Source organism: Megascapheus bottae, chromosome 15, assembly GCF_031878675.1.
Source record: "Megascapheus bottae isolate mThoBot1 chromosome 15, mThoBot2.hap1, whole genome shotgun sequence".
NCBI classification, from domain to species: domain Eukaryota; kingdom Metazoa; phylum Chordata; class Mammalia; order Rodentia; family Geomyidae; genus Megascapheus; species Megascapheus bottae.
The window spans coordinates 237,829-374,789 of record NC_143523.1 but is presented as its reverse complement, the minus strand read 5'-3'; the positions used below and the strand labels follow the sequence as shown (position 1 = coordinate 374,789).

Below are 136,961 nucleotides of genomic sequence, written 5' to 3'. Positions count from 1 at the left end.
GCAAAGACCTGACCTGCATTTGTGTCCAGAGCATCCTCTCCTGCAGGGGGCGCCAGCACCCTCCCGGTGGAGCCGAGCCCGGAGCCCAGGCCAGACCCAGAACCTGGTGGGAGGGAACTCCTCTGGGGGAACACAGCACACCAGGGCCCAAGCTCTGGCACTGGCACTTTTGCCGTCGGTGTTCATTTGTCCTGTGGGAACTGTCTTATCTGAGACCTGAAGATGAACAAGCCACAGTCATGCTCTGCCTGACTGGCATCTGAACCAAGTCTGAGGTTGCCTCAACACCAGCACACTGCCTGTCAGGATCTCAGTCCTGCGCCTTGGTGGCCTTGGCAGCGCCCACAGCGCCTTTGTTCCTTACCCCTTCCTGGTGAGGACCAACCTACTCAAATTGCTGTCCGGGGGCCACACTAGCGACCCAGGCCTGGGCTGAGGGGCCTTCAGTTGAGGAGCCTGAGCCACTTGCCTTCTCTTGACCAGGGCTTGGGGGCAGGGAAGGGCCCTCCCACTTCCGGGCTTCTTCCTCACACCCATAGCATTGCTGGGACACAGCAACCCTCTCTGCTTGCAGCCTGTCTTCCCATCCGGCTCCGGCCCATAACATCTGTCTGAGCACTCCGCATGGATGGCCCAGGGCTTGGCCCACACCCTCTCTGCTGCCCCAGACCTGCAGTGTCCCCTCCCCTTAGGTGTGGTTCTGACTATCCTCCTCCTCAGGCCTGGCTGAAGGCCCTCACATCTGCCCTGGCAGCAGTGGACAGACACTGCCCCCTCTGGGCAGCCTCAAATCAAGGCTGGGGGAATGGCTGGATTTGGATGGGTGGGGGGTGCTGGTCTGAGTCCTGCCATGAGGAGCACTGGAGACAAAAAAGAGGCTTGGACCACCAGAGTTTTCTGAGCAGCAGGAGGCCCTCTGGGATCAGACCAGAGGTGTCAACAAACCAGTCAAGCAGGAGGCAGTGTCTCAAGCCTATAATCCTAGCTACTCAGGAGGCTGAGATCTGAGGATTACAATTCAAAGCCAGCCTGAGCAGGGAAGTCTGTAACTTAATCTCCAGTCAACCCCAAAAAGCCGTAAGTGGAGCTGTGGTTCAAATGGTAAAGCACTAGCCTTGAGCACAAAAGCTCAGGGACAGTGTCCAGGCCCTGAGCGTCAGTTTCCTGTGCTTGAAAATGTGAGTGTGTGCCTCCCTCTGCAAGCCCCCCGAGGCTCCTGCTGGAGCTGAGCATGTATCACGTGATGTGTACAGGCTGCGGTGCGCACCTAAGTGAGACATGTACGCCTGTGTGGGCTCTACATGTTGTGACAGGAAGAGGCTGTGCACGTGTGTGTGTGTGTGCGCGCACACGTGTGTGTGTGTGTGTGTGCACGCGCGCGTGTGTGTGTCAGGTATTGTGCCCACAGCACGAGGGTTACATGCCAGGCATTGTGTATGTGTGTGTAGCTTACCTGTCAGGCATCGTATACACACATGTAGTTTATGCGTTGCCTCACATGGTGTGTGAGGCAAGGAGGCATGTGTCATCTGAGCATTCTGTGTGAAGGGTGTGGTGGGTCTGGTCATGTGTGTTCTGATTCAAGGCTCATTTTGACCCTCAGCGGCTCCCATCTTCCCCTCTGCTCCCGGGCCTCTGCTCCATCCCTGCAGCGGTTCTGGCCTCATTGACCTGGGGCTGTCACAGTGCAGCTGCTGTGACTGCTGCTGCTGCTGCTCTGGTGTACAGACGTGGGCTTCCTGAGTGGCAGCCACAGGAAGCCAGCTTCTCCCAGGAGGTTGGAGACTGGATCTCGTGAGCTCCGGCTGCAGTGCCCTCCTGAAGGCTTGTTGGGGAGGGCCAGCCTTGCTCCATGGCTGTGGAGATGCCATGCTGGCTCTCCTGGGAACCTTGAACTGAAGGAGAAGCCCCTGAGCTGCCTCAGGGCAGGGAACTGTCTCCCAGAACACCCCAGGTCTTACAGAGCTGACAGCTGAAGTGTTCAAAGCAGTTCAGAAAGGAAGCAGCACGGGCATTTCCTCCCGGATCTAGGAGATGAGTCCGAGTGCCGGCGCCACTTTTGTCTCTGATTTTCTCCGAAACTATTCTGGGGAGGGGGCTGCTCGGTTGTGGAGTCCAGAGTGGAAGTGCTAGCGCAGCTTCCTGCTGTGACTGAGCCCCAGGTGCCCAGGCTTATGCCTCAGGGCAGAGGAGAGAGGCTCCCTCTGTGGGCAGGGGCTAGCCAGCAAGGCGGAAACGGAAGGTTTGTGGAGCCGAAGCCCCAACATTGAACTTGTCTTGCCTTTCACGAGTGGGACAACGCAGACATCTGTATCCCAGCAAGCTGTGCTTGTTCTGCTTTATCATTCCTCTCTCGCTGTGCCCAGACTCATCATGCATGTAAATGTACGATATTATGTCATAAGTGCATATAAACATATTACTCACGCTGCTCAGCATGTGGAGGCCTCAGGGTGACTCACTTGCCAGTATCCCTTGAGGAACTGCTAAAGGGGCTTTTCTAGGGGTGAGAGCAGGACTGTAGAGCAGGAGCAGACCTCTGGAGTGAGATGGGAGAACAGGACTGTGGGGTGAGGGGGGCAGGTCCCGGAGCGGAGTGAGGTGGGAGCAGCTCTGTACGGTGGGGTCCAGGACCTCCCACCCACTAACCCCTCCTTCTGTCCCCTGGTTTTCCCCCTCCCCACATCAAGGCACCAGCCTATCCAGGCTTGGCCACTAGGGCGAGATTAAGGAAGAGGCAAGGCTAGCTTGACTTGGCTAGCAGCTACTAGAGGGTACCATTAGCTGCTTGCTTTGTTGGGCCAGCTGTCTCTAAGATGGAAGACCAAACAAGAAAGAACTGTGACAGAGGAGTGCCTGTCTTGAGGACCAGACCTTTTGAAAATCAACAGCCACCAATGGTTATTCATCCCCTCCTGTCCCCCCTCCCCCCGGCCCTGCCCCGTTGCTCTTGCCAGGGAACTTCCTGTTCCTGGGTCCTTCAGGCCCCGTGTGTCTTTGGTCTGGTCAGGTTTCGGGGCCTGGCCTCTGGAGAGGTGGGCACCAACCTATGTACCATAGCCCCACTACAGCCCGGGAAGTCATCACCGTGACACCCCACCCGTTCTGTGGGGCCGACACCCAGCTGGCAGGCGCAGAGAAAAGACACAGCACAAAGCGGAATGGCTAGATACGAATGCTTTATTTTTATTGGCTTTACTACACATAATGAATTTAAATTAAGTAGGGGAGTGTGAGTCCACCTGTGTGTGTGCGTGTGTGCACACGTGCCAGTGCAGTGCGGGGGACTGAGAGGCCTCGCCCACTCTCCACCACCACCACCCCCCCCCGCCCCAGCGGGAGCTGTCACTGGGCTGCCGCTCAGATGCAGCTTCACTCATACTTCTGATCAAACAACCCTGTCCATCTCTGGGAAACTAAAATCAAGTGTTAAGAAGTGACTCCTCCACCGAGCCCGCAGGACCCTCAGCTGATACTGCTGTCTCCTCTGTCAGACCCAAGGCCACCCGCTGATGTGAAAAGGTAGAGCACGCATTGTGTTTTTCACCTGTAAAGAAAATGTCAAAGGTCAGTTCCTGAGTGTCCCAGTGCCCTTGGGCTCTGCAAGCAAGCTGACCCTTGCCCCCACCCCCCAGCACATAGCCCCTAGAATCCAGGCCAGGCCCAGCTCAAACTCAGATGGGAATGTCTCAGGTCCTTTTCCAGAGCCATCTGTAAAGCCTCCGCCCATCAGACCCCCTCACCCTCAGACCTGGAGCCCTAACAGCCTCCTCTATCCCTGGCTACCCCCCAGTTTCTTATGAGAACAGCGGTTTAGACCCGGGGCATGCCCTCCAAGACAGTCTTACGATGCAGAAGCAGGGTGGCAGTGAAGCCCCTGCCGCAAGCCTAGTGAGAAGGCAGGTGTCCAGTTGTGATCTTGGTGCATCTGGGCACCCAGGCTGGCCGAGGAGGACCTCGCCGCCCCATTTTCCCATGCCCTATACCTCTTTAGGCCAGATCCTCAAAGAAGTATATGCATAGGAAAAAGGAACAGTGAGCAAGTCTGCTGGGCGGGAGCTGCCTGCAGCACCTGGTAGCCGAATCCGATGTGGGGTCCCCCCACATGCTGGGTGCAGCAAGTGCTGTTGTCCTGCGGGCATAAAGTGAGGGCTCAGCACACTAAACCATGTCCCCAAAGGCTGGCCAAGCCTACCTGGGCACAGACTGTGGGGTCCTGGGCCCTCAGTGGTCCACGAGAGATGGCAGAAGGCTCTTCTGAAGTGGATGCGGCTGCAGCAGCTGGCAGCCCATTTATGCCCAGCAGAGGCCTTGGCCAGCACCGTCCCATGTGCTCAGAGGATGGCCTTGTGCCATGAGCCCCGTCCCACCCCCGCACCTGGGAGCTGGGGCACAAAGACCTGCTCTGAACAGCGGGGGGACGGTGGGGCCCAGAGGCCAGGGCTGTGGCCTGGGAGCTGGGACAGGGCCAGACCTGGCTGGCCCTCCCGCAACACTTATCTCCTGATGTGCTTCTGCTTGCGTCAGGGGCCAGAAAAGTGCAACAGGCAAGCACCTCCCGTCCGGAGGCAGTGTCCTCCCTCTTGGGCCCGTTCAGCTCAATGACGGCCCCTCCAGCCATTTCCGCAGCCCCCTGGCCTGGGCTCTGCCAGATGCCAGCCCTCCAGGCCCCTGAGCCCAGCCAGCGTGCCATCCCGAGCCTAGAATCGAGTCACAGGCCCCTGCCCTGAGGAGGTGACCCACCTTCAGTAGCCTCTTCCCCGAGGGTCATGCCGAGATCCACCTTCCCACCACAGGCCTGATGGGTGCTCTCCTCTGGGCCCCCAGAAGTGTGCAGGACAGGGTTCTGTGCCAGTGTGGAGAGGGCACCTCAGAGGCAGCAGACCAGAGACACAAAGGCACCCCCAGACCTCCCAAATAGCTCTCCTCGGAACAGGGAGAAAGCCTGGGAGGCGCTGCCTGGAGCCGGTGGGGGGGCAGTGCCTTGGTGGGCTAGCTCTGGCCACCTGCCGCCTCCCAGGGGTCGGTAGGCGGAGGTAGCTGGGGAGCAGCTGAGGACTGTGCACCTCGGTCTGCATGCAAGTCCAGCTCCAGCGCCTCTTAGCTGATCTATGCATAGCACATACAGAGAGACAAGACACAGAGGCCAGACATAAATAAGTGGACACACAGACAGACCAGACACACAGACACCAGACATAAATATTCAGACACACAAAGAGATCCATGCAGAAACAAACAAGACATACACCTCTCCCTGCCCAGGCAGGGCAGCTCAGCTCTGGACAAGTATGGAAATCAGCAACTGCCAGAGGTCCATGCCCCCCTGACCCTGAGGCCAGCCGAGTCCACGTCAGTATCCAGGTGCCCACATGTCTCTCAGAGTGGCTTTTAAAGTGGCCTGGTGGTACCTGGGTCACTGTAGAGGGATGTTTCTGGTAAGGGAGGGGTTGGCATACACCCCATAAGGCAGGCAAAGCTAACACACGGGGTGCTCAGGAGAGCCCCCCCCCCGCCACCTCCCTGGGACAGGGCAGTTTAGGGTTTCCTGAGGGCCCGGGCAGCTGGGCATTCCCGAACTAGGACTGACAGCCCTGCTTACCTCCACCCTTTCCTGGAGCACCCCGGCCCAGGCCTTGACCATGAGTGTGATCAGGGCAGCTGAGAGACCGGACAGGACAGGATAGGTGATCAGGAGTTGGGGAGTACAGGAGGCCACACTGCCTGGGGGGCTGGGCCCCTCGAGGCCAGGACCCTGTCCTGTTTCGTGACATTAGCCCAAAGAAACTTCTAAACCAGAACAAACTGCCTGCCCTTCCAGGTTGATGGTGCCTAGCGGCCTTGGGAGAAACCTGCTGACCCCCTACCCAGCAGCCGAGATGGGGGAGAGGCCAGGTCAGGAGAAGGAGAAGGACCCCTTCACCTTCCGAGGAACGGCCACCAGTCCCCAGCCTGGCTGTGGCCCTCTCTGAGTGTTTTTAGACCTACAGTATTTGGACTTTTAAATTGCCTTGTAATTGCAGGTGTTGGTTTTATAATCTGGGGGACAGCTAAAGCATAATAAAGCATGTCAGGCACCAGTGGCTCACATCTGTAATCCTAGCTACCCAGAACACAGCATCTGAGGATTGGGGTTCCAAGCCAGCTTGGACAGATAAATCCAAGAGTCTGGGGCTAGAGGCATGTCTTAGTGGTACAGTGCCAGCCAATGAACAAAAATAAGCATCAGATACTGAGTTTGAATCCTTGTCTTGGACAAAAAAAAAGAGAAAGAAAGAAAAGAAAAGAAAAGAAATAGCCAACAATCTCTTATCTCCAAATTACCAACAAAAAGCCAGAACTAGAGGCTTTTTGGTAGAACACCAGCCTTGAGTGGAAAAGCCAAGCAAATGCCCAAGGCCTTGACTACAAGCCCTGCTACTGGCAACAAACAAATAGCAAGAGCACAGCAGTGCCACAAAGCTTTAGAATAACCCTGTAGGGCCTTGTTTTCATCTGTAATCCTGTCTTTCTGTCTCTCCATCTATCTGTCTCTCACCCCATCTCTCTGTCTCTGCCTGTATCTCTTTTCCTCTGTTTTTTTCTGTCTCTATCTCTATCTTTCTCCTGTGGCCAGGCCGGGGACTGGTGGCCGTTCCTCGGAAGGTGAAGGGGTCCTTCTCCTTCTCCTGACCTGGCCTCTCCCCCATCTCGGCTGCCGGGTAGGGGGTCAGCAGGTTTCTCCCAAGGCTGCTAGGCCTGGAAGGGCAGGCAGTTTGTTCTGGTTTAGAAGTTTCTTTTGAGCTAATGTAACAAAGCATTATTTACAACTAGGTAATGACTGAGGATCCAGGAGACCAAGAATGGGTAGTTTCCAGGCCCAGCCTGGCTTTCCCAGCCACCACCTCCAGACAGTCGTGTGACCCCCTGAGGGCCTCAACCTCTCAGGAGAATTTGCTTTCTAGATTCCCTGAGGGCAGCCTGAACGCCTGGAGCCTGAGAGCCTAGGTCAGGAAGCCGCTCATCTGTGGTTCCCAGGTGTCTTAGCTGGGCAAGAGGCCACGGTGTCTGGGACAGCTGCACTGGCTGTACTCTGGATGGCTACACAGCCCAGCTCCTACGGCCTGCCTCAAGCAGCCAGCCTGAGCACTACAGGGGTCCGGGTGAACGTGCCTGAGGGAAGGGAGCCCTCCAGGGGAGAACCCCACTCCAGGGGAGGGAGGACCCACTCCAGGGGAGGGAGGACCCCACTCCAGGGGAGGGAGGACCCCACTCCAGGGGAGGGAGGACCCCACTCCAGGGGCGGGAGGACTCCACTCCAGGGGAGGGAGGACCCACTCCAGGGGAGGGAGGACCCCACTCCAGGGGAGGGAGGACCCCACTCCAGGGGAGGGAGGACCCCACTCCAGGGGAGGGAGGACTCCACTCCAGGGGAGGGAGGACCCACTCCAGGGGCGGGAGGACCTACTCCAGGGGAGGGAGGACCCCACTCCAGGGGAGGGAGGACCCCACTCCAGGGGTGGGAGGACTCTACTCCAGGGGAGGGAGGACCCCACTCCAGGGGAGGGAGGACCCCACTCCAGGGGAGGGAGGACCCACTCCAGGGGCGGGAGGACCCCACTCCAGGGGAGGGAGGACTCCACTCCAGGGGAGGGAGGACCCACTCCAGGGGAGGGAGGACCCCACTCCAGGGGAGGGAGGACCCACTCCAGGGGCGGGAGGACCCCACTCCAGGGGCGGGAGGACTCTACTCCAGGGGAGGGAGGACCCACTCCAGGGGCGGGAGGACCCCACTCCAGGGGAGGGAGGACCCACTCCAGGGGGGGGAGGACCCCACTCCAGGGGCGGGAGGACCCCACTCCAGGGGCGGGAGGACTCCACTCCAGGGGCGGGAGGACCCCACTCCAGGGGCGGGAGGACTCCACTCCAGGGGCGGGAGGACTCCACTCCAGGGGAGGGAGGACCCACTCCAGGGGAGGGAGGACCCCACTCCAGGGGAGGGAGGACTCCACTCCAGGGGAGGGAGGACCCACTCCAGGGGAGGGAGGACCCCACTCCAGGGGAGGGAGGACCCACTCCAGGGGGGGGAGGACCCCACTCCAGGGGGGGGAGGACCCCACTCCAGGGGCGGGAGGACTCCACTCCAGGGGCGGGAGGACCCCACTCCAGGGGCGGGAGGACTCCACTCCAGGGGCGGGAGGACTCCACTCCAGGGGAGGGAGGACTCCACTCCAGGGGAGGGAGGACCCACTCCAGGGGAGGGAGGACCCCACTCCAGGGGAGGGAGGACCCCACTCCAGGGGCGGGAGGACCCCACTCCAGGGGAGGGAGGACCCCACTCCCAGCTCAGCTGGCCAGGCCTTCCTGGGCATCTTGCTACTCCCTGTAGGGTCTTCCAGCCAGACACCAGCCCAGAACAACCTCATCAGTATTGAGGTCACGCTGTGGGGCTGAGGGGGCCCCTGGGGCAGGGGCCTTGCCCCAGACACAGCACTGGGGCGCCAGCGACGGCCCCTGCCCCACCAGACACTCTGGGCAGCCCCGCTCTGCTCAGGGGACCAGGAGGACGTGCTTGGCACAGGGCTGAGGAAGATAAGCAGTGACCTTCACGCCAGCTCACTCACGCGTTCCACTCTGCGCCCTTCAGAGTAAGCTGGCGGGCTCTCCTGCAGCCCTCTGCATGGGGACCTGGACTGTGGCCCCCCACAGTGGCCTCCACAACACCCCACAGTGCTCCACAGTGCCCCACAGCCCCCACAGCCCCCCATAGCCCCCTAAAACATCCCATGTTACCCCACAGATGCCACAGCACCCCACGGCACCCCAAAGCCCCCACAGCCCCCTTACAACATCCTACAGCACCCCACGGCAGCTCCCTCTTTAACCTCAGTGAGTCTCCCAGCTCTAATACAGTCAGTGCAGCACGAGCCACATGTGGGCTGAACCCCAACACACTCTACACCTATGTGCCCTTTCCTTCCTGTCCCAGCAGCCTGACCCCTGCCCCACCCCCCCACCCCCACCTCCACTCACCCTGCACCCCTGCCCCGCGTCCACTCGCCCTGCACTCACTGCACCCTAATGCACCCTGAACGCCCGCCCTGGAGCCCACATCCTGGAGTCGACTGTCCTCTGGCCATCGCTCGCAGGGCAGGCCCGGCCAGACCAAGCAGGCTGCTGGCTATTCCACACAGCCTCGGCTCACCGCAGTTGTGCTGGTCAGGCTATCTTTCAGGACTCAGTTTCTCCAGCCATCGTGTAGGTGCTAGAAATGTCACGACCTTTCAGAGTCTGGTAAGGGCAGTTTGTGTTACCTCACCTGTGGGCCAGCAACTCCACACGGAGAGGCTCAAGAGGAGGGACAGCTAGGAAGGACCTCAGCAGGACTCGCCCACACCCTTCATGGAGTCCTGGTGAGAATCACATCAAGCATCTGTGGAAGGTGCTGCAGGCTAAGCCACCCATGTGAGGTGACAGGCCATCTGCCTGTGACCACAGGACATCCACGTGTGACCACAGGACATCACGTGTCATCACAGGACATCCACGTGTGACCACAGAACATCCACGTGTCATCACACGACATCCACGTGTCATCACAGGACATCCACATGTGATCACACGACATCCACGTGTGATCGCCTGTGACCACAGGACATCCACGTGTCATCACAGGACATTCACATGTCGTCACAGGACATCCACGTGTCGTCACAGGACATTCACGTGTGACCACAGGACATCCACGTGTCATCACAGGACATCACGTGTCATCACAGGACATCCACGTGTGACCACAGGACATCCACGTGTCATCACACGACATCCACGTGTCATCACAGGACATCCACGTGTCATCACACGACATCCACGTGTCATCACAGGACATCCACGTGTCATCACAGGACATTCACGTGTGACCACAGGACATCCACGTGTCATCACAGGACATTCACGTGTCATCACAGGACATCCACGTGTCATCACAGGACATCCACGTGTGGTCACAGGACATCCACGTGTGGTCATAGGACATCCACGTGTCATCACAGGACATTCACGTGTCATCACAGGACATCCACGTGTGGTCACAGGCCATCCACGTGTCATCACAGGACATCCACGTGTCATCACAGGACATTCACGTGTCATCACAGGACATCCACATGTCATCACAGGACATCCACATGTGGTCACAGGCCATCCACATGTCGTCACAAGCCATCCACATGAGTTGACAGGCCATGCATTTGTCAGATCCCTAGACTGGATTATCTGCTTGAGACAGTTCATTCCACAGACTGTAAATACCTTGGTAAGAATACTGTAGAGCTAGAGGTATGGCTGTGTGTTACTGCACATGTACCACCCCACCTCCGCCCCCATCAGCAACAAAAATCAAGGTCAGCCTGGGTCACATAGCAAGACCCTATCTTGGAAAATAAAACAGAAGGCTGCCCAAACTCAAATGGATAAAGAAGATGTGATATGTGTGCATGGATGGATGGATGGATGGATGGATGTCTATATCTATATATGTGTGCATATATGTATATATATATATATATGTGGAGAGAGAGTTTGCAGGTACAGGTATGCATTAAAGACATATGAAATCATGTCATCTGTAGGAAAGTGGATGCTCGTGGGGATAACCTTGCTAAGTGAGACAACTCAAGCTGAAACAACAAAATCCTGACCAGGTGCCAGTGGTTCATGATTATAATCCTGTCTATTCAGGAAGATGAGATCTGATGATCAAAGTTCAAAGCCAGGCAAGGCAGACTAATTTGGAGAGTCTTACCTCCAATTAATCAGCAAAAAGTCAGAAGTGCAAGTGTGGCTCAAAAAGGAGAGCACAAGGCCTTAGGTTCAAAGCACACACATGTACACACACAACAGAGGTATGTGTGCCTGCACAACACATGTACACACACAGAGGCATACACATGCACAACTCACACAACTGCATATTTTCACCCATAGAAAGCTAGACCGAGCCAGGAGTTTGGCCTAGTGGTAGAGTGCTTGCCTAGCATGCATGAAGACCCAGGTTCAGTTCCTCAGTACCACATACATAGAAAAAAGCCAGAAGTGGTGCTGAGGCTCAAGTGGTAGAGCTCTAGTCTTGAGAAAGTCCAAGGACAGTGTTCAAGCCCTGAACCCAAGCCCAGGACTGGCAAAAAAAGAAAAAAAGAAAAAAAAAGAAAGCTAGACTGAAAAGATTATGAATATTATATATGTAATATGTGTGTACACATGAGCGTGTATTATATGTATCCATATATAATTTTATATGGATAAATATAGATCTTGAATTAAACTAAGAAACTACTTTGGAGAAAGGAGGAAAGAAAAAAGAGAGCTGGAGGTGACTAGTTGGTCATATAATGCAAGTGCAGATGAACACAATGTGAACAGACCTGGGTAAAGGCTGCTGGTCAAGGGCAGGCCGGGGCCAGGGGTGAGGCTGGGCTAATAAGTCTCGTGAAGGAGGCTGAGTGTGGTTGAAGCAGATTATTGTAAGTGTGAATAGAACATGTTGGGAGCATGTGTGGAATGGTAGTGGCAAAATCCCCATCAACTAATGTATGCTAATGGAAAAAGGGGACCTGTGCCCTACTCTGTGAGGCTTCGCCAGAAAAGCAGACACAGGTCAATCCCATCGAAAACATTACCCGCTGTTTATCTGAAGTGAGTGGGCTTGATTTTTGCTTGCTAGTTCCATGGCTGGAGCCCCTTCCCCCTCCCACTTAGGGCTTGGCAAGGGTGCCAGAGCCCTGGGCCTCTGCTCCCAGCTGCTCCGAGGTCTGGGAAGGTCTCGGTGCGCAGTCGTGCTCAGGGCAGCCCAGGCAGAAGGGTGACAGGGCTGGCCCTGGGCCTGGGCAGGGGCTGTCCCCTGACTCAGGGCTGTGTTTCAAGGCTGGGCCTGTGACTTTCTCTGGGGAGATAATCTCCGCGTCTTGATATTTTCTTTCCTTCTCCCATGCCCGCTCTGCTGTATTTGGAAACATTCAGCCATGGGAACTTCCCTTGCTCTCCAAGGCCATGCTGCACACAAATCTCTGGGCCACCCTGGAAGAACTGTCGCTGCTTTGTACAAAATGCTGAGCTAGTATCTGCCCTGGGGGAGGCCTGAGGGCCCAAGACGGGCATCCGGAGGCATCCTTCTTTCTCGTCTCTCTTATTCTCTCATTCTCACTCTTATTCTGTCTCCGTGTCCTCTCTGTCTCTGCCTCTCTCTCAGCACACCTCTGTCTACACAGGATCAGACTCCATACTCAATGTGCTCCTGCTCCAGGACTCGGGCCTGTTAGGTTATCCTGGGCTCTCTCCTTCCACCTGGGAAGAATAGGGAGGACCCACTACCTTCAGGCTCCTCAGGTCTTGCTCCTAGTCTCCTTGCGGGCTTGCAGCTGGGGAGGGAGGGTCATCCTGGGCTGGCCGTTACAGCCCACTCTTCTCAGACTCTTTCTCAGGCCTGGCTTCATCTGCTGGGCCTGTGAGTCCTGATCCCAGTCTCCTATTTGCTGCAGAGCAAACTGAGGTCAGAGGAGCAGGGGGTCTTATCATCAAGGGCAAAGGCCGCCCTTAGCATCAACCTCAGCTTGGCTGAGCTGGCAGGGGGAGGGGGCCATTTCCCCAGGGAGCCCTGGCCATGCAGCTCACTCAGAGCACTGGAAAAGCAGTGCAGACCCTGGACCTGAGTAAGGCTAGAAATGACCTTGTCCAGCTGCTGGTCAACTCAAGGTCACTGCCCCTAAATGGGCCAAGGCAACTGAGGATATTCAGGGACAGGTCCCCACTTCCTGCCGAAGGCTGGCCCCAGCTCCAGGGTCACAGAGAGAAGGGCCAGGCAAGGCCACTGCACACTTTGCAGAAGGTTGGAGAGACTATGTACACTATGCACACTTCTGTGAACGGGTCAGGTGGGAAAGCACATGCTGATGGTGGCTCTTGGGTCTGGGTTTGAGGTGTGTGACAACAAGAACACCAGAGGCAGGAGATGTGGGGTGCTCAAGCCGGGTGGGAGAGCAGCCGAAGGGTGTACCAGCGGGGCTTGACTGTCTCACCAGCAAGCCTTTGGCGATGCAAATGTTAACTACGCACAGGACACAGCAGAGGGAGGTAGCTATGGTGATGGATGGCCAGCACAGCTACGGGACCAGTGGGACGTGGGACCACAGGCCAAGGTGAGTCATGAGATGGGGGGGGCACAAAACACAGAGGAGGCGGCCACCCTTGTCCAGCTGGCCATGGCTGGCCCAGAGCGCACAGGCAGCTGCCCTCTAGCCTGGAGTTCATTCTCAGAAGCCCAGGGCATTGCTTGCTGGTGCAGCTGGCATTCAGGGCAGGGCCTGGGGCCAGGGTCCACGTGTACTACGGATGGGGCCCGGGTGCACAGCCCTTCCATGTCTCACCCTCTTAGGAACTTCCAACCCCCAGCTCATCCTTCACTCCTGAGCCCAGGGGATGAGGGCTGGTGGAGAGAAATCCGCCAAGCAGCTGCAAGGGTGTCCAGCCAGGACAGCAGCGCCAGCTCCCCCACCAGCCACACGGCTGTTTTCCTGGGCTGGGCCCTGAAAGACTTCTGGAAGCCCATAGCCACTTAGTGCTGGGAGCCCCACAGGTTCACTGAGAAGATATTATAAAATGTCCCTGGCCTTCTCAGAGTTTGCAATAATGGATGTTTTCCTAAACACATGGGAGCAGTGCTCGGGTGCACAGTAAGGAGCCACTGTTGTAATTCTTCTCTAATTTTAGAATAATACAGAAAGAAATGCTGGCTCTGCTCCCAAAGGAATCAGTGTCAACTGTCTTGGCTTTCTGTCCAGCTTGTTTAGGGAATGTTTCACCTCTACGTGCGCCTCGGCTCCTGCTCGTCCGCGGACGCACTCCTGCTCTCTGGGTAGGTGGGGAGGGCAGGCCTCACTGACCGGCCAGGCCAGATTGGCAGCGCCGGCTTCGAGTTTCACTGGGAGAGAGGCTGACAGCGCTGGAGGGCCGGGACTGGTACCGACGGTCCTGAGGCCTTCTAGGCAGCCCTCCTCTAGGGCTCTGGTCAGGGAGGTCCTCGTCCAGGCTCTGAGCATCAGAACCTGAGGGCATGAGACCCCTGAGGCCTCTGCCACCCTGCAGGCCCTGTCCACTGCCACAGGGAGCCTTTCCTCCTTGTCCCTGCGGTAGATTCCTGTCCCTTCCGTCTGTCTCTGCAGACCCATCGTCTCAAGGCTTGATCTAAGCTGTTTTGTTAAGTGAATATTTTATTCTCTAAGTGGATATTTGCATTTTATTTTATTTTCTGGCAGTAGTAGAGTTACCCAGTGTTACCTAATGCCCTGCCTTTTGTGCTTTATTTTTCAAAAAGGGTCTCACTTTGGCAGGGGCCAGGACTGGGTCTCAAACCACCTACCTATGCCTGTAGTGAAGCAGAGATTACTTCTAAATAAAATCTAAAAGTGAATTTTGTATCTCCTCCGTTTCCATTGTTGCAGCTTTTGTGCTTGCTAGGGTATTCTCCCTATAAACATTGTTGAAACCGTTACAGAGTATTTAACCCAGAGATTAGAGCATACCCTGTCCCTGCTTCCCAGCTGAGAAAACCTCCTGCCCACAGCACCTACCTGCTGTCTTCACTGAGTCCCTCGGGGCTCTCTTGTGCCACTCTCTCCAGCTAGACACAAGGCCGTTCAGGGCCTAGGTCTCCTTGCTTCCCCACTAGAGGTGACTTTATCACAAAGCACCAGCTGCATGTTTTTTTGGGGGGGGGGAAGAGGGGCTCACTGATTTCCAAGCACCAGCCTCAGCAAGGCACCCCAAAGGCTGAATGGAAACAGAGTTGAAGGATGCTTGCATGCTTCTGGCTAATGTGGATGTTACCCAGTGCCCCTCGTGTCTTTTTTTGGGGGGGGGAGGGTCATCTGGCTTGAACTTGGCCTGGGCACTGTCCCTGAGCTCATCAGCTCCAGGCTACCACCCTACCCTTGAGCCAAGCCCCACTTTCTGTTTTCTAGAGGTTAATTGGAGATAAGAGTCTCAGGTCCTTGTGTGCCTGGGCTGGCTTTGAACCTTGATCCTCAGATCTCAGCCTCTGAAGTAGCTGGGATGACAGGTGTGAGCCACCTCGCCCAGCCCTCATGTCCATTTGTGTTGAGGAGGCAAAGAAATAAGCAGCCGTAGAATGGGGCTAGAAACACCACCTTTGTGATGAGTGTGCAGGTGCCCTGGTGAGCTGTGGTCACAATGTCTAAGGCCATCTGATTTTAGAGTACCTCCTTGCAACTGTGTGTGTTATCATTTGAGGGGTTGATGGCATGCTGGGTTCACTGAAGGTCATCCCTGTGTGCTTGGCCTTTACCCACAAACCCACACCCCTGGAAACGGCGTGGGCAGAGTCAACAGGCGCCTTTCATTATGCAGGGCAGCTTGCACAATGTCTCCGTTTTAGAGACTTGCTGGCAATGAGAAAACAATTTTCCCTGGAAGGTAAGGCTGATCCATTACAGGAAAAGGCCACCCTTGCTCCTGCAAGCCACAGCACACCTGTCTTCAAGGCACAGGACATGTTCCTCCCTTTCTGCGGAGGCAGCCATACTGCTTGGATTTCGCTCTCAGGCGGTCTAGATTATTATTTGGGGTTAGGCACTGGTGGCTCACGCCTATAATCCTAGCTGTTTGGGGGACTGAGATCTGAAGATCACAGTTCAAAGCTAGCCTGGGAAGAAAAGTCTATGAGACTCTTATCTCCGGCTAACCAGTAAAAGGCCAGGAGTGGAGGTGTGATTTAAGTACCACTTTGAGCAAAAAAGCCAAGTCCTAAGTTTAAACTCCAGGACACCCCCACACCCCAACACATTTCAGGATTTCCAGAGATTAACTTTAAAATTTTACATAGGACTTCTCGGTGCTAGTGGCTCACACCTATAATCCTAGCTACTCAGGAGGCTGAGATCTGAGGATTGTGGTTCAAAACCAGCCTGGGCAGAAAAGTCCATGAGACTCTTATCTCCAATTAACCACTAGAAAACCAGAAGTGGAACTAGCCTTGAGCAAAGAACTCAGAGACAGCATCCAGGCCCAGTCATGGGTTCAAGTCCCATGACTGACAAAAACAAGTAGGTTTAGGACTAAAACACGCACAGGGTTGCTATTTCTCTGGACCAAACTTGTTTGCCATCAGCCATCAACTCCACCATGTACCCATACCCTTCACCAATAGTGGCACAGACTTTCACTAACTGGTTTTGTTTTAGTTGCTGTTAGAAACAACTCGAAATCCTCTTGCTTTGAGGAAGTGAGGAGAATTCGTTCTCGCAGATTCCAAGACCACTTGGAAAATCTTTACCCTATAGACAGATAGGCTGGATTTCCTAAGGTAGTCCAACAGTGACCGACAGGACCCCTCCCCCCCACATCCAGAGAGCCTGAGATGGGTGTCAGAGGCAGGGTGAGCCTCATCTACCACCTTGTCATTGGAGGAAAAAGGCATAGAAAGCAGAAAGTGACATCAACATAGTTCACAATTACCCAAGGTATCTGGTTGTTAAACAGCTTTATTTGCTTACTTAATTTAACAGGAGAGATATATTTTCCTTTTGCCTATTCCCGGACTAAACTCAGGCCCTCATGCTTTCTAGGTCTGTGTCTCTTGAGCCCCACCCTCAGCCCCCTTCCACTTATGTGTGTGTGGGGGGGGAGGGGGGGTCATGGGACTTGCGCTCTGGGCCTGGACACTGTCCCTCAGCTCTTGGGTTCAAGGCTACTGCCCTACCCTTGAGCCACAGCCCCACTTCCCATTTTCTAGTGATTAATTGAAGAGTCTCATCTTTTGTGCCTGGGCTGGCATTGAACCGTGATCCTCAGACCTCAGCCTCCTGAGTAGCTAGGATGACCGGTGTGAGCCACTGTGCCCAGCTCCACCTTTCTGAAGTGGGGTCTTATGCCTGGTTTGGCCTGAGCTGCCCATTGTCCCTGGATGACTCTCTCTCTCCACTGCACCTGACTGCACCTCCCCTGTTGCTAACATACACATTGCTGAGCCTAGCCATATTTTTTTTTTTTGGCAGTTGTAGGGTTTAAACTCAGATGAGTCTCATAGGGACCTTTCTACCTGGCCTGACTTCGAACCACAACTCTAAGATCTCAGCTTCTGGAGTAGTGAGGATTATGGGCTTGTGTGAATTCTCACATTTAATCTTGTAGGGTGATGACACATGGGATGGCTGCTGGCCTGGCGGGGCTCTGACTTCTGAAATCTCTGTACCACCACGAAAGGCTGAACATTTTATCCACCCCACCTTCCCGAGGTGAGTCAACCTGGGGATCCTGGGCACTGAGCGCCCACTCAGGCATGTGGTGTGATGCTGCATCTCTCCTTCTGTACTGAGGTGACGTGTGCTGCGCTCACCTGTATGATCATGGAGAGCACTCTACCAATGGGGCCAGGCCTCTAGTTTAGCACATGGCTGTTTATTAGAGGCAGACTCTCTCAGAGTTATCTGCTGAGGCTGGTTTCAAACCAGTCCTCTGATTTCATCCTCCCCAGTAGCTAGGATTACAGGTATGACCCACCACTGCTTGTTTCATCTTGTGGTATTGGGGTTTGAATTCAGCCTCCGGCTTATTTACAAGTACCCTATGGATACCTTAGAGCAGAGGACTAATGTAGGGCAGAGGAAGTCACCAAGAGGACAGGTGGTACAATATTCCTCCTGGTTAGAGATTTCCCAAACACCCCGCTTCCTACTTTTGCACCTCTTCTGTCCTGTCCGTAGAATCTTGGATTTCCCCGTCTAAACAGGGACAGGAAAAGGGGAACCTTCACTTCTCCTGCCCATCCTGCCTGCACCTCCAGGGGGCAGGATGAAGTCTGGTTCTACTGCAGTGAATCCCTTCTTGCTGGAGCACAATTTTTTCCTTTTTTTTTTTTTTTTTTTGCCATTTGCCATGTGGCCTGCCTCATGGAGCTGTTTTCTACTAGCATTAGAAAATAGACAAAGCAGAAGCAACTGGAGTCAGGACAGCTGGGTGTTTGGGCAGAGGGAGCAGGAGGAGCAGTCTCTCTCCGCCAGACCAGCCTCACCAAAGCCCCACTCGGCCCTGTGGCTCCTCATGGCTTCTCTAACCCTGCTCTGCACCAGCCTGGCTCCTAAGGTGTCCTACCACTCATGAGGCATTACTGACTGGGAGGTAACCCTTGATGGTTGCTGGGGGTCAAAGCTCCAGGGCTTCCTTCCCCTTCACTAGAGTCTCTGAACTGGCTGGAACAGACACTGCAAACCACATGGAGACCAGACAACAGGCTGAAACATACACACACATATGCCTACACTGCCACCTACACACAGCAGCCACCTGGCAGCTTGCTAGCCTTTGCCAAGTGGCTGGGGTCCCTTGGTATGGGCACTCGCCACCCTTTCAGACTCTAGAACTCCGCCCTGAGGCAGTCAACATTCCAGGTACCTCTGAGGCACTGGCCCTTCTAATACCCAGGGTGAGGTGGTCTAGTGTTAGGCTGAGAAAGGGACTGGGAGTTTGGCTTAGTGGTATAGTGCTTGCCTCGCATGCATGAAGACCTGGACTCCTCAGTACTACAAAAAGCAGGAAGTAGTGCTGTGGCTCAAGTGGTAAGAGCCCTAGCCTAGAGAAAGCCCCAGGACTAAAATAAAATAAAGGCTGGGATAGGTCCTGGGGCTAAGGCAGGGTTGCCAGTTGAGGGAAAGCTGGGCTCTACAGAAGTATGGGGAGCTACACGGGTGCCCACCCTCTCCACAGCAGAGGGACCACAGGGTGATTCTCAGCTCTTCAAAGGCCCCAGAAGGCTCCCAGCTTTGCAGCATCCCACGTCCTAGCACTTGCAGACCCAGCCAGCCTCCTGTAGCTGGTAGCTCAGCAGCCCACTCCCCGCCAACCTCACGGAAACTCAAGATGCCCCAAGTAGGTCAGATACCCGGTGACTCCGTATGCGACTCCAGTCTTCTCCCCCAGACATAGGCAGCACAGCTGGGCTCTCCTAAGAGGATCCTGACACAGCTCAGAGAAAGGGCTATGGTATTATGGCCCCCTCCAACTCTGCCAGCACAGGGGCCCTGAAGCTAAGGGCTGGAGACTAGGGTTGAGCTCTATCCTGGCTTCTTGGCTAGCATCTACAAGCAGAAACAGGGTTCCCAGTGCATGGTGGCAGAGCTAGCACCTAGTGAGATGGGCTGCCACTCCTGCTCAGCGGCTTCCTTCAGGTACTGCAGGGTGGACATGCCGGCAGCTTCCCACGCCTCCAGTGGACTCCAGCTCTAGTCAGGGCCCTGCCTAGCCTGCTGCCCCAAGCACTTCCGAGGGTCATGGTCAACCCCGGGGTGGGGCTCTTGGGGACTGGGCTTTGGGTGGGTGAGCCTTCTCAGCTTGCTCCTTGTATTCTGAATTGTTGCCTGTCTTCACCCAAGGGTCATCAGCTGATGCAGTTTCATCAGGCCCTGCTGGCCGGATCAGGAAGGGGTCACCAGCCACAGCCCCAGGCACATCCTCCCTGCACAGGAAGTTCTTACTCAGGCCTGGCCTGCCTCTGCATCGAGGTCACGCCCACGTGATGCACTTTTACTGGACAGGCAGCGTGTGCACACACACACACACACACACACACACACACAATTACACCACATGGCCACCCACAAGCACGTATGCACACATGCACACATGCCCCTGCCTACGGTCAGACCTAATGGGCTGGGGCCAAAGCCCCCTGTGCTTGTGTAGCTTCAGTCTCTAGGCCATGACCTTCTCCCAGCTTTTGCTTCTATCCATCAGCTGTCAGGACAGCTGTGTATCTGGCACTGTAGAAGTCCCATCCCAAGGGGTGTTGTGGTGCTTCTGACACATGACATCCAGAAGCCCACAGGGCGGGGTGCATGGCAGCCAAGGTGTCCCTCCCCAGACCCCTTGGCAGCTTCTCTTGCAGGCACCCTTGTTCCAATTCTGCACCAGGCTCCAAGCATCAGGCTGTCCCCAGCTGACTATGTGTGCCCAGAGCTATAGCCAGCCACCAGGAAGCCACGTGGAGGGCTTTCCCCAGGGAAGAGCTGCTGCGTCAAGGCTGGGTATGTGCCCCCACTGAGGATGCAGGGCAAGGGGCTATGGCGATGGCTAGCAAGATGCAGTTCTGCCCTGAATCCCCCAAGCCCAGTGCCACCTTGGCCACTGCCAATGCTCAGGACCCTCAAGGGACCATCAGGAGGGGAGAAAGTAGCAGTCAGGTCTCAAAGTCATGGTGTGAGGCTTGCACGGGCAGATGGGCCCAGGCTTGGCCCCACCTGGTCCCCAAAACCTCTGCATTCAGGGGTGAGCCCACCTGGAGGACAGTGAGGTGAGGCATCCGTTCTGGCTCTTCTCCACCTCACATCCTCCCTTCAGGCCCAGGGGCGCAGCCACATACCGCACACTCCCCTGCGGGCTGCAGAATGGCTGATCCCAAGTCAAACACCACACACACCAGGGCGCCATGAGTTCCCAACGCAGCAAGGATGAGACACAGGAGGCTGAAGAAACCAGAGTCTGTGTCCACACTTGCCTCTGGGGAGTGACCAGCAGCCCCCAAACCGCGGCTTCCACACTTGTCCCTGCACACAGCCGTCTTCTGAGCAGCAAGCAGCTCCACTGGTCCCTAGGTCAGGGCCTGGCTGACTTGGAGCAGACAGCCCCCCGGTCCTGGTGCTCCTCTGGGCCGAGCCGCATCAGCTCCCCGATCCGGAGATCCTTCAGCTGCACCAGGTGCTCCAGCCTCACCACCTTCATCTGCAAAATCTCCAAAACCACACAGGCCTCACACACCAAGTCTATCTGAAGAAGCACGTCCATCTGCCAGAGGCAGGACCAGAGGCACTGCACAGGCACCCCGCAGGAGCCTGAAGGACCTGGGGTTGTTCGGAAGGCCTTAAGAGGAGTGGTTCCTCCTCCTGCAGTCTTCGGGCCTCTCTCCATGGCATCGGCTGAACTGCATGCACTCTGGGCTGGCCAGGTGCTTGGGGCATGTATGCTGAGTCCGAGGCTGACCAATGGATTCCTAGCTTACTTCCCCAAACTGGTGGCCCCCCAAAACTTGAATGAAGCTGCTGAAAGAGCCTCCCCTGGAGGTCTGCCTTGGGTACAGTGGCCCCAGGAGGGTCAGCTGAGAGGTCTGCAGTCCTTCCATGTCTGCTTCAAGCAGCACACCCTCTAGCCCTGCCTGAGTGCACAACCCCCTTCCCACCCCCATGTTCCCCAGGGAAGGCAAGCATAGAAAGAGGAGACTAGGGGAAGCTCATCTGCTTCCAGGAGGACCAACCCCTACTGCCAGCCCTGCCTGAGAGCACGGATACCCATGCTCCCACCAGGGAAGTGTAGAAAGAGCAGCGGTGTGATGAGGATGGGGGTGGAAAGGGAGCTGGGAGCAGCCTGGCAGCAGATCCATTGTGACACACTAGAGGGGTAGGGCAGTTAGTGGTAGGATGCTGGGCCACCCCCTGTGGAGTGGAAACCCCCTCGCTCCCGTGACCCAGGCCACATTCCATGCTGCCCACCTGCAGGGGTCCACCACTGTGCTTCCTGGCTTTTCTACCCTAGGGCCCAGTGACACTCAGTGGTTGGCGGGAAGTTGAGCTCCCCCCTGGGTCTCCAGTGAGAATTGACTCACACTGTCAGCATGTAAGCCAGTCACAAAAGGGACAGGAGGAGAGTGAATGCCACACAGGCAGCACCTTTGCTTCTCCTAGCTACTTCCTCTGCGCCATTCTTCAGTAAATATCACTTTCCGGGAGCCTCAGGAAGACAGCTCATCAAGATGCAGGAACTGTGATGTCTCCACAATTGTCCTACAGCCTCTGTGAACTTGAGGCCCATTTTTACAGCCTACAAACCAGCGCTACTGTCTTAGAGCCTATAACTGCCAGGTGTGTGGATGGGAAAAGAATTAATACATGCATGAACACCAGGGAGCCAGGCATGGTGGCTCACACCTATAATCCTAGCTATTCAGGAGGCTGAGAACTGAGGATCCCAGTTCAAAGCCAGCCCAGGCACTGAAGTCTGTGAGACTCTTATCTCCAATTAACCACCAGAAAACTGGAAGTGGCACTGTGGCTCATGTGGTAGGGTGGAAGCCTTGAGCTGAAGGGCTCAGGGACAGTGCCCAGGCCCAGAGTTCAAGTCCCACAACTGACAAAAAACAAGTGATTATACCAGCAGAACCATGTGTCCCCACAGATCTAGGAACACACCGCAGAGCCCAGTGTGATCCACAGATACACACCATCGGGCCTGTGTGCCCCCACACATCCGGGAATACACCGTGAAGCCAGTGTGACCCACAGGTGTGCACTCAGGACCATGAGGCTGAGCTCCACTGGAGGAGCGCTGGGGAGAGAGCTTCAGAAGTGGGCAGCGGTCTCCAGTGTGTTCTGGTGGTCATATAGAATGGGCTGTCACTCTTGGTTTGGTGGTATATGGAGTGGGCTCTGTCACTCTCTGTTTTGGTGGTCATATGGAGTGGGCTGTCACTCTGTTCTGCTCCGGGTCTGACTGGGTATTCTCTAAATAATTCCCATGTAGGTGCCTCTGGTCAGGCCCATCTTGTGCACCCACTGACAACCCCATATGGAGTCAGAGACTCTTGGACAGGGTGTGGTAAAGATGGAGGCAGCAGGTCCCTCTACCTCCCCACGCTGCAGCTGGGGGTTCACAGGCAAAGGGCACCTATGCTGTCCTAGGCCCTACCTTGACGGTCTCCTGAAGAACAGCCAGCGCCTGCTCTTTGTCCTCCAGTTGCTGCTGTACCCTGGCCAGGTGTTCCCAGGGCCCTGCTGCTGGGTCCCAGCTGAAAGGCAAATGCAGGTGTTCAATTCAGGATGGGGAGCATGGGGAGGAGAGAGGTGGGAGGAGCATGAAGGGGAGAGGCAGGGCAGGTGGGAGTCAGGGCAGGGTGAGAAGGGCCCACCCTCCGTCAGCGCCGCAGCTGGTCCTCGCCAAACCCCTCTGGTTCTGGGGGGTCTTCACACTTGACATTGCCGGGGGGCTCTGCAGGCCTGGGTGATGAAGCAGCACCATCAGTCGGGGGCTCCCCACTCTAATGTGAGGCAGGCTCAGGGCTCACACAGGCACAGATGTCATGGTGGAGGCCCCTCCAGCTCTGAAGTCAAGGCCCTCACAGCCCACTTGGAATCACAGTAGCCCTGCACAGGACTCAGGGCTGTTCCTGGTAGGAAGCTGGGCCCCCTCTGCAGTACCTCCCTCCTCTGCAGGGGCAGCACAAGCCCAGCAGTGCCCGGCCTGTGCTGGTATCTGTACCAGTCCATGGAAACGGGGCCTCTGAAGGACCAAACTCACCACACCAGGGTCTTAGATCCTACCTGTGTACATGTGTGTGGCAAAAGCTGGCCCCGGCTGGACAGCATCCACACTGGAAAGTTCCGGATCCTGCAGATTTTACAGTGAGCAAGTGAGACATGGTGAAGCTAGACAAGCCTGTGGTTCCTAGCCTCCACTGGAGTAGGGGTTGGTGAGCAGGCTGCAAGGGGAGAGGAATCAGCTGGGCAAGTCAGGAGGGCATGCAACCTCAGAAAGAACAATTTCAAAGTGTCTTCACTGGCCAAGGCATGTCAGCCAGAATGGGAAGGGGTGAGGCACGGGGAAGGGAGAGCACTGGCCAGTAGGACAGCCAAGGGTGCCAGCCCTAGTGCAAACCAGTCTCAAGAGTGGTCTTGCCTGAAGTCTGGACTACAAGCCATGGGTGCAGGGATGAGAGCTCACCAACCTTCATTTCTTGGTTGGTTACGCTCACAGCAGGTTTGCAGGTTGAGCTGACCCACTGACTCACTGACTCTTCTCTCCCTCCCCCCTTGCCCGCTCACACACACACACACAGATTCACACATGTACAGTGATTCATGCACGTGCACCCAATCCACACACACTGACTTACATATACTGACTGCACGTGCATGGATTCACATGTACAACACAGATGCAGCTCACACACACACACTGGCTCAGATGTGTACACGTACAGCTATCCCAGGTGCGCGGATAGGAATGGTGCTGGCTTCCACCTTCACCCTCAATGCACACAGAATGGGCTCAATAGCTCCAGGTGTGTTGGCCACCACCTTGTGGATGTCGGCTTCCGAGATACACAAATGGAGCTTATGAAAGACCTTCCTGCAAGGAAATGGGGCTCACCGTCAGGGCAGGGCCCCCACAAGGGCCAGCCACTGGGCCACATTCTCAGGCCTTTGCCAAGAGCCCACTTCCCTTGGAGTTAAAGCCTAGTGCCTAGGGTCCTCCCTGCTACTTGGGATTGACCCTGGGCGGCCTTCATCTCCCACAGTACCTGGAATCTGACCTGACCACAGGGCTGACAGTGAACTGCAGCCATGCCTTCTTGACCCTTGCTCAGGTCAGCTGCTGGCACCTCCCCACTAGTCTCTTCTCCATTCCTACCCTCAGAAATATCCAGGCCTCAGCTCTGTGGTTCTGCTAACCCCACCCGAGCTCTAAGTCCAGTTCTTGGTGTGGGCTGGAGGTCAGGTTCTATGTCTTTCTCTTGCAGCCTTCCTCTCAGGTGTCCACAGCTTATCCCCCTCATTTCTGATCTGGTTCCCCTACCTCTGCCCTGGTTGCTTACTATCACCAACCTTTGGCCTGCATAAAGCCAAGAGGTGAAGAGAGCATGGCTTATTCTCTGGTGAAGCTGGCAGGCTGTCCCGGTAAAAGTCCACATGGGGCATGGCTGAGAGTAAGGCTCTGTGAGCAGGGCCCATACTAAGAGGGTCAGCATCCACACAGCTAGAAGCCAGTCCCAGAGAGGGATGTGGGAAAACTGGGTGCCCTTGCCTGTTGAGAAGGCTCCAATTGCTCAGCTTCTGGTCTGTGCTGCAGGCAGGGATGTAATTGTGCAGGTCCACAAGCCGGGGGCAGAAGTGCTTCACGATCTCAGCCACCAGCACTATAGGGGGAAGGGTGGGTGGCCTGCCTGCCTAAGTCCCTCCAAATGCCCTTGCTATCCCCAGCCCCTACACAAATGAAAGGCCTGGTATGTCCCAAGAACCCTTAAGGAAGCAGGTCTCCTGATAATGAACCCAGGAAGAGCAGGTGTGGTGTGGGTAAGAAAGTGCAAATCCAGGATGCAAACCCAAGATGGGGAAGCCAGGAATAAGTCACTCTCCAGGAAGTGGGTGCCAGATGCAGGGGCCATCCCTTCTTCCTTACGGAGAGGGAACTGGCCTTCTCTCTGGAGGAGGGGGCCTCCACCCACTTGGGGGACAGAATTGAGGAGCAGCCTCTCCCCACCTGGGGACGGGACAGGGGGGAGGGGGGGGGGCAGCCTCTCCCCACCTGGGGACGGGACCGGGAGGGGGGGGGGCAGCCTCTCCCCACCTGGGGACGGGACTGGAGGACAGCCTCTCCCCACCTGGGGACGGGACGGGACGGGGGGGGGGGGGGGCGGCAGCCTCTCCCCACCTGGGGACGGGACCGGGAGGGGGGGGGGGGCAGCCTCTCCCCACCTGGGGACGGGACCGGGGGGGGGGGGGGCAGCCTCTCCCCACCTGGGGACGGGACCGGGGGGGGGGGCAGCCTCTCCCCACCTGGGGACGGGACCGGGGGGGGGGGGGCAGCCTCTCCCCACCTGGGGACGGGACCGGGGGGGGCAGCCTCTCCCCACCTGGGGACGGGACGGGGGGGGGGGCAGCCTCTCCCCACCTGGGGACGGGACCGGGGGGGGCAGCCTCTCCCCACCTGGGGACGGGACGGGGGGGGGGCAGCCTCTCCCCACCTGGGGACGGGACCGGGGGGGGGGGGCAGCCTCTCCCCACCTGGGGACGGGACCGGGGGGGGGGGGCAGCCTCTCCCCACCTGGGGACGGGACCGGGGGGGGGCAGCCTCTCCCCACCTGGGGACGGGACCGGGGGGGGGGGCAGCCTCTCCCCACCTGGGGACGGGACCGGGGGGGGGGCAGCCTCTCCCCACCTGGGGACGGGACCGGGGGGGGGGGCAGCCTCTCCCCACCTGGGGACGGGACGGGGGGGGGGCAGCCTCTCCCACCTGGGGACGGAACCGGGGAGGCAGCCCCCGATCTCCATGGGGAGCGCGGGCAGGACCTAGGCCCCCTCCCCGCCCTCCTCGGCCCAGTTGCCCGCAGGGCTCCCGACTACGGAACCACCCCTTCCAGCCCCGCCTCCGCCCAGCACCGCCCGCCCGCACCACCATCGCTGAAGTCCCTGGCCAGGTGGCGCTTGGGGCGGCTGAGTGGGAGACCGTCGAGCCAGGTACAGAGGCTGTGGAGGCTGCTGGGCGGGAGGGGGGCGGCGATCAGACCTGCGGCTCCAGGCATGGCGGAGGCGGAGGCGGAGGCGCGGGGCCGTTGCTCGGAGACGGAGACGCGACCGGAAGGGGCGGGGTGAGCGGGGAGGGGCGGGGCGACCCGTTGGAGCGCCCTGGTGACCGTGACTGTCCCGTCCCTCAGGATTCGGTCCATCAACCAGTGGCGAAGTGCAAACCCTTTATTAAGGAATAGCTTTCTGTCCCCAACAGCCGTTCTGCACGACCCCCGAACGTGGAGTCCTCAGCCTCGCACAGGAAAGACGGCCACGTCCCAGATGGGCGCAGACAGACAGCCCAGCCCAGTCCCCGCTCGGCCGGGGCGCAGACAGACAGACAGACAGCCCAGCCCAGTCCCCGCTCGGCCGGGGCGCAGACAGACAGACAGACAGCCCAGCCCAGTCCCCGCTCGGCCGGGACGCAGACAGACAGCCCGGCCCACTCGCTGGCTCTTCGTCCCACGCGCTGCCCTCCGAGTGGGTGCACATGAGGCGCACTGGCTGACACTGTCCCGGGGAACGGGCCGGAGCGGGGTCCTGGCGTCCTCTTGAAGGGTGGCAGGCCGCCGGGACTGGGTCACTGCCAGGGTCACAGTAGGTAACAGCCATCCCCGGCTCGTGGTGTGACTGCAGGCACAGGCTAAGCTGGCCAGGATGAAAGGAGCAGACTGGGCCCCTTGATCAGCAGGAACAGTGTAGGTGACTCGTCCCAGCCTTGGTCCTGAGCTGAGGGACACGACTGTGGAGAGCCAGCCGCAGGAGCCCTGGCTTCAAACTTCCACAGTCCCGAGGTGCACTGCTGGGTCACCACCTCCGCACAGGAGGCTTCAGGGCCGCCTTTGGGCTGAGAGCCGCCTCCTAAGGAGACAACAGAATTGATCTGTGAAAACCTATCTGCTGCAGAAGGTGCAACGGAACTGAACATTCCTATTTGTGTTTCTTTCTTTTGTTTTTGTTTTTTTAATTTGACCTCATAACAAAAGATGGAACTTAGATATCATGGTGGTACTACTGTCTTCATAATAAAAGCTGGAACTTAGAACTGGATCCCACCTTCCCCTTTCTCTTTTTTATCTCCATCCAGTTCAAAATGTTTGCACCTCGGGGCTGGGAGTTTGGCCTAGTGGTAGAGTGCTTGCCTAGCATGCATGAAGACCCAGGTTCAATTCCTCCATACCACATACATAGGGGGAAAAAAAAAGCCAGAAATGTGCTGTGGCTCAAGTGGAAGAGTTCTAGCCTTGAGAAAGGACAGTGCTCAGGCCCTGAGCTCAAGGCTCAGGACTGGCCAAAAAACAAACAACAAAAAAGAGCAGCACCCTCACCATCAAACAGCCTCCAGAGGCCTCGAGTCCTACCACTGCAGTGGGGACTGCGCTTCAACAGACAGACTCACGGAGCACAAACATTCAGCCACAGCAATTATAGATAGTGCTTGGTCTATAAACTGATTGTAAAACTGAAACGTAATTTTAAAAATCATGTACATAACATATAAAAATGTTTGCATTTCAATAGCATTCTCTTAGATCTGCAGTTGGGCTCAACATATTCAAGTCTCAGTACAATCTTTGCAGTCTTAGCTTTTTTTTTCTGGGAAATTGGCTTAGTCTGACCTCCATGACCACTCTGTCTTCTGTTATAACAACGCTTTCCCTATGCGTAAAGAGAACCCTTGCCCTTCTTGTACTGTTACTTTGTGAGGCTGGTGCTTGCCACACTTCTTACTCTTGTCTCTAATTAATCACTAGAAAACCGGAAGTGGGGCTGTGGCTCCAAGAGTAGGGTGGTAGACTCAAGCTGAAGAGCTCAGGGACAATGTCCAGGCCCAGGGGTAGAGTGGTAACCTTGAGCTGAAGAGCTCAGGGACTGCACCCAGGCCCAGAGTCCAAGCCCAACAACCGACAAAACAAAACAACAACAACAACAACAAACTTAGTTTCCTAAGCTTGTATAACACAACAAGGGTACCCACAACATCTGTAATAATAACAGCTAGAACTTTATATTGAGAGGATGGAGTTCTGACTTATTTTATATAGGGAGGATAAAGTTCTAACTTATTTTAGTGGGGAAAAGCAAAAGTGACAGCTAGGCCACAATTGCTGAACAGTCCTCTTACAACATTATAAAGCAGACATTAAAAATGACTCAAGTTCCTGCTTTCTTTTCAGGAAATCACCAAAATGTCAGCTGACAAGTTAAAGAATATTCCCCTTGGGCTGGGAGTTTGGCCTAGTGGTAGAGTGCTTGCCTAGCATGCACAAAGACCCAGGTTGGATTCCTCAGAACCACATACATAGGAAAAAAAGCCAGAAGTGGTGCTGTGGCTCAAGTGGTAGAGGTCTAGCCTTGAGAAAACCCAAGGACAGTGCTCAGGCTCTGAGCCCAAGCCCAGGACTGGAAAAAAAAAAAAGAATATCCCCCTCTCCCCTGTAACACACACACACACACACACACACACACACACACACACACACTCTCGCACATTCTCTCTCCTCCCCCTGCCTCTTCTTCCCTCCCTTCCTCCCCTCTCCCCCAGTACTACAGTCAGCCAGGCAGGGCAGGGCAGGGCAGCTCTCCCCTACCTCTACAACTGTGGACCCACCCTGGGGAGCTCACCTGAGTCACTCCAGGAATAGACACTCCAGTCTTGGGCTTGACTGGTGGGACTGGAGGCTTGGTCTAGAAGAAAGCAGATATAACTGATGGAGTTTGCCTTCTCTGTGTCCAGGCTGCCCACCTCAGGGACATTGGTGGGCTCTGCAATACTCTGCTGAGCATTTGCCTCTGGCACAGTCTGGCTGCTGATTTCACTAGCCCTTCCTCCTTGCCTGGCTCCTCTTTCCCCACCTACTTCTGTTCTACCTCAAGACCCCTCCTAAAATGATTTTTGCAACTCATATGTAAGTCTAAAATTAGGTCAAATAAAAACTTTTTAAAAATTTTTATTATTGGGGGGCCAGGAGTTTGGTCTAGTGGTAGAGTGCTTGCCTAGCATACACGAAGACCTGGGTTTGATTCCTCAGTACCACATACATAGAAAAGCCAGAAATGGTATTGTGGCTCACGTGGCAAGTGCTCAGGCCCTGAGTTCAAGGCAAAAAAATATTGTTGGGATAATGTATAGAGGGGTTATAATTAAATATGTCAGGTATTAGGTGCATTCTAAAAAAAACTTCTAAAAAAAATAGTAACTCTAAGCTGGGCGTGGTGGTTCACGCCTATAATCCTAGCTACTCAGGAGGCTGAGATCTGAGGATAGCAATTCAAAGCCAGACTGGGCACCAAAAAGTCTTTGAGACTCTTATCTCCAATTAATCACCAGAAAACTGGAAGTGGCATTGTGGCTCAAGGGGTAAGGCAGTAGCCTTAAGCTGAAGAGCTCACAGGGACAACGCTCAGGTCCAGACTTCAAGTCACACCACTGACAAAAAAAAAGAAAATCATTATTGTGCAAACAAACACTACAGTAATAACGGGGGGGAGGGGGATTCATTGAGGCTGCTACTACTATTGTGCCAAAGTTTGAGAGGGAAGACCTAGAAAGCTGCAAATGTCTCCCAGCAATGTTCATTCATTCACCACAAAGCTCACTGGGAGAAACCAGACACCACCACCAAGCCACAAATCACAAACCTGTGTTAAGGCTCACGGCCCCCACCAGCCTCAAAGCTGCCTACTTTCTTCCCCATCCCGGAAAGCCTCCATCCACCCCAAGCAGACAAATCCAAACAGAGGGAACTCAACAAAAGGGACAACTAGGACTTCCAAAGACACAATGAGGACTGAGTCCCCATCAGGCTGGTGGAACTAGGCAAGATCAGACATACTGTCCACTGTTAACCAATGGACAGGTGCAGCCAAGCACCTGGAGAAGGAAACTGGGTGAAGGGGATTCAGGGATTCTGTGCCATTTCTGCAATGTGTCTGTAAATCTGGGCCCATTCTGAGTTCATCCTCTCAGAGGAGGGCCACAAGGTCTTCCACCAGCCTAGCCATGGCCCCAGAGCGGCTGTCCAGGTGAAGGCTTGGTGGAACCCCGTGACCCATGCATTGAGAGACACTTGAGGCTAGGGGAATGGTTCTAGGGTTAGCCCAGGAGCAGCAGTGGGGGAGGGGAATTAAGAACCCCAGCTTGGGTTTCATGGCTCAGATAAGTCACATTTTTTTTAAAGAACCTCCAACTGCAAAGCACTTCACAAGGAAAGACAAGATGGCTGGCGTATTGGTGGGGCTGGCTAGTTCTGAGGGCTGAGTACCACACAGGAAACAGAAGGATTGTCCTCTTACCTGTTTGGGCTTCAGCTTTGGGAGAGGCTTGGTAGGTGGAGGCAGTTGGAACTGGTAGGGAAGAAGTAGGAGAGTTGGAATCTACAGACCAGCCTGCCCACAACGGAAGGCAGGACTCAGTGTTCTGCCTCCCAGGCTCCCCAAATCTATGTTAGGTTCTGCTTCATGTCTTCTCCTGTCTGTGGAGCAGCCCTTCATTGGCCTGGACCTGTAGGATCCAGCCACCTGGCTCCATTTCTCAAAATGTTTAGATACCTCTAGAATGCTTAGCCACCCCACCAGAGCTCACCTGGTCTGGTGCCTGCTGGGGATAGACAGGGACTGTGATGGCTGGACTGGACATGGTGGCTGGAGGCTGCAGGGGACAGGGCTGTAGGTTTAGGTCATTGAAGAGGGCTGAGGTCCACCCACACCCAGAAAGCTCCACTCCAGGACCTAGGTTCCACAACTCTTACAGAGGAAGGAAGCAAAGCCCTTGTGTGCAATGGGGGCAGGGGAAATGCCCCAGTCCCCCATGGCTCTCTGTCCCCATCCCAATGGTCAGTATCAGCAAGGGCCTTTCCTCTCAGAACCCAAGGCTGAAAACCCACAGATCTGCAAGGTCAAGGTTAGTCTCAGATCTCTGAGGTCAAAGTCAGATTCCCAGTGCAGGTCCTTGGAAGGCAACCCTGAACACCCAGGCCCTGCTCCTCCAGGGAGGAGAACAGCAGCGGCCCTGTCTGTGCCGCCACCACTGACACATAAAAGTATCACCAACCCTGGTGGCCATACTCCTGGTGGCATCCTGCCACTTCAGCCCATGAACCTATGGGAGGACAGTGCTTACAGCAGGAGGAGGCCTCCGGGGGGCCACTGTGGGCTTGGGGGACTGCCCACTGCAGGCAGAGGCCAGCCCTGTGGGGCCCCAAACCCTGTCCTTGGCTGGCATGTCACTCCTTCTTCCATGGAACAGGGGGTTGGAGAGCCCTGTGGTCTTGGGCACAGCACCCCTAGAAGGAAAGAAGAGGTCATTGTCGGGCTGGCGGTGTGACTCAAGTGGCAGAACACCTGCCTGGCAAATATGCAGTCCTCAATTCAAACTCTAGAACCACCCACCACCACCACCTCCACCAAAAAAAAAAAGAAAAAGAAAAAAGAAAAGAAAAGCCAGGCACAGTGGCTCACGTCTGTCACCCTAGCTACGCAGGAGGCTGAAAGCTGAGGATCATGGTTCAAAGCCAGGCACAAAAGTCCATGCTACCCTTACTGCCAATTAACCACCAGAAAATCAAAAGTGATGCTGTGGCTCCAGGAATGGGGCAGTAGCCTTGAGCGGAAGCACTCAGGGACAGTGCCCAGGCCCAGGGGTGGGGCAGTAGCCTTGAGCTGAAGAGCTCAGAGACAGCAGAAGCACTCAGGGACAGCGCCAGGCCCAGTTGCCTGGCCACACCCTTGGACAGGGCCTTTGAGGTTACTAGGAATGCCCCCTACAGAACATGGTTGGCGTCTCTAGCCCAGCAGACCCAGCAGGCTTCAAGGAATGGTCGCAGATATGCAGGCCCAGGAGGCCAGGAACACACTGGAAGCCTCGCAGAGTCCCCAAGGGCCAGGCTGGGTCTAAAAGAGATCCAAGCTCACTGATTACCCACACCATTCCTTAGGGCCTCTGTAGGAGGAAGCGCTCAAGTAGAAACCTCAGCCCAGACATCTCCTAACCATCCAGCCCAGGCCTGCCCAATACCTGGAGAGCCCTGGGCCTTCTGCAAGGCGCTGTCAGTTTTTTTTTCTTCCTCAAACAACAGTGGAAGCCATTTGCTAACAGTCACAGAAATTACGCCAACAAAGGAAACACACATCTGACAACAGACATCCCACAGTCAGCATGTCCTCACCTCCTCCGGACCTTGTGGTGGATGATGACACCTGCCAGGATGACCACAGCTGCCAGGCCCATCAGGAGCACCAGCCCCCTGACCGTAAGGCTCCTAGGGGCTGTGGGACACACAGCCACATGTCAGCTGGTGCTGGAGACCAGCCAAGCCAGGGGCAGGGGGACCCTGGAGAGGTGCAGCCTTCCCTGCCCTGTCAGCCATGTTCTGGATACCACACTGGGCCCCAGGCCTGAGCCCCCAGGCTGGGGCCTGGTACATTACACCAACCCGCCCAGCTCTCTGCAACATGGGAAGATGTGGTTGCTGGAGAGACCCTCAGGCCCACAGTTTCCAGGCATGGCCTGGACAGGCTCCCAAGACTACAGTGCTAAGAGGCCATTGGGAAACACTGTGTGGGTAGGTGGCCTGAGACTCCTGATCAAAGGGGGCCTGGGGACCTGAGCAGAGGGGAGGCTTGCTCTGACCAAGGTCCTGTCCTCCATCCTCTCTAGGAGGTAAGGACATGGGTCACCTTCAGGTCAAGTGCTCAAGGCTGCAAATCCACCACTTCTCATGGTTCCCAGGGCTCTACCTGTTTGCGCATCTGCCAATCGCTCTGCACAGTAGGGTGGGGCCCAGCCAAAGTGGCAGTGACATTCTTTCTTGTGGTTGCACACCTGGAGGGACAGCTGGGCCTCAGAAAGGGCAGCTTACAGGACAGTGGACCATATTGGAGCTCTTGGACTTCCCCCCACACAGACCCCCTAGCCCTGTGCCAATCCAAGGCTCATGAGCTGCTTTGCCTAGAGATGTCATTATGGGGCAGCCAAGGCTCATCTCTAGATCCCAGAGTGTTGGGAGCCAGAGTGGAATCAAACTGTACCTTGATTTGCATCAGACAATGGCTTTATTGTCTTATTGTTTTCTGGCCTTATTCTGTTTAAATGACCTGAGATTTACCATATGAATGTAACACCTGGAAGTTCCCTGGGTCTCAAGAGGGGAAGAAGCTGGAGTGGAAAATAAACGCGGCAGTCTTTACCTAGACTGCAGACATCCCAGACCCGGTATGTCTGTCTCTCTTCTTTTTCTTCCTAGTCCTTGCCCCCTATTTCAGGAACCCCAATCTGCGAACCCTGGTTTGCTGCCGGCTGGCCCCGGCACCAGAGGGGTCCTTCCAAGACATCTGGACACCAGGCTGGGCTGAACCTCTGCTCTGCCCCCAGAGCTGCCTATGCCACAGGCCATGGTAGCAGCCTCAGCTCGAACACAGGCAGAGGGCATGTTGTCCCTTGGGGGCCACACGTACCCCATGGCTGTGACACTGGGCAGAGCAATTCTGCTCTCCATAGATGCTGAGGTCCTGGCAGAGTCTCTTCCAGCAGACCTGGAAGAAGATGAATAATAGGTTAGGGCTCTGCACGCCTAGACCCACTCTCCTCAAAACCTAAAGGCTAAACGCAGGTGGGCTGGGGTGCCTTGCCCAGGGCTCCCCCCTCAGCCCTCTAGGCATGGCCTCAAGCCAGGAGCAAGGGGCTAGGTTAGCAGAGCCTGGAGGCTTGGGGCATGCTTTGGGGGTGATGGTAGTTTCCAAACAACTAATCGGGAGGAGGGCAAGAAGTATGGCTCAGTGGTAAAGTGCCTGTCTAATAAGCATGAGGCTGTGAGTTCAAGCTTCCTCACAGAAAGAGCATGCAGACGTTAACTGGTACAGGCATTGCCAGCTGCTGTTCACCTGAAGGTGTAGAAGACCCTGTCCACATGCCTGCACCGGCCACCACCTAAGCTTGGAAGGAGGGACTTGGACAGGAATGTTCCGGACGCCTAGCCCGGTGGTGGTGTTCACGCACCTTCCCTTCTGCACACTTGGTGCCCTCGGGCACTGGCTCATAGGGAGTGATGCTGCTGTCCATGGTGAGAGTTCGGCAGGTTCCCCCATGGGAGGTGAAGGAACAGGAGCCTCGCTCTGGGGGCTTCACTCCTCCCGTGCAGTACAGAGTACCACAGTTGTTGATCCTGTGGACAGAGGGGAGGTGATGGTCACAGACATGCTGGCCATGCCTGGCCATGTGCTCAGTGGCCTGGGCACTATGGAGTGGGTCCAGAGCCCACCCCTCCTTTCCCATGAGGGCCATGTGCTCGAGTTGGGGTCTGGAAGGCAGGGCAAAGCCCCAGAGAGCCCCCTTCCTCCCTGCACATGACCCAGATGGTCCTGGGGATGACCCTCCAGGCCAGCCCAGCCAAGGGGACATCCAGTGTCCTGGACCCAGCTGTCCAGTCTTGATACTAACCTGCCCCTGCTGGAGAAGATGGAGCCCCGGCAGCCTGGAGCAATGCTGTGGGTAAAGCAGGTGTCTGTTGCAGCCCGGGCACCTGGGATTAGGACAGGTTGGTCTGGCTGAGGCCACAGCTGCCCACAGGCGGGCCCTACATCCTGTCTTCATGCATCCTCACCTGGTCCCCACAGCTCTTGGCATCGCCGGTCCATGGTGGGGCAGCTCCCATTAAGGCAGTAGCCCCCCGGACAGGGTGTGCCGTTCTCCTGAAAGGCATCCTTGGGGCATGTTGCCTGTCTGCCATCACAGAACTCCTCCAGGTCACACTCATCCCTCTGAACGCGGCAGAGCTCACCAGCTGGTTTCAACTGGAACCACAGAGAAACTTACCACAGGGCAGACCCATGTGAGGTCAGTGACCCTGGCCTTCCCGCCCACTGCCTTGGGCTCTAGGGGGTCCCGGTGGGGTCCTGCTCACCTTACAATCGTGGCAGCAGCCTCCATAGGCACACTGGGCTCCCTCAGCCAGCTGGCAGGTAGTGGCATTGCAGCAGGGATTCTGACAGTCCTGGAGGGACAGTGGCTAAGCAGCTGTGCTTAGGCTCCAGTCAACTGGGGAGCCCAGTCTCTCTGGCCACTGGTTGGGGCTGTAGCCCCCCCCCCAACTCCCTTAGCATAGTTTAGGATCAAATGAGAAAGGCGACCTGTGATCCCGAGGACCACATGCACTGTGGGCCCACCCAGAATCCACCTAACTGCAGGACAGAGGCGTGGCACAGCAGGGCGTACCACGAGCAGGACATACCTGGAGGCTGCCGCAGTCACACTGCTCCCCGCGCTCCACAAACAGATTTCCACACACAGGGTCACCCACCAGGGTGTCGAGGTCGGGGGCATTGGCTAGGCAGATGGTGTGGGGCATCTCCACCAGTTCCTGCAGGTCAGTCTTGCTGCACTGGCTGAACTTCTTGGGGAACTTGGAGCTGAGAGCAGAAGTGATGCCATAAGGGAGGACCACTGGGCACCTGGCCTCCCCCAAAGGCTTTGCCCCACAATGACTCACTTCAGGCTGCCGGCCACGACGCTGCCTCCCACCCCTTCCCCTCAGCTCTGCCCCACAAGGATACCTCAGGCTGCCAGCCATGATGCAGCCTCCTTTCTCCCTCGATGCAGGACAGTAACAGCCTGGGACATTCTCGTCGTGGTTCATGCCCAGGTTGTGACCCAGCTCATGGGCCATGGTGGATGCCACACCAATGGGACTCTGGTTGTGGTCCTGCGGTGACAGCATACTCGTGAGGCTACCACCCAGCTGTCTGCCCGCTCCCTCTGCCTCCCCTCAGCACCCAAGGCTTCCTGCCCACAACGGAACAAGCGAAGTCCATCCCGGAGAAGGCAGGTGCAGCCGTGTGTTTTGAGGATCTAGGCTATGATACCCTCCACGTGCCTAGTTCAGATTCTGCCCAGGTTCCCAGCTGATAACCAGCTGCAACAAAGCCAGTTAGCATTCTCTTTACCTGGTTCACAGCTCCTGAGTCCCGGGAGCACATGGCTGACACTCTGGCCAGTCCCACGGTGGACCCCACGAAGTCAATTCCCCTAGAAACAAGCAGGCTGCGGTTGCTGGGCACTGCCCTCCCTTCACAGCTCTCCAGGGCAGACTGCTCTGGACGCTGAGTGGCCAGGCCCCCTCTGTGCTGCTGGGGTGGGTGTGGCCACCCGTCTACTCACGTGATGAACTGCGCATTATCATGGTGATGATGGCCCAGCAGGGCCTGCTCCCGCCAGGACAAGAAGCTATCCAGTGTGACATTGGCATAGGAGCTAACATGGAACTTGTCCCTGCTCCAGATCTCTAGGCCCACCAGGACCACACGGAAATTCAGTTCCTGGTAAAGCTGGGAATCCAGAAGATGGGAATCCCCTGGGGTCAGCGAGGCGGGGTGATGGGCACCACCTCTGTCCTCGGCTGGGGGCACAGGGTGTGGGTGCTGGCCAGAGCCTGGGCTCAGCCCCTCCCCCCCCAGCTCCAAAGGTGGAGCCTCCTCTCATTTGGGGGTTCGGGTGTTTCCTGGTTCTAATGGGCTCCCCACAGCCCCAGAGGAAGCCCTACCTTGTCCACATGGTTTACCACCTCCAGCACCCTGCTGCGCACAGCTTCCCTGCTCCCAAACTGCTGGAACTAGGAACCCAAGACCCTCAGGATGGAGCCCAGAAACTGTCCCAGCCCACCCAGCCCGTCTTGCCCCTGTGTCCCCTACCTCCATGCTGTCTGTGACCACGTACATCTCCACATAGTGGGTCTCTTGGGACAGCAGCTGGCTCTGGGGAAGACACAAGTCAGCCCTTCCAGTGTGCCTGATCTGGAGGCCAGCCAGTGTTGTGTGGGAAGGCGCTGACCATGCAGCTCGGTACACAGAGGGTCTCTTGGCAGCTGTGAGGCTGAGCTAGGCAAGTACACCCAGGCACAGAGACAATGGCAGGGCTGCAAACACTGATGCCTAACCCTAAGCAAGGGGCCTGTGGCAGAGGGACTGGACACGGGATGAAGTTGCTTACCCCGTAGCGAGACCTGAAGGATGCCGAAACCCGTGTCCCCAGAAGGTTGTCCAGGCTGGTTTCACTGACCCCACAGGTGGCCCCAGCCTGCTGCTTCAGGTGCTTGGCCTCATACACGGCATGTGGCCCTTCCTCATTGTTCCTGTCCAGGGGCTCAATCAGGTGGACAGCAGAGCTCACCTTGAAGAAACCCCTGAGGGGGTAGATTGGGGTGAATGGTGTTTTGTTTTGTTGTTTCTGTTTGGGTGCCAGTCCTTGGCTTGAACCCAGGGCCCAGGCCCTGACACTGAGCTTTTTTGCTCAAGGTTAGCATTCAAACCACTTGAGCTACAGCTCCACTTCCAGCTCTTTTTTTGGTGGTTAATTGAAGATAAGAATCTCATGGATTTTCCTGCCTAGGCTGGCTTTGAACCGTAATTCTAACATCTCGGCCTCCTGAGGAGCCAAGATGACAGGCATGAGCCACAGGTGCCTGACAAACTGTGGTTAGTTACTAACAGCTGGTGCCCACGGCTTCCTCCTACAGGCTCAAGGGTGCACGAGGTAGGAGCGCATGCTGATGCCTCGTGGGCTTGGCAGGCAAGGCCTAGCGCGGCCTGCCCCAGTGTCTGCATGTATCCCAAGCACTCAGGTATAGGGAAGGCATGTCCCACAGAGTGGACATCCTGCCGGGGTCTGCAGCACTCACCTGAGGCCAGAGCAGGTGCTGAGGCTGGCCGCCGAGTCCTGATGGCCCTCCACATGGCCCTGGTATAGGCAGTGGTCCTGTGGGAGGCGTGGGAGGGGTCACAGGTCTGTTGCCATCGCCCTGCCAGCCTAACAAGGGGCCCCCGCTCTGTACCTGCCCAGGTAGCTGCTCCGTCACCTCAGACCCATTGGCAGCCAAGTAAGTCTCAGTGTAGCCTGAGCCCAGCAGAGCCCTGGAAGAGAATGATTAGAGCTCAGTAGCCTTGTCTCCCCGGTCTCCTGAGTGGAGTGGCTGGGTCAGGACCCCAGGGTCAGCAGCCAGGATGAAGAACTTGCACTGCCCACTCAGCCTGAGGGACAGACCTTGCTCACCTGTTCTTCCGAAGGTTCAGGGTAAATGTATGTCCTCCAGCCCCAAGAACATAGCTCACACTCTCTGGGTACAGGCCCTGGATGGGGGTTCAGAGTGAGTGTTCTCCAGGCCACAGAAAGTCCCCAGGGGTCCCTCTCCCAGGGAGGCCAGAAGGTAGCGGGAATTGGGCTGGGCTCCTCTGGACAGGTAGAAAGAGCCTGTTTCTTGGGGCGGGGGTGGGAGGGAAACATAAAGCTTGGCCCTCCATTTCCCAGTTTCTGTCTACAAGGATGATGACAATGACACCTTTACATGGGAAAGCAGAGTGGTGGCAGTAGAGGGAAATGGAAGGCACACAAGCCCCTCCAGGGCTACGCTTCCCATACCCTGTGGTTTCAGCAGAGCACCTAAGGTGCACTCTTCAGCCTACCTCTCAGTGCCCCAGTGAATGAGATTAGAGCCCAGAGCAGCAGACAGTAGGTCAGGAGTCCTGCAACAGGTCCCCTAAATGCCAAGCTAAGAACAGGACCAGGAGCCTCCCCACAGCCCAGGGGCCATTCTATTTCCCCACCTTGGGGAATCCCAGTCTAACCCAGAGGCCCTGGGCAGTGTGTGACGGCGCAGGCAAAGCCCAAGGCAGTATGTCACAGCCCAGTTGGAGGCCCAGGAGGGTGTGTCATGACACACACTGAGTCCAGGAAGGTGAGTCATGGCCCAGGCAGAGGCCTGTGGTGAGGCATACCTCTGCTCAAGAGGAATCTGGCCAACCAGTTCCTGCCAAGGGAAACTGAGGAGTGGCTGGGCCAACAGAAGCAGTTGCCCATACTTTTCTTGGGGCTAACAGCTCCTTCAGGTTGGGCTGGCAGGGCTCCTGAAGAAAGGAGTGAGTCCCAGTGCCCAATCTGGGTGCCCTAGGCTTCACCATAGGGTGAGGCCACAGAAGGAAAAAGATGAGTAGGGGGATCATGATAAAGCCCAGAAGTGCAGATAAGCCTATAAGGACCTCAGCTCTCAAGAGCTGGAGCTGTGCGGGGTAGGCCAAGATATCCATTCAGCCCCTCTACAGAAACAGGCTGAGAGGCCAGTCTGGTGGGTGGATAGCAGAGACTTACCCCAGGGTATGGGAGGGCTCGGCGGGCACGGGGTCCAAGGAGGCGCCGAGGCCACACCACCTCGTACTGCTCTACATGTGGCAAAGGAGACCCAAGGGTGACTGCTGCAAGAGAGAGAGGTCAGGAGGCACAGCAGGGGCCGTCTTACCCTGGGCCTGCCTCTTCTCTGGGGGCATCAATTACCAAATGGCCCAGGATCCAGCACTAGAAAATCTGACCCTGAGGCCCAGGTGAGAGCTTTGTGACAGAAACAACACAGGCCTCCTTCCAAGAGGCAAACTGAGCCTGCTACACCCCACAGTGCCTGGGGATTGTCCCATCAACCTCTGGTAGCCCCCCAGGGCCTACCCCAGGAAAGATGCAGACCCAGGGGCAGGTCTACTTGACCTCCTTACAGCCAATGTCTTTCATTTTCTCAGGTCAAAGAGCATATCTGACTGAGGAACAAGGCAGCACCCTCCCCAGCTGTTCCCTCCCAAGAATGACAATCTCCCTGGTACCTGACAATAGACCAGGAGTCTTGGGGGTCAGGTACAGCTCTGGGGATTGCCTACCCCAGGCAAGTCTGCCCCTCTTTAGAAAACCGAGACAGGGCAAGTGTCCTCAACTACCTTCTCCCCCGCAGGAGTGAGAGGCAACAAGAAAAGCAGCCCTAGTGCAGGGAGGGCATTCCTCAGCAAGGGATTTCCGTGACAGCCATCCATCAGGCCCCACCAAGTGGAGGGCCTTGAGCTTTCTTCCCCACAAACCCCACTTGTGAGCCCGAGCCTGGGGCTCCTTTAGCCTCAAAGGGACTAGTCAGAGCTCTTGGCCCCTGGTAAGTTCCAAGGGTGGCTGACCAGCAGTTAGAGAAATGTCACTGGAGTGGGCTTCTCTCACACCTCACTTTTTACCTCTGATTTCAGCATCTTACTAGCTTCTCAGTTTAGTGGCCACCTAATGTACCCATTGCCCCAGACCAGCTCAAGAGGCCAGGCAACCTGCCCACTAGGGCAAACCCCGTGTCCCAGAGGAGTCTCCCTAAAATCAGCAGCAAAACACTTACCCTGTGGCCAAAGGACACCAACCAGCCAGAGCCCCAGACCACGCATGGTGGGATCAGGTTCTAGATTCCAGACTCTCTCCTGGCCTGGCTTCTTTCCACACACCCCACCTCCAGGCCACAGCCAGCCAATTGCTGAGTGTCAGGGCAGGATGCTTGTACCTGGGCGGGGTGGCCCAGCCCTCTGCTCTTGTGCTGGGAGCTAGCCCAGCCTGGAGCAACTCCACAGCTTCCAGTATCTTCCCAATGTCCCTTCCTTCGTTGTCTGTCTTGAGGGAAGCAGCTCCCCATAACTGTGGGCCAAACTGATGGGGTTGGGGAAGTGAATGGACCAAATTGAGCCACTCATTTCAGTTCTGCATTTTCCCTGCGCCAGTGGGGAAACCCAGACCCCGCCCCTTCAGTTTTGCCCAGCCCTGAAGGCTTGCCCAGTGTGTCAGGGCCAGGGGATGTGGCTTCTAGAGGGGAAATGATTCTGCCAGGTTTCGGAGGTGGAGACCATCTCACTTCCTGGGCCAAAAATGGTGAAGTGGGTACAGAACTAGGAGGCAACACCTCCCGTGCCCCAAGTCCAATCAACAGGCTCCAGGGCCTCCGAAAATGGGGAGACAAGCAGTGGGGTCCCAGCCAGGTGATGACAGATGTACAGGCTGCTTGGGCTGCTCCTTTGGGGCCAGTCCTTCTTTGGGGAGTCCTTCTGGCTAAACTCCCTGTCTGGCCCTGGTTTCTGCTCATTCCTTAAGGGTTATATAGCATCCTCACTCTAGCCTGGCTCCCAACTTCTCCAGGTGGGTCCATTGGGCAACGGGAAGTCTATTTGCTCTGTGGCCACGCCCCCTACTGTGGTCCAGCTTCCTGGATCTACACCCAGGCGTGGGCTGGCCTCACAGCTTCATAATCAACCAAACGGGGCAGGGAAGCTTCTGTCTCAGTAGTGCTGGGCAGTTTGGCTCCTCTCCTGATGGGACAGACAGGAGTGGGCAGGGCTGGGGTTTCAGGCTTCAATACTAGGGACTGGACTGAAGGATCTACGCTGGGCCACAGAGATTGTCATCCTGCTGCCTGACATTAATGCTGCTAAGTCAGAAATGCAGCATTAGGAGCCTAGGTGTTGGGGCATTTCACAAAGGTATCTGCTGTCTGAGGTGTAGGCCCTGGGTACCTTGTGCTGGGACCCCAGGCTAGAAGAGCAGCAGGCAGGGCTTCAGGGGGAGGGGGACTTTGGCCCACACAGGACTTTTAAAACTATTTCTCTTTTGTGCCTATATGTTCTAAATTTGGCAGCAGGAAAGTTTAAGGCAATACATTACAAATGGCATTCAAGGCAAACAAAAGCATGTACACTACCACTCCTAAGTTAGTATTCAACAAATACGATGCAGGTGAAGCTGAAATGGACAGGATTTCACACTTAAAAGATGGCATCGACGAGAGTCACCATGGCCTCAGGTGAAGCTGAAATGGACAGGATTTCACACTTAAAAGATGGCATCGACGAGTGTCACCATGGCCTCAGGTGAAGCTGAAATGGACAGGATTTCACACTTAAAAGATGGCATCGACGAGTGTCACCATGGCCTCACAGGAACAGGACTGCTGGTGATGAGGCCACTCCACACCGAGAACAGACTCTCAGCCTAGCTGGTGATGTAGTTTTTGGGGCCACTGGGGGCAGAGATGCTGTGCCTAGTCTGACACTTATTCCATGACACTGATAAAGACGGACCTATTCACTCAAAGACATGCTATGGCTGGAAGCAGCCATTTGTGGCTAGAGAACCAAGTGCTCCAGGAGGGCTCTGCTCTGCCCCTCTGCTAGGCACTGTGGCTAAGCTGCCCACCCTGCCTCTCATCTATGGCTTCCTCCTTGTGGGCCTTCCCTACTGCTGAATCCCTTTAGAATAAGGCTGAAAATGAGAATATGAAATTCAGCCAGAGGAGGCAGCTCAGCCAGGTGAGCAACTAGAACAGGGTATCCTGGTGGGCTAGTGTCACACCAGCCTAGCAGAAGATTGGGGGATACTTGATGGACACAGGGAATCAAGGGAGATGGACTCTGCTGAGACAGGAGCCAAGACTCCCAGAAAGTCTATCCTGGAGAATGGAGCAACTCTGCTCCAGGTGCCTCCCGAGCAAAGCGTAATCCTGCCCCCTGGTGTCTGAAGAAGACATAGCAGCAAGGACTTCCATGAGTCCCGTCCTAGGCCCCAGACCACATCTCATCCCCACACTATGGCATCAGCCTCTTGTCATTATCTTGCTCTCTTGCTCAAATCTATGGTTTTATTTTGACTTTATTTGAAGTCAAGAGCAAATTACACACATAAAAGGTGGACTTAAAAAAAAAAAAAGGAACAGGTACGTTTGAGGAACCTTCATCTGGTGTAGAAACTAGAAACTTTTTTTTTTTTGTGGATCATGGGGCTTGAACTGGGCCTGGGTGCTGTCCCTGAGCTCTTCAGCTCAAGGTTACCGCCCTAACCTTGAGCCAAGCTCCATTTCCCATTTTTCTAGAGGTTAATTGGAGATAAGAGTCTCAGGTCCTTTTGTGCCCTGGCTGGCTTTGAACCTTGATCCTCACATCTCAGCCTTCTGAGTAGCTAGGATTACAGGTGTGAGCCACCTCGCCTCGCTGGTCTAGAAACTTTTTTTTTTTTTGCCAGTCCTGGGCTTGAGCTCAGGGCCTGAGCACTGTCCTTGAACTTTCTCAAGGCTAGAGCTCTACCACTTGAGTCTCAGCAACACTTCTGGCTTTTTTCTATGTATGTGGTACCAAGGAATCGAACCCGGGTCTTCATGCATGCTAGGCAAAGCACTTTAACCACTAGGCCAAACTCCCGGCCCCTGGTCTAGAAACTTTTAAACAAAACTCAACACCTTGAGGTCGAGGGTTTGGCCTAGTGGTAGAGTGCTTGCCTGGCATGCACAAAGACCTGGGTTTGATTCCTTGGTACCACATACATAAAAAAAAAAAAAAAAGCCAGAAGTAGTGCTGTGGCTCATATGATAGAGTTCTAGTCTTGAGAAAGCCCAAGGACAGTGCTCAGGCCCTGAGTTCAGTTCTCAGGAGTGGGGAAAAAAATATAATAATAATTAAAAAAAAAAAAAAAAAAAACCTCAACACCTTGAGAAAATAAATACACTGAGCCAAGATGGTGACTCAAGCCATATTAAGCAGTAATAACATGTAACACCTGTATTCCAGGAATGTTTGACTTAAAAATTCTAACATCATCTGCACCACGGCATTAGCTGGACCCAAATACTCCCTCCGCGTGGCTGTTGAGCAGGACAGCAGGTGGGGAATAGGGGGTAGGAAGAGGGTTACTGAGCAGTGACAGCTACTCTGGGTGCTGGTGCGGAGGGTCCTCGCAGGATGGGCACCTGGGGGGTGGCCTTCTGGCTCCTCTCAACAGACAGGCGCTCCAGGCGCCCTAGACGTTCCGCATAGAAGTCGTTGAAGTCCAACCTGTAGGTTTGGAAAAGGAGAGCTGAGGAGCTCCTGGAGGAGCAAGGCACAGCCCAGGCAGAAGAGATGTACAGGGGACCATCTGCCAGGGGTGGCCAGGCAGCAGTCCTAGGTCTCCCCAACAGAGGAGGATCAAGGGCAGAGATGACTCATGGCTCCTTCCACTTTCCGCCCATCTCAGCTCAGGTGGCCCCTGCTCCACACAATATGAAGATGACGACTTGAAAACCAATAGAATTTAAAAGCATGAACAGAATTGTCTCCAGAATTGTCTCTCTGTATTAGCACAGCTGCCAATACACATGTAGACCTTTCTCCCAGGATTCCTATCCCCAATACTGCCTGACAAGGGAGGACCTACGGGTACCCTAGGTTTTCTGGTGGATGGCAGAGACACCAAGTGATCCCAAGATACAAACATATCCTTTGCCCAGGGCAGTGTGGGCAGCATTCCTTCCTAGGAGAAGTTGGGTCCCCTTCCCTCCTCCCAACCCAACAATGAGCAACTACTGCTCTGCCCAGACACCCTCAGCTCCTCTTCCTTCCTCTATGCACCCAGCTGACCATTGGACTGCAGAGAATGAGGGTCAGAGTGAAAGAGACAAGCCTAGACCTTGCAGGTGGAGGGCAGCTCTCACCTGGAGATGACGCTGGCCATGCCATGCTCCCAGTCACTGGTGCTGTAGACACTCAGGCGGGCCAGAAGGTCAAGGAGGTGAGTGGAAAAATTCTTGTCAAAGTTGTTGATGGTGGCTTCAAAGCCTGAAGCCAGCTGAGCAGCGTCCACATGCTCAGCCAGGTGCTATAAAGAAAGCCCAGCCAGGTGAGCAGGTGAGCCAGGAAGGCAGGTGCTTCGGCGTCCATTGAGCCCACCAGTATGTGTAATTTTTTCCTTCCCTTGTTTTTGAATCAGAGATAGGAGTTCCAGGACATTTTTATGTGATAAAAGATGGGAATTCTGGGGCGGGAGTATGACCAGTGGTGGAGTGCTTGCCTAGCATGCATGAAGACCAGGTTCGATTAATTGGTACCACATACACAGAAAAAGCCAGAAGTGGTGCTGGGGCTCAAGTGGTAGAGCTCTAGCCTTGAGAAAGCCAAGGACAGTGCTCAGGCCCTGAGTCCAAGCCCAGGACTGAAGGAAAAAAAAAAAAAAAGATTGGAATTCAGGTGTCATTAAAAATTCCTAAGATTTCAGCACATGCAAAAGTGCTTCAGGTAACTATCACCCATCATATGTGAAGTTTCTCCAGGCTCAGGACTGTGGGTTCTCTCTTTATACAGATCACTTTGCTAATGCTATCATCAGGCCATTACTCAGCAAGAGGGATGAGCCATGTCTCCTACTCTCCCTGGCTTCAGGCTCCAACACACTCCCATTCTGTCTCCATTCTGTTCCTCAGATATATAACCAAAGCTTCACTTTCAGCTTTTTTCTTTTCTTTTGTGATTAACTGGAGTTACAAGTTTCACAAACGTCCCTTCTTGGACTGGCTTTGAACTCTGATCCTGAGTATCTAGGGTTACAAAAATGATCCACCAGCACCCAGCTTGAACCCTGTTTTTAATCAGTGTCTGTGCCTGTGATCAGCCATGCCAACTTCAGAAGTGCCCAGGCTTATCCCCTACAATACTTGTTTTATGGTTACACACCCAGTGGGCTGGGTGGGATCTGGCCATATAGAAGAGAGAAAACTCCCGTGGCTGGTCTGGAAGTAAATTCAAGAGTCTGCTTCCCATCAAAGAGGGGGCTACAGGACAAGGGTAGAGGTGGTTTGTTCTCTTAAGTGGGGCTAATGCTGAAGCTGTGTCACAAGTGACTAGAGGAAAGAGCCTTAATGAAGAAACCCTGGGGCCACACACCTTCCGAATGGGCTCCTTCTGGGGACGTTCCTCTGCCCGCTCAGCCTCCACTGGTGGCCCCAGTATGGTCCCCAGCTCGCTGTCCAATTTCATGCTCTGTGTAAATTTCTGGCAGTGAGGTCATGAGGAAAGGTTTCTGTTAGTTACAACCACAGCTCTCTGCAGAAACACCATGTGCTTGCAGATGCACCTGACTGACACAGGGGCAGGAAAGCATCTCTGGGAGACTTCAGGCAAGAGGACCTTAACTATGCTCAAGAAAACCCTGGGTCTACTTTTCAGTGTTTTCACTGACGACTTCCTTAAGTTTTCCCATGGTGTTTCCCTATTTGGAAACTCAACTTGGCTTCTATGCACCTGAGGGATGGAGTCCAGAATGGGCTCAGCATGGCTTCTGGGAATCTGAGGGGTGGAGTCTAAAATGCCTGCCCTTCCCTCCATAACCAGCTCCTATGAACGTACATCCTGACACCTCCCCAAGTGCTACCTGCGGAGTGCCCTACTCCACCCCTAGCACCTGACTGCCCATGGGCCCCAGCTGCTTCTTTACCAGCCAACACTTATTTTCTGCACAATGTTTTAAGGTAATTAATTGTAACACATGCCCAAGAGATACTTAACTGAAATGGATATTAAAATTTTGAAAAAAGAATGTAAAAGTTGCATGAAGCCCTAGGTTTAATTCCATAGTCCTACCTAAACAAAACAAGTCAGAAGTAGTGCTTTGGCTCAAGTGGTAGAGTGCTAGCCTTGAACAAAAAGAAGCTCAGAGACTGAGTTCAAGCCCCAGGACTGGGGGAAAAATGCAAAAGCTTAAAAGATGTTCAGGATAGAGACCAGAACTAGGGAGAAGTGGGGAAGAATGAGACAGTTCCTGCCCACACACCCAGTGAAGGGCCTCAAGAAATCTCCTCCTGGGTTGGGAATGTGGCTTAGTCATAGAGTGCTTACCTAGCATGCATGAAGCCCTGGGTTCAATTCCTTAGTACCACATTTTTTTAAAAAAGCCAGAAGTGGTACTGTGGCTCAAGTGTTAGAGAGCTAGCCTTGATCAAAAGAATCTCAGGGACAGTGCCTAGGCCAAGTTCAAGCCTCAAGACTGGGGGCATTAAAAAAAAAAAGTGTGCCAGGAGTTTAGCCTAGTGATAGAGTGCTTGCCTAGCATGCATGAAGACCCAGGTTCCATTCATTGGTACATATATATAGAAAAAGCTGAAAGTGATACTGTGGCTCAAGTGATAGAACTCTAGCCTTGAGAAAGGCCCAGGACAGTGTTCAGGCCCTGAGTTCAAGCCCCAAGACTGGCCAAAAATAAAAAGTAAAGAAAGAAAGAAAAAATGCAAGCCAGGAATTGTGGCTCACGCACGTAATCCTAGTTACTCAGGAGGCTGAGATCTGAGGACTGAGGTTCAAAGCCAGCCCAGGCACAAAAGTCCACGAAACCCTTATCTCCAATTAACTACCAGAGAACCAGAAGTGGCATTGTGGTTCAAGTGGTAGAGTTGTAGCCTTGAGGTGAAGAGCTCAGGGACAGCGCCCAGGCCCAGAGTTCAAGCCCTATAACCAACTAAAAAAAAAAATCCAGGGCTGGGAGTTTGGCCTAATGGTAGAGTGCTTGCCTAGCATGCACAAAGACCCAGGTTTAATTCCTCAGTACCACATACATAGAAAAAAGCCAGAAATGGTGTTGAGGCTCAAGTGGTAGAGCTCTAGCCTTGAGAAAGCCCAAGGGCAGTGCTCAGGCCCTGAGCTCAAGCCCAGGACTGGCAAAAAAAAAAAAAAAATCCAAAAGCTTAAAAGATGTTCAGGACAGAGACTAGTACTGGAGAGGACGTGGGAGGAATGAGGAAGCGCCTGCCCCACATACCCAGTGAAGGGCCTCAAGAAATCCCCTCTATTAGGAATATTCTGGCTAGGAAGAGCAGAAGGGAGGTAGACAAGAGCTGTATGTGATGGCCTGGATGTCTATACCTGTCTGTACTGCTTCACCTGCCCACACAGCCTTTTTCCTCTGCACTGCCCCACCTGCTGGCACTGCCCCTTACCTACACTGGCCTGCATCCTTCCCACACTGCCTCACCTAGCCCCAGCTGGCCTACATCTGCCCACACTTGTGCCCCATCTTACCTGCATGCAGTTGGTGAACATAACACACACAGACATGAGCTTGGAGAAGACCTTCAGCAGCTCAGGGTTGGTTAGCATACAGTCCTTCAAGCAATTGTCCAGAAAGCTCGTGTGGTGGCCAAGGACATCATCGATGTTGGAGGCCTGTGAAGAAAGGGCTAAAACTCAGGGCTGTAAGAGTCACCCGAGACTCTTCTTTCAGAAGAATTCACTGACGACACTGGTGCACATGGCTTTCTCGTCTACCCTGGTGAGTGTCCACTTGCACACCAATTCACAGTTCAAATGGACCTACTATCTCTTTTTCTTTGTTTGCCAGCTCTGGGGCTTGAACTCAAGGCCTGAGCACTGTCCTTGGGCTTTCTCAAGCTAGCACTCTACAGATTTTTCTATGTATGTGGTACCAAGGAATTGAACCTGGATCTTCTTGCATGCTGAGCAAGCATTCTACCCCTAGGCTAAACTCCCAGCCTGGACCTACTACCTCTTGGGGGTTACTAATTTGTTTCTCTCAACAACTCTCACATCCATCACAATGAAAAGAAGCAGCTGTTTGTACTGGCTCTCCAAGTGAGCTCAAGGCTGTGTGCCTTCTTAATGGGTTCCTTCCCCTGGTCTCCTTGGCTGGACTATGGACACGCTCCGGCAGCCTCTGACCCCTGGACGCACATGGCTCTGAGAACTGTGAAGCACACCCTGCCTGGGAAAGAGCCTTTCAAATATTACCCTCCATGGAGCACAAACTCACGGATTTCAGGTTTTTCTCAAGGATGTGCCAGGTTGGTTCCATCACTTCAAACATCATGTAGTACTGAATATTCTGAACAAAGTTGAGCATGCGCTGCCGCAGAGTGAAAGCACTGGCGAACCTGGGTACACAGGGAGGTCCAGGGAGGTGATATGGAATTGGGAACCCTATGGGGATCAGCACATTCTGACAGGTTCTGCACCAGCACAACACCTCTGGTATGCAGGCAGCAGCATGGATGCAAGTGTGAACTGGAGCCTGGAGATAGTCTCCCTGTGGCCGTGTCAGGACATCAGGTAAGCATCTTGGCCAGTACAACTCTCATACTTCCTGCGAGGACAGTGCCTTGTGGAAGCACAGATAGGCTCTGCAGTTACCTAGGCTGTCCTGGAGGCAGGCAGCCAACACCAAGAACCACAATCACAGCAGCCTCCATATTTTGTGCTTTACTAGGGAAACATCTCAACCAATTTTCCATCAACCTCTTTCTTCAAATCCCAGCTAATGCCAAGGCCAGTGTACAAAAGACCTCTCAAACCTTGGAAGGGGCTTTGTCCTACAGACAGACCCCAGGCAGCTGGCGTCATATTACACATACCACTTTGCCGAGTGCAGTGTGTGTTGCTTGGCGGTCTTATTGCTGATCCAGACACTGCAAAGCTGCCTCTCCACATGTTTACAGTAGAACATGTGACGGAAGAGCATCTGATAGCGAGTGAGTGCCTTTCTGCAGGGGAGGGTGGGTCAGACACCAAAGGAAGGTGGTCAATGCCCCTGACAAGACCACCTCCACCCGTGATCCAGAGTGCAACTAGGCCCTGGACCGGAACACAAGCCCAGGAGTAGGCTGCTCACCTATTGATGATCAGTGACAGGGGCCACTTAACCACATAGTCGAAGGAGAAGGCCTCCAGGCCACTCAGCGTCAGCTCAGCAGGGTCAGCATGGGTCATTGCCTTCTCCTGCTTGGTCTCGATGGCCAGAACCCGCAAGAGCTGAGTGATGAGGTCGTGAGGCATCAGGTCAATCTTGTGAGAAAAGACAATAAGCGTCCAAATTTTATAGGAAAAGGCCAAACGGACTTGTACTTACTACTGCATCATGGGTTAGAAAAGGGAGTTTCCTAAATACTGAGACCATATGAATTTAGGGGTCTGGAAATGCAATACTCAGCAAGTACCCTACCAGTAAGCTACATCCTTAGCTAAATACTGACCCTAAGTATTAAAGCCAGCTTAAAAATTCAAGTCAGAGGGCTGGGAGTTTAGCCTAATGGTAGTGTGAATGCCTAGCATGCACAAAGACCTGGGTTTGATTCCTTGTTACCACATATACATAGAAAAAAGCCAGAAATGGTGCTGCGGCTCAAGTAGTAGAGCCCTAGCCTTAAGAAAGCCCAAGGCAGTGCTCAGGCCCTGAGTTCAAGGCCCAGGATTGGCCAAAAAAAAAAAAATTCAAGTCAGAATTCAAAAGTTAGTTAGGCTGGGAATGTGGTGGCTCAGTAACAAGAGCATCTGCATAGCATGTTTAAAACCAGTGTTCAATTCCTGGCACCCATGGAGGGGAGGGAGTAATGACTCAGCCTCACATTAAAGTGGAAGAGAAAAACACAGTTGCCTATAAATGACATAATGAGAAGCCTCAGGGAGAGTCAGATAAACTGAGCCTATTAGGATTGAAAACATTTTTCCAGAGTAAATACTGCACACAGGCAGCCAAGATAGATTAGAAGCTGTAGTTCTGATTAGAGGTCAGGGATTAGGCTAACAAGGAGAATGAACCAGAGTTGAAAGAAATGGTTTGCAAGTATGAAGTCAGAGCCATGAAAACCATTGAAATTATTTTAGGAAAGGAAAGGGGAGGAGGAGACATGATGGACTGGGAGACTGGAATAGGTTGTAAACATGGTAGAAACTTAACAGGGAAATCCCCTGTTAAGTCCATTAAACAGAAAAAGAAAAGGCAAAAGGACAAAGAAGTCAAGAGTTCTCAATGACATCAACTAGCAGCAGACAGATCCATGATTAATCTTCAATAAAGAGAGTCTAATGTCCCATCAAACATCAAGGAACTCACACCATTCCCCAAACCCTCTCAAGGATAAAGGAAGGAAACAGACCCATGACCAGTCTCCAATAAAGACAGCCCAAAATCCACCTGACTACTCCTCAAGCATGGAGAGAAGGAACATGTCCACATATATTTTGTTGTTATTGTTTTGGTGGTCCTGGGGCTTGAACTCAAGGCCTGGGAACTGTCCTTGGGCTTTCTCAAGGCTAGCACTCTACCATTCGATCTACAGCATCACTTCTAGCTTCTTCTGTGTATGTGGTACCAAGGAATTAAACCTAGGTCTTCATGCGTGCTAGGCAAGCATGCTCCTGGCCCTGTCCACACATAGTTTGCAAGGCCACCCTAACCTGACATGGATTCAGCCAAGACACTGCTGAAATACAGACCATTCACGTTCATAAGACCTGATGAAAATCCCTCAAAAGATGCTTCAAACCAATAGGTTCTGGAATGAGGAAGAACACACAGCACAACCCCTTGGCTCCTATTGTGTGCCCAGTTCCAGTGTCTCAGAAGTGGGGTGCTGTGCTTGGAAACAACACTCACTTTGAGGTCATCCTTGAAGGGGTCAGTGTTGGCGGTGCTCATGCGCAAGGCTAACTCCAGCAGAGCCTCCAGGCGTGTGGGCGCGATGTCCTCCACTGGCTTCCTGAGTTCCTCCTCGGTGAGGTCCATGAAGTGCACAAAGAAGTCCCCCTGGTCCATCAGGAAGTAGCGCTTGATAGATCTGCACAGGGAGGAGGAGCGGAGCACAACACACAGGGAGGAGGAGCTGAGCACACCACACAGGGAGGGGGCACTGGACACACCACACAGGGAGGAGAACTACCTCAAGTGTGCCACCAGCTCCTTCTCCTCCATCAGGAAGTCCAACAAAACTTTGCTGGCATAGTTGAACGCCTTCTCGATCTGCTCGACATACACTCGCTCTTGGAGGGTATAGATGATCTCTTTGGCTACTGGGCAGGTAACATCACGGCCACACTCTCTGACCACATTTAGGTATTTTCCTGAGAGGAATGGCAGATACCAAGCATCACTTTGAATCTCAGGCTGAAGTCTCCCAATCCCTCTCAAACACTGGGTGGTAAGCCAGCCATGACATAGCCCTCTGTACTTGCTTGGTCTCAGGCAAAGGCCCACTGCCCCAAAAGACTGAGCAGTAATTGGGGGCCTGCAGGGGCTCTTTATTTCCCAATCCAGTTTGCAGGAATAATTTCAAAGAGGTCTTGTAAGAACTAGGTTGCTAAACCATCTTTTCTCCTGCTCTTTCTACTCTAGCTCAGCTCTCACAATTAATACAGCAAGGGCCTGAGGGACTTACTCAACATCTAAATCAAATCCTAACCTGTGTAATGTGACTAAAACTGCAGTTGCCCCAGCAGGTCTGGGTTCCTGGTAGTTTTTCCTGCACTGGACAGAGTAAGATCAGGTACCAGTGAGCATAGGAACTACAAATGGTGAGTACCCTGGTTAAGTCACCCATAGCCAGAGGGGCTGGAAGGATACGAGCTCTCCAAGCTGCAATCACCTGTGCTGAGGATCTTGCCTGCCACCTTCTGCAGGAAGGAGGGGATCTGCTGAGGCACCACAGTGTACCGCTGGTCCCAGTACTTGTCATTGTAGTCCTCCTGGATCTTCTCCTTCCGCAGCTCATGCTCCTCTACCATGAACTCGCTGGAAGTCACGGAGAGCATCTCAGGCCACCAGGGTACCAGCACAGCTGTCAGCATGGTGGCTGGCTGACTGGCTGGCTGCACGCTTACAGCAGCGCCTCACTAAGGCAGGCATGACTCACTATTGTTAGTTCTCCACTGTGAATTAAGATAAATCTAACTTCACTTTGGAGGGAGTACCTCATGTATCCTCACAACTAGACAGCACAGCCCTTGCCACATAAGCTGTCACCAACAGGACCTGGGGGTCCAAGTTGGTCAGGTGCAGTGGCTCCTGCCTGCAATCTTCTCTACTTAAAAGGCAACCAGAACGAGCAACATACTCTACAGACATAATATTTTATTACATAGATTAATATGTATCTATGACATACAAACCCTCAGCTTAATTTTAATTATGTTCTAAAACCAAAGTGCCAGTGATTATAGAGATTCCCTTCTTGAATACTTGTTTGTTAAACGTGACATTTGAAACATGATGTAAAAATCAATGTTAATAAATTCTTTAATAAAAAAAAAAGGCAATCAGAGCTGGGTATCAACAGCTTATATGTGTAATCCTGGCTACACAGCAGGCTGGGATCTGAGGCTCATGGTACAAAGCCAAGCAAGATCTCCAATAAACCACCAACAAAGCCAAATGGATCTGTAGCTCAAGCAGAAGAGCACTAGCCTTGAACAAAAAAGCTCAGGGACAATACCCAAGCAATGACTTGAAGCCCCAGGACTATCATCAAACAGAAAAAAAATGGCGGGGGGGGGGGGGCAATCAATAGGATCACAGTTTTGAAGCTAGCCAGGACAAAATAAAAATTAAGACTTTTTTTTTTCCCAGTCCTGGGCCTGAACTCAGGGCCTGAGCACTGTCCTTGGGCTTTCTCAAGGCTAGGGCTCTACCACTTGAGCCACAGCACCACTTCTGGGTTTTTTTCTATGTATATGGTACTGAGGAATTGAAGCCCCATCTTCATGCACACTAGGCAAGCACTCTACCACTAGGCCAAACTCCTGGCCAAAAGACTATCTTTAAAATAAAAAAAAAAAAAAGCTAAGCATGGTGGCACATACGTTAAAGCAAATTGGGAACAAACCTGTTAATCTTGCCAGGCATAGCTATAAAAGGATTATGGCCTCAAGACAAAATCCATGGGCCCCTACCTAAAAAAGGCAAAAAGGGTATGGGCTCAAGTGCAGAGCACTGTCTAACAGGCACAAGGCCCCAAAGTCAAGCCCCACTACTGCCAAAGAAAAAAGAACTGTGAGCCAGGTATGGTGCTTCAGGCCTATAATCCTAGCTACTCAGAAAGCTGAGAACCGAGGATACCGGTTCAAAGCCAGCCTGGGCACTAAAATGTCCATGAGACTATTATCTCCAATTAATCACCAGAAAACAGGAAGTAGTGCTGTGGTTCAAGGGGTAGGGTGGTAGCCTTGAGCTGAAGAGCTCAGGGACAACACGCAGGCCCAGAGTTCAAGTCCCACCACTGACCAAAAAAGAAAGAAAGAAAGAGAGAGAGAGAGAGAGAGAGAGAGAGAGAGAGAGAGAGAGAGAAAGAGAGAGAGAAAGAGAGAAGGAAGGAAGGAAAGAAGGAAGGAAGGAAGGAAGGAAGGAAGGAAGGAAGGAAGGAAGGAAAGAAAGAAAGAAAGAAAGAAAGAAAGAAAGAAAGAAAGAAAGAAAGAAAAGAAAGAAAAGAAAGAAAAATTAAAAAGACAGGGTGGGGGGAGGGAAATGGGGACCAAGACATGAGAAAGGGTATTAATGTTTGTGAAGTAATGCACCTTCTATCTGGTAACTATAATGTAACCCTTCTATTAATTACAATAAAAAATATATGAAAAAAAAAGAAAAAGAAAAAAGAACGAATTGTGTCTGTGAAACAAGTTAGCAAATTCTATCATTCCTAAGGAGCCACAGGTATACCCTATAGCAGAACATGTGAGGCAGTGGGCTCTAACCCAGCACCACAGAGAGATTGCATATTGTACTTCCAAAGTAATTTAAACAGGCATATCTCAATAGACTCATGTTTGTGAGCTAGTCATTTAGTTTTATGTCCCAGTGGTGCCCACAGAGCCAGCACATCTCACAGGGTGGCCAAGGATATCACCTCTAGCAAGTCCTTATGGCCTTCACCAAAAATACAAAGCCTCTGAAAGGCAGCCAAGCAACTGATTCTCCCTTCCCTGGCTCACAGCTGACTGGTATATGAGACATGTGCTTGATGTATTCCATGTCAGAGGCCAGAATCCTCCAGAAAGAACAGGTGGCAAGCCTGTTCTGGTAGCCCTCAGAAGCCTACCTGTATGGGTCATGGATGATACCCCTGTATATCCACTTCTCCAGGACCTCAAAGTAGGGTATGCTGGCTGCCTTGGTCAGGTACAAGCAGAGCTCCTGTGCCTGGCTGTCCCCCGTATAGTTGAAGCTCCTGTCATGAAGAAGGCTCAGCGTTGACCCGCCCACACACTCACCTTTATCCACGGAGGTGGCTGCAGGGAGAAAGGGAGGCTTACTGTCAGGATATCCACATGCTCTTCCAGTAGGCAGCCTTTTGGCGCACCTGACCTCCTTACTAGACAGGAATTTCTTCTGTGACATGTTCAGTTATACAACTGCAGCTGGTAATTAAGCTAACCAAGAAAAGCTTCCAGGTTGGCTCGGTGTCCACGCCTGTACTCCTAGCACCCAGGAATCTGAGACCAGAGGACTCTGAGTTTGAGGTTATATATATATCAAGATCTTGCCTCTCAAAAAACAATAAACAGAAAAGGATTCCTCTGCATAGCACTAAAAAAAAGTAACTTTTGTCTTATGATTCTGCTATATCAGAGTTAAGATATGGGTGTCCAGCTCAGTCTGGGTGGCCCCTGTGCACTTTGGCCGGGAGCTTGACCAACTATGCCCGCCTACCAGGTAGGTGCATACCCAGAGAGGCCAGGATGTCCACAGTACGCATGGCTGGCTGAATGTAGAACCAGAGCTTCTGCAGTGACAGGAGGCCCTGCCTGTGCAGCTGCTCCAGCTGTGTGACCAGGATCAGGTACTCCTTCACAAGGGTTCTCATGGCAGCTGCTAGAGCATGGTTCACCTGCCCATACTCAAAGGAAGACTTCTCCTCAATGAACCTACAAAAAAAGACATATTGGACACACTAGAAACAGCCAGAGTTCCACACGCAGAAGCTCCATATTCCAAATCCCATTCTCACCCAAGGGGAACTTGGGAAGCTAAAAGAGCTCAAGACATGGCTGGTGACTTACAGGCTCTTCAATGTGTTAGGAGTAAGACTGAGTCACAAGGTAGGGATGTAGTCTGACCCCCAACCTACGGTACAAATTGGAGCTGGACACATAAGGTAGGTTGAGCTGAGGCCCACCTGGTCACAGTCGAGTAGCTGGCAGCCACAGGAAGGATTCTGTTCACCAGCTCCCGGATGGACAGGTCTAGGTTGGGGTCCACAAGGAAGGTGCGGCTCTGCCTCCCAGCCAGGGGCTGAGCAGTGATGTACCTGCCGTCCACACCCATAAGCACATACAGCAGGTCCTCCACCACCGCTGACTCCTGGGAGGCCAAGGGCAGTGCACCTGTAGGGCACAGGTACCACTGGACTTGCAGGCTCCTCACACTTTTGATCACCCTGGTTTGACCCACTGACCCGTCACCCCTTGCACATATAAAAGAAGCTGAATATCCTTGTATGGTTTAAAAATGTTGAATGTTTGCAAACTAGTGATGGCACTATTTTGGAAGATTCTGGAAACTTTAGGAAGATTATACCTCGTCCCAGACCCTTCTCTGCTCTCTGCTTCCTGTCTGCTAGGAGCTGAGCAGCCTCACACCATGTGACTCCCATGGTGGTGTCCCCACCATGAGAAGCCAAGGACTGTGGTCCGAGGTCCCTCAAAGTAAATCCTTCTTCCTTTAAGGTGTCTTCTCAAGTATTTTGGTTACAGCTATCCACAAGTAACTAAAACAGAAAACTGGTACTGAGAAGCAGGTGGGTCACTGCTAAGACCAAACCCAACCATGTGCTTAAAATCTTAAACTTTTGTAGTCAGATTTCAGAAATGTTTGAGATGATTGCTAGATAAGCCCAAAAATGACACAGGCAGAGCTTGATGGCTAATTCTGGCTGGAGGACAAAAATGATACAAGCAGAGAATAACGGCTCATTCTGGTAGTTCATAAGGCAGGGAATGCAGACAGTGAAGGCCAGGCTACAGGTTTTCAGATGGGAACAAGAGCTCTGTCAGGAACCAGCTTGGAAGGCCCTTATGTTATACACTAGCAAAGAACCTGTCATCCCCCAAGACTTTATGTTGGTCTCAGTTTAATAATAAGCTCCAGGCGCGGTAGCTCGGGCCTATCATCCTCGCTACTCAGGAGGCTAAGATCTGAGGATCAAGGTTCAAAGCTAGCCCAGGCACAAAAGGACCTGAGACTCTTATCTCCAATTAACCTCTAGAAAACGGGAAGTGGGGCTTGGCTCAAGGGCAGTGAGGTAACATCCAGGCTGAGTTCAATCCCCATGCCCCCCCCCCATAAAAAAAGGTAATAAACTAGTTAATCTGGCTGAGGGAATTTTAAGGCAGTTGGACAATTTGGACTGTGGCATTTGATATTGCTAGCTAGTTTCAGTCAGGTTTATAGTGAGAATTGGGAGAAAAAGGGAAAGTAAAAAGACTTGAAAAACATGCACTTTGGTCAGAAAAAACCCACATTAAAAAAAAAAAAAGTTGGGACTAAAGAAGAAATGGCCAGGCATGGAGGCTCACGCCTATAATCCTACCTATTCAGGAGGATGAGATCTGAGGATCAAGGTTCAAAGCCAGCCCAGGCACTAAAGTCCAAGATTCTAATCTCTAAGTAACCATTAGAAAACTGGAAGTGGCACTGTGGCTCAAAGGGTAGGGTGGTAGCCTTGAGCTGAAGAGCTCAGGAACAGTGCCCAGGTTCAGGGGCAAGGCAGTAGTCTTGAGCTGAAGAGCTCAGGTTAGGTGGTAGCCTTGAGCTGAAGAGCTCAGGAAGAGTGCCCAGACCCCAGAAGAAAACGTTTCTGAAAGGATGAGCAACATTAAAAAGAAGTCAAGGGGCTGGGAGTTTGGCCTAGTGGTAGAGTGCTTGCCTCACATGCATAAAGACCCGGGTTCGATTCCTCAGTACCACATACATAGAAAAAAAAAAGCCAGAAGTGGTGCTGAGGCTCAAGTGGTAGAGCTCTAGCCTTGAGAAAGTCCATGGACAGTACTCAGGCCCTGAGCTCAAGCCCAAAAGTGGCAAAAAAAAAAAATAGTAGTCAACTACTTTTTTTTTGGGGGGGTGGGGAATGTGGGAAGAAACATTGTGGCAATAGGAAAGATGTTTTAAAGACATCTCAGGAATTGGTCAGATCCTATTCATCATATTTGAGCACATAAAAGAGTAAATTCACTTTGCTTGTGTGCATGCAGAGCTGTATCAGGAGGCCATGTGGCTTCACATGGGAAGACTACAGGGACAGGGCTCCATGAGCCCCTAGGGGCCACATCATATCTAGCAAAGCCTTGGATGCTATCATATTTAATATTTGCTCTGTTGAGATTTGTCCTTGCTTTGGTCTGATCTTCCCAAGATATTCCTGTTCCTCCCTTTTGGAATGGGAACATTTACTGTGTATTAGTCTATCTTGAAAGTATGTAACTTCCTTTATAGTGTTCTAGGAGTTCACAGACTAGACATGTTTCAATAGTCTCTAGACTTGAGACTTCTCAACCGTGGTGGAACAGTCAATACTTTGTGGATTCTTGAAGTAAACACATTTTCACTGTTGGGGGCCAAGAACAGAATGTAATGACTCAAATATAATTGTCTCCCATAGGATATGTGTTGAATGTTTTGTCCCCAGCTGGTGGCGCTCTTCTGAGAGGCTCTGGAAACTTCCAGAGGTAGGAATGGAACACGGAGGAAACAGGCCACTGAGGTACTCCTGAGCGGCTGGTGACACTTGCTGCTTTGCCCCAGGGCTTCAATGTGCTATCCACAGGCGTCCTCACGGTCATTGTGTCATCACATAAGCAAATGTGACATGTGCTAGATATAAATGCATCACATACCTATAGGCAAAGCCATGTCTGAGCCTAAACTTGAGCCAATCAGGAAATCTCCGACCAGTGTAGGTCTCTCGTACACCCACACTGGGAAGACAGGGAGGTGCTGGCCTGAGTTCTTTTTGTTCTGTTTGTCCCGAAGTATCTTTCTTGTAAGTTCCAGAGACTAGTGAATATATTAAAAATATAGATATATATTTTAGTGCAAATAAAACAAATATGAATGTTAGTGCATCTTTAGCATAAAGTATCAATATATTGTTGGCACATAAAAAGTCAATCATTTGCTGGGTGCTTGCAATTACCCTACTCAGGATGCTGAGATCTGAGGATCATAATTCAAAGCAAACAAAGGAAGAAAAGTCCATGAGACTATTTCCAATTACCCAGCAAAATACTAGAAGTAGGGGTATGGCTCAAGTGGTAGAAATGTCAGCACGAGGCCCCAGTACTAGTGTACCTGGGCGGGCACACGCTCACGCACACTCACCCACCAATCATGTAACATATCTGAGTTTTATCATGTTCAAAAGTGAGATGTATTTTTGCATGCCTACAAACACCACCAAGGGCTGAAGAACAAAAGATCTGGGAACAGCCTGTCTTTCTTGGGGTGTTGCTCTGGCAAGGGTCTACAGGCAAATCAGAAGCAGTGGGAGAGGCTGCACTTCACCACAGAGCTTGGGTTTCAGATCACAATACCATATAGAAAGAACCTAAACTGTACTTTCGGGCAGTGACTGAGTCTTATACCCTTGGCTGGATGAAGACAAGCCTTGGCAACTGCATGTTTACCCTGGAGGAGAGGGTCCTGCACCACCAGGACCTGTTCTGGCACATGGGAACACTGACCTTCCCAGGGACTGGCTGCGGAGGGCTCCTCATGTCAGGCTGGGTAAAACAACTTTTAAATGCACTGATTTGGGTGGTTGGTTAGAGGAGCAGGTGCAGGCTGACTGCATCAAGCAGGGAACTGTGTCCTCATACGCTACAGGGAGCATAATGTAAGGGCCACAAGAGACTTGGGCAGAGATTGAGTACATGACTGGCACACAGGACATGCCCTACAACCTCAGCAGTGTCCTGCTACACTGGCTAAGCTAGAACATGGCAGAGGGGCAGGGCCCTGAAGTATCTGAGGATTACTAAGGTGGGCAACAACAGCTATGCAAAGATGCTTGAGACTCATCAAAGACCAGGATAGGATACAAGAAAGCCAATAAAAACAGGAAGAACAGGGCCCGGGAGTTTGGCCTAGCGGTTAAAGTGCTTGCCTAGCATGCACAAAGACCCGGGTTCGATTCCTCGGTATCCCACATACACAACCAAGCCGGAAGTGGCAGAGACGAGACTGCAACAAGCGACAGAGAGCGAAAGCAAGCAAGCGGAGCCCAACCGAGTGGTGGCCGGAGCGAGCGGGGCCGGAGCGAGCCGAGCCAGAGCCAGCAAGGCCAGAGCGAGAAGGGGACGGAGCGAGCGGGGCCAGAAAGAGAAGGGGGCCAAAAAAAAAAAAAAAAAAAAAAACAGGAAGAACAGTAGGAGAAAATAATCTAGAGAAACTGCAGCAACAATCTAGAAAGTATTAATGTCAAACACTGTCACCAATTCCAGGAAAGAGTCATGATTTATGCTGACTCAGATTCACATTATTTGTAAGTATACCTCATCAGATCCTCACTGAATTATTTATTTTTCTGGTTCAGATTTTCTGACTGAAAGGCATGATCTGGGTGTCCCAGCCTTTCTAAAGTCAGATTCTTTGCTTTTTTCATGTCAGTGTTGGCACTTAAACTCAAGGCCTCCAGCTCCAGCTCAGTGTTTTGCTTATGGCTGGCTCTCTACCACTTGAATCACAGCTCCACTTGCAGTGATTTGGTGGTTAACTACAGATAAGAGTCTCAGGGGGCTGGGAGTTTGGCCTAGTGGTAGAGTGCTTGCCTGGTTTGATTCCTGGGTACCACATACACAGAAAAATCCAGAAGTGGTGCTGTACCTGCTGCAGTGAAGAACCAGTAGTTACACTGCCAAGCTGCTTCCTCAGCTCCTCTAGCTCCTGTGTGGATATCTTAGAAACTGAGGCAGGGACACTGAAGCTGCTGGTGGCACTGCTGACCACAGCAGAGGCTGCAATCTCAGCTCTTTCTTTTGCATTTTGTTGCAAATACTGCAGTGTCTGAAAATATGAAAACTCAGGCATCACAACTAGGTCAGTGTGGACATACTGGCTTAGCAAAGCAAACCCTCTTCCTTCCTTAACTTACACACTCGGTTGTGGAGGCAGAAGCCTCCCCATTGGTCTTCAGCTGCAGTCCAGTCCCCAAGAGCTCATTATGTAAAGGACCACCCACCATGTCTCCAAAGCACCCAGGAAAGGAAACTTTATATCTTTGAGAGTCAGTCCTACCTTCACCCGCAATGGACCAATCATCTTTTACTACACCTTGATTCCTAGCTGAAAGAGTTCCTTCACCTGTCCTAGCATTGTTGGCCCACCATGCCCCAGGCATATCTCTCTACCCACGATAGGTGACCCAACATGTTACACTTGCTGGCTCAATCTCAACAAGTTACCAATACATCAGGGTCGGGGGATGGGGATGGAGGGGAAACTAAGGAAATCAGATAAAAAGCAAAAGCATCCCTCCCCAGGTACTAGTCAAATTTTTTGTTTCTTCTGGTTATACCCAATCTGAACTGCTGTCACTACTCATTCTGATGAACTGTCATGGTTTTGATATAAAGTGTTCCCTAAAATAGTTCAGGTAGGGGCTGGGAGTTTGGCCTAGTGGTGGAGTGCTTGCCTAGCATACACGAAGACCGAAGACCCAGATTCGATTCCTTAGTACCACATACATAGAAAAAGCCGGGGGGGGGGAGGAGGGGAGGGAGAAAAAGCTGGAAGTGGAAGTGGTGCTGTGGCTCTAGCCTTGAGAAAGCTCAGTGCTCAGGCCCTGTGTTCAAGCCCCAGGACTGGCAAAAAAAATTAAAAAAAAAAAACCAGTTTATATGGCCAAGTGCAACGGCATTCACCTGTATTATCAGCTACTTTGGAGTTGGAGATCAAGAGGATTACAGTTCAAAGTCAGCCTGGACAAGCCGGATGTGGTGGCTCATACCTGTAATCCTAGCTACTCTGGAGGCTGATATCTGAGGATCGTGGTTCAAAGCCAGCAAAAAGTCTGTAAAACCCTTATCTGCAATTAAGCACCAGAAAACCGGAGGTGGCGATATGGCTCAAGGGGTAGGGAAGTTGCCTTGAGCGGATGAGCTCAAGAGTTCAAGTGCCAAAACTGACAAAAAAAAAAAAAAGTTAGGAAGACTCCATCTCAACCAATAAAGCTATATATGGCAGTACGTGCCTCTTATCAAACTATGACAGCATAAAAGACAAGCCTGGACAAAATACAAGACCATAAAATGAACTATACAGCTTGTGGGTGGGGATATGAAGGAAAAACTGGACGACAGAGTCCAAAAAGAAATGTACTCTTTACCTGACTGTGTAATTGTAACCCCTCTGTACATCGCTGTATACCACCTTGATAATAAAAATTTAAAAAGAAAAAGGAAAAAAATATATAAACATCTATGGATGGGATAGGAGCCCTGAGGGGCATGCAGGCAGTGAGTGTTTGCAGTCTGAGGTGCCCCGTAGCTCAGCATGGACTCCATGCTAAGCACACTGAGGGACAACTCTGAGACTCCAGAGAACGTAGTGCCAAGCCTGGTGCAGGATGCTTACCTCCTTGTCTTCCGTGAGCTTTGACAAGAGGTACACAAGTGGGTCAAGGTTCCTTGTATTCTTAGACTTCAGCTCGTCATATTTCTTGAGGAAGTCCTCAGGAGTTCGAGAAAACTCTGCAATTTTAACCTCAAAAGGACAAACATAAATGACTTAATGACATTATCAAGTACTTAGGAAATTAAACAAAGACCCCAAATACACTTATGTGAGCTAAATCTCTGAAATAAAATCCAAATTCACCCTATTTCTTCTATAATTTCTTTCATTTTTACCTATTTATTTTTTATTTATTATTTATTTTTATTTTGCCAGTCCTGGCTTGAATTCAGGGCCTGAGCATTGTCCTTGGGCTTTCTCAAGGCTAGATCTCTACCACTTGAACCACAGCACCACTTCTGTTTTTTTTACATATGTGGTACCGAGAAATCGAACCCAGGTCTTTGTGCATGCTAGGCAAGCACTCTACCACTAGGCCAAACTCCTGGCCTCCTAGTTTCTCTCATTTTATGCTTTGTAGGCCCAGAAGCAGATACTACCAGTTACAATTCTAGTAGTTTTCATATTCATTTCACACCCTGAATCCTATTCCTTCTGGTATTTACTGTATATTCCAATCCAGGTAATGTTTCACTCAGGGACTTATAAAGACCCTGATGATAAACTAAATGAGAGGGTGTTCTGAACTTCACTCTGCTCAGCTATCTTGTCTAATTCTCTTGAAGACATCATCTCGCTGTTTAAATAGCTTTACAATGTATGTTTTCAGCCAACATGGTGGCTCATGCCTGTAATCCTAGCTACTCAGGAGGCTGAGATCTGAGGATCAACATCCAAAGCCAGCCAGGGCACAAAAGGACCTGAGACTCTTATCTCCAATTGACCCCTAGAAAAGGGAAGTGGGGCTTGGCAAGGGTAGGGTGGTAGCCTTGAGCTGAAGAGCTTAGGGACAGCGCCTAGGCAGAGTTCAAGCCCTATGACCCACACACATAAAAAAAAAAAAAAAAAAAAGAGTAAGTTTTCAGAATAGATTTCAAATTCAAAGCCATCTTCTTCTGAAGATCTAAAAATTTGGGGTTTTTTTGTTTAAATACAAAGAAGTCATAAATTCTAATGTAGTTAATATATGTAGCTTATCCCAAAAGATGTCTGCATATCAAATGACAGAGGGAAAGTGTAAAGTCAAGGTTTCCAGACAGACTTTCCTGGGCCTCCTGTGACACCTGTACAAAGTACTGAGTGGCCAGAGCTGCCTCTATAAGCCAGGAGAATCAGCACACATCATGTACTAGGTCCATGAGAAGCCATGGATCAGTGCTATTGGCTTTCATTACTAGCTCAGTGATGATGCAAGACGTGGGCCTACCCTCAGTCCCTGTACCAAGGACGGGTACCCACCTTGGCACTGTGAGCAGAAACAGTGGTTGTGACATACGGGGTCCGGTTCTTCTGCAGTAGGTCAATGTAGACCTCAGCCCCATCTCCTCCATGGATGCGCAGCAAGCTGAGCAGCTCATTGACATCATGGTGGATCCGAAATTCACTCATGGCTTAAACTACAAGACATCAACATAACATCATTTCCTTAGCTCCTAAAGAAAGCCTGCTCTTAGCGAGGTGTGGTGGCTCACATCTGTAATCCTAGCTACTCAGGAGGCTGAGATCTGACGATCAAGTTCAAAGCCAGCCAGCCAGCCCAGGCATTAATCCATAAGACTGTTACTTCCAATTAATCATCAGAAAACAGGAAGGGGCACTGTGGCTCAAGGGGTAGGGAAGTATCCTTGAGCTGAAGAGCTCAGGGACAGTGAAGAGGCTCTGAGTTCAAGCCCCATGACTGACAAAAAAACAAAAATAAAAACCTGTTCTTAATTAAAATCCTACAAAATTTGTTTTTGTTGCTGGAGTTCATTTTTGTTGTTTTGTGCCAGCACCAGGGTCTGAACTCAGGACATCAAGTTTTTGTTCAGTTTTCTTGCACACAGTTGGGGCTCTATCATTTGAGCTACACTGCCAGTTGTTGTTGTTTTGTTTTTTTTTGCCAGTCCTGTGCTTGAGCTCAGAGCCTAAGCACTGTCCTTGGACTTTCTCAAGGCTAGAGCTCTACCACTTGAGCCTCAGCCCCACTTCTGGCTTTTTTCTATATGTGGTACCAAGGAATCGAACCTGGGTCTTCATGCATGCTAGGCAAGCACTTTAACCACTAGGCCAAACTCCAGGCCCTCTTTTCTTTTTTTTGTGTATGGAGGTCCTGGGACTTGAACTCTGGGCCTCCACACCATCCTGAACTTCTATTTGTACTCTACAACTTGAGTTATAGCACCACTTTCAGCTTTTTTGGGAGGTAGTTTATTGGAGCTCATAGTCTTATGGTATTTCCTGCCTGGACTGGCTTCAAACCACTATCCTCAGATCTCAGCCTCCTGAGTAGCTAGGATTTACAGGCATGAGCCACCAAAAAAGTTCTTTAAATAAATAAATATGACCCATCTCAGGCTTGTCAAAACAAATTCAGCCAGCCCAGCCTAGTCTTGCCTCTTTTCCACCCTCATGTACCCATCTGCTCTGCTTACCGTGTCTCCCTTGGGACCCCCCCAGTGTTCACAAGTCATGCCCCTATGGCTCCTGCCAATTGCCAGCTCCAGGTTGTCACAGGAGCCCATAAGCCCAGCTTCCTTTCCTGAGTAATTCCATTCCCAAATGGCCCTAGGCCAGCAAAGCTAGATAGCTCTGTGGTTCCTCTGGGCTGATTGGTAGACAAAATAACCCTGCCTTTTTTTTTTTTGCCAGTCTTGGGCTTGAGCTCAGGGCCTGAGCTCTGTCCTTGGACTTTCTCAAGGCCAGAGCTCTACCACCTGAGCCTCAGCACCACTTCCAGCTTTTTATCTATGTATGTGGTACCGAGGAATCGAACCCAGGTCTTCATGCACACTAGGCAAGCACTCTACCACTAAGCCAAACTCCCAGCTCAACCCTACTTTTTGAGTGTCCAAGACCTATACAAGGTGTGCACAGGCTTAGGTGACTGCCCTCTAGAGATATTAAAGCCCCATTCCCACTTGTGAGAGAACATCTAATTCTTAAATGCTCAGCTGCTCAGGGGCAACTCCATTCACACCTCCAACGGTTTGCTTTCTGCATTCAAGAACCTGGAATGTTGTCTTATATGGTCTAAGCTTGGCTATGTACAAAGCACTTTAAGATTTCGTAGCTTCATTATAGCTTAGACTGCTCTGAACTAGCTGCATGCAGATCTCATTGGATCAAAATTGTATCTGAACCAACGTTCCAGAAGACAGGATTTAGCCTGGGGTCTTGTATGCCACCCTCCTAGTGGAGAGCCCCTGCTGACCACATGGAGACCTCTATACTATTGCCTTGATGGGCAACATCTGGCTGCACAGAGACTCTCACTAGTAGCTGAGCAGTTAGTTAGCCATTAGTATCAGGAATGCTGATAAAGGGCACTGAAACAAACATACTGGAGCATTAGCTTTAGATTTAAAAATGAACCTAAAGAAGCTTTATGGGCTTCACATAAAGACCTTGGTGTTTTCGTTTTGTTGGTCATAGCACTTTGACTCTGGGCCCTGTCCTTGAGCTCTTCAGATCAAGGCTAGTGCTCTACCACTTTGAGCCACGGTGACACTTCAACACTTCTGGATTCTGGTGGTTAATTGGAGATATGAGTCTTACAGAATTTTGTGCCCAGGGCTGGCTTTGAACCGTGATCTTCAGATCTCAGCCTCCTGAGTAACTGGAATTACAGGTATGAGCCACCAGGGCCTGGCTTACAAAGGTTCTTAATTTGGGATCTACAATTAGGAAAGTCCCCAGAGATCAGGCGTAATCATTTATGTCTGTTAATTTTCTGAGTTTTTGGTCTTATGACAGAAGAGGTTAAAAACCCATATACTAAAACCAAAAGGGTCAGTGTCGCTATGGAAAGCCCAGTTGTGAAGAAGTCAGATCAATATAACAGCTTACTTAACCCTTCCGGTGCTTCTATCTCCATCAGCCACACGACTGGGATTGAGGAGCCATCACCTGGTGTTTCTGTTACTTCCAGTCGTGGACCAGCTAGAGGCACATTCCCAGTCAACAGTACTTAAGTCACAGAGGGACGTTAAAAGGGACCTTTGGGGGCTTCCTAGCTAACCGGCCTGAGTATTCTAAAACTCGTAAAACTCCTGCCACGTCCAAATGCCGCTGCGGGGATGGAGGCTTTCTCCTGGGCCTAACGACGGGCGGCGGGGAACCTGCGGACGCGGGGCTTCCGGCTCCTCCTGTGTACGTGGCACTGAGGACTGCACCCAGGGCTTCGTGCATGCGGCGCACGCTCTCCACCCCCGGGCACCTCCCCAGTCCCAGGCGTTCGCGTGGCACCTGCTCCGGGACACCGCAAGCCAGCGCACAGGAGAAGGCGGCCCGGCCCTCCGCTCCCGAACCGCGCGGCGCCTCCGGGCGAAGGTGCCAGAAATCACCGTGGGCTGTGGGCCGGGAAGGTCGCGCGGACCGTGAGTCTCCCGAGCCGCTGCCGCGGCGGGCGGCTGTCCAGGGGACAGGAAGGCCGCGGCCGGAGGCGCCACAGCCCGGTGTGGGGGCCCGAGAGGCTGCGGCTGGGCGGGCCGCCGGGAACCGCCACCCCGGGGCGCGGGGTCCCGGACCAGGCCCCTCCCTAGCCCGCACTTACCGCCAGCGGCTCACCCGCCCGCACAGGAAGTGTGCGTCACGTCCGGCCCCGCCCCCGACGGTGGCCGACGGGCGCCCAGGGCGATGCTGCTACCCCCCGCGCTGTGCGCCCGCTTGGCCGGGGCGCCGGGGGCTTCGGAACCGCTGCCCGTGGAGAGGGACCCTGCAGCCGGGGCGGCCCCCTTCCGCTTCGCGGCACGCCCAGTGCGCTTCACGCGGGACCACGAATTCTTCGAGGTGTGAGCGGGTTGGCGGGGGCGCCGGGCGGGCGGGGCCGAGCTCCTCGGCAGCTGGCGGCAGGGGGCGGGGCCTGCGCGGAGAGGGCGGGGCCGAGCACTGGGCGTCGGCTGGCGGCAGGGGGCGGGGCCTGCGCGAGGAGGGCGGGGCTGAGCACTGGGCGTCGGCTGGCGGCAGGGGGCGGGGCCTGCGCGGGGAGGGCGGGGCCGAGCACTGGGCTGCCAGACCCCCTTGAGGCACTTGTCTCCTCCAGGACGGAGATGTGCAGCGACACCTCTACTTGCAGGACATACTCACGCAGGTGGCAGCGCCATCAGAGAAATCCAGGTTAGCAGCTAGGCCCCACAGCCCTTCCTTTTCGTTTCTGACTCCCAGGGTTGACTTGACTGCTTCCTCCTCCACTTAGTCTGTGAAAAACTTAATTCTTAAAAATCAGGTTTGAGGAGCCGGGGGTTTGGCCTAGTGGTAGAGTGCTTGCCTAGCATGCACGAAGACCAGGGTTCAATACCTCAGTATCCCACATACATAGCAAAAAGCCAGAAGAGGTGCTGAGGCTCAAGTGGTAGAGCTGTAGCCTTGTGAAAGTCCAAGGACAGTGCTCAGGCCCTGAGCTCAAGCCCAGAACTGGTAAAAAAAAAAATCAGGTTTGAGCCGGGCACAGTAATCCTAGCCTGTAATCCTAGCTGCTCAGGGGGCTGAGATCTGAGGATCGTGGTTCAAAGCCAGCCAGGGCACGGGCAAGTTCATGAGATTCTTATCTCCAATTAACTGCCAGAAAACCAGAAGTGGTGCTATGGCTCAAGTGGTAGAGCTGTAATCTTGAGCTTAAGAGCTCAGGGACAGTGTCTTAGGCCCAGAGTTCAAGCCCCTAGGGCTTGGATTTGGAGCTGTAAAAAGCTTCCCAACAGTCATTGGTGCAGAAAGTCTGGCTCGAGCAATTGCTATGCTGTGAGGCATGTCTTCTTTTCCAGGGTGCCGGAGTTTACCTGTCAAGTGGCAGGCTGCTGCCAAGTATTTGCAGCTCTGGAAGACTACCAACATCATTACCACATGCTGCATAGGAATGTCTGCTCCCTCTGCAACCGGGCCTTCCCATCCGGGCACTTGCTGGAGACGCACGTCTTAGAGTGGCATGACTCACTCTTCCAGATCCTAGCAGAGAAGCAGGACATGGTGGGTGATAGGCAGACCACCCTTGTTCACATGAGTAGGGGGAGGCTGGTCAGGGTTGGGGCTGAGGTCAGGGTAGAGGTGATGTAGTGTTATTTGTAGTACCAGTGCTTGGTTGAAGGCTGTCCAGACAAGTTCAAGACCAGTCAAGACCGGAAGGATCACATGGTGAGGCTCCACCTGTACCCTGCGGATTTCCGATTTGACAAGCCCAAGACAAGCAGAGGGTATGTGAGGGGCCAGCTATGGTAATGTGGAGACACTGCTGTGCAGACGGGTGTTGGTGCAAGGGTAGCTGAGTCGCTGAGGATGGGGCTTAGTACCCATGGAAGTTATACACACTCAGTGGTTGTTTCCCTCAAAAGACAAGGAGGGGACAACAAGGGGTGAAGGAAGGTGGCCCTATTTTTCCCTGTGCTCTCAGTTGGGCTCTTCCCTAGCATACCCAGTCCATCACAGAGGCTGAGACTCAGTCTCTTGAAGCTGCCCCAGGAGTCTTTGGGGATTTGCCTCAGGCTGAGTTTCTCCTTTTTCTTTTCCCAGGGACTCTCTGGTTTTTCATTTTTCCTGTTTGCCTACTGTTGGTGGAAATGATGTTTAAACTCAAGGCCTTGCCCTTATTGGGAAAGCACTTTGCCACTGAACCATGCGTCCAGTCCTTGTTTGTACAGATTGTTTTTGAGGCAGGGCTCACTTTCTCCCTGGGCACATGTAACACCAAGCCGAGCTTTCTTTGCAATCTCATGGGCTTTCTGCCCTGTGGCCTGGGACCCCTATCAGTCCTCCTGATCTCAGCACTGTGAGCCTCTCACAGACCTCTGTCTACTTTTAGGAACTAGAGAACAAAGCCTTCACCGACATAACTGATAAAGGTGCATCATGCAGAATTACCTCCAGTAATACAGTAATAATTCTTTTTTGTGTGTCTTGGGGCTTGAACTTGCCTGGGTGCAGTCCCTGAGCTCTTCAGCTCAAGGCTACCACCCTACCCCTGGGCCTGGGCATTGTCCCTGAGCTCTTCAGCTCAAGGCTACACCCTACCCTTGAGCCAAGCCCCACTTCCTGTTTTTTAGAGGTTAATTGGAGATAAGAGTCTCAGGTCCTTTTGTGCCTAGGCTGGCTTTGAATGTTGATCCTCAGATCTTTCAGCCTCCTGAGTAGCTAGGATTACAGGCATGAGCCACCACGCCTGGCTAACTTCTAGTAATAATAATAATAATAATAATATATATATATATATATTTTTTTTTTTTTGCCAGTCCTGGGGTTTTAACTCTAGGCCTGAGCATTGTCCTTGGGTTTTTCCTCAAGGCTAGAGCTCTACTATGTTTGTAGTAACAAGGAATTGAACCCGGGTCTTCATGCATGCTAGGCAAGTACTCTACCACTAGGCCAAACTCCCGGCCCTTCCAGTAATCATTCTTAAAGGGCATTCTATTTCTCTGCCTCTTTGTAAAGTTATTTTAAATTAGCATAAATTAATTATACGGGAGAAGGGGAGTGATTTAATTATGGTGTTTCTATTATGTCAATTACCATATATCTATTCTATGATGTTTCTACATGCAAACAATCTACTTTCACCCAACCTACTTAGGCATCTTCCTTCTTTGCACAAACTCCTCCCAATAGTACTAATCTCCCTAACAGTCTTTCCCCCTTTAAAAATGATTCCTTCAAGCCAGGCATGGTGGCTCATACCTGTCATCCTAGCTACTCAGGAGGCTAAGATCTGAGGATTGTGGTTCAAAGCCAGCTTGGCACCAAAGTCCATGAGAGACTCTTAATCTCCAGTTAACCACTAGAAAACCAGAAGTGGTGCTGTGGCTCAAGTGGTAGAGCAATATAGCTTTAAGCTGAAGAGCTCAGGGTCAGTGCCCAGATCCAGAGTTCAAGCCTACAACTGACAAAAAAAAAAATTCCTTCACATTAGCTTTCCACTGCTAGCTGGAGGATGAATGTTTAAAAGGCTGAGATCTGAAGGATGGTGATTCAAAGCCATCCTTCATGACAGTTATCCATAATATTCTTTTTTATGAAATCTTTTATTAAAATTATTATTATAAAGGTGATGTATGAAGGGATTATAATTATATGAGTCAGGTAATGAGTATACTTCTTTTCATTCAGTGTCTTTTGTTCTAGTCATCATATTCTTTTTTTTGTGGTTGTTTTGTTTTGGTCGGTTGTGGTGGGGGCTTGAACTCTGTTCCTGAGCACTGTCCCTGAGCTCTTCAGTTCAAGGCTCATTGCTCTGTCACTTTGGCTGCAGCACCACTTCTAGTTTTCTGGTAGTTAATTGGGGATAAGAGTCTCACAGACTTTTGTGCCCTGGCTGGCTTTGAACCATGATCCTCAGATCTCAGCCTCCAGAGTAGCTAGGACTGCAGGCATGAGCCACCCAGCGCCCGGCCAGATACTATTTTTTTGTTTATGTGATACTGAGGAGTCAAACCCAGGGGCTCATACATGATAGGCAAGCCATATTCTCAACCCCATTCCTAATATTCTTGAGGACAAAGCTCAACGCATTTGACTATTGTAGGCCCTGTGGGAGGCATGACCCAATTTATAAAACATTACCAAGTAAGCATGAGACTCTGCATTCAAACATTGGTTAAAAAGTAATTGCATGGCTTACAGTCTTTTCAGACTTTATTTCCCAAACATCACACTTCAGTGTTTAAAGTAAAATAATTGGAACCAGGTGCCAGTGGCTCACTCCTGCCATCCCAACTACTGAGAAAGCTGAGGTCCAGGGATTCAAGTTCAAAGCCAGCGCAGGCAGGAAAGTCCTCAAGACTGTTATCTCCAATTAATCACCAAAGTTTTGGGAAATAGAACTCTGGCTCAAGTGGTAGAGCACTAGCCTTGAGCACAAAAGTTCAGGGATAGTACTCATGCCATAAGTTCAAGCCCCAGGACCAGCAAAAAGAATAGTAAAGTAAAAATTTAAAAATTGGAGAACACACTGCAAAAATGGAAGGCTTCAAAAGAACCTAAGTCTTAGCTGGGTGCTGGAGTAATTCTAGCTTCTTTTTTTTTTTTTTTTTTGCCAGTCCTGGGCTTGAACTCAGGGCCTGAGCACTGTCCTTGGACTTTCTCAAGGCCAGAGCTCTACCACTTGAGCCTCAGCATCACTTCCGGCTTTTTTCTATGTATGTGGTACCGAGGAATCGAACCCGGGTCTTCATGCATGCTAGGCAAGCACTTTAACCACTAGGCCAAACTCCCGGCCCTAATTCTAGCTTCTTAAAAGGCTGCGATCTGAGGATTTTGGTTCAAAGTCAGCCCAACCAAAAGTCTATGAGACTATTAGGTCTACTAAATTGCCAGGAAAAAAAAAAAGTAGAGCTGTGGCTCAAGTGGTAGAGCACTAGCCTTGAGCAAAATAAGCTCGTAGACAGCACCCAGGTCCTGAGTTTAAGCCCCAAGACCAACAAAAAAGAAAGGAAGGGAAAAGAACCTGACTCTTAGATTCTCTTCCTGTTCAAAGGAAAACACAATCTGCTGACTCAACACATTTGTATTATGGAGGAAGCTGATTTATGGGAGTCTGTGAGACTTATTTCTAATTCACCACCAGAAAACCGGAAGTGATGCTATGGCTGAAGGGCTAGAGCAATAGCCTTGAGCTGAAGAACTCAGGGACAGCGCCCAGGCCCAGAGTTCAAGTTCCACGACCAACCAAAAAAAAAAAAAAAAAAAAAGAGCTGGGTACCAGGGTCTCACACTACGATCCTAATTACTCAGTAGGTTGAGATCTAAGAACCAAGGTTCAAACCAAGATACAAAAGCTCATGAGGCTCTTATCTCCAAATAACCACCAGAAACCTGGAAGTGGCCCTGTGGCTCAAAGTGGTAGGGCGGTAGCCTTGAGCTGAAGAGCTCAGGAACAGTGCCCAGGCCCAGAGTTCCAGCCCCATGACTGAGGGGGGTGGGGAATATACATACATAAATACCCACATATATACAATATAGGACTTACTGTGTAAACAATGTCATTGAGGTAAGCATTGTGTTCCCAATATCCTGAAAAATGCATGATAACATTAGACTCTGCCAAAATAATTGGATGATTTTGCAAGGAGAAACTGTCTCTTGAAAATTTACTTTGGAAAGAAGCTGGGCCCACAGAAATGATGAGGAGCTGTTACTCCCTCCTCTGTCTTCACAGCTCCGCCTTGCCTCCAGCCAGCGCAGGCCTGTCGACCGGAGCCCCCCACACTGAAGACCCCATGGAAGTCTATGCCGAGGACACCATGGAAATCAGCTCCGCAGCCACTGCGCAGTCCCCCTGTGGAAGGACCTACAGTCCAAGGTCAGTGTCTCAGCCTGTGCTCTGACCTGTGTCCACATGCTCTGAGAGAAAGAAGCCCTGGGCTTGAGTGCTGACTGACTTTCCTGGAGCTCACAGCTTGGATGTGCTGTTTCTTTCACCTGTGCTTGGAGCCTGAAGCCCAGGACACAGGCTCCACCCCCTCACCACGTCTGTTGGGGTAGAAAGGACCTGTGCTGACTTCAGTCACAACCTGGTAACTGTATTCTAAGATGGAGTAAAGTTGTTCTCAAGTGTAACTTTGGGGAAAATGTTAACAAGTAGGGAAAATAAGCAAAGAATCCAAGCTGGCAGGCAGATGGTCGTCTGGGTCCCTCAGTGGAGGACTCAGGCTGGCGGGGCTTAGCCTGGATGACAGGGATGAGGTTTCAGTGAATGGAAGTTGGTGATACAGGAGCGAGTCTTCCCAACCTAGCTCTTCCTAGAAGACAAGGCCGTCATCATGAGACTCTCGCGTGGGAAGGAGGTCTGAGGTAGAAGCTGGCCCAGGCCCAGAAGCGCAGCTCCATTTCCTAACTGTTCCACAGAGGGAAAAGAAATAGGCGCCATTGTTTAACATGGTTTTTAGTTCTTCATTCCAGAGCACCTCCCACCATCTAACATGGCACATGGGTTTTTGTTTTGTTTTGTTTTTCCTGTTCCAGGGTACCTTCCACCATCTGTTTTGGCCAGGGTGCATGTCGAGGGTTTAAAAGCACCAAGAAAAGAAAGAAACACCACTGACTTCAAAGGCAGGGGAACCTGATGTCTGAGCAGAAGACCTGGGAGCAAGGCCTTGTGCAGGAGTCTGTATGCACTGTCTCCCGGGGTGCTGCCTGGTGACCACCCTTATCCCTGTTTCCCACAAGTGAAGCAGTGGCTGTGACTAGAAGCAGCAGGGACCTGCAGACTCCAGAAACAACTGGGACCCACTGTGAGGAATGGATAGGGGAAATGGCCTACCTCGCTCCAGAGACTCTAAGTTTTGGTGTCCAGTAGAGGTATACAGCTGTCCCCATGCAGTTACTCTGACTAAGTCCTTGACCTGCATGCACATCACCAGGAGAGATGCTTCCATGTTCCCACAGCCTTACACAGCCAGCAAGCCCCACTGGGATACAAAGACAGATGTGTGCAGAAGGCTGCCCCACTGTGTAGAGCACAAAGCAGCAAAAGCCCACAGAAGCCCTTTCTAGCTGTAGTGTGACATCAGGAGTGATGTGAACGCAGAGCTGCAGTAGGAAATAGCAAGTCAGGAAGCTGGGCTAGCATGCGGAACCTAGAGAAAGCTAGCATATCCAAGAGAAAGCATCTCTGCTTCCATAAAGCCAGGGCCCCAGGGCCAAGCAGGAGAAAAACCTTACCTTATAACCTACTCTTTCTGGGCTTTGAGTCTAGCCAGAAGCAAGCTGGGGTTCACCCTTGGTTTCTAGTACAGAGGCAAAGCCCTGCTCATAGCCTTCAGGGAATCTAAAACATAACCTCAGATTCCAAGAAAACACAGCCAGTGGTGCTTCAAGCATTGGAAACTAAAGTAAGTTACACAAGTTCTCAAGGGAAAAAAAAAACAAAACCCAAAACAACTAAGCACACAACAAGGTATGGTGGTGAAGAGGGATCCAGTAAATCGTTCTTTGTGGGGAATTGTGCACAGAGGGGCTGGTCTGGCCTCTTGAGACAACAGAAAAATGCCAACACGCAGTCATCCTGCTGTCCCCACCTCCCCTCAGAAGGCCTTGTCCTGTCAGGTCTGCTCTTCTGACTTGTGCTTGTCCATGCTCTCCATTCAAGCAGTGCAGTTCTGAGGCCAGCTCAGCATGAGAAAATGCTTTAGCCCTCTTCACAGCGGGAAATCCTACCAGACTTCCTGTCTGCAGTATGGGCCTCCAGGAACACTGCCCTATATTGTCCTGGGGACTGCCCATCCCAGGATCCGATCCTGGCTTCCCACCTAGAAAGCTCACTTCAGTCGTGGCGAGAGTCAGGAAGTAGGAGAGCCCCTTCCTTGTACCCTATGTGAAGGTGGCTCTGTGGCATTCTGTGGGAGATGGGCTGATGTCCTGTCCATGGATGCTGGGGAAGGAGCCGCTGGGAGGAGAATTCAGTGACCACTCAGAGAGCTGCCTCTATTCCTTTCTGCCCATCAACATACTACTGCAAACTTGTCCTGAATATACATTGGCAAAAATTCAGATCTGTAATTAATTGTGGCACAATTTTGGGGGGAGGGTGCCGGAACTGGGATTCCTCCTGCTCTCAAAGTTAATACTTAAACCAAAGCTCCCCATTTCTAGCCTTTTTGATGTTTAATTGGAGGTAAGAGTCTTGTCGAGAGGAGCCCCCAGTCCTACGGTAGCCTTGAATCCCATGGAGAGAGGAATACCTGTCCTCTTGGGCCTGCCTGTCCCACCCCTAGGACATTACTGCTGGATAAGAGTCTTATAGACTCCCACCCAGGATGGCTTTGAACTGTGATGCTCAGATCTGGGCTTCCTGAGTAAGATGCCACAGACATGAGCCACCAGCACCTAGCTTTACCTTTTTCTTACTGTGGAAGATTTTATTTCTCCCTCAAATATAAAGGACAGTTCCACTGGGTACACTGATCTTGGTTCTTCTATGGCTTCCTTGCATTTAGAGTTCTGTTGAGAAATCTGCTGTTGTTCTAACGTGCTCTCTGTTGTAAACTTTTATGTTTAGTGTTTTAACTATCATGTGTCTAAGGGTTGTTTCTGTTTTTGTTTTTTTCCTGCTCTTGCCTGTTTGATGTTCTATAATCCATCTGGTTGATCCTCTTTCTGGAGGTGGGGAAAGTTTTCTGTTATTTTATTTAATAAGTTTTCAGGACCTTTAGTTTATGTCTCTTCTTTCTTGTCTACACCTATGATTCATAAGTTTGATCTTTTGACAAAGTCTAAAAGTTCTTATAAATTCCATTCCTATTGTAGTGTTTTTTTCTGTGCCTTGGACTGTTGATCTTACTACTTTGCTTTGTCTTCAGCCCCTGATAGTACCCTATTTTCAACTTGTCCTGTTTTATTAGCTGGGTGTCTGTGTGCGTGTGCGTGTGTGTGTCTCCTGGGGCTTGAGCTCAGGGCCTGGGTGCTGTCTGTGATTTTTTTTAGCTCAGGGCTAGCACTCCACCACTTGAGCTGTAGCTACATTTCCAGTTTCTTGGTGGTTAATGGGAGATGAGAGTCTCATGGACTTTCATGCCTGGGGCTGTCTTTGAACCTTAATCATCACATTTCAGCCTCCTGAGTAGCTAGGATTATATAAATGAACCTGGCACCTGGCTACCTAGGCTTTTGATTGGCTTATTTATTTGGGCTGTTGAACTCTTCATTTCCAGAATTTCAACTTGATTCTTATTTAAAAATGGCTTGTTGAGGCAGCCCTCAACAGCAACACGGGTATGAGAGGGACACCCAGGGCCAGCCTGAAGTCCCCAGGAGCCGAGCTCCCCCAGTTACCGGGGAGAAAACAACACTGAGCCAGGAGCTGTGTCAGCCATAAAAGCACAGCAGATCTCTCTCGTGTTGAGCACTTAGTTATATACTGTGGGGGAAAGAGGAGATGGGGAAGCAAAAAAGGACCAATAGGAAAAGGGCCAAGGTGCTATCACTAAGGGTCAGGGCAAACTTTCAGGTACTGGGCAGGACCGGTACAGGAAAGCGCGCTCGGGCTGGGGGGTTCAGTTGAGTACACAGAAATACCTCGAGAGGTATCCGAGGAATACCTGGCCAAAGCCCTTTAATGGCTGCTGAGCCGGAATGAACAGGCCCCAGAGATGGAGACCAGGCCCCAACATACCCCTGCAGAGCAAACACATAGCAGGCCTACCTTTCCTGGGGCTCTGGGCCTCGCCCAACCATGTGGGTGAGGGGAGGCCCTCGGTCCGATGAGGAGGCAGGGAGCACTGTGTGAGAGCAGCCTCTCTGCCCATCTCCGTTTAGTGGCCACTTGTCAAGGGGAGCTCCCAGTCCCACAGTGACCTTGGAAAGGTGACCTCTGGATCCCACTGCAGAGAGGAATACCTATTCTCCTGCACCTGCCTGTCCCATCCTTGGGACGTTGTTGCTGGAACCCTCCTCAGGCAACTTAGCCAGCCATGAAGCCCTCTGGCCCTTTCATCTGCCTAGAATGTCACCCCTACCCACACATCTGCAGATTCCCAGTTAGCAAGGCCCGTTTCACTAGTAGTCTATATTCGGGTCTGCAGTGCACAATGCCCCAGCAGCATCCAGATGTGTGCACCAGGCCTTTTAATCACAGCCCAGAAGCCCCAGTTCATTGTTCATGGTCACTAGAATTCTCCCAGGTGTGCCTGATGATGTAGGAGAAGTGCCCAAAGGACCTGCATAAACAACACGCTTCCTGGACAGTGGGATCTCAGTGTCTCAGGGGCCAGACCAATGGAATGAGTTCTCTCGGGCCCATTCTGGGGCAGGTCCTTGGTGTGCTGCTCGGTGAGCTAGAATGTACAATTGGCTTCCTGGGCTGTGGAACCAAAACAAATGTTCAAGCGAAGTAGGTCACATAGCTGCTCTGAGATACCTCTCACCCCCAAACTGAGCTTAGTTCCAGAGGGCTGGCTCATCCTTGCACAAGCTATGGTCACGCTAGGCCTCTCTGATGAAGACACCAGGCAGGGGACCCAGAAGCTGTAAGGCCTTAAACACAGAATACAGCACTATCCATGCTGCCTCATCTCCAGAGTCCCCTTTTGGAAGTACCCTTGTAAGACTACTCCTCCCTCCAGAAAAGGTCCAGACCTGGTCCTGGTTCTGCACTGATGGGGACACTGAAGGGTGCTGTAGGACAGTTTCTGCTGGGCCAGCCCTGCCCTAGAGTCTCAGAAAACCCTGGCCCCCCACCCCCCACCACTGTACCTCCTCTTGGCTTCTGGGGCACATGGCTTTGCTGGACTACAGATGATTTGAATTGTGAATGCTTCACAGGTTTCTGAGTAGTGAAAATGTATAGCATTTTTGTGACCTTTTTTCTTGAATCTTTCAGGCTATCCCAATGTTGAAGTATAGCTCTATGAACTGAAGGCTTCCGTGGCCAACTAGAAGGAAACTGTCTAAGAAAACAACCCTTGGTTGAGGTAGAAAGATGGGGCAGTCTGTCCTCTTAAGAACAAAGCAGCAGATCTCTGAGATTCTGGGTGGACTCTGGCACCCCCACATCAGACATGCTGAGCCCTGCGGGGGCCTGGAGGCAGGGGGAATGCTGCATTCACCACGGCAGGCCCACAAAGGGGCCACCAAAAGTGATGGAAATCTTCATGTATAGCCAGGGGGCCTATCTGGTTGTTTTCTTCTGGGACCTGGAGTTCAAGAATGACACTTGACTTGTGTGTATGCAGGCAGTGGGCCTATGTACTCAGGGCCTATGTTCCATCCCTTAGCTTTTTCTTTTTTTTTTTTTTTTTGCCAGTCCTGGGCTTGAGCTCAGGGCCTGAGCACTGTCCTTGGACTTTCTCAAGGCTAGAGCTCTACCACTTGAGCCTCAGCACCATTTCCAGCTTTTTTCTATGTATGTGGTACCGAGGAATCGAACCCGGGTCTTCATGCATGCTAGGCAAGCACTCTACCACTAGGCCAAACTCCCGGCCCTCCCTTAGCTTTTTCTATTCAAGGCTAGTGCTCTACTGTCCTTGAGCCACAGATACACTTCTGAGACTTTTGGTGATTAATTGGATATATGATCTCACAGATTTTTCTTGCTTGATCTGGTTTCAAGCTGTGATCCTCAGCTTTTAGTCTCCTGAGTAGCTAGGGTCACAGGCATGAGTCATTGGCACCCTGCTGACATCTGACTTTTGAATTTCATTTCTGGAGTTTCCTAAAGGCCAGAGAAGCTAGAATTAGTGTAAGAGGTGTTGTGGCTATTTGATATAGGGTTGGTGAAAGAATTTACTGACAAGAGCATAGGATTAATAAGAGAGACAGTGGGCAGATAGATAGCCAGAGAGGCATAGTAGCAGGCAGATGGTCAGAAGAGGGTTTTATGACTTTGGTTAGGCTATTTTTTGATATACTGTTTCCTGTTTTGTAGGACCTATGAGGGATGGCTTCTCATACCATGGTCTAAACTTCGCTCACCTGCCTTTTCTTACCTGCCTTCTATCTGGCTGCATAATCTTGTCTGGAACTCAGGTTCTTAGGCTGGCGGCAGCCTGGCTACTGACTGTGTCCCAGGCTCCAAGGCTTGGGCTGCTTGGGCTGCTTGGGCTGTGTAGCCTACTCTGATTCACCTAAGTAAGTTGTGTTTTTGTTGTTTGTTTGTTTGTTTTCTCTCAGTGTGGATCTTGAATTCAGAGCCTGGGTGCTATCCCTGAGCTCTTTTGCTAATTGGAGAGAAAGAGACTAAGACTTTCCTGCCTGGACTGGCTTCAAACTATGATTCTCAGACCTCAGCCTCCCAAGTAGCTAGGGTTACAGATGAGAATCACCAGTGCCCAACTGTGTGCCATGTATTTTTGCACACAAGGAAACCAGCCAGGCCACTGGTCGTGAGCCAAAGCCCACATAGCAAACCAGAGGCCTCTTTAGACACTCTCGTTTGGTGTGGTCCAGACTGATGGGGTGTTGTGCTGGACACTGGGATTCTGCCTTGGGGAATAAAGATATGTACAGCCACAGTCTTCTAGGAATGGCCAAGTAGGAGAAACTCAAGTAGGAGTTTCTGGGCTAGCTCCAGAAGCAAGTACACACAGCCCACGTAACCAGATGAAGAGAGGTTGAGGGCTTTGCACACTGGCCACAGGGTACGTTAGGGGCAATCACATATGAAGGAAGTGTTATGGTGAGCATGAATCTGCTGACAGCTATCCATTAATGAGAGCAAATAAAACTGGGACAGAACATTTAATACAGTCAGGAACTCGTTAATAGGAGTCAAATGCCTCCAGAGCTCTGGGGAGAGCTGAGGCCTGTGAGAAGACATGGGGAATGGGAGGGAGGTGGGAGCTGAGGCAGAACAGGAAGGAGTGAAAACAAATTAGGACTTTGACTTCTGTTTTGATGGAGGGCCCCCAGGAATCCTTCCTGCTCCTTGTCCGACCACAGGCCAGGCCCAGAGAGCCAGGACAGCTCTCTACCCGTTGGCAGGAGTCAGGGCCTCTAGTCCTCTGCTCATGTGATGTTTTTTAGAAGAATGAGAATGGCAAGAAGGAAAATCCAGAGAGCTTTAGGTGAGGAATGCAACCGAATCCTTCCCCATCCTACCTACATCCAGGTGAGACCCAGTGGAGCCAGAACCAAACTCCAGGAGTTTCCATGCCACTCCTTGCAAGTCCTCCAGTGTGCCTCCCCCCGGCAACATTCACACACTTCTTTCTTAATTCATTCATGTCTGTAGGTGACTTGTTTAAAGACAGGAACCCAGGGTGGACCCTGTCCAAAGCCAGGGGACCAGGGACCCTGGGCCCAGGGGAGCGGGGTATTCCTGTACAACAGGAAGGCTCAGTGTCGGCCCAGAATCAGGGGGCTGCAGAAAAGCAGGTGTTGGAAGGCCATCAGAGATGACCCTGAGCGGTGTGTTCAGTGTATCCCACAGGACCAAGTGGACTATAGTTAAGGCCCTGTTCTGACAGGCCAGGCTTGCAGGAAGCCCCTCTTATTTCCTTCTCTGCCTATAGAGGGCAAGGGCCCCTCTTCAACCCTTAGGTCTGGAGCCTGGAAGCATGATGGCAGTGTCACAGAGGTCAGGAGACAGGGCGATAGGTGATGACATACAAGAGTAAGACAGACCCAGGTAGACTTGAATTTTACTTACAGAAAAGCAATAAAGCCAGAGGCCCACTGGGGATGGGGGCTTCACCAGGTCTGGGAGCAGGGACACAAACACGAGGTGGGAGAGCACTGGGTGATGAGGCGCTGGTCACAGCAGCGGGGAGGGGACGCTGTGAAGACAGGGGACTGTGCTGAGACCCTGTGGGGCAGAGCCTGGCGTTCAAGATCCTACCCTTGCCCATTTCCCCAGAGGAGAGCTAGGTGGCAGGGTCTGCACCCCTTCCCCCGCCCCTCCCCTGCACCCCCCAGTACTCAGATGCTGGGGTGGCCTGCTGAGAACTGTGGATGAAGGGTCCCAGGAGGCAAAGCTCACAGACCAGCGGAGCTGTCCAGTGAGCCCACGTACCTGCCCTGGCAGGGCTGGCAAGCTTGGCCATCACTGAGGGGCCAGGGATGGGGCACCGCTCACTGCCTTCAGGGCTTCCTCTTCTACCATGGCCGAGGGCTTTTCGGGGGGCTCTGTCCCCATGACCACCGCCGCCTTGGCTGCCCCTGGAGCCCCCACCACGACGGAGCCCTTGTGCTCCTCCTTGCTCAAGCGGTAGCTCTCTGCCCAGGGCATCTCGGCCGCATGCTTGCGGCTCAGCGGGTAGGCCCCAATGGCTGCCAGGATGCTGCGGTGGCGTTCTGGGTCCATCTCCGTGTAGTACATCTCCAGAGTCAGGGGTGTGCAGATTTTGTGCTGCAGGAAGGACAAGTCAGGGGGTGGGGCTGGTGGACTGGGGTGGCAGTCGGGCACCATGTTGGGCAAGCAGGATACTGTCCCTAAGCATCTTTTGCGCAAGGCTTCCACTCCACCACTGGGACCACAGGGCCACTTCCAGTCTTCTCTGCTTATGTGGTACTGAGGAATGGAACCCAAGGCTTCATGCACGCTAGGCAAGCACTCTACCACTAAGGCACACGCCCAGCCCTCCAAGGTTTTTAACCACAATGAAACTTCTTGATAAGACAACCTGTTCTCAGCAACTGTCAAGAGACTGGAGTGGGAAGAGGATCACAGGACACACTGTCACCAGGAAGGACGTCCCCTGGCAGGGGAAAGTACTCGCTTCCCCATGCTCTCCCCGAGAAGCGCTGGGGGCACTGCCCAGCGGCAATGGAAGAACTGAGGTGGTTTCTATCGCCGTCCTGCCAGGCCTGTGCCTCACAGGGCCTTACCCGAAGCAGGAAGCCATCCGGGCAGGTGAACTGGTCATACCAGATGGCCTTGTACATGATCAGCACACAGCCCATGAGCGCCATGACAAAGGCAATCATTCTCGCTGTAGGCAGCTAGAAAGGAGAAAGGAGATGGGCTTGGGGTGTGGGGTCAACCCCGCCCAGCCTCCCTGTCAAGCCCTCTCAAGGCAAGGGCCTGGCATAGGACCACCTCCTCTACATGCCCTTCCTTAGAGGCCTATCCCAGGGTCCCTCTGCTAACTGGAAACACTGGGAAGGAACCAGGGAAACTGCATGTGGCTTTTGACCCAGCTGATACTGAATGATATTTCCTTGAGGCTTTCCTGCCCACATGGTGCCCATGGAGGCTGGAAGCTGGCATGGCTTGTGGGTTTGAATGGTAATCCCACCTGGATGGACTCAGGAGGTCCAGAGAGGCCTCATTCAGGGGTGCTTTCCATCAAGGAAATGGGAGAGTTCATGGAAAGGGGCAGGTTGCTGTGGCTTCTAAGAAATAAAAGGTGTTAGAAATCACCTGCCAAAATAAGGGTGGGGTTTTGTTTTTTTGGTCAGCTTGGCGCTTGAACTTGGGGCCCAGGTGTTGTCTCTGAGCTCTTTTTGCTCTAGGCTAGCACTCTAGCACTTTTATTCACAGCTCTACTTCTGGTTTTCTGGTGGTTACCTGGAGATACGTCTCACAGACTTTCCTACCCAGGCTGGCTTTGAACCACAATCCTCAAATATTAACTTCCTAAGTAGCTAGGATTACAGGCATGAACCACCAGCACTTGGCTCAAAATAAGGCTTAAAGCCATCATTAGTAATGCTTAAAGAGGAATTGCTGCAGGAACTGTAACAGCCATGTTACATAGAAAGCCTGCAAGTTGCTAAAGATGTCCTGCCAAAGAATCAGGCTTCCTGGAAGAAGGCCTCACAGCAAGGACTCAGAAGCTAGGCATCTAATAGACTGGTGAGGGTCAGGTGGCACCAATCCAGCTGTTTACCCTGAAGAGACCCAGGGCCCCCCAACCATGGCCCGGGAGCCCACAGCATGCGCTGCCTTTCCTCCTGTGCTCCTGCCCTGACTTCTTTTCTGCCAGTCTTGGGCTTGAACTCAGGGCCTGGGTGCTGTCCCTGAGCTTCTTGTTTTGCTTAAGGCTAGCACTCTACACTTGAGCCACAGCACCACTTCCAGCTTTTTCTGTTTTTTTTGTTGTTGTTGTTGTTGTTGTTTTTTGTTTTTTGCCAGTCCTGCCTGGGTCTTGAACTCAGGGCCTGGGTGCTGTCCCTGAGCTTCTTCTTTTGCTCAAGACTACCACTCTACCACTTGAGCCACAGTGCTACTTCCGGCCTTTTCTGTGTATGTGGTACTGAGGAATCAAACCCAGGGCTTCCTGCATGCCAGGCAAGCACTGCACCACCAGGCCCCATTCCCAGCCTTGCCCTTACATCTTACACAGAGGATGAGTGTGGTTACCTTTCGTCCTTCCTCTGGGTGGCTGCAGGCCAGATTGTGACCCTCCAAGTCTGGGAACTTCTTTGACTGATCTGGAGAGGACAGCTGGTATTCTGTCTGTGTCTTGATGACCACCTGAGGAAAGAGTTGACCATGCCTTACTAGGCATCAGGAAAAACTCAGGAGAGCCCTGAAGAGAGAGGTTTGAGTCCGGGGGCCACAGCATAGCAGCAGTGTTGATGGGACAATCTGACAGAGTCATCTAGTGGTAGCTACAAGCTGAAGTTAAGAGAAGGGAGATGCTGGGGCCGGGAGTTTGGCCTAGTGGTAGAGTGCAGCCTAGCATGCATGAAGACCTGGTTTCTATTCCTTTGTACCGCATACATGGAAAAAGCAGGAAGTGGTGCTGTGGCCTGAGGACAGCGTTTAGGCCCTGAGATCAAGCCCCAGGATGTTGAAAGCGTGGTGAAGGTCACCGCATTCTAGGGCCTGCCTGGGCCATGGCCATGCCACGGCTGCCTTTGCTCTGAGTGGATGGCTCTCCTGTCACCCGCTTCCCTCTCGGCGGCTCACAAACCGACTTCTCCTCCAGGGAGTCTGTCCTATCTCTGCTAACCCCCAGAGTCTTGGGGCCCTAATGCACAGGCACAGGTAGTTCTAAGCGGTGTATGCTCCACACGCCCACGGCTGAAGCCCACCAGACTCCTGCGCCCAGGTGGCAGCTGGCCATGCCTGGTACACTAAGGCCCAGAGTGTCTGGAGGATTGGCCTGTGCTAGCCTCAAGCAGAGCTCCTCATGTCACATCCCTTTCTGTTGTAGGCCTGCTCTTTATGGGTCAGGCCCTGACTCAGAGCTCTGACCAGCAGAGGAAGCGTGTGAACAATGCTTGCGAGCCTCGACAGACTGCTTCCAGGTCTGAGGCCTCCTGTGACTGCTGTTTCAGGTGGTGGAAGGAGCTTTGGATGGGAGACCCCTGACCAAGACATTGGCCTTGCCTCTGTGTTTCTACACAGCTTGGCCCTTGCCAAGATGGCTGGAGCCACCTTGGAGGAAGCCACAGATACACAAATCACACTCACAATCCTTTGTTCTCAAGCAAGCTGAAGAAAGTCCCCTACACACACCCATGCCACTCACCTGGTCAGCAAATGGTGGCTGGAGCTGGCTGACATCCAGCGGACTGATGAGAGGGACACTATCCATAGAAGCCCCGTTGTGGTCTCCAGGGTCTTTGCCTGGTTTCCCTGAGAAGCTACAGCTCAGCTTCACCATGCTTCACCACTTGTCCTGGTTCAGAGACAGAGACAGAATCACTGCCCACAGGCGATGCTACGGACAACAGTGCCAGCAGGCTCTGAAGTGAGGACCCCAGGCTGGCCCTGGTGCTCCTACACCAGAGCCAGGGAGGGCTGTGGATGGCCAGTCAAAGGTTTCTTGTCCTTTTCTGATCCTCAGGGTCCCTCAGCAGTGCAAGATTGAGCTTCTTGTTAGAAGCACAAAGGACAGCTGTTCCACCAAAAGGAGTCAGATAGCAGTCAGGTCTGTTGGGTTCCCATATTCAGCAAGTGAAATACTTGGGGCCCAGATAAACTTGAATTTCAGCTAGCTAATCAGCACTTTTTTAGCATAAGCATAGTCCATCCTATATGCAATATGGGATCTACACATTCTAAAATGGCATTCAAACAGGAAAGTCAAACAGGCTCTTTGTGGGGGTGGGTACCAGTGGGGGAGGGGGTGGCAAATGAAGAGAGTGAATAAAGATAAATATGGTCTAAGTGCTAGTCTTTTATTTGCAGGTATGAAAACAGAACCATGAAACTTGTTGGAAGTGTTTTAAGAAGAGGGCAAGGGATACGGGAGAGCAGGAGAGGAGGTGATACTGGATTCACTCCATACAGGTGTGGAAATGTCGCTGCAGCTACTCTGTGCTCATTAAAATCAATGGAAGGCTACTTGTTCTCTTTTGAAATTCGAAGGCAACTGGGTGTCTTGTGCTTCTGCTGACAGGCCTGCTGGAGATGCGGAAGGGAGAAAGAACTATTGACTGGGTATCCAAGTCAATCCAGACCCTACAGGTGCAAAACACAGTCCTAATGGTGCAAGGAGGACCCGGCCCCCGAAGCTGACATCCCCAGGAAGAGCTTTCAGGATGGAACCCAGGTGGCCTGGAGGAAGAAGATGTAGGCCTACTAACTCCATCAAGGGCTCTCGCTTTCACCTCTCAGCTGACCTCTGCCAGAAAAGATGGGAATGATCTCCAAGGTGACAGATGGATAAGGTAGAAAATAAAGAATATTCAATCAAAATAAAGACCTTATGTCAGTTAAGAAATTGAACTTTTGCCGGGCATTGGTGGCTCACACCTGTACTCCTACTCAGGAAACTGAGATCTGAGGATCAAAGTTCAAAGCCAGCCTGGGCAGGAAAGTCCATGAGACTCTTATTGCCAGTGAACTACAAAGGGGAAGCCAGAAATAGAGCTGTGGCTCAAGGGGTAGAGTGCTAGTCTTGAGAAAGCTCAAAGATGTTGCCCAGGCCCTGAGTTCAAGCCCCCGGACAGGAAGAAGAAGAAGAAGAAGAAGAAGAAGAAGAAGAAGAAGAAGAAGAAGAAGAAGAAGAAGAAGAAGAAGAAGGAGAAGAAGGAGAAGAAGGAGAAGAAGGAGAAGAAGGAGAAGAAGGAGAAGAAGAAGGAGAAGAAGAAGGAGAAGAAGAAGGAGAAGAAGAAGGAGAAGAAGAAGGAGAAGAAGAAGGAGAAGAAGAAGGAGAAGAAGAAGGAGAAGAAGAAGGAGAAGAAGAAGGAGAAGAAGAAGGAGAAGAAGAAGGAGAAGAAGAAGGAGAAGAAGAAGGAGAAGAAGAAGGAGAAGAAGAAGAAGAAGAAGAAGAAGAAGAAGAAGAAGAAGAAGACGACGAGGAGGAGGAGGAGGAGGAGGAGGAAAGAAAGGGAGGGAAGGAAGGAAGAGAGAGCGAAAGAAAGAAAGAAAGAAAGAAAGAAAGAAAGAAAGAAAGAAAGAAAGAAGAGGCAGAGCATAGAGGCTCACACCTGTAATCCTAGCTAGAAAGGAGGCTGAGATCTGAGGATCATGGTTCAAAGTCAGCCCGGGCACTAAAGACTTTGAGACTCTTTTTTTTTTTCTTTTTGCCAGTCCTGGGCTTGAGCTCAGGGCCTGAGCACTGTCCTTGGACTTTCTCAAGGTTAGAGCTCTACCACTTGAGCCTCAGCACCACTTCCGGCTTTTTTCTATGTATGTGGTACCGAGGAATCGAATCCAGGTCTTCATGCATGCTAGGCAAGCACTTTAACCACTAGGCCAAACTCCCGGCCCCTGACTTTGAGACTCTTATCTCCAATTAATCATTATAAAGGGGAAAGTGGGGCTATGGCTCAAGGGGTAAGGTGGTAGTCTTGAGCTGAAAAGCTCAAGGACAATGCCCAGGCCAAGAGGTCAAGCCCCATGACCACAGAAAAAGAAAGAAAAGAAGATGAATTTGTTATTAAAACCTTCTCACAAATAACTCCAGAGACAGGCAACATCACTCTGAAGTAAGAATGCTGTAAATATGATATAAAACTCAGAGAAAGGTGCTGGCAGTTTGGCCTAGTGGCAGAGCACTTGCCTAGCATGCACAAAGACCCAGGTTCAATTCCTTAATACCACATACTCAGAAACCTAGAAGTGGTGCTGTGGCTCAAGTAGTAGAGCTCTATCCTTGAGAAAGCTCAAGGACAATGCTCAGGCCCTGAATGTAAGCCCCAGGACTGGCAAAAAAAAAAAAAACCCAAACTACCTCAGAGAAAGAATAAGAGAACTATTGCCAGCTCTGAGAATCATACCCTCCCCACCTCATAGCCCAGGACAAGAGGGGAGATGAAGTCAAGACCACATCTACAGACAGCACAGGACTCAGATGAAAGGTGAGCAGACCTAATCTAGCAAGATATAAAAAAGATAATATGAAGAGTTGGGTATAGTCTGAACATGAAATTTGGTTTAACATTTGAAAGGCAATCAATATTTTCACTGTTGAGAAATCACCTGATTAATTTCAACAGATGTTGGAAAAGTATTTGGCAAGAGTCAATGTTGCTTCACTGGTTTAAGAACCTATTTGTTAAGAGCATAACAATTCCTTGGGCTGGGATTGTGGCTTAGTAATAGAGTGCTTCCCTAGCATGCATGAAGCACTACGGGATTTCTCAGTACCACATACACAGAAAAAGCCAGAAGTGGCACCGTGGCTCAGGTGGTAGAGTGCTAGCCTTAGGCACAAAGAAGCTCAGGGACCGCAACAAGGCCCCGAGTTCAAGCCCCAGGACTAGCAAAACAAACAAGAACAACAAAACAATTCACTGGGTACCGATGGCTCATACCTGTTATCCTAGCTACTCCAAAGACAGATCTGAGGATCACAGTTCCAAGCCAGCCACGGCAATAAAGTGTGTAAAGTTCTTATCTCCACGTAACCAGCAAAAACCCAATGGGCTGGGAATGTGGCTTAGTGGTAGAGTGCTCACCTAGCATGCATAAGGCCTGGGTTCTGATTCTTTAGTACTACATAAACAGAAAAAGCCAAAAGTTGCTCAAGTGGTATGTGCTAGCCTTGAGCAAAAGAAGCTCAGGGACAGTGCTCAGGCCCTGAGTTCAAGCCCCAAGCCTGGCAAAAAAGGAGCCAAAAGTGGAGCTGTAGTTCAAGTGATAGAGTATTAATCTTGAACGTTAAAGCACAGGGACAGGGCCTAGGCCCTGAGTGCACATGTATACGTGCTACACGCACGAACTCACACATACACACACACATATCAGTAACGCTCACGTGGAAAAGGAGTGGCTGAAGGTTGAATGGCATGTTAGTGGGAACTAGAGGTTATACTCAGTGGCTGTAACACCTAGTTCCTGAGAGAGAAACCTATTGGAATAAGGTCTGTGCAGATGCAGTCGAGTTACAAGGAGGTCCTACTGGATTGGGGTAGTCACCAATCCAATATCTGTGTCCTTGGAAGAAGAGAGAACGTGTGTGTGTGTGTGTGTGTGTGTGTGTGTGTGTGTATCCAGGCCTGGGCCTTGAACTCAGGGACTGGGCACTGTTTTTGGTCTTTCCTCAAGGCTACAACTCTACCACTTGAGCCACAGCACCACGTCCAGCTTTTTCTATGTATGCGGTGCTGAGGAATCAAACCTGGAGATCTTTGTGCATGCTAGGCAAGCACTCTACCACTAGACCCAGAGGGAGCTTTTGACATAAGGACAATGTCCTGGGCAGATGGAAGCAAAGAATGACTAGACAGATACAGCTGTAATCCCAGATTGTCCAGGCCACCAGAAACTGGTGGAGTAGGGACCCTGAACCTGCTGTTGGCTTAATGTTGGTGTCTTGCCTTCAGAACTGTAAGAGAATGAAAGCTTTGACTGCTTACTGCTTTAAGGGCCTGTTGTAGTAACTGGTGACAGCAGCCTTAGGAAGGCCATGTGCCCTCCACATCTGCAAGTGACAACTGTTTCTCACCCTTCAGTGGTAGGGCGGGCATGGCAGGGCCCCAAAGAGTCCAAGGCTATTCCAACTGGCAGAGAGACAATCCTGGCACAGCTATGTTGGGACAGGTTGTAGGGAAAGAGCAGGAGGGGGAGTGAAGGGTGGGTAGGGGTCAGGAGGGAAGTAGCTCCTCCACCCTATTCCCATCTCAGACAGACCCTGGAGAGGAAGGGCTCTTCCCTTGATGTGTTGTCACCGGGTGACCCTGAGCGTAGACCAGCCTAGACTCTCCTTTCTGGAGAGCTGGGTCCTGTCCTCTGTCCACTGCCCTTGGGAGGCTCATCCTGAGGTGGGTTCTCACCTGCTGGCAGTGGGCACCCACAGGGTGAGGTTTCAGGTGTGTCGTCCTTGGGGGCAGGACATGCAGCAGACTGGGCACCGGCGTGCACACGGCAACGGTGTGAGGGGGACAGACATGGGCTGGAAGCCACAGAAAAACACACCAATAGACAGGTGGCTAATCGTGAGGGAGACATGCAGAGAATGTGGGCGGCGGGTGGTGCCTTCAGAGACAGGCGTTTAGGACCCCAGTCTCTTTAGAGTGAGGCCCAGTTGCTGGACGCAGGTGGAGAGAAACATTGCCCTCGGCGGGCAGGAGGGCTTCCTCCTCAGGAGAAGCTCCATCCAGGTTCTCCTGCTTCCCGGAGGCTGCAAGAGCGTTTCCATGGCAGCAGGAGCAGGCTACCGAGGGGGGTTCCCATGGCAACAGAGGCAAGCTACCGAAGACGCGCCTGGCCGCGGAAGGGCGGCCTCTGGGACAGGGTGGGCCCGGCACCAGGTTCCGGGCCCGGGAGGGCGTGGCACGGGGGACGCTGCTTTGGGTCACAGTCCCCACCGCACCGAGCACCTGAGAATTCCTTTTTCGTGGCAGTCTCGGGTCGGCTCTGTGGACACGCGGGGCTCATTCCCTCCGCGAGGGGCCCTCCCTGCGGACTCCGGCGGGGGTCGGGCCTCCCTCCTTCCCCACCTGGGCCGCCTGGCTCCGGGGCGGGCGCGGGGCTGGGCGGGCGCCTCCCCGCCGCTCGGCCCCACCGGTGGGCTCGCACCCCGGCCTCACGGGCCTGGGCGGGGGTCGGGTGGGGTGCACGGCCGCCTGCGGCCCCCTCCCCGCCGCCCGCCGCCCGCCCGTCTCCGCGGCCTCCGCCCCGCAGCCTCGGCCCGGCGCCCCGGCCGCTCCTTCCCCGCTCCCGTGCGCCCCTCCCGCCGCCCTCCGGGAACGGAGCCGGGCCGCCGGGGTGGGGTCCGTGCTCGGGGACCGTGCGCCCGGCAGCTCGCGTCTGGACCGTGGATCCCCACGGCGGGCCCCGTGGGGTCGTCCCGGAGGCCGGGGGCCCGGCAGGAGGGGCCCGGGCGCCGCGCCCGCCCGCCCGCCCCCGCCCCGTCCACCGGAGAACCGTGGGAAAGGCTCACGGGAGGCGCCGACGCCGCTGCGGCAGGCCCGGCCGGCGCGGAGGACGGGATGCGGATGCGGGTGCGGAGGACGGGGCCAGACGCTTCCCAGCCGGGGCGGGGCGGGGCCGGGCTGCAGCGAGACCGAGGCTCCGTCGTCGCTAGGAGACGCGGGCTGGAGGGGGGAGCGGCGGCCCTGCGCCCTGCGGCCCTGCGGAGCCGGCGCAGCCCCCGCACGGGTGCCCCGCTCCCCCGCACACGCCCGCGGCCCGTGCCCGCCGCGCGCACCCGGCACACACACGGCCTCGTGCCGCCCCCCACACCCCACACACGGCCGCGGCCCGTGCCCGCCCCCCACACCCCGCACACGCCCGCGGCCCGTGCCCGCCCCCCACACCCCGCACACACACGGCCTCGTGCCGCCCCCCACACCCCGCACACGCCCGCGTTCTCATGCCCGCCGCCCGCTCTTCCAACTTCCCGTCTTCGTGCAGCTCTCAGCCTCGAGTGTGTGTGTGTGCACATGTGTGTGCGCATGTGCGCGCGTGTGCGTGTGTGTGCGTGTGTGTGCGCGTGTGTGCGCGTGTGTGCGCGTCCGCGCGCGTGCATGTGTGTGCGTATGTACGTGTGTCTGCGCATGTGCGCGCGTGTGTGTGCGTGTGTGTGCGCGCGTGTGTGCGCGTCCGCGCGCGTGCATGTGTGTGCGTATGTACGTGTGTGTGTGTGCGCATGTGCGCGCGTGTGTGTGCGTGTGTGTGCGCGTCCACGCGTGTGCATGTGTGTGCGTATGTACGTGTGTCTGCGCGTGCGCATGTGTGTGTGCGTGTGTGCATGCGCGTGTGCATGTGTGTGTTCGCGTGCGTGTGTGCGTGCGTGTGCACGCCGGGGAGGGGGCGGTCCTCACCCTGCTCCCAGCGGATGGAGAAGAGCTCCTGGAGCGAAGGCAGCCCCCGCCGTGCGTACTGGACCGAGGGGAGACAGGGCTCCGCGAGAGGAGAGGGAGGAGCGGAGGTCAGACCGGAGGAAAACGGGCGCTGAGACCCCGGGGCCCGGGAGCGTGGCCTAGAGGTGGAGTGCGTGCCTCGTATGCCGGAAGACCCGGGTTCGAGTCCTCGGTTCCACATACATAGAAAAGCCTGGGAGTGGTGCTGAGGCTCGAGTGGCAGAGCTCTGGCCTGGAGAAAACAGTGTCCAAGGACGGTGCCCAGGCCCTGAGTTCAAGCCCCAGGACTGGAAGAAAAAAGAATCCCAGGAGAGCATGATTCCGCTTCTTGTACCTCTTGCTTACCACACCAGACAGCTTCATTTAAATGTGTGTGTGCATGTGTGCGTATATGCCAAGCGCTGCTGGCTCACGCCTGTAATCTTAGCTACTCAGGAGGCTGAGATCTGAGGATCACGGTTCAAAGCCAGCCTGGGCAGGAAAAGCCAGGAGACTCTTACCTCCAACGAGTCACCTAAAACAGAAGTGGAGCTGTGGCTCAAGGTGGTAGAATGCTAGCCTTGGGGGGGGGAAGCTCAGGGAGAGTGCCCAGGTCCCAAGTTCAAGCCCCATGACCACCACCACCACCAATAACAAAAACACACGATTTCTATTAGTATAAATTAATTGAGCCAATGGAGTTTCGTGTTGTTTCCATGCAAGAATACACTATACCCACATCATCCTTGCTATCACTTTCTATTATCCCCCCTGCAGCTCTCACGAGTTTCACTGTTGTTTCCATATATGCACAGAAAGTACTTTGGCATATTTAACCTTTTTTTCCCCCCAGTTCTGTCCTTGGACTTTCTCAAGGCTAAAGCTCTACTGCTTGAGCCCAGTACTACTTCTGGCTTTTTCCTATATATGTGGTACCAAGGAATGGAAACCAGGTCTTCATACATGCTAGGCCAGCACTCTACCACTAGGCCAAACTCCGGCCCCTTAACCTTTTTTTTTAACATCCCTCCGCACATGCATACCAATATGGGTGTTTGAATTCCGGGGCTTTGTACTCACTGGACTTGCTTGCTCATAGCTGACACTGGAAGGAAACTGAGTCATGAGAGTATCAGAATAGAAACCGTTGTATGATGTGGCTGTTAGGGGGAAACGTGACTGCTTTTAATTTAAATAATTTTCTATGACACACTGTACTACTTAAGCCATGCTTTCATTCCAACTTTTTGGTGGTTAATTGGAGATTAATCAGTTTTGAGGACTTCTGTTCAAGCTGGCTTGAACCACAGTTGTCTAGGTCTCAGCAATAAACCACCTTTCCCATTACAGTAATTCTTTAAAAATAGTTTCCTTTAATTTTTGCCTGCTAAATTTAACATCGGAATCTACTAAGAAATCATTTCTAGTATCTGATTTTTTTCCCTTAATATTGGTCATTTGTTGTTGTTGTCTATTTACCTGCCTGTAATTTGGGGTTGAAAATACACACTTTAATTGCAGTGAATGCATTATAGGAGTGAGTACCAAGATGGAAATACTGGGGGATGGGTGTTCTGTATTTCCCACCAGTGTATCTCTACATCTAAAATTCTCCCCACAGTAGTTTATTAATATTTATTTTTTTTGCCAGTCCTGGGCTTGAGCTCAGGGCCTGAGCACTGTCCTTGGATTTTTCTCAAGGCTAGAGCTCTACCACTTGAGCCTCAGCACCACTTCTGGCTTTTTCTAAGTATGTGGTACCAAGGAATCGAACCCGGGTTTTCGTGCATGCTAGGTAAGCACTCTACCACTAGGCCAAACTCCCGGCCAACATTTAATGTTTTGATGATGGTTTAATGATTCTCTGAGCTGATTCTATGAACCCTCTCTGTCCCTGCACATGGCACTGACATCTTCTGCCCTCCTCATTTTGACCTGGCTGCCCCCATCTTATGTCTAGCTGGTCCGAGGCTCTGGGCTTGTCCTGGCAGATCTGTGTCGGCAGTGTCAGCAATCTTCCTTATCAGGGTGTCTCTCACATCCAGGCAGAGGGAAGGGGATGGCAGGAGGAATGGGGAGAGTGGAGAGATAGGGATGGAAGGCTGGAACAGGGGAGAGGCTAGGGAAGGGAGAGCAGGGGGATAGCGAGGAATGAGGAGGGGGAGCTGGGGGATAGCGAGGAATGAGGAGGGGGAGCTGGGGATGGGGAGGGGAGAGGGGCAGACTGGGAGATTGGATAGGCAGCTGGGTGGGCCAGGATGGAGCCTGGGAGGTAGATCAAAGTCTGGCTTGGTGCCAGGTTGAAGGGGTGAGCCTGATAGCTCATCAGGACTGCTAGCCCCTGCCCTCTGGTCAGCCACACCCATGTGGGGGCAATAAAATTCTGAACAGCCTGGGTGGGGAAGAACAGGCCGGGCTCCTGCACACCTGGGTCTACAACATGGAGTGGAGGCTCCAGAGCCCAGCCATGAGAAAGTGATGTCAGGGGCCCTGCGACCCCACTCCCCTCCCCACTGTTCAGGGTGAACTTGGCTGTGGGTTCCAACCCTGGGGAGATCCAGAGGAAGATGCTGGAGGGGTACTTCTTCAACAGACCATCTTTTACCTGTCCTGTCCCCCTCAGTGAGCAGCCCAGATGCCCACAGAATGCCTACTTTCCAGAAGCCTCTGACCCAGAGGAAAATAACCTAGGGAGTCCCTGGAGAAGGGGAGAAGGGGAGAGGAGGCACTTGGCCGTACCAGTCAGAAGGAGAAAGGGTGGGAGCCCAGAAGATGGGCAGAGGGTGTAGCTGGAGGCTGGCAGAGCTGGGGATGGGGGCTGATTGCCTCAGGGGAGACCACACAGGGAGGCATCCTGGACAGTCACCGGAGTAGGGGAAGGGAAGACCAGGGTCCTTCCATTCAGCCCTTGCCCAGCATAGGACCTCACCTCTGTCTTAGGGTCCTGGGGACAGACAGGAGAACCAGGCCATCCAGAGTCTCCATCCCAGGCCCTCTGGGCATCCCTATCCCCCCCTTTTTTGTGGGTCATGGGGCTTGAACTCAGCCTGGACACTGTCCCTGAGCTCTTCACAGGTCAGGGCTACCACCCTACCCTTGGGCCAAGCCCACTTCCTGTTTTTCTAGAGGTTAATTGGAAATAAGAGTTTCAGGTCCTTTTGTGCCTGGGCTGGCTTTGAACCTTGATTCTCAGATCTCAGCCTCCTGAGTAGCTAGGATTACAGGCGTGAGCCACCATGGGGGGCTTATCCCCTTCCTTTTGACCCCACCCCAGTGCAGAATCCCCCAGGGAGAAGGCCAAAGGTTCAGTGAGGCGTGCTGTGGGGCAAGGAGCTTCTCTGGACCACTCCTGCGTGTGTGTCCTTGTGTGTCCTCCAGTCCTCCACTTGGCTAGCTCCTGCCACGGTAGGGTGGGGAACATCCAGTGGGTAGGAAACAGGCTGGAGACACGGAACAAGTGTTTGCTGGAGCTGGTTATCTCACCCGCCTCTCCTACCTACAAGTTGTTTCCTGTGAGGTGGGGCCCTCTGCAGGGTAGATACCAACATGTCCATCTAGGTCCTTCCCGGGGTGGTATGATGGTGAGCAGAGAAGCCCCTCACTTGCCTCCTGGCCACTTGCCTGATGGCTGTGCTGCTGTGGGAAGCCAGGGCAATCCCATCCCCCCAGGCATGTGTTAGCCTCTACCTGTGGTCACCTTACACCCCAGTCAGGAGGGGTGCCAGAAAAGGTTGCTTTACCCCCATCAGCTGGGTGGGACAATGATGTGGAGACTAGGATGAGAAGCTGAAGCCCTTCCACTGGGGTCTGACAGGGAAGCCCCTGTGACACCCAGGTAGCCCCAGAAAGGGGACATGGCCTCTGTTACACCTGGTTGAGCCCTGGGGAGGGCTCTGAATGCCAGGATGGGCCCCAGGGAGGTGATGTGGCCTCCAGGGCACTTAGGAAGGCCCTATGTGCAGGGGACCTTCTCCATATTCACCTGGGCTGGTGTCCCAGCTGCACTGTGCTAACCATGGCCTGTGCTGGAAGGTGGAAGGGGCCTGCCGCAGTCAAGCTCCATAGCTTATGCATGAGGGTAGTAAGGACAAAGAGGCTGGTCCACTCAGCCCCTCCATAGCTGCCTGGAGTTGTCCTTCCCTAGAGTTCCCTTTGCCTCCATCCTGTCTTTCTTTTTGTTCCACAGGGTGCTGGGCTCAGAGCTGCTGCTGCCGTCCTGAGCCACTAATCAGGAGAGGAGCAGGTGCAGCTCAGACTGGTGCTGAGGCCTCAAGGAGGGGAGTAGAGCCCAGGACCCTGCTGACAGGCTCAGGCCTCAAGGAGGGGAGCAGAGCCCAGGTCCCTGCTGACGGGTCAGACTAGACTAGTGCTGAGGCCTCAAGGAGGGGAACAGAGCCCAGGACCCTGCTGAGGCCTTAAGGAGGGGAGCAGAGCCCAGGACCCTGCTGATGGGCTCAGGCTAGACTAGTGCTGAGGCCTCAAGGAGGGGAGCAGAGCCCAGGACCCTGCTGACGGGCTGAGGCCTCAAGGAGGGGAACAGAGCCCAGGTCCCTGCTGATGGGCTCAGACTTGTGCTGAGGCCTCAAGGAGGGGAGCAGAGCCCAGGACCCTGCTGACGGGTCAGACTAGACTAGTGCTGCGGCCTCAAGGAGGGGAGCAGGCCCAGGACCGCGCTGACGGGCTGAGGCCTCAAGGAGGGGAGCAGAACCCAGGACCCTGCTGACGGGCTCAGGCTAGACTAGTGCTGAGGCCTCAAGGAGGGGAGCAGAGCCCAGGACCGCGCTGATGGGCTCAGACTAGACTAGTGCTGAGGCCTCAAGGAGGGGAGCAGAGCCCAGGACCCTGCTGACAGGCTCAGGCCTCAAGGAGGGGAGCAGAGCCCAGGTCCCTGCTGACGGGTCAGACTAGACTAGTGCTGAGGCCTCAAGGAGGGGAGCAGAGCCCAGGACCGCGCTGATGGGCTCAGACTAGACTAGTGCTGAGGCCTCAAGGAGGGGAGCAGAGCCCAGGACCGCGCTGATGGGCTCAGACTAGACTAGTGCTGAGGCCTCAAGGAGGGGAGCAGAGCCCAGGACCGCGCTGATGGGCTCAGACTAGACTAGTGCTGAGGCCTCAAGGAGGGGAGCAGAGCCCAGGACCCTGCTGACAGGCTCAGGCCTCAAGGAGGGGAGCAGAGCCCAGGTCCCTGCTGACGGGTCAGACTAGACTAGTGCTGAGGCCTCAAGGAGGGGAGCAGAGCCCAGGACCGCGCTGATGGGCTCAGACTAGACTAGTGCTGAGGCCTCAAGGAGGGGAGCAGAGCCCAGGACCCTGCTGACAGGCTCAGGCCTCAAGGAGGGGAGCAGAGCCCAGGTCCCTGCTGACGGGTCAGACTAGACTAGTGCTGAGGCCTCAAGGAGGGGAGCAGAGCCCAGGACCCTGCTGACGGGCTCAGACTAGTGCTGAGGCCTCAAGGAGGGGAGCAGAGCCCAGGACCATGCTGACGGGCTCAGACTGGCGCCAGCTTATTGGCTCCACTCCCACCCATCATGCTGTTCAAGGTGCTCCTTTCCCTCTTAGCTGTGCAGATGGTGAGCCACAGTCCTTCCTGCAGCCTCTGGGTGAGCCTGGGAGCTGTTGTCTTGGGTGTCCTCTAGCCTGAGCTCCCGGTAGTGGAGCCCATACACACGACTCACTCTCCCAGTCTTAGGGCTTGAACTCAGGGCTTGGGCACTGTCCTTGAACACTTTTTGCTCAAGGCTAGCTAGTGCTCTGCCACTTGAGCCACAGTGCCTCTTCTGGCTGTTTTCTGTATATGTGGTATCCAGGAATCGAGCCCAGGGATTCAGGCATCCTAGGAGGCATTCTACCACTAGGCCACCCTCCTGGCCCCCATCTTCTTTTTTTCACTTATTTATTTTTAAGTTTTTATTCATATGCATTTATCTCCTCACTTCCTAGAAGACTAATAGCCTTCTACATCACCAGATCCATCTTCCTTCCACCTTCTCCCTGCATCCACGTGGTTGAAGATTTGGGGACAGGGACAGGGTCCCCAAGAGGCCTTTCTATCTGGACAGGCTTTGAAACTCAGTCCAAGCATCTTGTGCCAATGGGAAGCCCTTCCTGGGCCTCGTAGGCCACCTACCATCAAGCCACCTTTGTATCTTGCTGGCCCTCTGCCTGGAGCTGTGTACCCAACTGACCTGTGTCCTTCACGCCCCAGGACAACAGACACTTCAAACAAAAACGCCCAGACTTCATCCCTGGGGCTGTCTTGGCCGCTTATAAAGTAGGCACACAATCTACCACACCGAGGGGAAGCTGGTCATAGTGGCTCATGCCTGTAATCCTAGTTATGCAGGAGCCTGAGAGCTGAGGATCTTGGTTTAAAGCCAGATTAGGCAGGAAATGTCATGAGACCCATCTCTCTAATTAACCACAAGAAAGCCAGATGTGGAGCTGTGGCATAACCTTGAAGAGAAGCTTCCCCCCCCCAAATAAAACAAAACAACAACAATCTCTCAGGGACAGTGCTCACCCTGAGTTCAAGCTAGGACTGGCACACACTTGCACACAAACAAAAAACCAGAGGGAGAAGGTACACTCAGGCCTGTGGTTCTACAGCAGGGTAACTGGCACCCTCCCCAAGCATCCATGCTGAGCCTGTCACCTGCTCTCCTGCTTGAAGCTGAGTGTCCTGGTCAGGAGCCTGAGGGCCAATACAGAAGCCCTCACCACACTGAAGCTGCTGGGTATCCAGTGTCCCCACCTAACTCCTAGCTCCTAGCCCTCTGTCTAGCACCCAGTCAGAGCCTCCTACCCAGTTCCCAATTTTTTGCCAGGTTCTAGCCCTCTGACCAGCTCCCAGGTCCTTGTCCATTTCTAAGACACTGCACACCACAGCTCCAGGCTTTATTTCCCATGTGGACTTCCCACCTGAGAATTTAATCAGGATTTGGAAAGCCAAAGCCTTCCTAGAACTCAGCATAAAACAGGCCTGAATAAGAACAGAGTCTTTAGACTGAAGGTTGAAAGTGCCTCATTTTAACCTCATTTTCACAAATGGAGGAAATCTCAGTCTGTCAGTGAGGCCAGCCACCAAGACTTGCCAGTCCCTAAGGCCCTGGGATAGGGCCAAGGGCTGGTGATGTCATGGGGAAGACCCTGGTCAGGTGTTGTTACTTCTTGGTGTATAATGGCCGCCACCAGGCCTACATCGGAGTGAGGGCAAGCGTCCCCTTCTTGAGGATGATGTTTCCATAGAGGGCTGTTTCCCTGCAGGAGGACTGTGCTGAGCCAGTGTGCCAAGACCCTGCCCCTGCCCTTTGGGGACAAAGCCAAGATCCATTACTTCTAGCCATCCTACTGGACCAAGCTCCAGACGCCAGCCACTTGGGCAAACAAGGACCCTATGCCCAAATCCTTCCCCTCTCCATGGGACTTTAGGTCTCATCTGAGCAGAGTAGAACACAGGGTGGGGGTTGTGCTTAGGGAGTGGAGTTCCTGAGACAGCTGGACCCAGTCAACTTACCCAGTTGCAACAATAGCAAAAGCCTTTTTTGCTCGTTCATAAAACTCAAACCTCTCTATTGTCACCAACGCTTTCTGTAAGATAAAATAGCACAGCTGGGAGGACCCTGTCCAGAAGACCCCTGGATAGACTCTTGAGTCCCCAGGCAGATAGCAGTGATACTGGCAGGCGGGGCCCTCTAGGCCTCACCTTCCTAGTGCAGGAGTCTCACGGGCACCCAACCTCTGGCTCAGGTCTGGGTGGCAAGTGAACAATGCATCTCTTATGTCCCTGTACTGTGTTTTGTGGTTGACTAGGTGGCTGCTGGGTTTGGCATCCTCCTGCCTGGGGCCACCTCTCCAAGTCCCCCCCTCCACCCACCCCCAGTCCTGAACTACACTGGGGCCAGAGGGAGGGAAGCAAGGCCCCTGGATCAACTCAGGATTCTGGGAAGCGGTGGGAGCTCTGGGGAAGAGGGAAAGGCCCAGGTCCACCTCTTCTGCCTGTGAGCAGGTACCAGGCAGTCACATGGCTCCCCCTCCCATGTTTAACTCAGCCCTCCCACATTCCAGACTGCAAGCTCACTGTGCATCCAGCCCTGAGCAGAAGGAGCTCGTAATCTTTCCACACTGGGGTCTTCAGGCCCCTCTCCTTGTCGCTTGGCACGAGCTCCATGACAGCAGCCTAGGAGGCAGGGGTCATCTCTTCAGCCCTGGATAACTCCAGGGCTCTCCTAGATGCAGCAGTAAGGGCCCCATGGGGTCATGTGCCGCTTCCCCCCACCCCCACCACTGCAAAGCAAGTGGTCAGGTAAAGTCCGGGAAAGCCCAGCACATCACGTGTTCCCCAGAACCTCACAGGGCTTTCCACGTAGGTGTCCAGGGGCAGCAGCTTCAGCACAGCTTCCAAGAGGACTGGGATGCCCAGGCCTAGGGGTCAATGCTGGGGGTCAGACCTCTGCCTCCCTCATGGCTTGTCTCTTTCTTCTGCCCCACATGTTCACTCTTGGGACTCAGTGAAGAGGCCCAGGGAATGCTGGGGTCCAGGAAAGAGGAACAGCCATGGAAAAGTATCATTGCCAACCTCACCCCAACCTTGCGCACCGTCTGCCCGGATCTCCGCAGGCCCACACTGGCAGATGGAGGAGGTAGGGAAGTTCGCATCTGCAAGAACTGGAGAGACAGCGGTCCGAGCCTGGTCAGATGCTCACCCCACATGGCCTGTCTGTGCCACTCTGTATGTTGCCCACCCTCTCCGAGGGACTAGTCAAAACTCCCACCATGGGCAGTGTGCATGGACTGTCGTCCCCATTCCGTGCCAGCAGAAAGGAAAGATAGGAGGGTGAACCCCTTGCCTAGGAAGGGAACAGTAAAGCCTGCTACAGGGTCAGTGGTCCCCCAAAAGGAGAGACTACCATCGACCTTAGTTACAGTTGGACTCTGGCCACAGAGGCCCTTCAGACTTTGAGGAGTCTGGAGGCTGAAAGCGGGCACTTGGCCAGCAGGCCCAGTGTCCTGCGGCGCCCATTGTCCCAAGATACCTAGGTTGGGAGGGGCAGACCTTGCCAGGGCACAGCCTCTGCGTAGGACCTAGGCCACCAGCCACCCCCTGACTGCCAGGAAAACACAGAATGTGGTGGACAAGGGGCCTGGGCTGCCCACAGGTCTTATAAAGGGATGGAAGAGGCTTTCTGCTCCAAAGCAAGGTGGCCACAGACAGCAGTGGCCCCAGAACCAGGTTGGAACGGGTTCCTTTTCTTTAACAAGGACATTGTTTTAGATGCTACTTCTGCCCCAGGGTCCTCTTTCCACCTCTCGCACACTCACCAATCTCGTCTCCATGCCCCATCCGTGCCAGTGCAAACAGCAGCTCTGGGGACAGCAGCGCGGGGATGCCCTTGAGCGCCACCATGGCTGCAGGTTCCACTAAGGTTGAAGGACAGGGGCGGTCCTGACGAGTCGGGGCGGGACTTGATGGATTGGGCCCCAGGAGGGGAGGGGCGGGGTGGGGCGGGGCTAAGGGATTACAGAATATGGCTCAGGGCCAGTGGTTAAGGTAAATGTTCAGAGGCCTGTCTGCTGGTGAGGGAAAGCTGACAACTGTGCAAATGTCTACGCACTGCTTGCCCCTAAGTCCCAGACACATGGCCCTGGGCTGCCCACTGCAGCAGACCTAGATGGCTGAATGAGAGGGCTGGGGGCTGAACAAGAACAGTTCCTGCCTTGGCCTGTGAGTGGAGTGTTGCACCCCCATACTTTGTTTGGTACTGAACAGAGACCGACAAGAAGGGTGTGTGTGTGTCAGCTTCCAAAGCAAATAAAAACTAAACCCCTAGTGGGGCCAGAGGCAAATTAGCTCAATGCAGGATGGGGTCTTCTTCTCCACATACATCACTGTCCTGAACACCTGAAGCTGGGAGCAGTGACAAGTCCAGGTTTAGAGGTGGGCAGGCAAGAGCAGAAAGCAGGGCAGATGGCTTGTGGAGCCCTTTCTTGCTTGTGCTCAATGGGTAGCTGACATGACAGCATGAGAACTAGTGTCCAGTAGATGTCTCAAACCCCACTCAAAATTAGAGGCAGTTACCTCTGTGCAAACAGAAAATTAAATTAATGGATTCCTTTTCAACTTTTAAGGTTTGCTCCCTTGGACACTAAAACCTTTAGAACCTCCTCTGCTTGTTTACTCTAGACTCTGGCCAACAGTCTCACCACCACAGCATCCTACTGTATTTGGCTCTAAGAAAGGATTGTGTCTATGTCTGGTGCCATCGAAGAGGGTGAGCACCAAGCTCCCTGCCTCAGAGCCCCATTCTGCCCTGCCAAGTCCTCTGCATCTGGTTCTGTAAATAAGAACACGTGCAGTAAGTGCAAGGTCCTGACCTAACCTGCCAAGGTCACCTGCCCTTGTGTGAGGGGGAACTTCCTGAGAACTCAGTGCAGATCCTTGAACCCACTACTTCATTCTCCTGCCTGTGCCGACTTACAGAGGACAGGCCAGCCTGGCAGAGCTCAGAGCTGATGCCTGGAAGGCAAGTGTCACAGAGTGTGAGCTACACTGCAGGTAAAATACAGCTGACTACAAGCAGTCATCTGAGATGTGTTGAGCTAGTCCGGCAAAGGTATTCTTTGTTTTTGCGTTGTGGTGTTTGAACTCAGGACCTGAGCACTGTCCTTGGACTTTTTCTCAAGATTGGAGTTCTATCACTTGAGCCATAGCACTACTTCCAGCTTTTTTCTTTTTCTTTTTTGCCAGTCCTGGGCTTGACCTCAGGGCCTGAGCACAGTCCTTGGGCTTTCTCAAGGCTAATGCTCTACCACTTGAATCACAGCACCACTTCCAGCTTTTTTTCTATGTATGTGGTACCGAGGAATCAAACCCAGGTCTTCATGCATGCTAGGCAAGCACTCTACCACTAGGCCAAACTCCCAGCTCCCTTCCAGCTTTTTTCTATGTATGTGGTACCAAGGAATCAAACCCAGGTCTTCATGCATGCTAGGCAAGCACTCTACCACTAGGCCAAACTCCCGGCCCTGGCAAAGGTATTCTTAGTGGATGATTTCATTGCCTGCTCAGCTTGGGTCTGCCAGGCCAGGAGCTGCATGCGCTTGTCCATGCCAGCCCAAAGCCTAGACTATAACTGGGAAGATGTAGACTTCTCAGACACATTTCAAGGGGACTGTGGCTTGGAAGGTCCTGACTGGGGACAGCACCCTTCCTCACCCTACCCTTAGGGAGCACACTGACCACGCTTCAGAACCTGTGTCCACTCTTCTGACAACTTGCTGCAGAACCAAGTTTGAAAAAGCATTAGTGTTCTTGAAGGACAATAGCAGACTTTCAGTGTCAGAGAGGCAGCTTCTCGTACAGAGTTCCTGGGTCATATAGGCTTCCTCAGACCTGCTTGTACCACACAGCAACTGAGGGCTAGGACTAACCTCCTGCAGTCGGAAGCCATGGCAAGATCCCTGGTGAGGACAAGTCCCTCAGGTGTCTTTCCTCCCCATCTTCACACAAGTGGCAGTGAGCATCGGCAGTCACAGTCCTACCTGGGGTTTCTCTGTGCTTCAGGAAGCACTGGTGGCTTGGCACTGCGCATTCCAGGGGGTCTCCGGTTCTAACCGAGACTGGTGAATGTACATTTTAGGCGAGTGCCCTGTCTCAGGTGGAAGCAATCCCTATGAACATGGCACGAGGGTAACGTAATCACTTAGCAATGAAAAAATCGTGTGTGTGTGTGTGTGTGTGTGTGTGTGTCAGGGCTGGGGCTCAAACTCAGGGCCTCACGCTCCTGATCAGCTTTCTCACTTATATTGAGTCATGCTTCCACTTCTGGCTTTTTGCTGGCTAATTGGAGATAAGAGTCTCAGGTTTGTCACTTGGGGAGGGCTTCAAACTTTGATTCTTAGATCTCAGCCTCTCTCTAGAGAGGACTAAAAGTAAGGTGTAACTGATTCGAGACAGTCACTTTAATCAAATAATTGTGTTCATAATCAGCAGACAGGAGCACCTCCCTTGAGCAATGACACGCACAGCTGCAGATGGGGTCGGCACTGCTTTTCACCCAACACAAGTGGACAAGAGACCACTGCTGCAAATACCAGTCCCGGATGAAGTGAAAACATGTGAAGGCACCTTAGTGGGTTTGATTTGGAACAATGTACTCTGATCACACCTAACCTGATTAGCTCTCCCGACTGTCACCAAGGCAGCTGGCCATACTACAAGAGCTTGAGCAGAGGCCATAGTCCCGTGGCCATACTGCCCTTCAGGAGGGGAATTTGCTTCTGAACAGGCTGGCTGCACTGTCTTGTTCTCAGTGGTTTTTGAAGTTGGCCTTCCTCTTCTCCACAAATGCAGCCATGCCTTCTCGCCGGTCATCCTAGAAAACAAAGAGACTCAGAGGTGACACTCATACTTCCTGCCCGAAGCTTGCTCCTGCAGCCCTCTGCCTGCTTACAGGCAAGAGTGGGGTAGGGGAGTGGGGACGACAGACTATGCCCACCAGCTAGGAGAGGAATTCTTACACACAGAGCTAGGTCTAGAAGTGGGGGTGATGATCCCTCAGGAACCACACACCAGTAAAGGTACAAACTCAAGAGTCCAGGGGCAGGATCAGAACTCTGCTCTGCACTTGCCCCTTTTGTTTACTCACAGTAGCAAAGGTTGAATAGAAGAGTTTCTTCTCCAACTTGTTTCCCTCTGTTAGCGTCATTTCAAAAGCTGAAAGAGAAACCTTGCAATCACAAACTGGGATCTCTGTGGGAATGCCAAGATCACAGTGGTGGCCCTTCTTGCTGACTCTGACCCCGGGCGGTATGCCAGGAGGCCCGGCTCCCTCTGTACTGGCAGATCTCCACACTGGTACACCTCTCCCTCCTTGTCAAATTCATGGCCCTATCAGAGAAGGCCATATGAACAAAAGGCTTTCCCAGGCTTCCAAAGTGATGTTGGCTTAACGTGCCCACAGGGGAGAAATACCTGGATCTTGATAAAGGCAAAATGGCAAAAATCTGTCCAGTTACAAGGATCTGAGCTGGCTGATGAAATCAAAATCACAGGAAAAAAAAAAAAAAAAAAAAAAAGGATAAAAACCAGAAAGAGAAGGCTGGGTGCAGTGGCTCACACCTGTAATCCCAGCTACTCAGGAGGCTGAGATCTAAGGATCGAAGGATCGTGGTTCAAAGACAGTCCAGGCAGGGCCGAGAGTTTGGCCTAGTGGTTAAAGTGCTTGCCTAGCATGCATGAAGACCCAGGTTCGATTCCCTGGTACCACATATAGAAAAAAGCCGGAAGTGGTGCTGAGGCTCAAGCGGTAGAGCTCTAGCCTTGAGAAAGTCCAAGGACAGTGCTCAGGCCCTGAGCTCAAGCCCAGGACTGGCAAAAAAAAAAAAAAAAAAAAAAGACAGTCCAGGCACTAAAAACCTTGAGACTCTTATCTCCAATTAACCACTAGAAAACTGGAAGTAGTGCTGTGGCTCAAGGATACCCATGGGCTGAAGAGCTCAAGGACAGTGCCCGGAGTCCAAGCCCGAGGACCATCAAACAAAACAAAACAACCTACCCCCCGAAAAATAAAAACAAAAAATCAGGACAGATTGGCCACATGGAACAAAGTGTCATTTGCTCCAGGCCCTCTCCTACGCCTTTCTTTTTCTTATTTTTCCAGTCCTGGGCCTAGAACTCAGGGCCTGAGCACTGTCCTTGGGCTTTCTCAAGGCCAGTGCTCTACCACTTAAGCCACAGCACCATTTCTGTTTTTTTTCTATGTATGTGGTACTGAGGAATTGAACCCTAGGTAGGCACTCTACCACTAGGCCAAACTCCCGGCCCTATGCCTTTCCTTTTAGAGGAAGACATATAGTACTACTGTTCAAACATCTAAGACAAGACCCTGCCAGAGCCCTGGGTTGTTTCCCTGCAGACATCACATGGCTGGTGCCCAAACTTCAGAGACCCTGAGTAAGGCTAACACCTCCAGGGTGGTGTCTCTCTAGTGGTCTTTGCGTCTTGCTGGGTTGCACCCCTGTCTTGGACTCTCTTACTCTACAGGCAACACTGAGCAGCAATATGACAGGATTCTAAGGGCTGAATAAACTATGACACCGAGACTCAAGTAGCTCTGAGGAGGGAGATCAAACAAGCTTCACCCTTAGCGATAGCAGACAGCTGTGCAGATGCTTCTTGTGACCTGTCCCATGCAGCAGACTGTCTATATAAACCACAGCCTACAACAAGAAGGGAAACCTAGAACCCAGGTCCTGGGATACCTGGCTTTTTCATGAACTAGAGAACAGCATGACTTTAGGGCCAGGGCTCCCTGAGCAGGCCCATCCACTATACTGTCACCAGCTGGCCCCAGTGTGAAAGGATATTCAACATTTCAAAATAACTTGTGAGTTGACTAAGACTTGGAACTCACAATCTTTTCTTTCTTTCTTTTTTTTTTTTTGGCCAGTCCTGGGCTTAAGCTCAGGGCCTAAGCACTGTCCTTGGACTTTCTCAAGGCCAGAGCTCTACCACTTGAGCCTCAGCACCATTTTCGGCTTTTTTTTCTATGTATGTGGTACCGAGGAATCGAACCCAGGTCTTCATGCATGCTAGGCAAGCACGCTACCACTAGGCCAAACTCCCGGCCCGGGAACTCACAATCTTAAGAATTCTCCCACCCCTGCTCAGGACAGGCCAAGATGCAGTCATTTAAGGGCCTCACAACCCTGCAGCCCTGCCCCTAGCAGGCCCCTACCTGCATTTACAGACTCTTTGGCCATGGCTGTTATAATTTTGGAATTGCTTGCAATTTTTTCTGCACACTGGATGGCCTCTTCAACTAGTTTTTCGACAGGAAAAACCTTGCTTACCAAACCTAAAACACAGAAAAAGAGAATAAAATGCAGCGCAGTGCCAGCTCCATTTCTACAAGGGCCCGGACCTTTGAGTGCTAGACCAGGACAGCTATGCTGGGGTGGGGGAGGGGGGGTTGTTTCTGCTGTCTCTGACACATCCAGGCTGTCCACATCAGCAGAGGTTGGAGAACTAGGAACTGTGGTCATTGACAGGCAGGTGAGGGCTGGTCTGTAAGGGTCCCAGGGATTTCCCTCTGCCTTGTTTCTCTCTAACCTGGACACTTGTGGTCATTCTCTTTTAATACTGTATTTGTGAATATAAAACCTGAGGGTGAAGACCCAGGGCCTCCCGGGACAGCCGATGCAGCCCCAAGGCTCCACCTGGCTCCCACAGGCAGATGCACCACCTGCTTGCTTTGCATCCTGGGCAGAGATCCGATCACCAGTAAGGACCATCTCCATTGCCAGTGACTTTCCAACTGCACGGGTGAGTCTCTGGGTGCCTCCAGCACCTGTGGGAAGAAGGCGGTGGTCACATGAGGCTGAGAAGAAACCCAGGGATGGGAAGTGACTTAGTGAAAGAACATGCACTTATTCAGCAGTCACAAGGGTTCCCTCCCCCCAAAACAAGGATGAAAGAGAAGGAATGGTAACCAGGCACAAAGACTCATATCTGTAAAACTTGGGAGGCTAAGATAAGGTGGATTATGGTTTGAGGCCAACTCAGGCAGTTTCTAAGCAACCGAAAGCTGGGCAAAATAGTACCTGTGATCCCAGCTACATGGGAAGGCTGAGTCTGGGAGGACCAGGGTTTCAGGCCAGCATGGGAAAACCATTTCTAAGACCTGCTCCCCACTGAGGAAGCTGGGTATATAGGTTCAAGCCTGTCATGATAGCTATGGTGAAAAGCCTAAGGAGTATGGCCATCCAGGGTGGCCTAGACAAAAAGCGAGACAGATCTCAACAACAAAGAAACTGAACCAGTGGCAGAGAGCTTATCTAGTAAGCTCAAAGCTCTGGCTTATACCTCAGTAAAGAAAAAGAGAGAGAGGGAGGGAAAGAGAGAAGAAGAGAGAAAAGGATACAGGGTGAGAGGGAGAAAGGCAGAGAGAAAGGGAGAAAGGAAGGGAAGAGGAAGAGAGAAAAGGGTGCGAAGGAAAGAGGGAGAGAGAAAGAAAAAAAGGGAGGAAGGGGGAAGGGGGAGAGAAAAGGAGGTGGAGGGGGAGAGAAAGAGAAAGAGAAGGTGGGGGAGGGAGATGCTATTGACAAGCACTCAGGAGCCAAAGATAAAGCGTGAGACTGCCCAGTGGAGGGCATGCAGAACCAAGGCAGCCAGTAAGCAGGTTAAAAGAAACTTTAGAACTAAGGCCCTGATCTCAGGTGGGACTCTGCAGATGCTGCTGACTCTCTTTCCAACATTCCAGTCCTGAGTAGTCCTGCCCTCTCTAGGGCAGGAACCTATGTGCCAAGCTTCCTCCCCCTAAGGAACTGAGCATCTTCTCCCTGCCAGGTCTATCAGGTAGAGGCCAGCAGTAGACAGCAATGTTCTTTCCTTAATACCCCAGGGCCTACTTTGACTCCTTGCTGTGCCAAGCTCAGTGAGATTGTGTGACCTACTGTGGCCAGTAATGCAGGGCCAGAATCATACATAACTCTCTCCAGGTTCAGATTCACAGGGCTCTGCCACAGACATGGATCACACATAGGAAAAAGCCAGTGTGACTATAAGCCAGCATCACTACTGTGTGACACATCAGACATAGGATATATGCAATCATGGGAGCTGGACACTGCATGATGTTCCAGGGTAGTACTGAGCTCTCTCTCCTCCTGTGTGTCTGCAGGGAGTACTGTGGTCAGGGCGTGGACCACACATCTGGCCTCTGCTTGGGTATAAACCATGGCTGGAGAAATCACCTGCAGAGTGTGCATTAGGATGGCTGTTGCTCTCACCTGGGATGGTTCCCAGCAGGATTTCTGGTTGTCCAAACTGGGCTTTCTCACCAGCATAGATGATATCACACATCATTGCAAGCTCACAACCCCCACCAAGCTGCAGAACAAAGGTTGCCAGTAGGTAGGCTTTACGTAGGAGCGCAGGCAGAAACATTATTTTTACTTACAAACTTTCCCATTAAAATAGAACAGGAGCCATGCGCAGTGGCTCACGCCTGTCGTCCTAGCTCTTTCAGGAGGCTCAGATCTGAGGATCACAGTTCAAAGCCAGCCTAGGCACAAAAGTCTGGGAGACTCATCTCCAATTAACCACCAGAAAACTGGAAGTGGTGCTGTAGCTCAAATGGTAGAGTGGTAGCCTGGGGGTGAAGAGTTCAGGGACAGTGCCCAGGCCCAGAGTTCAAGCCTCAGGACCAACCAAAGAAAAAAAAGAAAGAAACGGGACACAATAAAGATGGATCTAGTGGAATAAAGTTAACCCTTGGGATACATTATCTACAAAGAGCCAATAATAAATACTCTGACTGAGGCAAATACTGAGCTCTGCCATGATGACGCTAAGGCAGCTGTCAAGGACAGCAAAATCGCGTAAGTCCTCCCACCGCCCTCAGAGGCTCTGGAAGTAGTCACTCGAGGACAGGAAAGGTGCTGTGGGCCTACTTTATCACAGAGCGTAAGTCCTCCCACCGCCCTCAGAGGCTCTGGAAGTAGTCACTCGAGGACAGGAAAGGTGCTGTGGGCCTACTTTATCACAGAGCGTAAGTCCTCCCACCGCCCTTGGGGGCTCTGGAAGTGGACACTCACAGCAAAACCGTTGACAGCGGCGATGACTGGCTTCTTCACCCGAGTAAGCTGGTCCCAGTGACTCAGAAACTTGCTGGAGTAACAGTCCTGGAATGTCTGATTCTGCATTTCTTTTATATCAGCTCCAGCTAAAGGCAGAGGTAAGGTTCAGCCACCAGAGAGCAGAGCCTAGCAGTCCTACAGGAGCTCTTATGTGGCAGGTAGAATTAGGTCAAGTGGGGGAGTGGGGAACAACCACCATGTGGTCTGGCAACAGTGAACTGCCTGCTCAGATGAGGTCATGTGCAGGGGCCAATGACAGGCAGGTGCCAGATGTCAGCCCCAGAGAAGTTGGGGCTTGGCAGTCTGACTCTTAGCCCACCAGTACGCACCTGAATTCATTTTGAACATACTTGTTTTGCTGGTGGAACAAGCATTCAACTTTTAGAGCTATTCTTCCAGGAAGCTTATTTTACATGTGAGCAAGTCCTGAGCCACACACTACCATAGAGGTATTTATTTACTTACTTACTTACTTACTTTTGGTGGGTCCTAGGCCTTGAACTCTGAGCCTGGATGTTGTCCCTAAGCTCTTTTTGCTCAAGGCTAGCACTCTACCACTTGAGCTACAGCACCACTTTCCCCCTTTCGCCTTTCTCTGTGATTAATTGGAGATAAGAGACTCATAGACTTTTCCTGCCCAAGTTGTGATCCTTAGATCTCAGCCTCCTGAGTAGCTAGGATTACAGACGTGAGCCACCAGAGTGGCTAGAGGGTTATTGCTTCCCTAGTCCATGGGCATGCCTCCCACAGCTACACCATGGCTACCCAGCATACCAGCAAATGCCTTATCTCCGCCGGTGAGCACAATGGCCCCCACATCTGGGTCCTCCTCAAAGGCCTCCAGGGCCTGGTTGAGCTCCTCAATCAGGCCATTGCACAGTGCATTGAGTGCTTTGGGGCGGTTCAGCCGGATCAACCCCACACTGCTATTTTTCCCCTTTTTTTCTGTAACGATGTACTCAAAGTTGGCCCCTAGGACAAAAAGGCAAAAGTGATAAGATCACACCGGTGTCAGAGGCACAGAAGGAACTGGTCTAACCCTTATAATTCTTTTTTTTTTTTTTTTTTTTGCCAGTCCTGGGCTTGAGCTCAGGGCCTGAGCACTGTCCTTGGACTTTCTCAAGGCTAGCGCTCTACCACTTGAGCCTCAGCACCACTTCCGGCTTTTTTCTATGTATGTGGTACCGAGGAATCGAACCCGGGTCTTCATGCATGCTAGGCAAGCACTTTAACCACTAGGCCAAACTCCCGGCCCCTAACCCTTATAATTCTGATCCTTGCAATTGTTTAATCCTTTAAATCCTCCTACTTCAGACTTTATCTCCTATTTCACACTCAGTGATTCCACATCTGCAAGTTAAAAAACGCCCCAGTATGAAACACAGCTACCCTCTGCCATATGCCATCTTGTCCCAGAATATGGCAAGAGGTGAGAATAGAACAGAGGTCAGGCTGGGCTGGGTGGTCAGTGTGGTGAGAGGACAAAGGTGAAAAAACACATCTATGACAGCTAGAACCTAGAGTAGCAGTCAGCTGACTTGGTAGACTTGGAAAGGAGAGCCTGGCAGGCGAGTGCCTGTGTGTGTGTGTGTGTGTGTGTGTGTGTGTGTGTGTGTGTGTATGTGTAGGGAGGGGTTGTCTGGCAGGGTAAGTGCCTGTGTGTGTGTATGTGTGTGTGTGTGTGGCTGCCTGGTAAGGTGAGTGCTTCTGTGTGTGTGGTCGGGGTGCTGACAGGGTGAGTGTCTGTGTGTGTGGTGAGGGTGCTGTCTAGCAGGGTGAGTGTCTGTGTGTGTGTGGGGGTGCTATCTGGCAGGGTGAGTGCCTGTGTGTGTGTGGGGGGGCTGTCTGGCAGGGTGAGTGCCTGTGTGTGTGGGGGGGGGTGTCTGGCAGGGTGAGTGCCTGTGTGTGTGTGTGGGGAGCTACCTGGCAGGGTGAGTGCTTGTGTGTATGTGTGGGGGGTGCTATCTGGCAGGGTGAGTGCCTGTGTGTGTGTGTGGGGGGGTGCTATCTGGCAGGGTGAGTGCCTGTGTGTGTGTGTGTGGGGGTGCTATCTGGCAGGATGAGTGCCTGTGTGTGTGTGTGGGGGAGCTGTCTAGCAGGGTGAGTGCCTGTGTGTGTGTGTGTGGGGAGCTACCTGGCAGGGTGAGTGTCTGTGTGTGTGTAGGGGGGGCTGTCTGGCAGGGTGAGTGCCTGTGTGTGTGTGTAGGGGGGGCTGTCTGGCAGGGTGAGTGCCTGTGTGTGTGTGTGTAGGGGGGCTGTCTGGCAGGGTGAGTGCCTGTGTGTGTGTGTGTGGGGGGGCTGCCTGGCAGGGTCAGTGTCTGTGTGGGGGGCTACCTGGCAGAGTGAGTGCCTGTGTGTGTGTGGGGGCTGTCTGACAGGGTGAGTGCCTGTGTGTGTGTGGGGGGGCTGTCTGGAAGGGTGAGTGCCTGTGTGTATGTGGGGGGGGCTACCTGGCAGGGTGAGTGCCTGTGTGTGTGTGGGGGGGGGGGGGAGCTGTCTGGCAGGGTGAGTGCCTGTGTGTGTGTGTGGAGGGGCTGCCTGGCAGGGTGAGTGCCTGTGTGTGTGTGTGGCTGTCTGTCAGGGTGAGTGTCTCTGTGTGTGTGTGGGGGGGCTGTCTGGCAGGGTGAGTGCCTGTGTGTGTGTGTGGGGGGCTCTCTGGCAGGGTGAGTGTCTGTGTGTGTGTGTGGAGGGGCTGCCTGGCAGGGTGAGTGTCTGTGTGGGTGTGGGGCTGCCTGGCAGGGTGAGTGCCTGTGTGTGTGTGTGTGTGGGCTACCTGCAGGGTGAGTGCCTGTGTGTGTGTGGGGCTGTCTGTCAGGGTGAGTGTCTCTGTGTGTGGGGGAGGGGCTGCCTGGCAGGGTGAGTGTCTGTGTGTGTGTGGGGGGGGGGGGGCTGTCTGTCAGGGTCAGTGCCTGGGGAGAAGGTTGGGTCCTTTAGAAGTGGCACAAGAGAGCCAGGTCAAGGTTAAGAATTCCTCTTAAGGCCGGGAGTTTGGCCTAGTGGTTAAAGTGCTTGCCTGGCATGCACGAAGACCCGGGTTCGATTCCTCGGTACCACATACATAGCAAAAAGCTGGAAGTGGTGCTGAGGCTCAAGTGGTAGAGCTCTAGCCTTGAGAAAATCCAAGGACAGGACTCAGGCCCTGAGCTCAAGCCCAGGACTGGCAAAAAAAAAAAAAAAAAAAAAAATTCCTCTTAACACAAGAATGGGTAATGGATGGTAGAGTACAGCAGGTGAACTGGGAGATCAGAGACTGGAAAGCAGGGATACCAGCTGAGCAGCCAATTTCTGACTGGGTGGTCTGAAGGACTGGATCAAGGGGAGGCGGGGTGGGGGCACGTCGCGAACAGGAGGTGCGGCAAACTTCTTTCCAATTCCCTAGCGGACTTAACTCAACGGGAACTGCATGTCCTCTGTCATCTAAACACACACCAGATTTCACAACCAACTCTCACTACCCAGGTACTGCGGGCCAGGTGTCTTGGCGCGCAGCGCAGGACCAGAGTTGATAATCACTCAGGGTCCTCCAAACAGGCAGGGCCTGCCAGGGGGGAATAGCGGGGCCTGGGTGGGTGGCTGGGGTCGGGCGTGAGGGGCTCGGGCCGTGGCCTGAGGTCAAGCCTCGTCCCCCGAGTAGCTACGGGTGGACGGGGCTGGGCGGCGGGGTCCCGATCCCCGCTGGGGTCCTACTCACTCGCGGTGAAGGGCCGCAGCGTCGGGAAGCGGGAGGGGAGCCACACACGGCCGCGGGCGCCGGGGAGGAGGGCGCGGGCGCCGGGGAGGAGGGCACGCACGGAGGCCATGGCACGAGGACAAGCAGCGCCTCTCCCGTCCAGCGGTGTCTCGAGACCTGTCTGGGAGCGGGACAGGAGGGGCAGGTCCGGGGCGGGGCTCGGCAAGCACCAGGTCCGTGTCACGGCCTCGCGAGACCGAGCGCGGGATGTCTGGCCGCCTGGTTCCAGCTGGGGAGCAGAGGGACAGGGTTAGCGGGAGGACGTTGCAGGAGCACGGCGACGGGGACAGCGTAGACGGACGACGTCCGCGGGTCGGCGCAGGGGGATGGCGTAGACGGTCGACGTCCGCGGCCCGGCGCAGGACGATGGCGTAGACGGTCGACGTCCGCGGCCCGGCGCAGGACGATGGCGTAGACAGTCGACGTCCGCGGCCCGGCGCAGGACGATGGCGTGACGGACGACGTCAGCAGGCTGGCGCAGGACGATGGCGTAGACGGTCGACGTCCGCGGCCCGGCGCAGGACGATGGCGTAGACGGTCGACGTCCGCGGCCCGGCGCAGGACGATGGCGTGACGGACGACGTCAGCAGGCTGGCGCAGGACGATGGCGTAGACGGTAGACGTCCGCGGCCCGACGCAGGACGATGGCTAGTCGGAGGCCGGCAGCAGCTTACTTCCTGCGAGGGAGTGAAGTTTCACCTGAGCTCACCGGAACACCGTTCCGCACCTCTCAGGGCCGGCGGGCCGCTCCTCGTAGTTTGAGACGTCAGGCCGGGTCCAGAGGCGCAGGGGCAGGCCATCTCTGGAGAGCTGGCCAGGGCTGGGCCCGCAGAGGGGCCTGTGTGGGCCTGCAGGAGGGAGGTGCCCTGCGCGCCTGGGTCAGTCCCTGGGGTGTCCAAGTGAAGGAGGAATGGACGAGCTAAGAGCCCCCTGTAGGCCCACCTTGTTCTGGGAAGCAAAAACTTTAGGGTCCAGCGGTCATGGTAAACATCTATTCCAGGAACACAATTAATGCACATAAATTCCAGTAACTGGCCTGTTTACAGGGTCCAGCGGTCACCAGGACCCAACAGTTAATCACCTACACCCAAAACAATCAGAAGTATTCTTATGAATCAACCTAAATGTCAAACCAAATGTTACCCAATCATGAGCCTGTGCCTGTAACTTGTTTTTACATGATTATAAAAGCTGTGTAAAATCCTTGCTCGGGACCTCTCAGCGTCACTGGCGACGAGTGCGCGGAGGTCCAGGTTCGAACTCGTAATAAACGACCCTTGCCCCTTTGCTTTGGCCTCGGCCTCTGGTGGTTCTTTCGGGGTCCCAGCACCGGATTGCACACTGACCCAGAATGAGCGCCACATCCACCAAGCCCCTCTTCTCTCCCTGTCATGTAAGCTCTTCAGTTCATGGGGCATACTCTGCAAGACTGCAGACCCATGCTGCTGGGGCTGAGAGGAGCACACTTGGCGGTTCCGGGAAATAGTGTACCTGTGAGTAATAGGGATGGGGAGGATTGGAGATTGGGGTGGGGAGATTTGGTAGGGGCGCTAGTAAAAAAAAAATTCACTTGTTTTTGTTTTGGCTATGCAGCCCAGCTGTCCTGGGACTTTTGACACTCATTCCTTAGTCTCCTGTGCTGGGATTATGGGCACACCACCCATTTTAGGTATAGTTTCTTTTGTCAGTCCTGGGGCTTGAACTCAGGGCCTGGGCACCGTCCTTGGACACTTTCTGCTCAAGGCTAGTGCTATGCCACCTGAGCCCTAGCACCACATCCAGCTTTTTCTATGTGATAGTGAGGAATTGAACCCAGGGCTTTGTGGATGCTAGTTGAACACTGTACCACTAGGCTACCAATAGGCTACATTCCCGGCCCTAGTTATAATTTCTGACTCCCCTAAATGAACCAGCAGTTTTCTGTGCCGAGGGGAGAATGGGCGTGACTTGTAGTGGTCACCCCAATTTACCATGGTTCAATGTATTTTTTTTTAAATCTTACAATGACGCATAAGCAACAACCCATTCAGTAGAAACTATTTTGAATTTTGCTCTTTTCCAGGGCAAGGGATATTTAGGGATCTGTTACTTTCTAGAAGATCGCAGGCCCCATTTAACCATGATCAGGACGAGAAACAACCCATATTGCAGCAAGCTATGCTGTTCCTGGGTTACACGTCCGGTTTATTGTATTTTTCCCCCCAGTTTACCATGCTTTCAGTACCCGTACGCAAATCATACCCACTATACACACGGATTTATGTGCCTGTGTGAACTTACATACGTGTGGTGGAAGGCTAGGCAACCTCAAATAACCCCCTGTTCTGTTAATCCTGAGAGAAATGTTCTGTTTTTGAAGACTTTCTGCTTTGGCCAGGTTGCTTGGCCCTTGTTAATTATACTTTATTTTCCTGAGCACTTTAGTTAAGATATCCTGTTAAGAGCGCCTTTTAAATTACCTCCAAGAGTGTGAACTTGAGCTGGTCGAGGCCAGCAGAGGGGCGGGGTCTGCTGGGTTAGGGATGGAGCGGGAGCGGCCTTCCTAGTCACCTCGTCACCTAGTCGGTGACCTTATTCCTGGGTGACACCCCAACTTCCCTAACTATTTCTAAACCCTCCCCACTTAGGACAGTAAGCTCTCTCGGGCCACTGGCTACACAGCAGCAGCTCGTAGGGCCCTATCCCGGCCCTTCCCGTCCACCTTCCCCCGTCAAAGGGCGACGTCCTCGAGCACACCGGCGACGACGAGCAAGCGACGGGAACGCCCTGAACCTTCTGGGCCCGCCTGGCACGGCCCGTCTCCAGCCTTTCGCACCGCCGGTGCCCTCCGCTCGTCTTCGGGGGGCCCCCCCCAGTTTGCCTTGCCCCTCCTCCCACTCCAGGCTCACCAGCAGGCCCCACCCCCAGTTCCAGGTCGGGCTCTCTCCAGGCCCCGCCCTCGGATCACTTTCCCATTCTCCTCTGGCCCTGGCCCGGCCTCACCGGGTCCCGCCCCTGCCTCGTTCCAGGCCCCGCCCCTCTGGCCCCGCCCCTGACGCTCGCTCAGGCCCCTCTGGCCCCGCCCCTGACGCTCGCTCAGGCCCCTCTGGCCCCGCCCCTGCCTAGCTCCAGGCCCTGCCCCTCTGGCCCCGCCCCCGACACTCGCTCAGGCCCCTCTGGCTCCGCCCCTGCCTAGCTCCAGGCCCCGCCCCTCTGGCCCCGCTCCTGACGCTCGCTCAGGCCCCTCTGGCCCCGCCCCCGACACTCGCTCAGGCCCCTCTGGCTCCGCCCCTGCCTAGCACCAGGCCCCGCCCCTCTAGCCCCGCCCCTCTGGCCACGCCCCCGACACTCGCTCAGGCCCCTCTGGCTCCGCCCCGGTCTCGCTCCAGGCCCCGCCCCTCTGGCCCCGCCCCTGACGCTCGCTCAGGCCCCTCTGGCCCCGCCCCTGACGCTCGCTCCGGCCCCTCTGGCTCCGCCCCGGCCTCGCTTCAGGCCCCGCCCCTCTGGCCCCAGCCCCGCCCTCGCTCCCAAGCCCGTCTGGCCCCGCCCCTGCCTCGCTCCAGGCCCCGCCCCTCCTCCCCACCCGGCCCGCAGCCTCTGCGGGGGAGGCGGCTCGAGCCCAATAGCCAGCGGCGGCAGCATGGAGGCCCTGGGCCGCGGTAGCGCGGAGGCGCCAGGCCGCCGGCTGGTGCTGGTGGTGGGTGGCGGCATCGCGGGGCTGGGCGCGGCGCAGCGGCTCTGCCGCCACCAGGCCGCCCGAGACTTGCGGGTCCTGGAGGCCACGGCCCGAGCCGGGGGCCGCATCCGTTCGGAGCGCAGCTTCGGTAACCGCCCTGGATCCGTCCCGGAACCCATCCCGCTCCGCCCAGCCCCGCCGCTGTCTGCCGGCCCGGCTCCTCACAGCGTCAGCCCGCGTTCCCTGGGCCCCGGAGCTCGCTGCGGGTCCGCCGGGCGGCGGCGGCGGCGGCGGCGTCCCTCGCTGCGGAAGCCCTGGCCCTCCGCTGCGGCCTTCCGGGACGGCCCCACGCGCCCTCCCAGCCGGTGCCACTGCGGTGCGGGCGGGCATCCCCCGGTCCCCCTCGGCCGGCTCTGCCCGGGACCCCCCCGGGCTCCGGGATCTCGTGGCCCTCGGACGGTCTCGGGAGGTCTGGGGAGGGCCCTCCAATGGCGTCTCCTGTGCCCTCCAGGTGGCGTGGTGGAGCTGGGCGCGCACTGGATCCACGGGCCCTCCCCGGGCAACCCCGTCTTCCGGCTGGCGGCCGAGTTTGGGCTCCTGGGGGAGAAAGAGTTGTCTGAGGAGAACCAGCTGGTGGAGACCGGAGGCCACGTGGGCCTGCCCTCCGCGTGCTGCACCAGCTCTGGGAGGAGGGTGCGCCCGGAGCTGGTGGCGGAGATGGCCGGTCTGTTCTACGGGCTAATAGACAAGACCCGAGAATTCCTGCATGCCGCCGAGACGCCAGTGCCCAGCGTTGGGGAGTTCCTCAAGGAGGAGATCCGCCAGCGGATGGCCAGCTGGACAGAGGACGAGGAGACCAAGAAGCTCAAGCTGGCCGTCCTGAATGCCTTCTTCAACGTGGAGTGCTGCGTGAGCGGCACCCACAGCATGGACCTGGTGGCCCTGGCCCCCTTTGGGGAGTACACCGTGCTGCCAGGGCTGGACTGCACCTTCTCTGGGTACAGGACAAAGGCCTTCCACCTACCTCAGGCTTTGAGGGAGAGAGGAATCATGAAGGGACAGAGGCTGTCCCACCCCGTGTAGGGAAATCAGTTTGCCTTTCTCTAGCGTTGCTCATCTAAGAAAAAACTTATTTTCAAGAGCGTGATTGTGTGGAAAGTTGTCCTGAAGTGTGTCTTGCTGGATATGATGGCTGTCCTCTGTAGGCCTTTCCCTAGATTCTTGTATGTCTGTCTGGAAGCTCCTGCCCTAGGGATGGGTATTTGAGGCTCAGGCAGTGTATGAACCTAGACTGGCTTGGGTAAGGAGGGAGCCCTGGTTCTTTCTGGATTACCTTTGTAGGTTACATTCATTAGCTTGTTTAATTTTCCCATCAGCCTGATGAAGGTGGGTATTATCATTCCTGTGGTTTAGGGGGAAAATACAGGGTACTTGCCCTTCTAAGCCTGCTTCACACCTGCTGTCTCCCTGGTGGGAGTGATGCTCCCTTTGGTGTGGGTGGGACCTTTAAGGGCTTCTTTCTACCTGTCTTTACTCTTTCAGGGACTAGTTCTCTAAACATCAACTTCTGTCTCTCCTAGAGGCTACCAAGGACTCACGGACTGCATAATGGCCTCCCTGCCCAAGAACACAGTGGTTTTTAACAAGCCGGTTAAGACCATTCACTGGAATGGATCCTTTCAGGAGGCAGCGTTTCCAGGGGAGACCTTTCCCGTGTTGGTGGAGTGTGAAGATGGTGCATGCTTCCCAGCCCATCATGTCATCATCACTGTGCCTTTAGGTAGAGTCTACTTTTTCTGGTTAGATTTCCAGTCCAAATCTTCATCTTTGCTGTTGCTGGCCTCGGCTTTTTTTTTTTTCCCCTAGCCTACATTGGCTCTAGGTATTTAGTGGTCTGCTGAGCTCAGGTTTTCATTCTGATGATTCTCAGATATATGGGCTCATTCATACCATATTTTGTAGCACTTGCATGCTTTGGAAATACTGGTTCTACAGTGAGAGAAGATGCAAGTAAATGTTTGCTTTGTTGTTGGGAGGTAATTGGAAAGACTCTGGCAGTCTCCAGGGCTTAATGTTGTTGGCTGTTAGAGGGACAGGTGAGGCCAGGAAGAACCTGGTGTTCAGATGATAGGTCTTGTGGTGGTCTGTGGGAGGAGTAAAGTGTCTGATTCTACATCATTCAGTTTTTGTGCTTTACATTTAAGTCCTTGAGTAGAAGTTGTTTGGCATTTTTATTTATTTGTCGCACTGAGAGTTGAACACACTAGCAAGCACTCTATCACTAATCCACACCCCATGCCCACTTGGCTACTGATAGGAGATGGTAAAATCCCCCAATCTCCCCCCCCCCCAGGATACTCCTGGTGACCTGTGTTCCCCTCCCAAGAACATTCTCTTAGTGACCTGCTTCCCCCCTTCCCCTGCCCAAGGATACTCCCCTAGTGACCTGCATCCTCCAAAGCTGCACTCTCCACAGTTCCACTACCACCTCTCAGCATAGTCAAAATCTGAATCTGTCAGTGGATTCAATATATTCTCACAGGCATTCCCCAAATCCTGCTTTGTTGGGGTCCTTCTCGGAAGTCTTGGAGGGGGTAAGATGGCGGCAGAGCCCACGAATCCCAAGAACACAGACTTCGGAGACCAGACTCTCGGTACAGATCTAACTTTATCTTACAAAATGTGCTCGCTAAATGCAGATTGAGCATTGGCCGCCACGTGATCAAATAGGGACGTCCCTGATTGCCAATGGTGCCCTGAGATGCCCTACTTGCTTCAGGCAGGAGGGGCCAGGGCCCTCTGGCTCCTGACTGCTTGAGTGTCACTGAGTGTGTACGTGCTGAAGCACAGGTGGCAAGCAGTGGGGTTCCTATAGCTACCCTACACTGCTTTACCAATCTAGTTATCTACCAGTCAAGTTGACAATCAACATGAACTGTTATGAGGAACAGAAAACTGTCACTGTCACAAAAAAGCCAACTGAGCCTGTACAGGTATAATCCTAGCTATTTGGGAGACAGATCTGAGGATCACGATTCAAAGCCAGCCTGGCATGAAAGTCTGTGAGACTCTTGACTCCAATTAACCACCAGAAAAACTGCAAGTGGCACTGTGGCTCAAGTGTTGGAGCAATGACCTTGAGCTGAAGAGCTCAGGGATCGTGATCAGCCCCAGCACTTAGAGGGTATGCTGGGGAAAAGAATGAGTGGACAAATTCTTTTTTTTTTTTTTTTTTGCCAGTCCTGGGCTTGAGCTCAGGGCCTGAGCACTGTCCTTGGACTTTCTCAAGGCTCGAGCTCTACCACTTGAGCCTCAGCACCACTTCCATCTTTTTTGTATGTATGTGGTACCAAGGAATTGAACCCGGGTCTTCGCGCATGCTAGGCAAGCACTTTAACCACTAGGCCAAACTCCCGGCCCTGGACAAATTCTTAACACAAGGCAGCCAGAGAAAGCAAAAGCCTTGTGACACACAAATTTCAAAATATACTGCATGAGAATCCAAAGAATTAAGTGCATAATTTTGCTCTTACAGATACAGAATTTGTACTTATCTTGAAAGATGTGATAAAAGCCCATTTTCACTTAGAATCATTGCTTGACCTGCTGTATTTTATATGGGGAACTCTATGGAGGCAAGGGTTGCATCTGTATTGGTTCTTTCTAGAAATACGGTAAGTTTTTGATAAATTTTATTCATGAAAAAAGTAAGATTAGCTATCAGCAGTATACAGAAGGATCAACTCTTGTCTGTCTCTCTGTCTTTCTTTCTTTTTTTTTGTGGGGAGGGTGGGTCATGGGGCTTGAACTAGGCCTGGGCACTGGGCACTGTCCCTGAGCTCGTCAGCTCAAGACTACTACTCTACCCAGGAACCATGCTCCACTTCCTGTTTTCTAGAGGTTAATTTGGAGATAAGAGTCTCTGGTCCTTTTGTGCCTGGGCTGGCGTTTAACCTTGATCCTCAGATCTCAGCCTCCTGAGTAGCTAGGATTACAGGCGTGAGCCATTGCGCTGACTCCTGTTTCTCAAGCTCTGGTTTCTTGTATGTGGATGGTGCTACTTAATAAGCACTGGTGGAAGTTGGCTGGTTCTCACTCCCTAGTTTACAAGATGTTCATGTATGCATTTGGATGTGGTGACTATACTTGCATGTGTACATCTGCACGTGTGGGAGTTGCCAGGTGATCCAGACAGAGTAATCTGGGTGTGTGCAGAACCTATGCCCAGCTACTTCCAGTTGACAACCATTCTGATTTGCTGTTGGCCTGTCTCCTACCTCACTAGGACTGGAACTCTGCTTTTCTTGCTTTTGTTCACTGCTTGGCACTCTACTTCCTGCTCCCCCCTTTCCTTTCTCATTTGCAGATGACCTTGGAAAATTACCTGCTGCAGATGTTCTGTCTTTTTTGACTATTTGTGTTTGTTTTTGTAGTGGTAATAAGATTTGAACTCAGGGCCTGTGCTCACTCTACTACTTGAGACATGCTTTCAGCCTGTTTTGCTTTAGTTATTCAGTAGTAAGAACCTATGTTTTTGCTATTTGCTCAAGTCTGTCTGGACTACCATAATCCTCTTTTGCACATAACTGGGATGACAATTGTGTGCCACCATGCCCATTTTTTTTTTGGTGGGGGGGCTTAAATTCAGGGCTTGAGCGCTGTCTTTGGGCTTTCTCAAGGTTAGAGTTCTACCACTTGAGCCACAGCACCACTTCCAGTTTTTTTTCTATGTATGTGGTACTGAGGAATGGAATCCGGGTCTTCATTCATGCTAGGCAAGCACTCACCACTAGGCCAAACTCCCAGCACCTCCCCCCCCCCCGCCCTTTTAAAGTTATTATAGGGTCTTATGAACTTTTTGTCCAGGATAGCCTCAAACCAAATTATGTTCTTCCTGATTTAGTCTCTAAAGTAGTGTGGGATTATAGGCATGATTCTGACTCTTGGTGGGCTGAGAGTGTAGCTCAGGGGTAGAGGTATACTTGCATGTACAGATTCTGGATCACATCCTTAGAAATACATAGAAAGAAAATAGCTTCTGGATAAAGTCAGCAGTGTGAAGGTCAGGAGTGATCTGTCCCTACAGAGCAGTATCTGCAGGTATCTGTGATTCCTGGTTTACCAGCAGTGTCCACTGGTCTTGTTTCCTTCTAGAATGGTTACCCTGGAGTCCCAGCAACCAGGCTTAACCTTGTCAGTTTATCCCCAGAGTCTTGAATGAGTGTCTGGCATGTTATATGTTTACAAGCCTATCTCTCTGATTTTTCTGAGTGGAATCAGGGTGGGCTTCTCTTGATGTGGAGTCTAGTTTTAAATCTATTGGGCTGGCAGCATGACAAGGTCCTGAATAATCACACATGTTCACACACACTACCTTTACCTATCTTGTATAAACATGTCCCATTCTGCTTTATAGGTTTTCTCAAAGAACATCAGGACATCTTTGAGCCACCACTGCCTGCCGAGAAGGCAGAAGCTATCAAGAAAATAGGGTTCGGAACCAATAACAAAGTTTTCCTGGAGTTCAAGGAACCGTTTTGGGAACCCAACTGCCAGTTCATCCAGGTGGTGTGGGAGGACACATCACCCCTGGAGGAGGTGACCCCTGCACTGCAGGATGTCTGGTTCAAGAAGCTCATTGGTTTTGTGGTCCTGCCTGCCTTTGAGTACGTATGTGTCCAGGGTCTCAGAAGAAGCCTCTAGCCAGCTCACTAGTTGCAGTTGGCTTGAGGATCTGAATGTGTCACTCTCTGCCCGGGCATTTCTGAGGCTTTAATGGTTGGGGGTCCCATGAGTCCCCAAGGTACTGGCTCCTTCAGGTGGTCAGATTGTCTGCATGCCACAGGGCCCAAAATATGCTGATGGACTTGAAGGAATATGCAGCTCATGAGAAAGTACATACTGGCAATTTTTTTAAGAATCTGGGCACACCTATGAGACGTACTAAAAAATAGCCCAGGGCTGGGAATGTAGGCTTGGTGGTAGTGCTTGCCTAGCATGCGTGAAACCCTGGCTTTGATTCCTCAGTACTACATATATTGAAAAAGCCAGAAATGGCACTGTGGATCAAGTGGTAGAGCTCTAGCCTTGAGCAAAAGAAGCTCAGGGACAGTGCCCAGGCCCTAAGTTCAAGCCCAGAACTAGCAAAAAAATAAAAATAAAAAAAAGTCTGCGGGGTGGGGGGAAGGGCTGGAGTTTGGCCTAGTGATAGAGTGTTTGCCTACCATGCATGAAGACCCAGTTCAATTCCTAATTATCACATACATAGAAAAAGCTGGAAATGGCACTGTGGCTCAAGTGATAGAGCTCTAGTCTTGAGAAAGCCCAAGACAGTGCTCCGGCCCTGAGTTCAAGGCCCACGACTAGAAAAAAAAAAGTGCCCAGTGCCTGGGCAAAAGATACTCAGTAACAGAATCAGAGATTGATAGATGGGCATGGTGGTACAGGATTGTAATCATAGCAGTCAAATAGTTGATGCAGGACTGTGAATTTGAAGTCAGCCTGGATTATATGGGGAAACCTTATCTGAACCCAAAACTCCATAAAACAAAGACCCACAGATGAAATTCCTGGCTATGTGGCTCATTGTCATGCAAACCAGTATCTGTGGATCAGGTGCACATTTGGGAATGAGACCATGTGTTGTCTAAGGATGATAAGAGCAGAACCCAGTGAACCGTGGTCCAATGCAGTTAAAAGTACACATTCTGTTTAGATGTAGGAGAGGGGTTATGTTCCTAGCCTGTAAGATGGGGAATTTGCTGGGTGTTGGTGGCTCATGCCTATAATTCTGGCTACTCAGGAGGCTGAGATCTGCAGATTATGATTTGAAGCCAGCCTGAGCAGAAAAGTCCATGAAACTCCCATCTCCTCTAAACCACCAAAAAAAAACAAACAACAACAACAACCAAAAAAACCCCCGCCAAAGTGGAGCTGTGATCCAAGGGATAGAGCACTAGCCATAAGCACAAAAATTTAGGGACAGTGCTCAAGCCCAGGGCCATCAAAAAAGAGAAAGGGCTAGGAAACTGTGGGGACAGGAAGCTCTGGCCCCAGAGCACTTTTATACCTGGAGGAACTATCTCCCAACTTTCAGGAGTTTGGAAACAGTCTGGGGTTGCCTGTGGATGGTGGGAAGAGTGACGGCTGAGCTTGGCTACCTGCTGCTTGGGCCTTCTTCCTGAGCATGTGGGTGTGTGCAGACCCTGAGTAACTTTATTAAGAGGCTGTTCACAGCTAGGTCAGTGATTCAGACTTGTGGTTCAGGGTCCACTTTTGAAATGATTAGATTCTTAAAGAGCTTTTGTTTATGTGGATTATTTATCTCATGAGAAACAAACAAACTTAATTTCTTATTTAAGGCAATAGCAATAAACCTATTCCATGCTAAGCATAAATCACATTTCAAAAAATTAAAACAGTAAGTAGAGCTGTGACTCAAGTTGTAGAATGTCAGTCTTGAACAAAAATGCTCTGGGTAGTTGGGCACCAGTGGCTCACGCCTGTAATCCTAGCTACTCAGAAAGCTGAGATCTGAAGATCATGATTTGAAGCTGGCCTGGGCAGAAAAGTACCTGTGAGACTCTTATCTCTAACCACTCAAAACTCAGAAGTGGTGCTGTGTCTCAAGTGTTAACCTTGAGCCCAAAGAGGCCCAGGAATAGTGGCCAGGGCCCACAACCAACAACTAATATTCAGGGACAATGCCCAAACATTGAGTTCAAGCCCTAGGACTATCATGAAAATAAAAATAGAGGAAAGAGTAGTGGAGTCTTTTATGCAAGTCTCTTTGGTATTTGGCCTTGTAGAACATGTTAGATTTTTGGCTGCTTCTCTGTTCCTTTTGTTTTAGTTTTATCCTGGAGCAAAGATGAAGAGTCCAAATCTGCAGAGATACAGAATGGACTTCAAGATAGGATAGTTCTGAGTGTCTGGAAGTAGAGCCGATGCAGTATCAAGGGGCTCTGGACTTTGTTCCCCTGAAGTCCTGTTTTACCTATCTGTGATGTTTGATCTTTGTGGGAACATCAGTTCATGTAGTCATCCAGATGTTGCCATGTTCCATTACTTGTCAATGTCACTACTGACGTCAGACAACACTTTCAGTAAGGGAGGCTGTAATGCTGTTGGTGGCACGTGAAGCTGCTGTGGTAACTTTCTAGTTTGCTTGAGAGTTTAAGTTTGGTTAGAACAGGCCATTTTCCCATTGTTTGGCTTATTTTTGAGAGGGTGTCTGGCTCAGCAGCTGTCCTTTCAGGTACAGAGATGTCTATGCAAGAGGTGGTGTTCATCTGGTGCTCAGAGTCACTCAGGGTGTGTCCTCATCAGGTGTGTCCTCATCAGGGGGTGTGTGTGTCCTCATCAGGGTGTCTCCTCAGTCCTCTTTACACAGCACGTGCAGAAGTGCTCTGTGCCTATTTCCTATTCCAGTAAAGTCACACAGCCTTTATTGCTTCATTAAGGACCTTCTCAAGTAATACTGGCTTTTTTTTTTAGGGCTTGAACTCTGCCTAAGCACTATGCCTGAGCTGTGTTTTTTTTTTTTTTTTTGCTCAAGGATAGCACTCTATTACTTGCTGTAGGACTAATTCAAGCTTTTTGGTGGTTAATAGAAGATAAAGAGTATTATGGACTTTCCTGCCCAGGCTTTTTTGAATTTCCATCCTCAGATCTCAGCCTCCTGTGTAGCTAAGATTACAGGTGTGAGCCAATAGCACCTGGCAGGACTGATATTTTAAAATTATGTGTGCATGGTGGTAGGGAACACAGAGGTTGTTGGTGTGATTTTGTGGGTGCCTGTGGGGACAGTTTATCCACCTCTGCTTTTACACATTCATGTACTTGGTACCATCTTGGACTTGTGAAAAGTCTGATCTTGGAAAAGCTGAGTGGGGAGCACATTGGGTCCTTGAGAGGTGGCAGGTCTGGAGAGCTATAACTTGTCTTTTTGTCTTGTTTTTAAAACTTTAAGTAGTTGTATAAAAGAATTTTAGTTCAGCAAGTCAGATGATGAGTGCAATGAATCTCAATCAGTGTCACCCTTCCATTATTCTCCCCCATCTTTCCCAATCCAATTCACACCCTAAAGTTATGTAGTTCCATTTTTACATACGTATAATGAGTATAAAGAATGTATTTCCTTGGGCTGGGAGTTTGGCCTAGTGGTAGAGTGCTTGCCTAGCATGCACGAAGACCCGGGTTCAATTCCTCACCACATACATAGAAAAAAGCCAGAAGTGGTGCTGAGGCTCAGGTGGTAGAGCTCTAGCCTTGAGAAAGTCCAAGGACAGTACTCAGGCCCTGAGCTCAAGCCCAGGACTGGCAAAAAAAAAGAATGTATTTCCTTGCTTTCCTCTCTCCACTTATGTGGATCCTCCCAAATCAAAACATGTTTCTGCTTCTGGCATTTATTTTGTTAAGTTGCTGGTTAATTGTATAAATCATTTTTTTTTTTTTTACCAATCCTGGGGCTTGAACTCAGGGCCTAGGCACTGTCCTTGAGCTTCTTTTGCTCAAGGCTAGCCCTCTACCACTTGGTCCACAGCTCCAGGTCTAGCTTTTTCTGTTTCTGTGGTACTCAGGAATCGAAGCCAGAGCTTCATGCATGCTAGGCAAGCATTCTACCACCAAGCCACATTCCCAGCCTTATGTGTATCTCATCTTGATAGTCTTTCTCTCTGCAGGGCTGTGCATGTGCTCTGTGGGTTCATTGCTGGGCTAGAGTCTGAGTTTATGGAGACTCTGTCAGATGAAGAAGTGCTTTTGTCTTTAACCCAAGTCCTCCGGAGAGTAACAGGTAATAATTACCATCTGTGCTTTGTAATTCTTGTTGGTTGATCTTTCAACAAGAAGTAAACTTCACAGAAGAGAGGCTAAAATTCTTTTCTGTACACCTATCTCTATCTCTAGAGAAACCCCGCCTTATGGTGGACATAATAACAGTTTGCAAATACTTTCTTCTTGTTTTCTAAAATGATTGCAGTTAACCCCTCACTAGATCCTGTCAGGCCAACAGTCTGTCTTGGATGGGTGGCCAAGAGTTGGCTTGGCAGAAGGGGCTTGTGGTACTCATTACCTATCCTGTGCAGTGCTAGGCACAGAGCAGTTGGGACAAGAAGCCTCATAGAGCACTCAAGGGCTCAGTTATCTTCCCAGCTAGTGTCTTTCATTTGCAGATATGAAGGTGAAAGTTCTGGGCTAATGGTTTCTGTTTCTGTGGTTTAGGAAATCCACAGCTGCCTGCACCCAAGAGCGTGCTGAGGTCTCGCTGGCACAGTGCCCCGTACACCTGTGGCTCTTATAGCTATGTGGCTGTGGGCAGTGATGGGGATGACATAGACCTGCTGGCTCAGCCCCTCCCTGTGGATAGTGCCAGCAGCCAGGTAAGGCGGCCAACCCTGGTGTTGTTGGGTACTGGGTATTGGATGGATAAGGGATGCTTCCAGACGCAGAACCCATTTTCTTTTTAAATTAAGAGTAATTAAAAATATATTACTCATATTGGTACTGGGGTTTGAACTTGGCCTTGTGCCATCCCCCATACCATTTTGCTTTAGGTTTTTTGTTTGTTTGTGTCAATAGGGCTGTAATTCAAGGCCTTATACTTGCTAGGAAGGTGCTTCACCACTTGTATCACAACACTGGCCTTGTCTTACATTTGCAGTACACACACACACACACACATTTTTAAACCAGTCCTGGGGATTTGGACTCAGGGCCTGGACACTGTCCTTGGACAGTTTTTGCATGAGGCTAGTGCTCTGCCACTTGAGTCACAGCACCACTTCCTGTTTTTTCTGTGTATGTGGTACCCAGGGCTTCGTTCATGCTAGGTGAGCACTCTACCACCAGGCCAAGCTCCCTGCCACATTTGTTATATTTTTAATAGAGTCTTGCATTTTTTTTTTTTATCGAGGCTGCCTGGCCTGTGATCCTCCTGTCAATGTCTCTTCCAAATCTTGAATGACAGGCATACGCTGCTATTGTTGAGATGAAGTCTTGAGAACTTTTGCATAGGCTTGCCTTGAGCCGTGATCCTTCTGATCTAAGCCTTCTGAATAGCTGGGACTATAAGCATGAGCCACTATATCTTGCTTACTTTAATTGTTATTTAGATAAGGTATTTCTTTATACCTGGGCCAGCCTGAACCCTTTGTCTTCTGTTTGATGCTTCATGCATGGTTGGAATAACAGGCATGCATCACCATCTTGTCCAGCTTTTATTGATTTAGATGGTGGTCTCTTGAACTTTTTTTTTTTTGCCAGTCCTGGCTTGAGCTCAGGGCCTGAGCACTGTCCTTGGACTTTCTCAAGGCTAGAGTTTCACCACTTGAGCCACAGCACCACTTCTGGCTTTTTTGTATGTATGTGATACTGAGGAATCGAACCCCAGTCTTCGTGCATGCTAGGCAAGCACTCTACCACTAGGCCAAACTCTGGCCCTCTTGAACTTTTTTATACCTAGGTTACCCTCAAACTACTATTCTAATCTCTGTCCCTTGAGTAGTTAGGATTGTAGGTGTGGACTACTGTGTCTAGCTTTAAAATGTATCAATTAAGTCAGAATTACATATAAACACTAGCTTAGAATCAGAGTCCTACAGTACTGACTAACAAAACAAAACAGAACAACAAATAGACTTTTTCTACCTGACTTCTTGTTTTTTGTTTTTCTTTGCTGTCAGTTTTAGGGCCTGTACACTTCTTGTTTTTTGTTTTTCTTTGCTGTCAGTTTTAGGGCCTGTACACTGTCCCTGAGCTCTTCAGCTCAAGGTTACTGCTCTACCACTTGATCCACAGGACCACTTCTGGTGGTTATTTGGAGCTAAGAGTCTCAGGGACTTCCAGACTTCCGTGCCTGGGCTGGCTTTGAGCCGTGATCCTCAGATCTCAGCTGGGTTACAGGAGTGAGCCACCAGTGCCTGGCCTTACTTTTTTTTTTCTTTAATAAAAGGCTTTATATACTACCACTTAAAAAGAAAAAAACTTCATTGTGGCTGGGTGTGGTGGCTTTGGTCTGAGCGGTTACTTGGGAGGCAGGGATCCAGAGACTTTGAGTTTATGGCCAGTCAAAAAGTTATGGACTCTTACTTCAATCTTTGAGCTAGGTATGATGGTGCATTCCTTTTTTTTTTTGCCAGTTCTGGGACTTGAACTCAGGACCCGAGCACTGTCCTTGTGCTTTCTCAAGGTCTACTACTTGAGCCACTACACCACTGCACCACTTCTGACTTTTTCTATTTATGGGGTACTGAGGAATTGAACCTGGGTCTTCATGCATGCTAAGCAAGCACTCTACCACTAGGCCAAACTCCTGGCCTAGATGGTACATTTCTGTCATTCCAGCTACATAAGAAACTGTAAGCAGGATGGTCAAAGTGTAAGGCTACCTCTGGGCAAAAAACCACACTTGTTTGGTCCTGCCTGGGAGAACAACTCCTGCTCTCCCCCCCCCATGTCCCTCTTCCTGGAGGAGAGCATATAGCCTTACCAAAATCACCTGTCAAGCTGGGATGTAGTTCAGTGGCAAAGTGTTTGCCTAGCAAGTGCTACTACGTCCTAGGTTTGATCCCCTGTACCAAAAAAGAAAAGACCCCTCCCCCCAAAAATACAGTTAAAGAAAACCCCAAACAGAAATCATCTGTCTGACACCAGTAATCACCTGTAACTTCAGTCACCTGGTTGTCAATCGTCTAAGTCAGCAAAAGGACCTGGGGTCATGTCCTTATCTTCTGAGACTACTTTTGCACCTGCTATAGCCATATTTCCTGTGTTTCCTTATATAATCTCTATTATCATTCCAGTGGCTATCATGCTATGTCCTGCACACCTGCGTCTGGTACAGGCTGGTGGTTTGGTTGTCTGATAAGCTCTAATCTGTCTGAACCATGTGGTAGTCTCCTTTTGGCAACTCTTATAATACTGGCAAAAAAAATAAAGCAAAAAAAAAAAAGTGAGGTTCAAGGGGTGGAGCACTCCCCCCTCTTTCTTTCTTTCTTTCTTTCTTTCTTTCTTTCTTTCTTTCTTTCTTTCTTTCTTTCCTTCTTTCTTTCCTTCTCTCTTTCTCTCTTTCTTCTTTTTTGGTTGGAGCTTGAGCTCTGGCTTGGATGCGGTCCCTGAACTCTTCAACTTAAGGCTAGTGCTCTACCATTTGAACCACAGCGCCACTTCCGGTTTTCTGGTAGTTCATTACAGATAAGATTCTCAGGGACTTCCGTGTTCAGGCTGGCTTTGAACCGCAGTCCTCAGATCTCAGACTCCTGAGTAGCTAGGATGACAGAAATAAGCCACTGGCACCTGGCTATGGACCCCTTTCCTGTGTAGCAAGTGCAAAGGCCCACGTTGAAACTCCAGTACCACATTTATTATAACTAGAAGATAGGTAGGCGGATCTTAGTCTGAAGTCAGCTCATGAAAAAGATATAACTCTGTCTGAAATATAAAGGTGGGAACTTCATTTCTGCCTGGTGCACAACAAAATTTAGTGTGGACTCATCTAAAGAAGCAGGAAGGAAGTAGGGCTGTGGCTCCATGGATAGGGCAGTATCCTTGAGCTGAAGAGGTCAGGAACAAGGCCAGGCCCAGAGTTCAAGTCCTAAAAAAAAAAAAAAAAAAAAAAGCAGGAGGGAGCTGCTGTGCCCCTGCCCTCAGGAGGCTCCCCTTGTGTCTTCCTAATTGCTGCTGAACGTGTTGCATGTCCAGATATTTCATTGTGAATCTCTAAAAGATACAGAACACTACAAACATTCAACACCACTAGTACCACACTCAAATCAAGAGCCACTTCTCAATATGGAAATGTTTGGTGTTTAGGCATCTTGTGAACTCTTCCATCTCGTTTGTTGTCCCACCACTTCTCCAGTCTTCAGTGTGCGATGTTATCAATGTCTGGCCACAGCACAAGTTTAGCTTTCTTCTGCCCTGCACACCCTGGCTCTAGTTGCTGGTTCTCCAGTCCCTTCCTACCTTCCCACAGCACTTCAGCAATTTCACGATGACCGTTGAGGCCTCCCAGGTACTGCAGGGCAGTGGTGTCCTCTCCTGCCTCCCTTCCTGCTGGTAGATGCCCATGAGTGATTGATTATACAAGGCTCTACTTTCTGCAGCAATCCCAAGCGCATCCCTGTTTTAATCCTGACTTTCCCTCCCCACCCCGCAGCTGCAGGTGCTGTTTGCTGGAGAAGCCACGCATCGAACCTTTTATTCCACAACGCATGGGGCCTTGTTGTCTGGCTGGAGGGAGGCCGACCGCCTAATCAATCTGTGGGACTCACAGGTGCAGCAGCCTCGGCCCAGGCTCTGACCTTGGCTCTGCTGCGCTGCTTCTCTGTGTGGACAGACTTGGACCTTCTTTTCCCCTGACTTTCAGTCAGCCTTGCGATTTTGGGATCTTATAAAGCCTTTCTTTTGGGTAACTGGTTACCATTTCACTTCTTACATCTGTCTCAGCTGCACACAGGATGCTCCTGCTAATAGTGATGCTACATTCATAAAATGGTTAAGGCCAGCTTCATGTCCAGAGTGCTGCTTGTGTGTTAGAGCTGAAGCATCTGTGGCCTGCATTCTCATTCTGCCCCAGGGCAGGTTGGGGATCTGATCCCTAACTCTCAGCACCTACCTACCCCACATTGCTGGGTTTCCTGACCTTGGGTCTCCATTCCCCAGCCCCCATTGCTGGTATCCATCACCTCAGTATCGTTGATGGACCTGCCTTGGACATTCCAAGCACTGGGGGCAGGTGAGGGTGGAACCTGCAGAGGCCAGTGAGGCCACTTCTTGGCATAAAGTTCAGTGGTTCCTAGGACTGACTCCAACAGAGATGTTGCCAATTTCAGAGGCCAGCCGGGCTCTTCAATCATCTCATTCCAGCTGTGGTTTCATGCACACACCTCTCTAACCACCATCTTGTCTCTGAGGCCTATTTAGCAATAAATAAATCATTCCCATTTCATAGAAATCACCACAATCATCTACAAATCCTTACCATAATCGTTAGAATAATCATTAAACCTTGTGCATAAAAGTGCCTAAGTCTGGTTGCTCAGGGACATAGATTGCTTGGACAAGATAACTGTCCTTTGTATTCTTTGAGGATGTAATATCACTTTATGATAAATTCTGCTTTAATATAATGTCTCTTGTTTAAATAATCTATTAGACTCTTCTGTTTGTCCTTCTGAAATTCTTTCTTAGGTGAGAAAGAGGACTTGCCATCTGTCTCTCTGACATTTGGACTATGAAAAAATCTCTTCTTCCAAGAGAAAAGATCTTGTGCAGGGGGTTACATTTACAAATATATATACATATAGTAGAGGTGATGTGCAGAGGATTACAGTTACAATATATACATATAGTAGAGGTGATGTGCAGAGGATTACAGTTACAATATATACATATAGTAGAGGTGATGTGCAGAGGATTACAGTTACAATATATACATATAGTAGAGGTGATGTGCAGAGGATTACAGTTACAATATATACATATAGTAGAGGTGATGTGCAGAGGATTACAGTTACAATATGCCGGGGCCAACCGGCAGCAAACCAGGGTTCGCAGATTGGGGTTCCTGAAATAGGGGGCAAGGACTAGGAAAAATTAGAAGAGAGACAAACAGATGGGGTTCAGGAGGGCTACAGCCCAAATCAGGAGCCACAGCTTAAGAAGCCTGTCGCCCAAGACCGTAGCCCAGTTTATTTCCAGTTCTCAATCTTAAATACACATCTTTAAACTAGGGAACTGCCAGGGGCTACATTCGTACAAACAGTATCAAGTCTGAAATAGGTTGAATGAGAAGCTATCAAGTCCCAAACAGGTTAAATGAGAAGCTATTGACACAGCCCAAAATCATGATAAGAGCTTACTTCCTTGTGTACTCAATTGTGCGGGTCCAAGGTCACTGACCCCACAGTCAGTCCCCAACATCTCCCCCGTCTTTATTTTAAAAGAAACACAAGTGCAATTTTTTTTTACTCTTTTCTATACCCCTAATTTATCCTGTCACATTTTCCAAAAATGACTTTGGTCCCTTGGTCTGACGGGGATTGATGGGCGGAGATTCAACTTCTGTGACTTCTTCAAGCTGACTCAGGGGTGTTGTCTCTGTGCTTGACGAGGGACCTTAAGAAGCCTAGCCTGTTTTAACAAGGGGTTGCAAGGATTAGATATTAGGAACAATAATTTACTCCAAACTAGAGATCATATTTGACATTTAACAACTGCACAAACCATCTTTGGCTACAATAGTGTAGCTTACATAGCACCCATTTGCAAAGGCTTTTTCTTGATTGTCTGGGGAACTAAATTTCTGCAACCTTAAACAATGCTTTAGTTGTCAGATCCGCAAACTTTCCTGAATTTGTGGCTGGAGTCAAATCAAACTTTACTCAGAACTTTAAACTACCACTATCACAGATGATTGACAAGTTCCTGCCCAGTTATGGAAGGCACGGGCATTAGTAAGGCATGCTTACAAACTATTCTATGACCTCCCGGCTCTGATTAATATTGAATGGCCAAGCACGAGTGACTCTAGGATCTGACACCATCTCTGCCATCCATGCAGAGGCTTTCTGCATCTGGATGCTTCGTTGTCCCAGTAGTGTCTCTCCACACAGGGATAAACATCCCATGGGCATTTCACTTGCTTGGTTGCTGGACTTGAACTCGGGGTCTGGGTACTGTCCCTCAGCTCTCCAGCTCAAGGCTAGCACTCTGCCACTTTGAGCTCCAAAGCAACTCTGCCTCAATTAGCACTCTGCTGCCAGATTAGACACCACAGTCTCACAGGGACTTTGCTTTGCCCGGGGTTGGCTCAGAACTGCAGTTTTCAGATCAGTGAGTCCTACAAAAGGCCACGTTACTCCAATTAAAGCAACAAGGTGGTCAACACAGAAATAGTCTCTAAGCATGAGCTTACCTAGAACCTGGTAAAAGCCAAAGTTACATCTGAATAAGGATTGCTGTACTTCTCCATGGGCTAGCTGGAAGTTATTTTGGTAGTCCTGATTTTCCCTTTTTCTCTTTCTTAAAACATTTAAGACAACTTCACTTTCAAATATTATTCAGAAACCCAATTCTAATGTTCTTTAAAACCTTTACACTTTTTAAACTTAAACACTTAACATTTTAGTCTTCATTTGCATTTGAAAAACCTTTAAGGGCTCAAGGCACTCCCTTTTCTCCAGGTCTCCTTGGGCTCAAGGAACGCCCTTTGCCTTCAGGCCTCCTTTTAGAAGCAATCCAGTAACATGAAACCAAATCATACAGAGATAAACCTTTAAACATTCCTTTAAAATACTAATCACATTATCCACATTTTACCATTAGATTTCTAGTGTCAGTTTGCAAGAAAAGACAGACAGACAAAGTTTCTGACGTTAATGAACAATTTTACATTTAAATCTCTAATACATGTCTCCAAATTTTAACTTAAGGTAATAAATCCCAAATTCCCTAATACCTCTGTGCTAAACAGGATACAATGTTTACAGTGTAAACAGCTGTATGCCTTGCAATAAAATGCAGATTTCAGGATCTAGAAAAATATTTACCAGTTTTTCTTTAAGACAATGCAATAATCCTTTGAGGCATAGTAAACATTCAAACCTAATATTTTTGTTGAAGTTTTAAGCTTAGATTTACCCATTGTCTTTGTGTTTAAGTATAAATTTATCCATTGTTTTATACAGCATGCTGACAATTTAACCTTGAACATGTTCACACACTCATACACACACATTCACACTCAAAGATCATAAAGCGCGCAAAATTAATATCGGCCGTTCAATTTCCGGAAGTTTGTGTCAAGAGAGTTTTGCCAATTTTACTCTTACAGGTGAGAACCAGGTTCAAAACAAAACTTTTTGCAAGGCAACTTAGCTGGAATTTATTTTTCCAGGGCTTGCTACAACTGCAGACATGGGGGAGCGGCCATGCTAGGCCCAGAAATGTTCAAAAAAAAAAAATAACAAGGATGTGTGCTTGAGTACGCACAGAAAAACCATACGGATCCATACTTAGAAATGGTACCAATTTTAAAGACAAAACTGGACAAGAAAAAATATGTAACACGAACAAGACAGATAAACGGAGACTTTTAAATAATCAGACATTGACATATAACAAGAAAATTGGGCTCAATCAGATACACTTAACACAAAAACATGAGCTCAAATGAATGTTTTCACCAAACAGTTATTTTTAGATTTAGACATGTCTTGCTGGTGGGACTCTCAGGTATGCCTTGTTATTGACAAGAAACTTAGAAGGGGAGGGGGGGTCAAGGCGTCCCTTGACCACCCAGGCCTCTGTTTTAGGCCCACAGTGCACCTTTTCAAACAAACAAACAAAAATAAAATAAAATAAAATAAAACGCAGACATACAAGGGGGTCGGCCGACTTCTACTTACCTCTGGAGGCCTTTGCTTTTCACCTGGGCATCTTTTACAAAAAGGTTATTAAGAAGAGGGATGGTAAAGACAAAATAATGTCACATATTAAATTGTGTAGAGTCAATGAATATGTTAAAAGGTCCCTACATAATAGTAAAAGGAGGAGAAACACAGCTCATATGAATGTGTGGAACAAGTGGATCAGTAGCAGTCCCAATTGACATGCACAAATAACTCAGGTCCTTCCCACGTCGCAGGATGCACCACTGGAGGGTTGGGGGTGTAGGCCCAGTGAGTCGCTGCTTGGATGGCCACTGTCACTCTCCACGATCCGAACGCAGCGTTCAGGCAGCCAGCGGGCGTCATTTTCTCCTTGTGAAAAAACACATACATGCCCTCGACCCCAGGTTAGAACAGGATCGGGTCCATGCCAAGCACCAGTTAGGGGATCCTTCCACTTTACTAAGGCAAAAGCATGCTGCTCTCTTTTTTCCCAGAATCGCTGAGCAGCAGATAAATTATTTGAATCCAAATTCAAAAAATTTAAAACAAATAAAGCATGATTAAGTATATTCACAGGGGTAGCGGGATACGACTCTCCTTTCTGTATTTTAGCAATTTGATGTTTTAATAATCCATTAGCTCTCTCCACGATGCCTTGACCTTGAGGATTGTAAGGAATGCCTGTAATATGAGTGATATTATAGGAATGGCAGAAGGATTGAAATGCTCGGCTTGCATAGCCAGGGCCATTATCTGTTTTTATTTGCGAGGGAATCCCCATCACAGCAAAGCATCGAATGCAGTGAGAAATACAATGTTTAGTGGCTTCCCCAGCAAGGGGGGTGGCCAAGATAAAATTAGAATAAGTATCTACAGTAACATGAACATATTTTAATCGGCCAAATGATGGAACATGCGTGACATCCATCTGCCAAATGTGATTAGAAAGCAGTCCTCGTGGATTTATACCTAAATGGAGGGCTAGTGAAAAAGGGACACAGTTGGAGCAAGTCTTAACTATCTGTCGCGCTGCTTCTCTAGATAATTTGAACTGTCGGCGCAAGGCTCGACTGTTTTGATGGTGGATGGCATGTGACTGCTTAGCAAGTTCAACCTGAGTTAAGTAAACTCTGGTGGCAGAGTCAGTGACCGCATTGCCCTCACTTAAAGGGCCAGGAAGATTAGTGTGAGCTCGAACAAAGCCAAAAAAACAGGGGTGGTTGCGAGAACAAAGCAAAGTTTGTATTTGGCGAAATTGGGTTTGAATATTGGAGTTAGTAGTCCCAATAAAGGGAACAGTTTCTATGACTTGAAGAGCACGAATTACATATTGACTGTCTGAGTATAAGTTAAAGGGCTCGTCTTGTAACAGGACGAGTGCTTGTAAAACAGCCTCTAATTCCACCTCTTGGGCGGAGGAAAAACCTGTAACCCAAGATTGAGTTTTCCCATTAATGGTCAAAGCAGCCGTTCCATTTGAGGATCCATCTGTAAATACCAAAGCGGCAGAAGATAAAGGCGAGGCCTGTACTATGGAAGGAAATAGAAACGTATGACACGCAGCAAATTGGAGAAGTTTGTTCGACGGGTAGTGATGCAAAATTTTTCCCGTATAATTGGCCCAAGCAATGGCCCAAGGATCGCAATGGGCGAATAGCCAATCCTGTTGTTGTAGATTATATGGGACACAGATAAAATGAGGTTCCTGACCTAAATATTTACGGGAATCCACTCGGCACATATGTATCAGATTAGCTACCAATTCGTAGTAGGGAGTCAGCACTTTGCCGGGTGTTGATGGTAGATAAAGCCATAAAAGTGGGCCATCCTGCCACAATACAGCAGTTGGGGAGTGAGAAGTAGCTAAAATGTAAACTCCCCAGGGTTTAGAATAGTCACAATAGGTCATTTGTTGCTGGGAAATTGCCTTTTCTACAATTTGGATGGCCCTCTTGGCGTCAGGATTTAATTCGCGCAAGGATGTAGGGTTGGTATCTCCTTTTAAGAGATCAAAAAGGGGTTTTAACTCTCCTGTGGAGAGCTTTAGATAAGGCCGAAGCCAATTTATATCTCCTAAGAATTGCTGAAAATCATGAAGAGTTCTTAAGTGTGAAGTTTTTAATTGTATTTTTTGGCTTTTAAAATAGTGTGGGCCTAATATATGGCCTAGATATGTAAAAGGGGGGTGTTCCTGAACCTTTTCAGCTGCTATTATAAGGCCAAAGAGGCTCAGATCTTGCTTTAGTTGTCCAAAGGCTTGTCGTACGACGATAGGGTCAGAACAAGCCAACAAGATGTCATCCATATAATGAACAATATAAACAGAAGAAAATTTTTCACGAGTGGAAGAAATGGCTCTAGCTACAAAACTTTGACATAAAGTTGGGCTATTTGCCATGCCCTGTGGAAGCACAAGCCAGTGATATCGCTTCATGGGTTCTTTAAAATTAACAGAGGGGACGCTGAAGGCAAAGCGCTTACAGTCTTGGGGCGCCAGGGGTATAGTATAGAAACAATCCTTCAAATCTATAATAATCTTATAAGTATCCTTTGGGATTGCCATGGGTGAAGGCAAGCCAGGCTGTAGGGC

General features: G+C 51.9%; 8 protein-coding genes and 1 long non-coding RNA gene across 16 annotated transcripts; 3 read left to right on the top strand and 6 right to left on the bottom strand.

Moving 5' to 3' along the window:
* Positions 1-20,508: 20,508 nt before the first annotated feature.
* LOC150053653 (sperm flagella and cilia-associated protein 1-like) lies at positions 20,509-26,352 on the bottom strand. The gene is made up of 7 exons (XM_090345569.1): positions 26,203-26,352; positions 24,835-24,946; positions 24,009-24,159; positions 23,352-23,418; positions 22,940-23,027; positions 22,720-22,819; positions 20,509-20,772 (listed from the first exon to the last, which is right to left on the bottom strand). The coding sequence occupies exons 1-7, from the start codon at positions 26,330-26,332 to the stop codon at positions 20,638-20,640; spliced, it is 783 nt and encodes a 260-aa protein (XP_090201695.1). The 5' UTR covers positions 26,333-26,352; the 3' UTR covers positions 20,509-20,637.
* Positions 26,353-26,746: 394 nt separating this feature from the next.
* On the bottom strand, positions 26,747-40,781 carry Adam8 (ADAM metallopeptidase domain 8). Its single transcript, XM_090346837.1, has 24 exons — positions 40,493-40,781; positions 39,448-39,551; positions 38,356-38,432; positions 38,138-38,216; positions 37,985-38,061; positions 37,297-37,489; positions 36,999-37,061; positions 36,851-36,919; positions 36,469-36,635; positions 36,255-36,336; positions 35,865-36,013; positions 35,543-35,720; positions 35,216-35,305; positions 34,916-35,105; positions 34,753-34,834; positions 34,312-34,477; positions 33,771-33,848; positions 33,054-33,138; positions 32,483-32,582; positions 31,438-31,600; positions 30,901-30,966; positions 30,612-30,662; positions 28,941-29,003; positions 26,747-27,176 (listed from the first exon to the last, which is right to left on the bottom strand). Exons 1-24 carry the CDS (start codon positions 40,536-40,538, stop codon positions 27,123-27,125), a joined length of 2,472 nt encoding a protein of 823 aa, XP_090202963.1. The 5' UTR covers positions 40,539-40,781; the 3' UTR covers positions 26,747-27,122.
* A 1,971-nt stretch (positions 40,782-42,752) lies between these two features.
* On the bottom strand, positions 42,753-66,473 carry Tubgcp2 (tubulin gamma complex component 2). The gene is made up of 18 exons (XM_090345568.1): positions 66,262-66,473; positions 63,673-63,830; positions 62,275-62,403; positions 60,526-60,705; positions 58,539-58,698; positions 55,823-56,030; positions 55,372-55,571; positions 54,746-54,935; positions 52,301-52,446; positions 51,599-51,779; positions 51,316-51,496; positions 49,552-49,724; positions 49,295-49,423; positions 48,697-48,817; positions 47,949-48,092; positions 45,822-45,929; positions 44,597-44,760; positions 42,753-43,958 (listed from the first exon to the last, which is right to left on the bottom strand). The coding sequence occupies exons 2-18, from the start codon at positions 63,820-63,822 to the stop codon at positions 43,814-43,816; spliced, it is 2,709 nt and encodes a 902-aa protein (XP_090201694.1). The 5' UTR covers positions 63,823-63,830; positions 66,262-66,473; the 3' UTR covers positions 42,753-43,813.
* A 12-nt stretch (positions 66,474-66,485) lies between these two features.
* Positions 66,486-73,665, top strand: Znf511 (zinc finger protein 511). Of its 3 annotated transcripts, none has more exons than XM_090345567.1 (6): positions 67,002-67,203; positions 67,490-67,530; positions 68,175-68,376; positions 68,476-68,600; positions 72,551-72,694; positions 73,357-73,665. In XM_090345567.1, the coding sequence occupies exons 1-6, from the start codon at positions 67,051-67,053 to the stop codon at positions 73,433-73,435; spliced, it is 744 nt and encodes a 247-aa protein (XP_090201693.1). In that variant the 5' UTR covers positions 67,002-67,050; the 3' UTR covers positions 73,436-73,665. The 3 variants fall into 3 exon arrangements, with proteins under 3 accessions (XP_090201690.1, XP_090201693.1, XP_090201691.1); XM_090345565.1 differs by having other exon boundaries at positions 67,003-67,203; positions 67,457-67,530; XM_090345564.1 differs by lacking the exon at positions 67,490-67,530 and having other exon boundaries at positions 66,486-67,203.
* Positions 73,666-80,451: 6,786 nt separating this feature from the next.
* On the bottom strand, positions 80,452-100,328 carry Caly (calcyon neuron specific vesicular protein). 4 transcript variants are annotated; one of them, XM_090345559.1, is made up of 6 exons: positions 100,273-100,328; positions 84,249-84,398; positions 83,132-83,245; positions 81,655-81,768; positions 80,840-81,175; positions 80,452-80,603 (listed from the first exon to the last, which is right to left on the bottom strand). In XM_090345559.1, the coding sequence occupies exons 2-5, from the start codon at positions 84,381-84,383 to the stop codon at positions 80,870-80,872; spliced, it is 669 nt and encodes a 222-aa protein (XP_090201685.1). In that variant the 5' UTR covers positions 84,384-84,398; positions 100,273-100,328; the 3' UTR covers positions 80,452-80,603; positions 80,840-80,869. The 4 variants fall into 4 exon arrangements, with proteins under 4 accessions (XP_090201685.1, XP_090201686.1, XP_090201683.1 ...); XM_090345560.1 differs by lacking the exon at positions 100,273-100,328 and adding an exon at positions 90,054-90,158 and having other exon boundaries at positions 80,452-80,632; XM_090345557.1 differs by lacking the exon at positions 100,273-100,328 and adding an exon at positions 90,054-90,158.
* Positions 97,959-100,377, bottom strand: Fuom (fucose mutarotase). 3 transcript variants are annotated; one of them, XM_090345561.1, is made up of 6 exons: positions 100,273-100,377; positions 99,535-99,618; positions 99,305-99,375; positions 99,032-99,130; positions 98,468-98,541; positions 97,959-98,211 (listed from the first exon to the last, which is right to left on the bottom strand). In XM_090345561.1, exons 1-6 carry the CDS (start codon positions 100,355-100,357, stop codon positions 98,148-98,150), a joined length of 477 nt encoding a protein of 158 aa, XP_090201687.1. In that variant the 5' UTR covers positions 100,358-100,377; the 3' UTR covers positions 97,959-98,147. The 3 variants fall into 3 exon arrangements, with proteins under 3 accessions (XP_090201687.1, XP_090201688.1, XP_090201689.1); XM_090345562.1 differs by having other exon boundaries at positions 99,550-99,618; XM_090345563.1 differs by lacking the exon at positions 99,535-99,618.
* Positions 100,378-102,897: 2,520 nt separating this feature from the next.
* Echs1 (enoyl-CoA hydratase, short chain 1) lies at positions 102,898-112,596 on the bottom strand. Its single transcript, XM_090345555.1, has 8 exons — positions 112,283-112,596; positions 109,366-109,563; positions 108,550-108,677; positions 107,743-107,842; positions 106,197-106,301; positions 105,690-105,809; positions 103,599-103,666; positions 102,898-103,325 (listed from the first exon to the last, which is right to left on the bottom strand). Exons 1-8 carry the CDS (start codon positions 112,389-112,391, stop codon positions 103,260-103,262), a joined length of 894 nt encoding a protein of 297 aa, XP_090201681.1. The 5' UTR covers positions 112,392-112,596; the 3' UTR covers positions 102,898-103,259.
* On the top strand, positions 111,482-113,609 carry LOC150053646 (uncharacterized). Its single transcript, XR_016537770.1, has 2 exons — positions 111,482-112,050; positions 112,592-113,609. It is a non-coding gene; the product is annotated as an uncharacterized LOC150053646 (long non-coding RNA).
* A 2,290-nt stretch (positions 113,610-115,899) lies between these two features.
* Positions 115,900-130,390, top strand: Paox (polyamine oxidase). The gene is made up of 7 exons (XM_090345554.1): positions 115,900-116,124; positions 116,488-116,974; positions 117,557-117,756; positions 121,393-121,642; positions 125,660-125,772; positions 126,201-126,358; positions 130,135-130,390. The coding sequence occupies exons 1-7, from the start codon at positions 115,941-115,943 to the stop codon at positions 130,276-130,278; spliced, it is 1,536 nt and encodes a 511-aa protein (XP_090201680.1). The 5' UTR covers positions 115,900-115,940; the 3' UTR covers positions 130,279-130,390.
* Positions 130,391-136,961: the final 6,571 nt, after the last annotated feature.

Coding starts and splice junctions, on each gene's coding strand:
- Fuom (XM_090345561.1), bottom strand. CDS start 100,357: ATGGTGGCGCTCAAGGGCATCCCCGCGCTGCTGTCCCCAGAGCTGCTG. Junction 99,376..99,534: donor AGACGGTGCGCAAGGTTGGG/GTGAGGTTGGCA, acceptor ATTGACCCCTAG/GCCTGGGCATCCCAGTCCTC. Junction 98,212..98,467: donor TTTGCTATTGTTGCAACTGG/GTAAGTTGACTG, acceptor GTCCTCCTGCAG/GGAAACAGCCCTCTATGGAA.
- Znf511 (XM_090345564.1), top strand. CDS start 66,602: ATGCGGCGCACGCTCTCCACCCCCGGGCACCTCCCCAGTCCCAGGCGT. Junction 68,601..72,550: donor AAGCCCAAGACAAGCAGAGG/GTATGTGAGGGG, acceptor CTGTCTTCACAG/CTCCGCCTTGCCTCCAGCCA. Junction 72,695..73,356: donor GGAAGGACCTACAGTCCAAG/GTCAGTGTCTCA, acceptor TTCCTGTTCCAG/GGTACCTTCCACCATCTGTT.
- Tubgcp2 (XM_090345568.1), bottom strand. CDS start 63,822: ATGAGTGAATTTCGGATCCACCATGATGTCAATGAGCTGCTCAGCTTG. Junction 55,572..55,822: donor AGCTACTCGACTGTGACCAG/GTGGGCCTCAGC, acceptor CTTTTTTTGTAG/GTTCATTGAGGAGAAGTCTT. Junction 51,497..51,598: donor GAGCTGGTGGCACACTTGAG/GTAGTTCTCCTC, acceptor CTCCCTGTGCAG/ATCTATCAAGCGCTACTTCC.
- LOC150053653 (XM_090345569.1), bottom strand. CDS start 26,332: ATGCCTGGAGCCGCAGGTCTGATCGCCGCCCCCCTCCCGCCCAGCAGC. Junction 24,160..24,834: donor AATTGGAGCCTTCTCAACAG/GCAAGGGCACCC, acceptor ATTTCCTTGCAG/GAAGGTCTTTCATAAGCTCC. Junction 23,028..23,351: donor TGCCACACACATGTACACAG/GTAGGATCTAAG, acceptor TTCATCACCCAG/GCCTGCAGAGCCCCCCGGCA.
- Paox (XM_090345554.1), top strand. CDS start 115,941: ATGGAGGCCCTGGGCCGCGGTAGCGCGGAGGCGCCAGGCCGCCGGCTG. Junction 121,643..125,659: donor GTGGTCCTGCCTGCCTTTGA/GTACGTATGTGT, acceptor TTCTCTCTGCAG/GGCTGTGCATGTGCTCTGTG. Junction 126,359..130,134: donor TGGATAGTGCCAGCAGCCAG/GTAAGGCGGCCA, acceptor CCCACCCCGCAG/CTGCAGGTGCTGTTTGCTGG.
- Echs1 (XM_090345555.1), bottom strand. CDS start 112,391: ATGGCCTCCGTGCGTGCCCTCCTCCCCGGCGCCCGCGCCCTCCTCCCC. Junction 109,564..112,282: donor GCTGCGGCCCTTCACCGCGA/GTGAGTAGGACC, acceptor TTTTTGTCCTAG/GGGCCAACTTTGAGTACATC. Junction 107,843..108,549: donor CCGCTGTCAACGGTTTTGCT/GTGAGTGTCCAC, acceptor TTTGTTCTGCAG/CTTGGTGGGGGTTGTGAGCT.
- Caly (XM_090345559.1), bottom strand. CDS start 84,383: ATGGTGAAGCTGAGCTGTAGCTTCTCAGGGAAACCAGGCAAAGACCCT. Junction 83,246..84,248: donor AGCCACCATTTGCTGACCAG/GTGAGTGGCATG, acceptor CTCTTTCCTCAG/GTGGTCATCAAGACACAGAC. Junction 81,769..83,131: donor ACCCAGAGGAAGGACGAAAG/GTAACCACACTC, acceptor TCTCCTTTCTAG/CTGCCTACAGCGAGAATGAT.
- Adam8 (XM_090346837.1), bottom strand. CDS start 40,538: ATGCGTGGTCTGGGGCTCTGGCTGGTTGGTGTCCTTTGGCCACAGG. Junction 36,014..36,254: donor ACTCAGGAGCTGTGAACCAG/GTAAAGAGAATG, acceptor CTGTCACCGCAG/GACCACAACCAGAGTCCCAT. Junction 34,478..34,752: donor ATCTTCTCCAGCAGGGGCAG/GTTAGTATCAAG, acceptor CTCTGTCCACAG/GATCAACAACTGTGGTACTC.